This window comes from Arachis hypogaea, chromosome 18 (assembly GCF_003086295.3).
Source record: "Arachis hypogaea cultivar Tifrunner chromosome 18, arahy.Tifrunner.gnm2.J5K5, whole genome shotgun sequence".
Taxonomy (NCBI): domain Eukaryota; kingdom Viridiplantae; phylum Streptophyta; class Magnoliopsida; order Fabales; family Fabaceae; genus Arachis; species Arachis hypogaea.
Window position 1 is genome coordinate 121,678,197 of NC_092053.1, and position 144,179 is coordinate 121,822,375.

The window sequence follows — 144,179 nt, forward strand, 5'->3', positions numbered from 1 at the left end:
ATCATTCGAAATCCAACTAGCGCTCATTGTTCTCGATCCTTTCTTACGCATGCATCTTCTCGAGAAACTATCTCTGACTTATTCCAAATCGATTTGCTTTCATCGAATAATATTTTTTCCGATCAACAAATTGCCCCCTTGGATTAATGTGTTTGTCTTCGATAACATCATTCAGAAGATAAAACACTTAATCCAAAACTGAAAATGTCAGTTCTCAAATCAATAATAATTACCATTTAAGCTCCCCATTAATACTGACCCACTCAACACTTTTCCCGAAACTTACGCACTCTCTTTCTACCACTTCGTTTTCTTCACTAAGTTACCTCTATTCGTATCCCTTTCACAGTAACTGTTCACAGTAATATTTTAAATTCATCATCCCCACTTTTATACAAAATCTTTCGAAACTCATTATCCCTTGGATTTTTCTTACACCATAAAACTTCTTCACAAAAAATCCTTAAACTTATAACCCCCTTTTTCCTGTGTTCAACAATGGCTGGTTCCTCTTCGCATGCCACTACTCAAGATAAGGGTAAAGGTCATGCAATAGCACCGCCATTTCCGTCGACTCTTCGCATTCTTAATCAAATCAATGATGAAATCATTGACGATCCCCATTTACAGTTTAAGGACACCAGAATCTTAATCCCCTTCACAATCGGCACAGATACACACTGTTTCCTTGGACCAATTGAGACTCTTGACAGAGCAAACAAAAAACTCTCTTTCTTCCCCAATGCTAAAGAGGAAGATTTACTAATAAACCAAGCTTTCAACATCTCTCATTTCATCAACCAAAAACCCTTCCGAAACAATCCAAAAATCAATCCTCGAGGGTTCAATTTCACAACTTGGTACCAATGCCTCAAGCCCACAAAGAGTGCTATCTGGGGAGCTCTAGGAATACAAGAACTACTAAGACTTTCTCATTTCTCACTCACTACACACCATTGGATGATTGGGGCGGTGACTTGTTTCTGGAATAGAACAACCAACAACTTCCACCTTCCTTGCGAAATGATCGGAATGTCTCTCCTCGATGTAGCTGCCATTACAGGACTCCCAATAAATTCTCCAGATTATACCCCTGACATGCAATCTAAGCATCAATACAATGTTGTCTTCAACACTTCTTACAGTGAATTCATTGCTCACAACATGGGTGAAGATGGTACAGAGATCACGGACAGTGAACATGTAGCCTTCTTGTTTTACTGGTTAAATGTAACCTTGTTCTGTTCTCGAAGTGTACAAATATCAAAGCTTTTCCTTCCCCTGGCTACTCTCTTACATGAAGGCAAAGCTCTCAACTTGGCCAAGCTTCTTCTGGGGCACATTTTTGAAGAGCTTGGTCGATTTGTCTGTGACCTCCGAGACAATAAAATAATCAATACAGGAGGTCCACTCTGGCTCCTTCAATTATGGCTTAATACCATTTTTAAAAATTTTATGACAAAATCTGAAGGTGACAGTACTGACAAACAATACATTGAAGGTTTTTGTTTGTCTAATTACAAACCAAATTTTCCAATGACTCAATCAGATGAAGACAGATTCTGGGCTGTTTTCTCCCTCTTTCATTCCTGCAAAGATTTCGATAACGATCAACTCAATTTTACTCCTTTTTTGCGTCGCAATCGCGACCCTAATTGGCTTGATCGTTTACTCTTTCCAAATACTAATGAGGAAAATGAACTCGCAAATCGAACTTGGGCAAACCTGTTGGCTGTTCAGGTGATACCAATAGGGTTGCCACATTATAGAAAAGAAAAGTTCAAGATATCCCTGTACGCTCCTCACTTAATCGCTAGACAACTGGGATTTTCTCAAGCTATCCCAACACCACAGCCTCGACACAGTGAACCATTCTATCACATTACTCTGTTATCTCAAGAAGATTTCAACACTTGTCTCTTAAAAATAAAAAACGAAGAGACCGCTTCAACTTCTTGATCTATGAACGCAGTTCATTCATTACCAAGTCTTATTTCGAATGGTGGGCTGCTTATTATTCAAGGTACACTCGTACCTTAGAAGAAATTCAACAAATTGTTGTTCGAACGGCTATCACTAAGAGTTTTCCAAAAAGAACTCACAAAAGAAAAGCTGATGCTGCTCGACCACCACCATATAAGAGTAGAAGGACTCCTACCAGAACCTCTCGAAGAGTAACTCTTCTATTCATAACTCTTCCTTTGAACTCAAAATGTTATTCAACTTGTGTTTTCTTAACCATAATTGGTTTTGTACTTTTATCAGTTAGTACTGCCATCATCAAGCGAAAGTGCTGATGAAAGTGAACCAACTAACAAGGACACTCTTGCTGCCTCCTCCCAGTCGGAAGATGCAGCCGATTCTGACCCTGGCTCTCAACTAGTACGAAGATCCAGACTTCCTCAGGTAACACAATTATCTTTATACACATTTTACTGAATTTTAAAATAAATTGTAAACTTATAACTGTGTACCTTTTGTACTAGCCCATTAATCTTGCCCATTCGACTTCATCTACTAGGGCTCTTGATCAACCAATTCTGCAACAACAAAATGACCGAGAGCATTCCATATCACATAATTCGATTCAATTCACAGGGTCCCTTCAATTAATTCCAGCCATTTTCCACCTTCTTTCCATACAACACAGGTGATTGACCCAACAACAAATCCCTTGCAACATTTTCCAGAAGAAACCCATATACTTGAGTCAATTTCACCAAACAATCAAGCTGCATTCTCTGCAGAAAACCAAACAGTCCCAGACTCTGATTCTGCTTCTAAAGCTACTAACACCACTAATTCAGATTCCTCTCGATCCAAGGTTTTAGAAACTCCTCCAGAGTTGCAACCCAATCCTTCACTCCAGGCTGATCTTCAGACCCTCCAGGATCAAAACCCAGAACATCGAGTGCTCCTACCACTCCGACCAGTGCCACCTTAGACGACTTGATTTCTGTTTTGAATAAAGTTATCCAAGCAAATAAAATTCAAGTGCCTGTACCAACAATGTCAAGACCTGCTACATCGAGGCCTTCATTCGAATTAGATCCTGGCACTCGAGAACAGCTTCGATCCTTCATTAAGCTGCTGGATCATTCACCTACCACATGGGTTAACGATCCAATTCTTCACCAACTCCTGGCTGATCTTTTAAATTCTTCTTTTGAACTCCCAACTAACACACCAAATTCTGCCTCAATTCAAGAATTCAAACAACTTCTCAATGAGAGCGTTACATCTCAATTTCAGCTCCAAGAAACTGAGACGGAAGAAGCCAATATCAAGACTAATATTGAAGATTGTCTTGCAACCGCTCAACCAATCCAAGCTTCTCGTGAGAAATTCAATCTGAGGATTTCCCATGCTATTTCTGTTCAAGCTTTCCATGACCAAGAAGAAGCAAGACTCAAAGCAGAATTAGCTCAGATTAAAGAACAGCTTGCCACAATATGCCAAAGTCGAGCCACTATAGCCAAGCCTCTGGCAGCAGCCCAACAAGAACAACACCACCTTATTCAGGAACTTGTCTCAATTGACACCAAGCGGGGAGAATATGAAAAATAACTTGAGAAAATCCAAGCTAACAAGTTCAAACAAATTGAAGTGCTCTCAATTCTGAAAAACAAAAGGGCAAAGCTACGCTCCGATTTGGCAAAACTAGTGGCACCTTGAATTCCTTTTTCATTTCTAATTTTATTTTTTGTAATAACTTCCATATTTTCTAGACATATGCATGTTAAATTTCTACTTTTTCCAACAATAGTATTGCTTCAAGTATTTTTCATTAACCGAATTAACTATTCTTTCTAATTCAATATCTTTAATCTGGTAAGCATTTTCAGAATATGTTCTCATTACTTGGAATAAGCTTTCCCAAGTATGGGACCACTTACCAAGAAATCTCGATTTCTTTTCCATTGGCAAAATAACTTTCAAAACCAATTCACCTACATTAAAAAATTTTTCCTTGATTCGATGATTATAACTTCGAGCAATACTTTCTTTCTATCGAATCATATTATCAAGTGCCAAAATTCATTCTGAATCTAATTCATTCAGCTCATCGAACATTGCATTCCAATAATCATCAACTGGAAAATCATTCTATCTTGATATTCTTAAAGTATTCAAATTAATTTCTAATAGTAGTATTGCATCATGACCATACACCAACTTAAATGGCGAAGTACATGTCGAACCCCTTGGTGAATTCCGATCGGCCCATAACACTTGGCTTAAAGTTTCATGCCATGTTCGAGGCCTATTTTCGATATGCTTTTTAATCAAACTTATTAAAATTTTATTTGTTGCTTCTACTTGCCCATTAGCTTGTGCATAATAGGGAGTCGAAGTAACCATATTGATATTTATTGAAGCTGCAAAACTTTTAACCCGCTGACCAGTAAACATTGTTCCATGATCAATACTTAATATTTGAGGCATTCCAAACCGATGAATAATATGTTCCTCAATAAAATCTATTATCTCACATTGACTTACTTCGATCAAGGGAATCACCTCAACCCATTTTGTAAAATAATCAATTGCTACTAGGATAAACTTGTGTTGTTTGGATGAAGGATGATGAATTAATCCAATTAAATCTAAAGCCCAACCTCTAAATGGCCATGGCTTTATTATCGAATGTAATTCGGATGCAGGAATTTGTTGAATCGAGCCATATTTTTGACATTCCAGGCACGCTTTTGCATAATCAATACAATCTTTAATCATAGTTGGCCAATATACATGATTGCGATATAGCACCCATTTCATTTTCTTTCCAGCCTGGTGAGCACCGCATATTCCATTGTGAACTTCACCCAAAGCAATGTTTTGATCACTCTGACCTAAACATCTCGATAAACTCCTATCGATACCTTTCTTATATAGTTCATCAGCCATTAAAACAAAATTCATTGTCCGCAATTTTATCTTTCTATCAACTGGAATATTAGGCTCTTTCAAGTATTGAGCAATAGGCTTCCTCCAATCAGTATCCTCCCATTCATCAACACATAAAACTTCTCTTTCACTTGCAGGTACTAAAATCTGATGAATACCTATTAAAGACTCAAGAGTCCCTGATCCAATTTTATACTTTGAAGCAATTTGGGCTAATTCATTAGCGATTTCATTCTGAATCCTTGGAATATGAACCAAAGAGACTTTTCGAAAAGAAGTTAACAATTCTCAAGCGGTTGTCAAATACTTCTGTAACCTCTCATTGTTACATTTAAATTCTTTGGATAACTACTTCAAAACTAACTGAGAATCCCCTAATATCTGAACTTCCAAGACCCCTTTACTAATCAAAATTTCAAAGCCCAAAATTAACGCTTCATACTCTGCCTCATTATTCGAACAAGGATATTTTATTTAAAATAGAAATTTCGACAAGATTCCTTCTGGTGAAACAATTAAAATCCCAACTCTTGCACCATCTTTATGTTTTGACCCGTCAAAATATAATTTCCAATAATCGATTCTTACCTCGATTATATTTGCCCTTTGGTCATTCAGATATTTCGAATTATCTACAAGAAAATCTGCAATGACATGTCCTTTCACAGCCTTTGCTGGAACATATTGTAAATCAAATTTCGTCAATGCCAACATCCATTTCCCCAAACGTCCCCTTAACATAGGGAAACTTAACATATACTTAATTAAGCCAGTTTGTGCTATAACTTTCACCGACTTGGCTACCATATAACATTTTAATTTCATACAAGCATGGTATAAAGACAAACATAATTTTTCGATTGGGGAATACCTTGTTTCGATATCAGTTAATACTCGACTAAGGTAATAAACCGCTCGTTCTTTCCCATTTTCATCATCTTAGGCTAACATACACCCTATAGTATCTTTAGATGCTGCAATATATAATTTCAAAGGTTCAAATGGTCGAACATTTGCCATAATCGGGGCTTGAGACAAATAAGTTTTAATCGAATCGAACGCCGATTGATGCTCCGTTGTCCATTTGAAATGTGAATTATTTTTTAATTTCACTAAAGGTGCGAACACCCTAGTTCGATCTGAAAGATTCGAAATGAATCTTCGAAGATAATTCACTTTACCCAAAAATGACTGCATCTCTTTCTTCGATTTTGGTGCAGACAATGCCAATATCGCATCTGCTTTATTTTTATCAATGGCAATCCCTTTTTTATGAACAACAAAACCCAAAAAATTTATGGCTGACACACCAAAAGCACATTTTAAAGGATTCATTTTTAAACCTTTCTTTCTTATAGTAAGGAATGCTTTCCTTAGATGATCAATGTGCTGGTTTACTGAAATCGATTTAACCATAACATCATCGATATATACCTCCATAAATTTTCCAATAAACTCATGGAAAATAGCATTCATTTTCCGTTGATATGTTGTCCCAGCATTTTTCAAGCCAAAAGGCATAACTACCCATTCATACGTACCTAATGCCCCAGGACAACGAAAAACAGTTTTAGCCACAATATCTTCTGCAATAAAAATTTAGTTATATCCAGAATAACCGTCCATGAAACTAAGTATTTTATTTCCTGCTGCAGAATCGATTAACATATCTGCAATAGGCATAAAATATTCATCTTTCGGAGTAGCATTATTCAAATCTCGAAAATCGATGCATACTCTCAACTTCCCATTTTTCTTCATAACAGGGATAATATTCGACACCCATTCAACATGGCGTGCAGTTCGAATAAATTTTGCTTTCATCAAACGTTCGATTTCCTCTGTAATCTTTATATTAATTTCAGGAGTAAATCGTCTTGGAGTCTGTTTCACAGGTCGAGCATTAGGTTTCAATGCTAATCGATGTTCCACCAGTGAACAATCGAGACCAAGCATCTCATGATAATCCCAAGCGAAACAATATTTAAACTCATGTAAAAGATTAAAGAGTTCAGTTCAAAAATGATCAACAAGATCTTTACAAATATATGTAATTCGAACATCATCAGGAGACCCTAAATTAATTTTTTCTAAGGGATCTTGAGATTCAAACCCTTTATAATAATCATCATCATTTACTGAGTATTTTTCAAAACCCAATGGTTCGAGATCATAAATGCAATCAAAAGTGAAATCAATAGAATTATCAAAAACAGAAGAGACTTGATCATGGATAAAAACATCATTATTTTTACTTTCTGCATAATGAGCATCTGCTATTAAATCGGCAGTCCGGCTTGCATCACTACTTATATTACAAGAAATAGAGAAATCATAATTAAATTCCACTAAAGATGTCGAATCAGACACATCATAACTAGTAGTATTACTAACCCTATGTGATTCAACTTCATCAGTAGAACCAACTTTATTTTCTAATAACTGAGAATTATTTAAATAATTATGTAATGTTACCAGGTAGTCAGAAACTTCTTCACCCTGGTCCATAGAGCATTTTCTCCAAAGTCTTCAAGAAAGACAATCCCAACCAGTTGGCTCCAAACCCAATTCTGGATATCGTAACTTCACCGAGAGACCTTCCGAGGACAAGTAGCACCCTTCACAATTATAAGGACTCAGTGATTGATAAACCACTATTTTATGGTTTATATTGTGTTTAATTGTGTGGTTTTGTCATGATCCTTGCCCACTTATTCATCAATTTAGCATGCATTTAGATTTCCTTCCTAAATTCAGTACATGTTTAAAAATTGCTTCCTAGAGACTTTAATTATTTACATTTAATTCTCCTTTATTCCATTCGATGCCGTGATCTGTGTGTCAAGTGTTTCAGGCCTTATAATGCATGAATGAGATGGAGATTGGAGAGGAAGCTAGCAAAAATGGAAGGAACACAAGAATTTGAGGAGATAACCAGCGAGAAGTGACGCGGTCGCATGGCTCACGCGACCGCGCGAAGGAGCACAAATCGCAGTGACGCGGCCGCGTGGATTGGAAAGCGCAAGCGACGCGGTAGAGTGGACGACGTGAACGCGTGGAGAGGAAAAAGCGCAAGCGACGCGTCCGCATGGACGACGCAATCGCGTGACATGTGCGATCTGCATAATCTGCAGAATTCGATGGGGGCGATTTTGGACCTTATTTCGGCCCAGTTTTCGGCCGGAACAGCAGACTAGAGTCAGAGAATATGCAGAAACAACACAGACATTCATTCAGTAGTTTTTAGATCTAGTTTTTCACTCTCTTAGGTTTTTCTCTCTAGTTTTTAGGATTTTAATTTTCAATTGGTCTTAGCATTGGAACAGTGAGAAGAGTTATTTCCTCATCAAGACTTCATCATTCTAGTTTGTTCTCTTAACTTGGTTTTATTCTTCCATGTTCTTTGTTATGTTCAATTTTGTCATTCAGATACTTTTATGATTAATCAATGCAAGGATTATTTCTCTTTAATTCAATTTCAATTCCAATAATCATGTCTTCTTTTAATTCCCTTTTATGTGCCATGGATTCTTTATTTACAATGCGTGAGTAGTTTCATTACTTAATAGGGAGTTGATTAAAAGGAATTCTTGAGTTGGAAGGATTGAAGGAGATTTTTATAGTTGGGTTAAATGTTGGATTGCTATCTTGTCACCAACACCAATCCCTTTGAACTAAGTGGGTTGTAACTCGTGAATAGATCTGGCAGTCCAACTTATTTGACTTTCCCTTACCTAGTAAAGGATAACCAAACAGAGTAACCGTTAATTATAAATCAATCTTAAAAATCACTCCATCAATGATAGAGATTCTAACTAATCAATTCCCAGTCAAGGCTTTTATTTATATTATTTAAAATTCCTCAATTTAAATTCTAATTTACTTATTTCAACTTCTTGGAATATCTGATTAATAAAACAGCACACTTTTCTGCAACTCGTTGGGAGACGATCTGGGACTTAAAACTCCCAGTAATTTTAATTTAAACTCTCTGTGACATATTTCTAAATTGATAGGCAGATTTTCAGTGAGTTAAGAACTATACTTGCAACGTAGTCATTTTAATAAATTTTTAATTCACCAGCTTCTGCTTCCCATCAGTGATCGATCAACATTTAAGGGCTTTAACTTACGATTATAAATCCTGAAATTGACATGCATTTGTTCGACATATAAATTCGAATCTGCCTTGATGATTTCAGGTTTTCCCTCCTTAGTCCATAGGAGCACGCTCTGATACACAGTAGAAGGTATGGCCCCCACACCGTGGATCCAATCTCGCCCCAACAAAGCATTATAACTTGCTCTTAAGGGAACCACCACAAAGATAGTATTACGCTCAGACGAGCCGACCTTCACAGTCAAAGTAACCAATCCTCTGGCTGGGGTCAAAGTCCCACTGAAATCTATCACAGCAATGTTTGTAGGGACTAAATCATCAGGATGCTTTCCTACTTTGATTAACATTTTCTCTGGCAACAAACTAATTGCAGCACCACCATCAATCAGAACTTTATTTACCTTTATCCTACTCAAAGTAGTTGTTATATGAAGTGGGCGGAGATGAGACATTTGTTTTTCAGTAAGCCGCAAAAAGTAACCCGGCTCGTCCTCGATTCTGATAAAGGAAAAAGCTTCCTCATCCTCCGAACCGTAATATTCGTTGGGGTCACCTTCATACTCCCCAAATATTCGGTTGGAATGATCGAAATTGTCCCAACCATGTCATCATCACCCTCATCGAAATATTCCTCATCAATATCAACATCTTTGTTTTTATCAATTCCAGAAGATTGGGCTATTGCTTTGCCCTTTTCCATCTTCGCAGGTGATTGAATCTCTTTAGGATAAGTTTCTCCATCAGAAGGAAAAACAATTCTAGAATGCACAGAAGGCGTTGTCCCCTTGCTTATTTCCTTGCCTGACTCAATCGAAAGTTTCTTGTTCTGATTGAAACTTCTCCTTCCTCCTCTTCGTCGTGGATAACCTCTGGCACGACCTCGATAGTAGGAATACTGATTTCGAGAAGGTGCTCGATGCCCCCACTGTGGATTACGTCGATACAAATGATCGCGTCTCTAGAATTCTTGGCAATTCCTAATCCACCGAACACTTATGGCCTGAGAACGGCTTAAAGGTGTAGATACATTTTCTTGAGGGGTCTTTGAACTAGAACCCTCCAAACGCCTAATTGGCTGCCTCTGGCGCGCTTGCTCTTCTCTATGAGCCAATTCCTTCTTCATCCTTTCCTTTTCAAAAATTGCTGCCTTTTCAGCATCAAAAATAGCATTGCACCGCGGACACAAAGATACGTCCCGGTCTTTGATCTTTTGCTGAACCAAGAAATCCAGCAAACCATCCCCTGTTCTGGGGTATACTGATCTAACCTGTGACTCAAAATCATCAAGAGCCACATCAAAGTCATAGGACATGCCCACCATATTCACTCCAAAGCAAGGTTCGACATAACTGGCATCAACCTCGAAGGGATCTACATCAACCTTCATCTCTTTCTTACCATCATCGAATTTCAACCATCCCTCCATTATCGCTTCTTGAATTAAGTCCCTGAAACAGACACAACTGTTAGTCGAATGACTTGTTGCTTAATGAAATTTACAGTAAGGCTTTCCTTTTAAATCTTTCACAGAAAGCAAAGTTCTACCCTCAGGCAAAATTAATTGTTTATCTTTAAGCAACACATCGAAAATCTGATCAAATTTCGAAATATCAGAACTATATTTCTTTCCACTTTTCAGTTTTGAATCATTCGACTTTTCATTACTTGGCAATTTCTTCAACAAAGAACAAACATATGGAGGACCTTTCTTAAGTTCGGCCAAATCGACTTCCGTTTCGAAATCGACTTCCTCCTCTGAGGACTCCATGGTTACATAAGCAACCTTTTCTTTTTGAGTAAAAGGTTTACTCTTTGATCTTTGTTCATTTCTATACTTTTCTTTTTCTTTTTTCATGAGTTCGGTCTGTCGAAACTTCTCAGCCAAATGGGCTAAATCAGGAATATGCACATTGAGCAATTTTCTGCGCATATAAAATCCTAACCCCATAGTTGCTATTTTCACTACCTCACTTTCGGGTAATGACACATAGCATCTACTCCTAGCGTTTTTGAAACATATTAAATAATCATCAATAGTTTCACCATCTTCACGTTTCAAAGCCACTAGATCAGTAACTGCCACATTCATTTTCCCTCGATAAAATTGAGCGTGAAAAGTAGTTTCTAACTGATTCCATGTTGTAATCGAATTTGGTCTAAGATTAGAAAACTAATTGAATGCATTCTTCGTCAACGAAGAAGGAAAAAACTTCATTTTCAAATTTTCATCATTAGCTAAGTTTCCAATTTCAACCAAATAACAAGCAACATGCTCAGTAGTTGATTCTCCAACCTCACCAGCAAACTTTGTGACTATTTTTGGACTTTTTACCCCTCTTGGCACTTCAACCATCTGAACAACTTGGGAAAAAGCAGACACAAAATATGGTCGATTCATAAAACCAACATTAAGCCCAACTCGATTCAAAACTTTTTCCACAATTCTAGTGACTTGATAACGTTCACCACCATGATTAGCACATAACCTGGCTAAAACATCATCAGCATTTTGGCCTCGGGGAATTATATAAGGATTTTCTTGATTCAAAACATTGTTTTCATTTTGAAAAACATTTTCTACTCCTTCATTATTTTCCCTAGCATTATGCCTTTCACCATCATCATAATCAACAATTCGAGCAATCCTCTCGACTTGTCTAGCAAGATGTTCGAATTTTGATTCATGATCGGCCATCATAGGATTCAGAATTGTAGTCATCTGTTGGGTCAATAAATTGACTAAAATCATGGTGATTTTCCTCCACTTGTTGTCGATATACTGCCATTGAATTAGCATCATTCAAAGTAGAGCCCACATTATAATCACGAGAATACTCAGAATATTGATGTGGGTTTTGAATATTATTAACTCCATTTGTATTCCCAAAGCGGATAGGTGGGATAAAATCACCCACCGGTGGGGTATAACCAGGAGGAAGACCATAGGGAGGCCAACCAGTGGTTAATGGAGGCTGATACGGTGGCGTAGGGCCACGTGGACGAATATTACGTCCAACATTTCCAATCTGAATAGTTGTAACTACTATACTTTCAGTTCTAATTGCAGCCTCCGAACGTGAAGACACGTCGGCTTATTACACAGATACTGGTATGCTATCATTAGTGGATGAACCACCATTCACAATCGATATCTCATCAGCCATGTGAATGATTTTTCCACTCCGTAATCGCATACACTAAGTAATACTGGAAAAAAGGTTGTTTGACACACTTCAATTTAAAAACTGTCTCACCGGGCGTGCCAATTTGTTTTGTCGATTTTTAGTAAATCGATGGTGGTTCGATATCTAGTGGTCTGGGAGCGAAACCTACTCCTCTTTGCAGGTACCAGTTTTCTAAAAGTGCATCAAAGCGTCTTCGATTAGACCGGGATTGGGAATAAAAATAAATTAAAATTGATAAATCAAAGAAAAGAATAAAAGGAAGGTTTTTGAAAAGAAAACATATTGAAAACAGAAAAGGTTGTGTTGAAATTAAAAGAAAGCGATAAAATGCCTTTGACTGGATTAAAAGACTTTAAATTAAAAGTAAACAATGCAGAAATGTAAATTGGACAAAGATGAAGATAAAGAATACTTGGAAAATAAATTTTCTTAAAACATAAAGTTTACAGAAAGATAAACTGAAAGAATGAAAAGATGGAAGGAACCCTACAGAAAAGTTACTCGATTGCAGATTCAAGAATTCCCTAGAATGTAAGTGTGCTTGAGTGTTTTCTGAGTAAAAGTTCCAACCCTGATTTCCTAAGGCTTCCTAATATTTATAATCTGCCTTTAGTAACTAACAATTAATTATAATTAATTACAATTAATTACAAATTTGAACTTTTCAAATACTTTTTCCTTGGTAACTGCTCCCGCCATTTGATTGGAGACGTTTCCCATGATTTCCTCACGTGATAAAAGCTTTTAACTACTCTGCTACCGTGACTGTTCAATCTTCCACTCGAATGCTCAATTCGATTCCCCTTCTCAAGAAGGTTTCATCGAATAACAAATCATTCAAAATCCAACTAGCGCTCATTGTTCTCGATCCTTGCTTACGCATGCATCTTCTCGAGAAACTGTCTCTGACTTATTCCAAATCGATTTGCTTTCATTGAATAATATTTTTTCCGATCAACAGTTAGTAAAGATATGTATTTTAAATTATAATTTTAAATTTTTATCTATTTTAAATTTTTTTATCTATGTGAGACCAATTTTACTAATTTAACCAATAATTTATCAATTAAATCAATCAACTAATAAACTTAATCAGTTGAATTACCGAGTTGATTCTCACAACTATAACAATTTTAGTGTCCCAACCTTAGATTTGATTTGATGTAGGAAACCCTCACATTAAATCCTCAATTTCTACCAAAAGAAAAAATTCGCACGAATACACCATCGGTCTTCCATCCCTATTAGTATTACACTTATATTAACAAATGTAAAAGCTGTTTTTTTTTTTTAAATCGATGTGGGTAACAATGTAAGTCAAAGTAGATTGTCATATTTAATTTACAAAATTTGTGAAAAGTTAATATTATCTTATTTTGTCAAATAAAATAGTTATATGATAATAGTTTGAAAGATTTATCGGATACTTACAATATTATTTCACTTAGTCAAATAGGATAAGTTAGTTAATGGTAATCTTTAACGAGGTTAATCAAAGAATAATTCGTTAGTAAATCACATGTTATAAACAAGTAAAAAGATAAAGCCCCTAGTTTAGGGGCAGAACTAAATAAAATACGAGAAAAGGATAAATAGGTCTCTGATCTTTTGTCCTGCGGATATTTTCGTTTTTGATCATTGAAAAATATTTTTAAGTCCCTGACCTTCACAAAACTTAGACGGATCAGTCCTTCTGTCCAAATGCCTCCGTCAGGGACTGATCCGTCTAAGTTTTATGAAGGTCAGGGACTTAAAAGTATTTTTCAATGGTCAGGGACGAAAATGTCCGCGAAGCAAAAGGTTAGGGATCTATTTGTCCTTTTCTCATAAAATATTAGAGAGGACTAAAAATATTTATACAATAAAATAAAATTAAAATAAAATTTTAAAAAAGACTAAACTGAAATTTATATATAATTTATATATAAAAAATTAAAATTAGGGGGAGCTATTGTCCCCTTTCCTATCACCTGGCTCCGCCCCGGCCCTAGTTGACATTTATGAATTTATTATGCAATATGACAAGGTTGAATAAGATGATAAAATTCAAGTTAATAATATTCATCAATTTGTCATGTAACTTGATAAAGTTTGAATAACTTTGTTTTATTTATTTCTATTATCGTTACTCTTTGCAAACTATATATAGATGATTAAGGTATTTATTACTGTATGACAAATTTTGATATAAAAATTAATGGATAAAAATTAGAGAAAAAATTAAGAAGTCTTTTATATGTGTTGTGTCTTTTTTTTTTATGAGTGTAATTTTTATAATATAAAAACATATTATAGACTTATTTATATTTTAAAAAATTGTCACTTTTATCATTTAATCATATTATTTTTATTATTATCTAAATTATTTTGTTCAGTTTTATTCCTTTCTCATTTATAAATTTTAGTGGTGATTTTTCGCCCAATAAAATTGTAGGAGAATATATAGGAAAGTAATGATTAATGTTCTTGGAATTTATAAATAAAAAATGTTCTTGAAATTTTGTTGAACGTAAAACATTGGTGAATATAATGCTTTCTAATTTCATTTGTTTTTACAGTTATTAGTTGTTACAGCAGTTTTTCGATTCTAATGAGAAGAAAGGGAGTTTTAAACTTTTAATACGAATAACAAAAATAGAAATAATAACAACAAAACATACATGATATATATTTTTTGTTAGTTTTCTATTTGTACCTATTTTATTATATATATTAAAATATCAAACACTAATTACATAATAATTCTTTTAACATTGTCATCAAAATTATTGTGGATTATTAGAATTTTATTACTGTTCACCACATATTAAAATATCAAACACTAATTACATAATACAAAAAAAAATACTCTTATTCACTCCCAACACTTCTCGGGTCATTCTCTAATTTCTACCTTTGAATGAAAGTAAAATTTTTTGGATTAGCTTTTTCGCATAAATTTTTTAATTGATTTGTCCAAATCTACACCAAACTTCTTACTCTTGGACTGTTCTTTAGTTGCAACTCTTGAGGGCCCTGCTTGTCATGTATAACAACACCACATGTGCTTTATGTGGGCGTGCTATTCTAAGTCGCAGCAACAGAAATAGAACGCATGCTAACACGATAATCAGACAGCTTGGACTTTGCGTCCCAGAGCGCCGATCATAATATGGCTACTTCCTCATCACAATTAACGAACTTCTAAGCAACATTATAGAACACTGAATACAAACACCTGAATAGGTTGTGACTTTCATCGGACCGAGCCACATCATGGCTACTTCTAATATAAGTGTGCTTGCGCATGACGTTCTTACTCCATCAAGGAAGAACATAGCAGCTCGATAGATAGATAAAAAATGAAGAAAAATTAGATATTAAGTAGATGGATAATCAATGAACAAAAATAATGAAAAAATTGATAATCAAGGAGATTGATAAACGATTCTAATTGTAAGATTGAGTAATTGAAAAATAAAATGATAATAAATTATTCACCAATTTATAATCTTAATATTAAAAAAGATAAAATTAGAGTATCTAAATTAAAATAAAAACTTGAAAATTGAAGATAGAATTTTAAAAATAAGATAGATGTAACAAAATAATAATTTATAAACACGAGGAGGAAAATTTAGAATAGCGTAACATATATCATAGTGCACAATTCAATCGATTGGGTAACACAACCAATCGATTGAATTGTGAAAACCAATATTACTTTGAAGACTTCAATCGATTGGGAACACGAACAATCAATTAAATAAGAAAAAACTCACATTCTAAGCGTAGTTCAATCGATTGTATAATAATTCCAATTGATTAAATTTTGAGAACCCATATTGCCCTGCAAAATTCAATCGATTGTGTAACACTTCCAATCGATTGAATTCTGGAAAAACCCATACTATCGTCCAACATTTAATCAATTGAATTACCAAGAAACACGATTTCACTAGCATTTACGGATATAATGGATCAAGGATAAAAAACCAATTGATTTGGATTGCCAAAATATTTATGACGATTAATGGAAGATTGTTATTGTTTTTGTTTTTAATTGGTAATAAACATGATAGATGAATAATAAAATAATAATTTATAAAACAGAGAATAAATTTTATAATTAAATAATATATATATATATATATATATATATATATATATATAATGGATTAATTTATATATTATTTAATTTATATATTAATTTATAGTTAAAATTAAATAAAGACTATTTAGTAATTATTAAAAAAACTTAAAAAACATATTTTGTTCTGGGACATCATCAAGACAGCAACAAACTCAACGTCGATACAGTGACAAATTCATTCAGCAATGAACAAATTTAAGTTAAGTGATTATTTCAGCAAGAGAGTAACAAATTCAAGGTTCAGTGATAAGCATTAACAAATTTCAGCAACACATTTAACTTTCAACAACAAAATCAAAGTGCAGTGATGAATTATAGCAACAAAATTGAAATAGAAAGAAAGGAAAAATTTGTTGAAACTCACCAAATTGGATTGGCGTGAAAGAAGTTGACCGTGAGGGGGAAGCTGAAGCCGAGGCTCGAAGCAAGAAGACGAATGAAAACCAGACCACTGGGACCTGCGGCTAGTGACGACGAGCGCAGGGAAGGCGTGCGAGACGGTGACGAGACAGAAAGCGATGACAACTAGCCCGGGACCTGCTGCTTCTGTTGCGGCAACGACGATCGCGGGAAAGGCGCGATTGGGTGGGAGACGGTGATGGTGAAGAAAGCTGACCAACTGAACTGACAGCCAAAGCAAGAAGACGACAATGACCACTACCCAAGGGACTAGAGGCTGGTTCCGTCTGGTTCTGGTGCCGGCGAAGCAAACGTAAGAAGGCGGCGACCGAGCTTGAGATGGTGAAAACACAAAGCACGACGAGCTTGAGTCTGAAATGGTGAGTTCCAGACCAAGAGAGAAGTGAGACACTGAGGACAAGAGTGGCATGAGAGAGACGAGAGAGCTTGAGGTAGAGAGTGGCGAGAAAGAGACCCCAGAGAACAGAGATGTTGAGGCTTGAAGGCGGGTGGGTCGTGGCTCCTGGTTTGAAACCGTTATTATATTTTTAAAAAGTTAAGCATGACCCAGTCGAGTCATATAAACCGGCCAGGTCACTAATTTCACTGAAACTCGTCTGGATCAAACCGATTCTTATCGGATGCATGAACGGTCCAACAAGTAGTTCGGTCCGACCAAGTGACCGGATATCCGATCGAGTCGAATTTGATAACTATGCATTCAACAATTCAATTTGAGTAGCACTAACGGTAAAGGAATCCTAAATCAAAGAAAAAAGAACCAAAAACTAAAAATTCAGAAAAAAAAACAAAGAAATAAATCAAAGTAACACTAGCAGAATCCTAAATCTTCGTTCTGACTTTTGAGCAATCTAAATGCAGAAGCGCAACAGAGATGGAGGCTGGGCAACGACCACGACTCAAAGATGGTGGTAGATTGAAAGAAGCTGCGGCTTAGCAAACAAAGGGAAGATTCCAAGATGCTAAACTCAAGGAAGAAGCTGTGATTAGTGGGTTGGAAACTTCGAGCACCACGACCAAACGAAGACATAGGTTGAAATTTAATGCTTTTTAGTTTCATGTTAAAAGTGATATCTCTATTTTCTTGTTTAATTTTGTGATGCTTTCTTCAAATTTCTTGATGTTATTGTTACATAGGACTCTATCCATTATAGGTATTGAGCAAATTTGAATAAATTTGAGTTATACCTTAAACTTTAGGATAAAATTAAAATGTCATCCATCGTTCAAAATAGGATAAAATTACTGAAATGATTTTAATATTGTGGACTAAAATGGAACAATTAAAAAGCCAAAATAAAAACCTAACCCAAATATTTGGGACAAAATATACATTTTTTCTAGAATTTTTTTTGAAACAAAAAACTCAACACAACAAGGTGGAGCACTTAGAATGTTCAGAACTACAATACAAACACTAAAAAAATAAACTGTAGTTATCTCCGGTATTGCCATCAACAACTAGACAGAACAAAGTCAACTCACTCTTTGTAGCTCCTAATCGACTTGGTAATAACTTCCACAACGCCTGCTTCTTGATCCCTGAAAATTCTTGCATTCCTTTCCAGTCACATATTTCAAATGATAGCAAAAAAGCCAATTAGCCACCTGTTACGTTCGTCTTTTCTTATAGGAGCTCCTATCTAACTCTCAAAGTGTTGCTTAATTGTTCCTGGAATAGACCAAAGTTTATTATAGGCGTATAACTAAACACACCACACCTGCCACGTGAACTCGAAGCCAGTGAATAAGTGAAAATCATTCTCAATTTCTTTTTTACATAAAACACAAAACATATCTCTGTGATCAATAATGCCCAATCTAGTCAACCTTTCCTTAGTATTGACCCTACCAACTAACACAAATCAGGTGAATAGCTCAACTCTTGGTGGTACTAGTCCTCTCCATATAGATCTAGTGAAACTATAACTCGTAATGTTCTTTGGGAGAGTCTCAGCTTGCAAAATCTATACAAATGAGTTAGTAGAATAAACTCCTAATCTATCAAATTTTCATACTATTCTGTCTTCCCTCTCATTTGTTAACCTGACAAATTATAGAACCCCATGAAGTTGGTTAACTAATTCCAACACCCATTAGAATAGTAGCCTTCTCCAATAAAAATTTCATATCCACTCTAACTCATCCTAAAAGTTTAGAACCCATCATCTCCTATTACAGATTCGACTTGATTTAAAACCAAAAAAATCTTAAAAATACATTTTACAACACACCACATGATAGCTACGTAGGATTTTTCCCTCGAACTATTCATATTCCACTCTTATCGAATACCAAGTAATTCGATTCGAACATGGCTGGTTCATAACAGGGCTAAAAGGTTTCCCAATACTTCCATCGATCTAACTTAAATTCAATAGCTTAATTATTTGGGTAAACACGTATCATCTCACTTTAACCTAAAGTTAGGGAAAGCTACATAATAACTGTTATTAAAATGAAGAATTTAATTTTTATACATGGATAATATAAAGAATTTTACATAGATATTTAATTATCAATTATATTAAATATATATTAAAATTAGTCACTAAAAATAACTATTAATACAAAATATACTTTAAAATATAAAATATACATTGAAAATATATTAAAAAATAACATATATATATATATATATATATACAAAATACAAAGTGATTGATTTTAATAATTAATTTTAGTATATAAATAATATTTTATTTAATCATATATTATCATATCATCACAAATAATTCACTTTTAAAGTTATTACTATCTAAAAAAAATCTAAAATATGAATTTAATTGAATCACGTATTAACTCATCAAAATTAAACTCAAATAAAATTAAAAATAATAATGTTAGAGAGATAATTACTTAACATTACTTTATTTATTAACTTATATTATATCCAAAATTTTATATATTATTATATCATCAAAAGTAATTCATTTTTTAAATTACTACTTAAAAAATCATCTGAAAATATAAATTTAATTGGATCACCTATTATCTAATTAAAATTAAACTCTAAAATGAAAATGCCAATGCTAGATAGGGAGGTAATTAATAATCCAAAATTACTTTATTTAACTTAATATCCATAATTTTATATATTGGAATATCATCAAAAGTAATTCACTTTTAAAGTTATCATTTAAAAAATCATCAGATAATATGAATTTAATTGGATTACTTATTATTCATCAAAATTAAATTTTATACCAAAATTAAGAATGGTAATGCTACGGAGATAATTAATAACTTAAAATTGTTTTAGTTAACTTTATATCCATATTTAATATATTATCATATTATCAAAAGTAATTTTTTTTTAAATTTATGATTTAAAAAATCATTTTGAAAACATGAATTAATTAAATCATCTATTATATATCAAAATTGAATTCTATAACAAAATTAAAAATGATAATACTAAGGAGATAATAGAAAAAACTTAATTTACTTAACTTAATATCCATAATTTTATATATTGACATATCATCAAAAGTAATTTATTTTTTAAGTTACTATTTAAAAAATTATTTGAAAACATGAATTTAATTATATCACCTAGCATCTCATCAAAATTAAACTCTAAAATAAAAGTTAGACTAATAATGTTAGAAAGATAATAATAACTCAAAATTATTTTATTAACTTAATATCTATAATTTATATACTTAACATTTATAATTAATTAATTATACATTTATTACATTTAATATTACATAATTATTCTCATTAATTATTAATAAATATATTATTAATTAATAAATACAAACTAAGATAAACGATAATTAAATAATACAAAATAATTTAAATTTAGGATAATTTACATGAATAAAATGAATGAATGACACTCAAAATTACACAGTTATCCAAAACATAATTCGGTTACATATTTGTCTGATTTATATCTCTATATAAATTAAATCAACTTATTATTAGTACAATATATACATGTAAATTGAATCAATCTAATTTGATTTATTACTGTACAATATAGATATAGTATGTCAAATCAACTTAATTTGATTTACTACTCGTACAGATTATTGACTTTAAAACATAAATGTTAATAAGAAAATACCCTGAATTTTATATTAACTTAATTTTGCAAACGCTTTGATGATGTTATGCATTACTTCTGACTCTAACAAAAATTTTAAGTTGTAACTCCTATGTCACCTTAGAAGACTATACTTTATATTAACTTTTTAACATCAAAAGTGTCATTATGATTTTTTAGATGCTAATGAGTCAAAGGTGGAATTTTAATGAATTTTTAGAAATTGTTTATTGTTCCGTTTTAAATTCATAAGTTTGTAAAAAGTATAGATTTTTTAGAATTTGAACTAAAATACAAAATTAAAATTTCTATTTCTATTTGTTTTATTTTTTTGATATTTTATTTGAATTCAAATAGGAGTTATTTTTTTATTGACATTTATATTTTAAAGTTAATGAAAAATAAATAAATAATTAAATATCAATAATCTAGTAAAAAAAATATCAATAATATGTATAAGTAGTAAATCCAGATATATATTATATAGCACTATACCAATTAAATCAAATCAGATTTACATGTATTTAATGTAAATCGAGTTAAATTTATTCGATTTACATAAATATATAAATAATATATAAATCGGACAGACATATAATTAAATTGTATTTAAGACATCTTTATAATTTTAAATCTCATTATTTTATTCATGTAAATTATCCTTAAATTTATTTGGATTCTTTTTGAGACAAATTTTCTATGTCTCCGGTACATTTTTGAATTAGTAAAATTAAACAATTCCAACAAGTCTGGACACAAAACTTGCTACAAATTAATACATTAAAACTTTCGGATTTTCTATATTACACAAATGGCAAGTTATTTAAGAAACATCTATACATTTATAATAAAATTAAACCAGATTCAATTAACTGAAAAATATTCATTTAATTTTGATACATATCTTAAACAAAAGTTATCCTATATAAAGAGCACAATTGGGACAAAGAGAAAGCCATAACCAAATCATATTACCCAATCATATCACCATGGCTAGAAAGAAGTCAAAGCTTGAATACATAGCAAACAACTCCAAGAGAAGGGCAACGTTTAGGGCAAGGAAAACTAGTTTGATAAAAAAGATTGATGAGATTAGCACCCTCTGTGGGGTTCAATCTTGTGCTATAATCTACCCTCCAAATGAACCTCAGCCAGAGGTTTGGCCATCACCTCAGAAGGCCAAACAAGTGATCTCCAAGTTTAAGGAAATTCCCAAATTGGAACAAAACAAGAGAATGTTAACCCAAGAAAGTTTGTTAAGGAAAAGAATCCAAAAGGCCGAAGACCAGCTAAAGAAACAAAAGGATGAAAATAGGCAGAAAGAGATGAGCCATCTAATGTTTCAGTGTCTGAGCTCTGGTGAGGTCACTGGTAATGCTAGCTTGATTGATCTTTGTGATCTCTCACGTTTAATTGATCAAACTCTAAAGGAAATTGACCTGAAGATTGAAAGGATCCATGATCAAGAAAAGATGGCAAATCAAGTTGAAGCTACACAAACCCAACCTTGATTTGTTGAAAATATTAAAAACTCAAGTAGTTCTCAAGGGTGCATTTCGTTAGTCTCTCTCCTGTTGTCAATTCTCTAATGTGTTTCTAGTCTAGTAGTACTCTTCATGCATTTTGTTTTCCATATGCATGACATTGTCAGTCAATGATAACCATAATTAATGAAATAAAGAGAGATTGATTTCTGATTGAAATTTTTAGTTAGGATGTTCATGGTTGAGCTTTTTTTTCATAATTTGAACTCAAGCTGCACTAAACAATTTTAAATAATTTAAAAATTGCATTAAATTTAACTAAATTATATCGCAATGCTATCAGACTGCCTATGCTTTATGGTATAGAATATTAGGCCGCCAAAAGAGAGCACAAACATAAGTTAAGTGTGACAGAAATGAAAATGTTGAGATAAAGTTTAATGGCGTTGTTTGATCCATATAGTCCACCCCTTCTAATAAGATAAGACTTTGTTGATGTTGTTGTAAAAATTGCACCAAATTATTTTTCTACAAAGTAAATTAATTTTAAACTATTTTATGATACGGTGCATTAGATTAAATTAGTTTAAAAAAATTTAAAACCCGTTTTAATTTTTAAAACCAATTTAAATTGGTTTATATAAAAACATCAGTTTTTAATATATAAGAAATTGATTTTAACCATTTATATAAAAATGAGAAAGTATAAAAAAACAATGATAATTATGAACAATGTGAACAATGGATTACAAAAGAAAAGTAAAATTAAAATTAAAAATTAGATCATTAATTAATTATTTAATTTTAAATTTTAAAATTTAAAAAATTAGAATGTCGCGACCATGTTCTCCCGCTGCCGATGTTGTACACGACCACAATGCCACCGCCATTGTTGTTCATGAGCCCTGAACTACTGCCATTCACGATCCGTTAGGAGGAGTTGCTGCCAAAGGCTCGTGAATAGGAAATTGATTGAGCCAAGAAAATTGTTGGAAAGCCGATGTGGAATGTTTATATGGAAAAGGAGGATCTTTTGCACTATCTTCATGTGTCACTCATGATACATATGGTACGGACGTTAACATTGTTAATGTATGTGTTGAGTTCCGAAATTCAGGAACTCTACAACCGTGCCACTCTCCCCACCAGGGATTTCGATGAGTTTCGTTCCTTCGTTTGCCATTTTCCTGAGTTTAAGTTCTGGTATTCAATTATGGCTAGTTCAGGATTGTCATTTTAGTAGATATGCGGACATTTATTTTAATTCTTATGTGGATGGTTAATTGATTGGATTGAGTTTAATTATATACAATTAAAATATGTTAGATATTCAATTCATTAGTATGCGGATGATTATTTTTATCCTTAAGTGGATGGTTATTTTCACTAGGGGTGAGCGACGGCGAGGAGAAGCCCGGCAGCGCCGTTTGTTTCCGGTCTGGAGGAGAGCAACGCCGATAATGGTCTTTGTTGACGAACCAGCGGCAGTGAGGAGGATCCCGATTACGACGATGGGAGATGGTTGGAGACCAAGCGACAGTAGCGACGACAGAAAATTTGGGAAAAAGCTGGTGTATTAATAAATTAGGATATAATGAATGGTTAAAATTTTTGAATTATTGAATGAGATTTTTTGGTTGGGTAATTTGGGTAGAGTATATTTTTTTTTTACTTTATTGAGACAAATTTCCAACCAATTGTTCACGTGGTTCATATTCTTCGTTATCTACCTAGCAGAGCCGAATTAGTAACGATCTGTATCCATCACAAGTACTTTTTCGGTGTTTGCTCTCCTTTACGCAGTGTGTGGCTCAAACCAATTTATTACAAAGGAGCCAAGCTTACTAAATCATTTCAGCATAAAACGATTTGTCCACCTACAAGTACACTAAATCCTCGTCTCACGACCACTTATATAGACGTGTATGATTTACTAAATCGTTCTAAGCTCGAACGAATTATATAGGTCACTTCTCACATGCTATACCATTGAGACGACTTATGATTTTGCTTTTATGGTAAACCGTTCCTTTCCACAACGATTTACTAATATTCAGTAGTAAATCGTTCGTTAACGATTTCGGAAAAAGTAAAATATAGTACAATGGTGTAATTGCAAAATACAGTCATTCTTTTTTAAATATATTTTCAAGATAGCTTTTAATTGTATACATACAAATAACTAAAGCCAACATAGACTGACATCAACTATGCAAGTGAAGCAAATAATTGATTTTTCAACCCTACTTTAAGATACCGGCATAACATTTGATTTGAACTCATGTGAACTCCTGTTTCAAATAATCAGGCCCGGGCTTGAAGGGATCAGACTCGGCATATGCATCTGGTCGGGGAAACCCCATATCGTTCATTCTGTTGCTCAGAACATGAAGAATGGCCTTCTTCTCACCTCCATACTCATCTACATTGTTCTCAACATATTCATTTGCCTCAGCTGCTATCTCATTCACAAAATCAAACTGATTGTCCTCTGATAACAACAACTTGTATATATCCAATGTCAACAGTTTTCCCTGCTCCTTTATAATCCGAACTTGCTCCTCCAGGAAAGGTACCCGCTCCATCTTGAACGGCAAGTATTCATCCTTTTTAGTCTGCAGTAAAACATACAACTTTTTTTGGTTAAGCATTCAGCTGAATTGCGTATGACATTACAAGAATAAGTACCAAACTACCAATAGCATGTCGACTTGATCATGCGCACAATGGTTACATGCATCAAGATTCAGCAAAAAACGATTATCTATTTCAGGAGAGTGCAAGTGTGCAACCAAGATACAAAAGAAGCTATCATTTGCAAATCGTTATGTTCTTTGATAACAACAGACACCTTAATAAAATTCATAACATTTGCTTACAAGGCCGCGCAACGATCACATGCATGACTAAAATTTCATATTTTTAATTCCGTTTCACTTTTCAAGTACATCTTCAAATAGCACAATCTTTATAAATCCATCTATGATAGTGAGATATTTTAACCTCCATCCCCTTTCAAACGAATATAGTATAGAGTCCTTCAACCAAAACCCTTCCTTTCCTCATTTACAAGGTTACCTCTAAAGCAACACACCCCAGTTTAGGCTTATGCTCGAGATAACCAGCAACATACACCTATCCCAACCTGCAACCATAACCCTTGAAGCAAAAAGAAATTAAAACACTTCACAACAAAACCATTTTAGCTCAACAATATTCCCACAATGAGCATTTACATCTTTACCAAAACAATGCAATTTTACACCCTAAACATGACGTTATAATCCCAGCGAACTTTTTCCAAAGTGGAAAACAACAAGCAGAACAAAACAAACACTTTTGCTTCTGATGGTGTGTCATGTCATTTATGTTGTTCCACAAATACATAGAAAAGTGCCAAAACCATACTATTTTTCAGCTGTTTGGGAATTTTGACAAATAGTTAAGGTGAAAGCATAAAAAGAAAAGAATAAACAATTCCATAAGTGAGGATCGCAATGAAGAAAAGATACCAATCTCCTTCGCCGCCATATCCGTCGTCCCCGACTATCCTTTCGCATTTGGGACATCATCTTGCAAAGACACAAATAATTAAATAAATAAATAAGCTCAGTGTCAGTGACACTCCAGAAAATAACTCGAGATTATTTTCTATTTTTATTTCTTGTACCTGTGAGCTAACTGTCAGGCTAGGGCTCCATGAATTTGCGGCTCTTAGCTCTATCTTCTGCAAAATTGAATCTAGTGATGATTTGATTTTGAAGTAACAGCTTCATAAAAATAAAGAATTTAATGGAAAGAAAAGAAAGTGATTTTAGCTACTGAGTAATTGGATACAATTTCTTTTTTTTTTTGGGTTGGGGGGGGGGGGGGGGGGGGGGGGAGGAAGGAGGAAGAGAAACGAATATGGGTTTAGGAAAAGTTACCGGTATAGCTGAAGGTAGAGTGAGGGGATGGAAGCTTATTGCCATGGCTGGTAGTTGAGGTCACTGACACTCTGCTCAATGTTTTATATATTTTTCACGTTATCCCCTGTCTCAAAAAAACATAACATAAGCACTGCTATTATTATTATTAACAAAATCAGAATCAGTAAACCCAGCAACTCAGAATCAGTATTAAGGGGTGGGCATGGTTTGGATTTTTAAAAATCCAAACTGAATCCACTTCAGAACCAGTTTTGTGGTTCATGAAACCAAAGCAGAACTGGATTGAAGAGAGAAACCGGTTTGAAAAAACAAAAACCAGTTTTAAACCGGTTTTAGAATTTAAATCCGGTTTTATTTACAAACCGGTTTAAATCCGGTTTTTTAATATCCAAATCTAAAATCTGGCTTTTTTTTTGAAAATCCAGTTTTAAAACCATATTTTTTTAACCAAAAATCCAGTTTTTGAAAATCCAGTTTTAAAACCAATTTTTTCAACCAAAAATCCCGTTTTAAAACTAGATTTTAAAAATCCAATTTTCAAACCAGATTTTTTAACAAAAACTCCACTTTTAAAACCAGTTTTTAGAAATTCAATTTTCAAACCATAACTTTTTTAAAAGTAAAATTAATACTAAAGTCATTTTAAAGTGTATAGATTCATTACAACTAGAATTTGGTTCTTTATAAATCCAAAGAAACAGCAGCCAATGCTATTAAGTATTAGCAGCAGCCAAAGAAACATACTACAATCTTTACAATAGCATGTTGAGTACCCAGAAACTAAAATGGATTGAAACATGATAAAGGTTACACACAAGAAATTAGAAATTGAAACACCCCTTAATGCTTCCCATTCTTTTTATAAGGTATAAAAGATATAAAAAATGGTCTCACAGTCACACTAGAGGTAACTAGACAGTACAACCATATTTACACAATTCTCTTAGCCCTGAGACAGGTTCAGGTACAGAAAATGGGACAGAAAATATAAAACAAAAGGCAGGTAGGTTTAGAATTAGAAGGTTGAATCTTATTATCTGATTCTTTGGCTTTTAAAGCAATTATTATACTTCCTTACATTAGTTTCACTAGAAAAAATGATCAAAGAGCATCAGAATCTTGAAGCAAATTCAACCTTTCAAGCTAACATGACAGCACAACTGCGAATAAAAGGATTCAGATTTGTGCTGCCACATACAATTCTTGTCCACTCCAATTTCTCAATTGTTGGATCAGGGCAGCAAGTGTAAATACTATTGATCCCATTAATTAGAAATTGAAACAAAATCTGAGCACAAGAAGCTCTCTGAGGAATTACCAACGCATGATGTTAATTAGAACATAGGATGGGAAACATAAGATGAATGAATAGCAATAACAAAATCATATCTTGTTCCTAAATATAAAAACACAATCACAATCAACGCAGATTAAGTATGAAAATCATCAAAACAATGTTCAGACCATCTCAGCCGAGTTTCTCATCAAAACAGCAATTCCATCATAAACAGCAAACTAGCTCAGCAACAATCAAAACCTAACAATCTAAAGAAAATCATCCTAACGTAACCACCTATAATCAACTAACAGCAACTAATCTAACTAAGCTGATTAACCAAAATCAACTAATTAACCAAAATTAATCAAACTTAATAAAAATAAAAAGGAAAATGGACAAAAACCTGGAAGCAGAGAACTAGAACAGGACAAAAAGAAAGGGGACAGGGGTGTTGCAGTGGCGGATGGAGGACGCTGCTACAGGCGGCGCCGGCGTAATGGAACTGCGTTGGAACTCTCTGGAAAGAAGAGAAACAAGGGCTACTGCTTGTTCTGGTCCAGTGAAAAACAAAATCTGCAATACAATCAATTGCAAAATCAGACACGACAACCCGAAATTCCTCTAGAAGAAGCACGAGCAGAGGCAAATGGTACTAACCTTGTGACCCAGAGGCAAGAAGCACGAGCAGAGGCGAATGGAAAGCCCACACCTGTGACGGCAAGTCGGCGAGACGGAGACGATGAAACCAAAGGATGACGACGGCGAACGAGAAAGAAGAAGACCAAAGGCAGAAGAAGAAGACGACACGGTTTTAGGAGAAGACGACACGGTTGAAGGAGAGCTCGAAGAGGGACAATGAGCTCGGACAGAGAGAGATCGAAGAGGAGAGGAACCCTGAGAGGAGAAAAGGAGAAGACGAACCCTTTGCGACGGCGGCGCCACGAGCTCAACGCAAAGACGGCGAGGAGAAGATGAATGATGAGATTAGGGCCGAACAGACCTTCCACAGGCGACGACGACACTCACGTCCTGTCCCCACCGGCGGCGACAACTCCCTCTATCCGAGGAGAAGAGGTCGGCGAAGAGCTTGAAGGGGATGGTGGCTGTGTATTACTCTTGGGTAATGCAATGGAAAAAGATTTGCGATAGGGCTTTGAGCCAGAGAGAAAGGCTGGATTTCTGTTTTTTTTTTTTTTTTTTTTCTTGTTGAAAAAAGATAAATAGATCTTTAGCTTTTGGGCAGAATCAATGAAAAATCAAACACACGTTGTACTGATATGGTCGATATACGAATACACACGTGCGAGAATTTTTAAAATGGGACAAATTAGATGGATCGATATGTCAAGGTTTTGAGAAAGTCGGGCACTTAAATATATTTTCAAATCCTTTAAGGTAGCGTTTGGTAGAGAGACAGAAATAGAAAGACTAAAACTGGGAGACAGAGGCTAAGAGACAAAGATTGACATAAATTTTAGTATTCTGTTTGGTACAAAATAGGAGACAGAAATTGAAACAACAATGAAACTCTAATTTAATTTGCACAAAGGGTAAAATTAGAATTAATTAATTGAAATGAGGGTATTTTAGGTATAAAATGTTATTAAAGTTTTAGTATCCATCTCTAAAAATTTTAGTCCCCTGTGTCCTTAGAGATACTGAAATACTGAAATTTTGGAGACAGAGACAGAAATTTTAGTACCAGTCTCTAAACCAATAAACATGATATTGAGTTTCAGTATCTCAGTCTATGTCTCAGTACCTCAAAACAAACACTACCTAAGGATATTATTGTTTATATCCAATCACTTTTAACATCCCTTATCCAATGTTTTGTTATATTTATACCCTAAATTGAATTTTACAGTGGCAAAAAAATTTCACAATAAACTATAATTACCTTCCATTTGCAGTAATCTTTTTTTTTTATATAGTACGTCATGAGAGAGAAAGTTTCAAATCTTTTCCCAAACAAATTCCGGTCTACTAATGTTATTTGATGTTAATAGAACAATAAAAAGTCTCCTTAGAAAAGTTGCAGAGTGCCATGATCCTGCTTCAAAGGTTGCATCAATGAATTTTCTGTCATCCTGCAACAGTCCAAGTGCATAGCATGCATCTTTGGAGGAGTTATAAACCACACTATCAACTGTTCTTAGATCACTGAAACTCGTGCATCCCTTTTGAATGTTTAAAAGTGGCCTTAGATAGTAATCTTCTTTATTCATTAGTGGTATATGAAATATCCTTCCTATGGCATACCTTTGCTTTCTATGAGTCCACGTATGACACTCTCCATTCCAAACAAACGTTGTTGAAAACTCAGAATAAGTCATATTTCTTGCATCAATATGCTCTTCATTTGCTTTGAACCATCCAATCAACATAGATTTCTTGAAAAAGAAATTTCAACAACCGACTGAATTATATCAGTATCTTTGTAGACAATTGGCATATCATCAGGAAGATGGAATGACAATCTTATTACTGCTAGTTCCTTCATTTGAATAGGATAACCAAACAATCTCCATGTAGTTTCACATGCTGATATATATCTACAATCATAACAATTACGTATTTCATCTATTTGAGATCCATGGTTTTGATAAAATGTAGCTGTCACCCTGTCTTATCCTTTTGAATATATTTGAACAAATATTTAATTGATGAAGTTTGGCAAGTATATTCAACATTGATGTGGCATCCAAATTTTAGAAAAAGACCAGCATTGTATGAAAGAGTTGTCAACCTCAATAGATTTCTTTGATACAGTTCGCCCATTATCTCTTCTTTGATATCTTGGAAAGCCTGCTTCGTCAATAATTGTCCTATTTCTGAATGCTTCGGAAAAAAAACTTTCAGCATTTACCATTGATCATGCATTGGCTCTTACTATTTAAATGACCGCATGGACCATGAACCATATATTTCTCAACAGCAACATACAATTTTGGATTTTCCTTCTTATCTAGAATCTATGTCTTAATAACCTTGTCTATGTCATCAACAGTTCGTGGCTTTAATTCCGGATGCATGAATAAAAGAAGATGGGCGTGAGGTAAATCTCTTTTCTGAAACATAGACAATCTGCAAATTTAAAGATATGATATTACTAATAATTGGACAAAGTAAATAAAGATTTATGCAAAAATCTAAAGCATATAAAACTAAGTATACTGCTACTAAGTTAGATAGTGTGATTTAAAAAATAGTTGATTCTATAAAAAAAAATAATTGTTACGTGTACAATTAAACTATATAAAACTAAGCATGTAGTGAAATAAGCATGATAAAAGTAAATTAAAAAAAATATGCTAAAACAAAATCATATAAAACTATGTAAGTGTACTATACAATGAGTTTGAGGTAATACAAACTATATAAATGTACTGTAATATACTCAAGATAGTGTACTATTTAATGAGCATATTATATAAATGTTCTATACATAATCGTTTCTTAATACTGATAGTGTACAATACAATGAGTGTATTATAGATAATTTAGACAAAGTAAATAAAAACTCGTAAGAAGATTAGTTATACATACATCCAATAATCTTTCCAAAGAATGTTCCTTTCTTCAATGCCTTAATTAATTTATCAACATTCAACTTGAATATTCTACATAAGATGTCTGACTTATCTTCTGCATGGAGTCCTTAGGTGTTACCTCTCTTTTTATCTCATTCCATTTTGGATTACATGTCATAGTGATAAAGTAACTTGGATATCCAACATATTTACATATTGCAAAAGCATCTTTGCAATTATTGAACATGTACCTTGGACCACCAGTAAAGCTCTTTGGGAGAATAATTCTTTGACCAGTGTTAATGGCATTAGTTTTATCATGAACCATAAACCCATGCAATTGCTTGAACTTGTCTAGCCTCAACTTTGGTTGTTTCAATTGCAAGTATAAAAGTCATTCTAACTCAACCATAGTGTAGGCATCTACTATGAATTATTGCAGTAATCTTCTTAACTAAAAAAGGATTTGAGACTCCTTAGTCTGTTGTTAAAGTCTGTATGCAAAGAAGTCTCTCATGCTTATTGTTGGTTTTTTCTCAGTTTTCTGACATTTGGTTCAGAAGAAGTAGCTATATGTAATCTGTAACCATCCTCACCATATGGAAACAACAAAGGATATTGAAGAGCAAGGTACATTGAATATACTACTTCTATCCTCTGCAACATTCTTGACTTTGTCTCAATTATTATATCACCATTAACCCCACTTTTGTCAATATCTCCAATTATCAATACAGCAACCTTAGATGTTGTATAATTTTTTGACTAAAATTAAAATAAAAAAATAGTTTTGTGTAGGTTAATACAAATTAACAACGTACCAAATAAGCTAGAATATTCATTTGTTTGTCTCAATATATCAGCATGAACAAGAAAATTGAAAAGATTATCAGGAATTTTATGGTTATCGACCGTATTTACTATATGTGACTCCTTCTTAAAGTTATTCTACACACGTGTGCAGTCGAAAGATAAATTCCACTTGATTTCTCAATAAGAAAATTTGAGAAGACATAGACCTTTCCCTCGATCAGTTTATTCTCAAACATCTTTGCCAAATAATTCTTGATTGAACAATGAATTTTATTACACTATAAAATAAATTAAATATAAAAGTTATTAGCACTTATAAAACTATGAAATCACATTGTCTTTGATTCGTACAAGGGTTTACTTATCAAATAACCTTAAAATATGAACAAAAAATATTTATAAATTGGACCTAGCATCACTTAAAAGAATCATGAAAAATAATGAACTAACTTTATCATTCATGAAAACCTTTTTTATGTAAGTCATCTTGCTCTTGTCAAATTTATTGGATGAGACTTTCCATAACCTTATAATTCTTGCCTTTATTTTCCAAATTTTTTCATCACATAATCTACCATAGGTAATACTATTGATAGAATTGTAGCTAATAGCCATTAGGTATGAAAAATAAAAAAATAGAAGACGAACTATGTCTAAATTATGAATTATCTAAATAATAAATAATTGTAAAAATTTAGTGTTAGCCAATTTTTTAATGGAGATACTTGCTACAATGAGGTAAAAATTATGTCATCATATTTTATTAAACGTTAATGAAGATACTTGCTCAGTATATATGTTATCCAGATTATTATATGCCAATATTTTTAGGAAAGAGCTAAAAGAGGAGATATATAAATATATATAATATTATTGTTATATAGGAAGTAGAAATAAAAAGATATGTTATTGTAATAAAATATTAACCATTGCCCATTAATTGAAGAATCTTGACAATGTGTATAATGAACTGTTTATTTAGCCCAATAAGAATAAAAAATAAAAATCACCCCACAAATTACCCCTAATTTCAAAAACCCCTTCAGTTTTTTTACCAAACCAAACATCCAAACCCTAATTTCAAATTGTTTTTTACCCAAATCCTTCTCCTTCTCCAACAGGCATCCCTCCCCCCTTCCACAGCGAGCATCCCTCCCCCCTCCCACCGTTCTTCACTAACCCTCTTACCTCAGCAGCGCCGAAGACACACCTGACCACCCAACACCTTCGACCTCAGTTCACCCCCCACTGGCGCCCGTCCGTCCCCGTCGCCGGTAGCCAACAGTTCGGACGGCTCCTGCTTCTGGTCGCAGGTCTCCTGTGTGATCCGCTGGACGCCTTCTTCATCATCTTTGTCGCGAGTCGCAGATGCCTTTGTTCCCGCTCTCTCGAGTGCTGGCACCCATCCCGGGGTTCAGTTCCTGCGTCCGCCGTCCTAGTCTCCCAGCCCATCAATGCCGTGACCCCTGAATAGGTAGGAGTGCTTGCTGCAACGGCACCCACCACCAGTTGTACCTGCCACCAAAGGTTAGTTAATTAATATGGTTAGTTGATGATAATGATTTTGCCTGTAAATAGATGTTCATGCAATGAATCGTGCTAAGTCATTTGTTTGTTCATAACTGAGAACACCATGGTTGGAGTTTGAATGTACTGAAACATAGTGAATAAGTTGTTGGTGTTTGTGGTGGCATTGGATTTTAATTAAGAATATAATAATTGAATAAAAGTTATTGATTTGTTATATGTTTATTATCAACTAAAGCAGATATTCATTTTACTATGTATGCAGATGGTTTGTTTATTTGAAAAGTGGATGTTTATTTTACTTATAGTATTGATCTTTTGCTTGATTTGCTGAATTATGCATATACATGCTCCACTAGTTTCTTTTGTTAAGTGGTTTCGGAGTAATGGAGAAAAATTGGATTAGATTTAGAGCCCGTTTGGGAAGTGACAAAAGCAACTTTTTTTTACTTTTGAATTATGAAAAGTTACGATAAGCGTGTTTGGCACCATTTTAAAGAAGAGCTTTTAACTTCCCGAAAAGTTAATTTGTAGCTTTTGGAAGAGGTAAAAATAGATGACTTATCTCCTTTTTGATAAGTCATTTTATCACTTCCGTGAAAAAAAAAATTGATTTCAAAACAAAAAAATATATTTTCGTTCTTGATTCTGTGAAAAAATGTTTCCTGTTTCTGCTGGAAATACTGGTCCTCCACCACCATTTTTACACAAGGTTCCATCTTCTAGAAGCACTGACTTTCCACCATCATCTTCACGCAATGTTCCATCTACTGGAAGTGTTGGCCCTCCACCACCATTTCAGGTAATGATTCATCTGCTGGAAGTATTGACCCTTCACCACCATCTTCTGTTCCATCTGAACCAGCATATATTCCTTCCAGGTATTTTTTTTTTATCATTTTATCATTCTATTTTTATTATTAAATTTGTATTGAACATTGTGTATGCTATAAGATCTCATTTTTAATTTTATTTTTTTATATGTGATTTTAATTTTATTTTTTTTATATGTGATTTTATTTTTATACAACTTGCTATTATTTTTATAATTAGTTTTATAATTTTTTTTATGTTCTTCCCTAACAAATTCATGAAAGTGGCAAGTCCGGAAGAAAATTTAAAGCTGATTGGAATGAACGAAATACTGTTATATTCATGAAAATATGTAAAGAAGAGATGGTGGCTGGAAATAGACCTGGAACACATTTTAACAAAGTTGGTTGGGAAATTTAAAAACAAAATTCTTGAAAGAGACTGGTTTAAATTATGAGTCTAAACAATTTAAAAATAAGTGGGAGGCTATGAAAAGAGAATGGGGACTATGGGCTAAACTAAAAGGAAAAGAGACCGGTCTTGATTGGGATCCTATTAAGAAGACCATACAAGCAAGTGATGATTGGTGGAATGCTAAGATTCAGGTATGTTGCATTTTTTAAAACTATTTTAGAAATATCAATTTTATCGAGAGATTTTTAATTGTCATTTTATCGTCTCATAGGAAAATCCTGATGTGGCAAAATTTAGAGAGGAAGGTCCAAAACATCTTGATGAAATGGAGTTTCTTTTTGAAGATGTTGTAGCTACTGGTATAGGTGTATGGGCACCTTATGAAGATATAAATGATAGTTATAACGATAGATATAATGATGAAGATAATGGTAATGAGGAAGAAGGTTTAGAAGATGAGTTAAATGATGAATCAACGCCTCCTAGTGCAATGAGACAAAAGAGAAGAAAGGTTGGAAAAGGGTCTGGAGCCTCTCAACTTTCAACTCAACTAGAACGTATAATTAATGTGTTTGAAGAAGAAAAGGCCAACGAAATAGCTCATAGAAATAACGTACCAAGTATATCTACTTGTTTAGCTGTTCTCAAACAATTACCTGGGCTAGAAGTGGGGAGTGATATATTCTTTATAGCTACAAGACTAATGGCAAAAAGGTCGAATAGAGAGATTTTTATGGGGCTAGAAAATTCTACCTTACAACTTGGTTGGTTGAAGACTCATAGTTTAGCAGGTGTGTCTGGTTCTTAAAGTTTTTTTTGCTAGAATGTCTGTTTTTAATATATTTATGTGTTGTTCAAAAAATATTTTCTATGATTATATTTTTTATTATTTTCTATGGTTGTTTGCTATTTTATATTTAATATGTGAACTAGTGTTTATTTGATATTAGTTTAAAATATTTGTATAACAGGATATCTAACAGCTCAACTGAAAGTTTGTCAACTAAAAGTTTGATGTCAAATATAAATGTGTCAGACGAAGAATTTGAAAACAAACAAAAGGTCGCAACCAAACATAAGAAGAAGACAATGACTTTAATAACAATCGCAACTTGTGTTGATTATTTTCTAAAGTACGTTGTGAAAAATCCACGAAGAACTTCAAGATTGACAGGAAGTGGTTGGGTAAATGAACTTTTAAATGGGCATCCTATTCGTTGCTACCAGCAATTTAGGATGAAAAAGCTTGTGTTCTTTCATCTCTGTGATGTTTTACAAAGTACTTACAATCTAAAGACAACAAAAGGGATTGGAATTTATGAACAAGTAGGTATATTTTTATATATCATTGGACAACCAGGTTCAATACACAATGCAAAAGAGAGATTCCAACATTCAGGGAAAACTATTTCTAGACAATTTCATTGTGTATTGGATGTTGTTTGCAAGCTTGCTCAACATATTATTCAACCAACTTCCACAATTCACAGATACTCCAGTGGAAATTAAAAATGATGAAAGATATTATCCATATTTTAAAAATTGCATTGGTGCAATAGATGTAACTCATATACCTGTTGTTGTTCCTGCCAACAAGAAAATTCCATACATTGGTAGAAAGGAAATTACAACTACAAATGTGATGGCAATATGTGATTTTAACATGTGTTTCACATTTGTATGGGCAGGTTGGGAGGGATCTGCACACGATACTAAAATTTTCAATCAAGCTGTGCGTAGACAAAGTCTTCATTTCCCTCTTCCTCCTAAAGGTTAGCATATGAGACTGATATTATTTATATTAGATTAAACTCTTTATTTTTATTAACTGATTTTGTGGTGCACTAAATTTTTGCTAGATAAGTACTACTTAGTAGATTCTGGCTATCCGTGTTTTATGGGGTTCTTAGGTCCTTATAAAGGTCACAGATATCATCTTCCGCATTTTAGATTGGGTCCTAGAGCAAGAGGAAGAAATGAAGTATTCAACTATTATCATTCTAGCCTTAGATATACAATTGAATGCTCATTTGGATGTTGTAAAGCAAGATGGAAAATCTTAGGTGCCATGCCATCGTTTTTCTTAGACACACAAGTTAGCATTATTGGTGCTTGTAGGGCTTTACACAATTTTATTCGACAGAATGACATAAGCGATGAATAATTTGAAGAATTCTATGAAAATTTTGATCTTATGGGTGAAGGTGAAGGTGAAGTAGAAGTAGAAGAACCAGTTTCTAATGATATTACGTGGGAAGAACCGAATGCTGAAAGTGCTAGAAAATGGAACTAATTAGAGAACAAATAAAGAATCAATTGCCTGATCGATTGTAATCTTAGTGATTTGGTTATGTAAAATCAACCTTCAATAATGGAAAGTATTTGTTATCATCGTTATTTTAATATCCATTCTCTTATGTTAAAAAAATTGTATTTTTTGAGTTATTTATCCAAACGCTACAACTTTAAAATAAGTACTTCTATAGTTAAAAATTCAAACACAAAATAACTCATTTATAAGCTACTATTAATAAAAGCCCTTATACTTTAAGCTCTTTTTCCAAAAGAACTTATTTAAGTTATTTAGTCAAACTGGGCCTTAGTTTATGTTTTCTTGAATTGAAGTTGGATTTGAGTTAGGCTATTTAAACATGGTGCACGGATAAAAATTTGGTTAATTTGTTAGATGTTTATTATCAACTAAAGCGGATGTGTCATTTTACTATGTATGCAAATGTTCATTTTATTCTGTGTTGGAATTGAGTTTCACTCTATTTTATTGGTTATAGTGAAATCAATCATTTAGTTAATCATTTAGTTATGCTTTTTTGATGTTAAGATATTTTTTCATAGATTGTTGATTATCTTCTAAAGCTTGGGGTTAATGAGTTCTTGTTACACGCTAGTAATTGATATGCCTGAAAATTGAGATGTATTCCTGTTTTCTGGTGCACATCGGCTATTACACAAGTTACAAAATTGAATAGCAAGGAAGAGAAAGAAGGATCACAGGTACAAGCTCTAGCAATCAAAATATTGGAGAAAGATTATAAGTAGAGAGTTCCTGACAGACTTCCTTAACTTAGCCTTGAAGAACTTAATACTGTCATCATAGTGCAGCATTTCTTGAAGATTCTTCTTATTTTAACACACTTTTAAATATTGATAATTAACTGTTGGCTTTCTAGTATTTCTCTAAACTATAAATTATATATCTCGTGTAAATGTTATGTAATAAAAAAATTTCTCTTAATTTCAAATTAAGACTTTATTTGTTTTTCAAGTTAATATCAATGTTTAGAAGAATTGTATTTTAATATATAATTCCCAAACCATAAAACAAAAGAAACATGCGGAGCACGTAGGGATGGCAATACCACCTGAACCCGCGGGTACCCACACCGCCCCTACCCGCTCGGGGCGGGTTCTTAGGAGGGGCGGGGCGGGGTCGGGTTTAGGTAATATCCGCCCCGCTATATATATAATATATATAATTTTAATATATAATATGTATAATATATGTAAAATAATTAGTAAATGATTAATAATATTGTATCATATTTAAATTTTTACTTTAATTTATGTTATGTATGTGATGATAGTTATATAAATTTTGAAATTTAATTTTATTTATTGGATTTTAATAATTATAGGGGCGGGTAGGGGTGGGGCGAGAACCCGCAGGGGCGGGTTAGGGTTCAACATTTTACTACCCGCGGGTAGAAGCGGGGCGGGTTCTATACGGGTTGTTGTACGGCGGGGCGGGGTCGGGTAGAGCAAAAACCCGCCCCTACCCGCCCCGTTGCCACCCCTAGGAGCAAGCACGCGCATGCAAAAACCAAAAAATTAAGTAATGGACAAACGTTATACCCAAAATAAACATCCATTTTAGAAAGAAAGGAACAATTTGCATACACAGTAAAATGAACATCCACATTAGTTGATAAGGAAAACCTAAGCAATTGACCAAAAATACCACTTGTGCTTCATGTTTAAATGGCGTAATTAAAACCCAGCTTGAATTCAATCAAATTAAACTAAATCAAATTCAACCCACATAATAAAAAAAACTTGTGGGGCATGTGCAAACAAAATGCAGAAAATCAAATAAAAGACAAATAATATACCCAAAATAACCATCTACTTTAGAATGGAAAGAACCATCCTCAATTATAGTAAAATAAATATCTGACTTAGTTTAAATGGCTAAAGAAAATACAATTTAGTATTTGTTTTACAAATCTAAATGTCATATAACCCTATTATAACTTAATCACTTATATCTAATTGCAACAACTCCAAGCATACTTGAATTCAATGAATGGTACACTAAATCCAATTCAACAATATAACTATGTTCCGTCTCATCAGTTTCTAGCCCAGTCACGTTCGTCACTTCCAGGACCTGTAACACAAACAAACAAAACCAACCAAAGGAATTAAGTGATATATGGTACTATGACATAAGTATCAGCAATATAAACCACCAAGAAAATGACTAACTTAAACAAGATTAAGCGTGTTAGTTAAATTTCAGTTTATAATAGGCACCATGCTCACAATATTTTTTAACAAATTCTTCTAATCAGGCAAAATTATGTTAAATTCAATTCAAATCAAATAAACATCCAAATTAGAATGAAAATAACTATCAACCTACCTAGTAAAATCAACATCCAGCCTATTTTAGATTTTCTTTTTATTTTTTTGTTTGCATCAACACAGCAGGGTAATAAATTGTACTACAAATAATATACCCAAAAACCATCCACTTCAGAATGGAAAGAACCATCCGCACTTATAGTAAAACGAACATCCGATTTAGTTTAAATGGCGTAAAGGAAGATACAATATGGTATTTGTTTCACAAACCTAAATATCACATAACCTTGTTATTTATGCCATTGTCTCAACTGACATAAAAGGAAGAGATGTATCTTCGAGTAGATCATTGATCCTTTTAGAACGTGTAAAACTACTTTACACTGACAAGCATTAAATTAAATTCTAGAACATATATCTATGATTTTCTTCATGAGAAAGAACCATTGGAGCTCCAAGCCATAGAAATAAAAACAGAAAATGGATATATACAAAGCACTATTCTCTTTAGAATATACATTTTTTGCGGCCTATAACTTACATTTTCTGCATTTTATTTATGTCAATTTAATTAGACCAGAGTATAAGATCTTATCTATGAGTTAAGACTTATTTAGAGGCTATAACTTAAAGAAACCATCATAAAATAGATTTCTAAATAGAGGAAACTAGAAAAGAAGCATTTGTACTACCTTTTCAAGAGTGAAAGCAAGGGCTGCACCAGCAACACCAGCACCTACAATGATGATGTCATCACATCCTTTTGAGACTTCTAGTTGGGTCCATGTACCATTTTCTGATGTCTTGTACTTTGTGCATGTGTTGTTGCACTTGGAACAATGGATTTTCTCTTGTTTGATGTAGAACTGTACAGAATTTTAAAGATTTGATACAGGATATGCACTTAGTGGACTTGCCGCTTACTGATCGCAAGTTCACTTGGTTTCGAAGGCATTCTTGCAGTCGTATAGATAGAGTTTTGGTTAGCTTGGAGTGGATAGAAGAATTTTCTGAGTCTCGGTTACGAGGAGGACCGAGGAGTTTATCAGATCATTGTCCTATAATAGTGGAAGACAAAAAGTTGAGGGGAGGTCCAAGGCCATTTCGAAGTCTAGATTTCTGGTTTACACATGAGGCTTTCTCAGAATGGTTTAGGAGGAGTGGAGAGGATTGGGGGAGATACAGTTCACAGAAAAATTGAAGGCTCTGACGATTCCATTGGAGAGATGGCATAAAGCTAATTTTGGTGAGATGGATAAGAAGATTACGAGGTTTGAGGAAGAAATTAAGAGAATTGATGACATAGTTAGCAATGGGGTGTATGATGAAACAATGGAGGCTAGAAGAAAGGCGTTATTTACTTGTTGTGAGAGGTGGTATGTGAGAAAGGAGGTCCACTGGAAACAGATGTCTCGATCTAGGAAAGCAAAGGATATGGACAAACACACAAGATACTTTCACAATATAGCTTCAGCAAGAAGGCGGAATAATAGGATTGATACATTGGTCATTAACGGAAGACTGGTAAGGAATCAAGCAAGGATCAAGATTGCTATCAGAGATTTCTACAAGGAATTATATCACCAGGAACATTCTCCTAGGTTGGGTTTCAGGGACGGTCTGGTGGCTAGGATAAATCAGGAGGATTCTGTGAGTTTAGAGACGATGCCGTCAGTTGAGGAGATCAGAGAAGCTGTATGAGATTGTGAGTCCTCAAAGGCACCAGGTTGTGACGAATATAACATGAATTTTATTAAGAGGTGTTGGGGAGAGATAGGATCTGAATTCACGGTAACAGTGTTGAGGTTCTTTTAGACAGCCAGGCTATCGAAGGATACCAATATCACTTGGGTGGCATTGGCGCCGAAGTTCATTGGTGCGAAGGAGATTAAAGATCTGAGGCCTATTAGTATGGTTGGGTGTGTATACAAGGTTATATCGAAGGTGCTAGTTAGGAGGATGAGAACAGTTATGCTAGCATTAGTAGGGGAGACTCAGAGTGCATTTGTAAAGGAAAGGAAAATACATGATGGGGGCACTTATTGCGTGTGAAACAGTAAACTGGCTTAAATTGAGAAAAAATGAGGCAGCAATAATCAAGCTAGACTTTCAAAAATCATATGATAGAGTCAAGTGGAGCTTTGTGGACTTAGTGCTGGAAAAGATGGGGTTTGGACAGAGGTGGAGATCGTGGGTTATGGAGTGTGTGGCCACAGCTTCTATGTCGATTTTGATAAATGGCTTGCCGTCTAAGCCATTCAAGATGAAAAGAGGTTTGAGACAAAGTGACCCACTTTCTCCTTTCTTATTTGTTTTGGTTGTGGACGTGCTACATCGAATGATTGGAGAAGCAGTCAGGAATGGCCGTATATCTCCATTGTTGGTTGGCAGAGATAGTATAGAGCTGTCACATCTTCAATTTGCTGATGATATAATTCTGTTTTGTCCGCCAGATGAGGAGACTATCAAGAATTACAAGCGCCTTCTGAGATGCTTTGAGTAGATGTCAGGCCTTAGTATTAATTTTGACAAGTCGAGCTTGATGCCAATAAATTGTGACGAGGATTAGGTCCAGAGTATGTGCAGCTTATTGGGTTGTAAGGGCGATACACTTTCAGTTAAATACCTTGGAATATCCTTAGGAGAAAATCCAAGGTTGGTGAAGACTTGGAAGCCTATAATAGACAAGTAGAGGAGAAGCTCAGTCTGTGGAAAGCAAAAATACTAAACAAAATTGGGAAGTTGGTGCTGATCAAGTCCGTTTTGAATAATCTGCCAGTATATTATTTGAGCCTGTTTAAGATGTCGAAAGCGATTGCTGAAAAATTGATCTCACTACAGAGAAGGTTCCTGTGGAGTAAGGAGGATGATAGTAATGGGATGGCATTAGTAAGATGGGAAGTAGTGCAGGCGTCTAAAAAACTAGGTGGACTGGGGGTTGGAGATGCTATGGTTCGGAACATAGCACTACTGTTTAAGTGGTGGTGGCGGTTTGCAAAGGAAGAATGCCCGTTGTGGAAAAAGGTGGTATGTTCATGTCATAATCTGAATCCTAATGAGCTGCTGTCAACTCAAGTGCTACCTATTAGAGGAGGCCCACGGAAGGATATATGCCAGATACGAATAATGAATCAACATTTAAGGGATAAGATAGTTACAGGCTTGTCTATGGAGGTTGGAGATGGGCGACGTACTCGGTTCTGGGAGGATGTATGGTTACTTTCTGGATCTTTGAAGGATTGTTTCCCCAGGCTTTTCTCTGTTTCAAACCAATGTGGATCTGTTATAGGGGATTGTGGGTTTTGGGATGGGTTAGAGTGGATTTAGAACTTCCAATGGAGGCGAGAACTATTTCAATGGGAGTTGGAGCTTTTGAGACAATTACATGAGGAGTTGGGACCTGTGAATTTAGTAAATAACAAAGAGGATAGAATGGTGTAGAAATATGATAGACAAGGTGTTTTTTCAACTAACTCATTTGTGCAGGTTTTGCAGGAAGAATTACTCCCAGAGGAGGTTACCAGCTACAGCTTCACTAAAAAGGGAGATGAGTTGAGACTTGGGAGGAGTGGGGGGCTGGCGGGTATTCCATTAGGTTTAAGATTTTTTTTTAATAAAAATCAAAAGGGCGCCGTTTAAGGAAATTTTTCCAAACCAGACGAACTAAAATCAATGATAGAAATTAATTTTAAGATTTCATAAAATTAATAATATATCCTTATAAGTAATCTACGTAATTAGTAATCTCTATTACGTTATACCTATAAATAATTAATAATTATAAATTAATGATATTTATTATGCTATAAATAGTTATTACTATATTTATAATACCTATAAATATATGAAAATCATAAAATCTATAAATATAATAATTATATAATAATAAATTATAATAATTATTAATCAAATTATTATAATAATTGCTTATAATAGCTATAATTTATAATAGTTGTAAATATTTATAGGGATATTAATATCCTTATAAATATTTATAAATAATATCCTTATTAGTAAATATAATATTATAATAATCATAATTTATTTTATGAGAGTATTATTCGTCACAATTTTTCTTATGACAGTAAGCGAAGAAAACATAATTTTTATATTTTGCAAACCATTTTAAATTTCATATCAACTGTAATTCGCTAAACCTAAGTTGCTAGCTAAAATTATATCGTCATAGTTCTGATGGATGCATAATTTTACCAGTTTGTTTCTCATATTTCTTACGTCACTATTAATTAGTTCGATATATTTTGATACTATACTAGATATTGATAAAACCTGGATTTCAAAGTCGCGGAGTAGTGTGGAATATAGTCAAGGACTGAATACTTTTTTAGACTTTGCGTTTGCGAATGCATCCTCCGATAGCTTGATAAAGTGTCCATGTCCTAAATTCGGGTTTCAACTTATGCAAACAAGAGAGGATGTATACGACCATCTGTTGTTACGACCATTTCCCCCTGGATATACTATTTGGGTGCGTCATGGTGAGAAGCTGGTTGAAGAGAGGCCTGGATTGGGACGAGTAGATGAAAATCTGATATCCCAAGTGAATCAAATGCACCAAATGGTCAACGATGCATTCAATTTCATGATACAACATGGGAGTGAGGACATCACAACAATCGAACATGCAAAAGATGATGAAGACGTGTTACCAAGCTTGTATGAAGGTCCAAGTCACGCGGCGTGGGATTTTAATGATCTACTGTCAGATGGAGAGCAGGAGTTATATCCTGGATACTCAAAGTACTCCAAATTATCGTTTATAGTGAAGCTTTATCATATCAAGTGTATGTGCGGTGTGAATGACAAGGCAATGACAATGATTCTTAACTTACTGTGGGACGCATTCGAACAAGCAAAACTTCCAAAGACAGTGTATGAAGCCAGGAAGACAATAAGAAAGCTGGGTATTGAATATGCCAAGATAGATGCTTGTCCAAATGACTGTATGCTGTACCGATGTGATGATGAGAACCTGACTAGGTGCAAGAAATGTGGGTGTTCAAGATGGAAGCAAAAGACTAAAAAAGGCTCTATTATTAGGCTCAACGTACCAGTGAAGAGAAAAGGAAAACCTATAGCAGCCAAGACTCTTCGTTACTTTCCCCTCATACCACGACTGTAGTGGTTATTCATGTGCAGCAAGACATCGAGTGATATGTTATGGCATAAACAGGCATCTAATAACGATGGTTTCCTTAGGCATCCAAGGGACGCTAAAGCATGGAAAAAGTTTGATGCAAAGTATACTAATTTTTTGCGGATCCGCGCAATATTTGCCTAGCCTTGGCGAGCGATGGATTTAATCCCTTTGGGAATATGAGCACAAAGTACTCCATTTGGCTTGTGATTCTTATTCCGTATAATCTACCACCCTGACTTTGCATGAAGCAAACATCTTTGATTCTATCCACGTTTATTCCTGGGCCGAAAATGCCAGATAACGACATAGATGTTTATTTGCAGCCTTTGATAGATGAGTTGAAGCAATTATGGGATGGGGTTGAAACCTATGATGCCAAAGAGGGAAACACTTTCAAGATGTGTGCGGCACTGATGTGGACTATCAGCGACTTTCCAGGATTGGGGAACCTATCTGGCTGGAATACGCACAGTGGGTTAGCCTGTCTTACGTGTAACTTGGATGATAAGCCACATCGGCTGAAAGACAGTCAAAAATGGTGTTTCATGGGCCATCGACGCTTTTTAAATCAGGAATACAAATACAGACTAAACAGGAATAGATTTGACGGGCAGGTCGAAGGTAGAGATCCGCCAAAGAAGTTATCCGGAACAGATGTATTGAGGCAACAGTCTAACGTGCACGTTTCATTTAGAAAGAGTTCAACTGTGACATCCAAAAAAAGACGCAATGGTCAAGATGCGGATGAAGATGACTCGCATTGGATGAAGAAGAGTGTTTTCTTTGACCTCCCGTACTGGGAGGATCAGATGTTGCGTCATAACCTCGATGTAATGCATATAGAAAAAAACGTGTGTGACAATATGGCCTTTACTATCTTAAACAATAGTGGAAAATCAAAAGCTAATCTTAAAGCTCGCAGAGATTTACAATGCATGGGTATAAGGCCTGAATTATGGCCGGGGGAAGGTGGTAAATATCCTTCTGCAATATTTGCGATGTCGAATTCACAGAGGGATGTATTCCTGAAGACTTTGCAGAATGTGGTCTTTCCAGATGGTTACTCTAGCAATGTTGCTCGTTGTGTTGATTTGCGACAGCGCAAGTTATCTGGGTTGAAAAGTCATGACTGTCATATTCTGATGGAACAATTACCCCCAATTTTGGTGAAGAATACACTTCCGAGTCCGGTGTCCAATGTGATTGCAAATTTGTCATCATTTTTCCGAGAACTTTGTGGGAAAGCCATAAACCCTATGCAACTTGCTGAGCTTTAGAATCATGTTGTGCAAACCTTGTGTCAGATGGAAATGATTTTTTCTCCATCCTTCTTCACCGTCATGGTCCACCTCAACGTGCACCTCGTTGATGAGGTTACTCTTGGTGGACCAGTACATTATAGGTGGATGTATCCAATAGAAAGGTTAGCTTGCTGATAAACCCCTTTAGTACATTCAGTTCAATTAATTGTGTATATATTGAGCATTTTATTGTATTTATATAAAAGGTATTTAGGACGTTTGAAGCAATATGTTCGTAATAGGGCACAACCGGAAGGTTCAATTGTAGAAGGCTATTTATCTAAGGAAATCCTGACTTTCTGTTCTAAGTATTTGGATAATATTGAGACTAGAATCAACCGACCAGGACGAGTTGATGATGAGCTCGTTGACGTTCTTCATAATTCAGGGGAAAGTATGTTCCCAGCTATTGGAAAAGCATTAGGAGCTGTTTCGCATTTCGAACTCACTCTAATGGAAAAACATCAAGCTCATCGTCATGTGCTAGTCAACTGCGATGCCGTGGTTCCGTTCCTTGAGTAAGTATACGCATGTATTTCTAAAACACCAATATAACTCTTTTCTCCCAGTGACTAGTTGGACTAATTTTCTTCTCTCCAATAAAGTACATTTAGGAAAAAGACAAAGCGAAACTTGCGTCATCAGACAAGGTTGCAAGCTAAGATAGATAGCGTTGTCCATGCAGAATTTTCTCGGTGGTTCAAGCATGAGGTTGACAGAATGCTAACCTGACCAATGTTTTTTTAGCCTGGAATTAGTACTATATGAAAACCGATTTTAATATAAAGCATGAATGTTATGTGGTTCCAGGTTCTTATGGAAAGTACACTTCAATCGAAAGACCTGAAGTTGCTTGCGTGCGGTCCCATGATTCAGGCCAGACGTTTTGGGACGTACAATGTTAATGGGTACAAGTTTAGAACTATCACAAAGGAACATGGGATAAAAACATAAAATAGGGGAGTATATGTATCGTCGAATACAAGAAGTTATGCAAGCATGCGTGATAATAGAGTGGCTGTTGGTGGTGTTCCGTATTACGGAAAAATTGTAGACATAATTGAATTGAATTACAGCTGTTCCTTCACAGTGGTATTGTTTAGTGTTATGACATCAAACAAGACCATTTAGGGCTTACCAGCGTTAATTTCTCTCGTCCAATACACACTAGTAATCGTGAAGAAGATGAACCGTACATATTGGCATTAGAAGCTCAGCTTGTATACTATGTGGATGATGAAGTAGCTAAAGAATGGAGTGTTGTGGTTCATGTGAAACCAAGGGATTTGTATGACATGGGAGAAGAGAATGAAGAAGCTGAAGTTGATTTTTCTCCACAGCTAGGGTTGAACATATCAGCGGAAGGTGACATTGGAGATTTACTGTTGACAAGGGAGGAAGATATAGAAGACCTCATAGAAAATGCCTCAGAAAATTTCGATGATGTCGCGTAATGCATTGTATGAAGCATTTTAATGTAATTTAAATGTGATCTTTCTATCATAAACTAAGTTAAATAAACTCAGCCGTTGTACGTTATTTTCTTTGGTTACTTTATACTTATGTAGTTTTTTTTGCAGTTAAATATTTATGTTATTGTGAATTCTCATGAGTAAAAGCAGACTTTTTGGTTCTTTCAACGATTTTAATACAGAAAAGTTAGTCTACGTTAAATCTTTATTCCTTCTACAGTTGTTGTTTTTCTTAGGGTTGTATTTTTTATAATCTTGCTATGTATTACGCAATATAATTTCACTAGTGTTACATTTTGAAAACAATAGTGAAAATAACATGACGGTGGAACAGGATCGATGAAAAATGAGGACTTTTCGTCATCATTTGCAAGCACAACAATTGCTACAGAGCTTCTGTTTAAGAAAATTGCCCAAACTACTAACAAGGGTGATGGTAATTGTCGAAAATTTGTGTTTAGTTTTAAAATTGTCTTAGCATCTTGTAGATTGGTTTTTTTCTAAGTCAGTATTTAATGACTCCAGAGTTTTCAATTTCTTCTATGTATACTCATTCTGTAATGTGCATGTTGATATTTTCAGTCTTACCTGAATATTCCGGAGAAATAGTTCCTGATAGTCTAGATGGAGAAGAGTCTTATTCAGAAGACAATTTAGATGATGTATCCTCTGTCGCAATCGATAGATCCATGCAGTTTGATCTGAATAAGGTTCCGGATGAAGAGGATGAAACTTTAGAAGATCATAAAGATAAACAAGATGATATACATGTTAAGAAAATGTGCTTTGATATGAATAAAATGCCATGGTATGGAGATGAAATATTAGATCCTCTAAAACGTGAAGCTCATAGATTCATAACAGAGTGTTTTTTGCCAGGTCAATACGATATTGGAGAGAAATTTTGATCTTTTATTATAACAGTTATGCTGATTTCCTTAGTTTAATAATTTGGGTCGCAGTTGTACATGTTTAGTTACTTTTAGAGTTTCTTGATTTAGGTTTAGTATGTCATTAACTTCAAAGAGGAGTAACTACTTTGATTTATGCTCTGTAGAACTTTATTTTAACTTTATAAATTCAGAGTTTGATTATATTTTCTTCTTTTACATCCATGATTGAATGCAATTTTAAATGCCAATAACGTAATCAAGAAAATCTTATTGGTAAATTTGTTCACATAAGTTAACATATATAGCTTACAAGTAACTTGTGAATTTTTTTTTACGTAAAACGAATGTAGAAAAAGTGTTGAGTTTAAGTAACAATGATTTAAACATATGTAGCTTCAGATAGTAATCTTTACTCAACTAGATTATACCCAGATGGTTATTTCTAAAGAGAACAATGCAATATGTGGTAATACGCATTTTGCGGCGGTTAAACAAAACCGCCGCAAAATAACCGTCGCTATCTTAAGGAATTGTTGTAGTGAACAACAATAAATTAACCACATTAATATACACACTCACACTGTTATGATTTAGTCCATCAAAATCACAGCTATGAATAGCTACCGAAAATGTTATATATAATGCTGATTGTAAAGCACAACCAGCATCATAGTGTTTGAAAGGCAATATCATGAATTGCATTGTTATGAGAATACATTAAACAATACATCAAAAAAAAAAATTCTACCAATTGGAAATCCTACCTGAACAGTTGCCAAAAGGGATCCAGTTCACTTCACATATCTGTAATAACTTTTTGTAAAACAGCAACAACGCTTTGAATCAGGATAGACAACATCTAGGCTCTTTTAAGAAAATAATTCATTATTAGTTGCTAAGTGGTCTTTTCTTTTTGAAATCTGCTTAAAAAAATAGAGAATAAACATCTAACTTAGTGCTTCATAAAATTTTATAAAATTCTGAAAAAAAGGGAGAAATGACGACCTTTTGGAATGCGACAGTGATCAACAAAGATGCAATTGCGAGGGGAGGAGGGCTGCGGTAGTGATCTGCGAACTGCAAGGAGATGGGGCTGCGGCGGTGAACTGCGAATCGTGAGTGAAAGGGAGACGGAGTGGTGGCGGCTCCTCGAATCGCGACTAGGAGGGCGTGAGCATTCGTGAACGATAGTGGCTGCGGTTGATTCCGTCACGGAGGAAGGGCGAGTGGTCGCCGAACAATGGTGCGGCGGCGTGACGGCATGTTGCTGGCCTTCGTACGGGTTCATGCGTACGAAGTCTGGTCGGTGTCGCTGCGACATGGTGACGGTGCGAAGAAAAGGCACGTTGGGTTGTTAGGAGTAGAGTAAGGCGGCACGGCGTTAAAGGTTTGGAGAGGTGGGATTAGGATTTAAGGGAAAGGGATTGGATGCTAAACAGTGAGAACAAATTTCTTTTATTATAGGATTTTTTTTATTTTTTAAAAATCTAAATTTTAAAATTAATTAACTTAATTATTATTTGATATTAATTTCAAATTAACTCCTGTTGTACACATTGTATATCAAATGCATTGATTCCTCGTACTTTCTCATATAGCAACTATATAACACAAGCAAATAACATACAATAGCAACTATATAACATTATGAGTAAGAATGAAAAGTTGGGGACAATAAACCAATCATAATATTTTCACTGTACCTCGTGAATTTATAAAGTTTATTAAAGTTGAACCAGTTAAAAATAGGCATGTATGAGATCATTTTCGCATGTAATTTTAAAATTTTCTCATCTAATTTTGATTTATGTCATTGAATATATTAATATGATGATTATCGTGATTTCGTCACGACAGTATCTGATAAAAGCTACGATAATTCCATAACTAATATATGAGATGGACTAGATTGTTAAAGTACACAGAAAAATAGCATTTAGATGCACACATAAAATTTATAAAATGTGATTATCTCAAAAAAAATAAATGTATAATTCAAGTGGGAGATTATTAAAAAATTATTAATTTTTTAATTTATTTATAAGTAATATTATATATATATATATATATATATATATATATATATATATATATATATATCAATTATAAAAATAAATTATATTATTTCATATTAAATAATTATGATAATTTTATTTATTGTTATAAATATAAAATTGAATAAATTATAATTATTTTTTATTTTAAATTAAATAAAACAAATTTAAAAATATTATTTTATTTAAATTTTAGAGTTTAACGTGTGTTACACATTTTTATTATTTTTTTGTTAATAATGTGCCAATAGTACCGTGTCTTAGGAGATAAGATAGGAATATTAATGCACGTACACCACAACGGGATATAATTTCCGAATTCGAATCACACGTGTTATAAATTAATTAAATAGATACTTGAAAATAATCGCAAAAACTGCTATGTGTTAATTAGGATCAATAATAGAATTTTAACGTGATAATTTGATCCTTAATGCTTGAAGTAAGGCAACAAGGAAAACTGCCGTAATCTTCTAATTTTGCCACAATTTTGTAATCAACATGTTCAAACTTCATTATATTGAAATTAAGTTCATGGGAGATTTCAAAGCTTCATCTGTATACATTGCGCTTCATTTTAATTGGTATAATGAGCTTTGAAATGAGCTTCCTCTCCAGCGTGCAAGCATAATCTATTATATATAGCTTTTACTCTCTATATATGTACAGTTGAATGAGGCTAATTTTTTTTGTTATGAAAGTAGAAGTGGTGATATATTTTAATATTGTAATTTTTGGTGTTTTTAAAACTGTGGAAGTACACAAATCGGAGGGTTCGATTTCTGTACCTAAAATTTTTTTTTATCACAAATCGGACCGATTTGTGTACCTCCCACAAATTGGACGGTCCGATTTATACTTCTCTAATTAAATGATCCCACATTTGAGTATAACACTCCAACAATTCATATTTTAAAAAAATACCACTACCACTCCAATATTAAAAATAAAAAATTCGTTGAATGACTGAAATAATAGAAACGCGATTTTAAAATTTATGAGCACTACATCAATAAATTAAACATGTTATCTGTTACTCAATTCAGTATAAATGGATAAACATGCACATAAAAAATTTAAATGAATAAAATACATATCAAAATTTATAAATATTAAAATATATTTTAAAAATTACTTTTGATAATAAAAATATACAATAAATATTCGTAAAATACACAAGAATCTTTAATATATATTTTTGTCTATATTTTAAACTTTTTTATGTATATTTTTATCTATTTATACGTTAATATATCAATGCTGCTCCAAATTAAAGGAATCACAATATTTACATTTGTTGAAATTGTATGTATTTCAATTCATTAGGTAAGAAGAAATTGCATTTGGATCCTTCTCATATATTACTAAACAAAATCGATGACAAAAACAAACTTATCAATACAATATCATTCTTTATTTTAAAAAATATTGAAATTTTCATTAAACTTAACATAAACATATTTTTACAATGAAATTCAAAATAATTTAAAACTCATAGGTTTCATTTAAATTTAAATTTTTAATCTCAATACTGATTTTCACGAAGATAAACATAACAAAAACGAACTATATTTATTTTTTCAATCAAACCTCATCGACTATATTCGATTGAAAAAATCATCCAATTCGTTCTAGTTCAACGTATTCAAACTTGCATCATCCAATTCATTTTGGTTTAACACACTCAAACTTACATTATACATTGTTTATTCTTAATGTTTGATTTCGGAAACATAACGAAATAATGATAAAAAATCAAAACACAGAAAAGAAGAGCAAAAAATCCGAGAACGCAAAGAAAAAGAGCAAAAAATCCACAATAAAATCTTGAAAAAATATTAAAAATTGGTTCGTTAGGATTCTGATATGACGCATGGATAAAAAATAGATTAAAATAATTTGGTTGGATTTAATTACTTAAAATACTTAATTGTAAAACTTTTTTGTTTTTTATTGTGTCTACTGGACTTGTTTAATTGATTTTTTTTATAAAATTAAAATTAAAATATTATATCTTTTATTTTTTAGATACCAAAAATCTAAAATAATAATTTTTGTTTATCAATCTCAATCAGACTAATAACAAGATTAGATAAATAAAAATCAATTTAATATAAAAATAAAATAAAAGATATTCTTATGAAAAAAATTATAATTCTTTAATTATGATAAGTCAATTGATTCAACTAATTACCTAACAGTTGAACCAGTGATCTTTTAATTCAATATTTTAAATGGTTCGATTGTGAGTTTGATTCTGGTCATTACAAAAAAGAATGTGGGATAAATATAAAAAACAATAGTTGTTTTAATAGTAGCAAACGAATATGTCTTATTAAAAAATGTTAGTAACTTAAGTATATACTAATTTCATAATGCTAAAAAAATAATAATTTAAAATTATTTTATATTTTTAACATTTATAATTTTATATATTTAATATTTATAATTACGCATCTATTATATTTAATATTACTTAACTATCCTAACAGTAATTAAAGAATATATAGAATAAGATAAATAATAATTAAAAATATAAAATAAAATAACTTTATCCTAGACTATATTTTTATTATATTCTAAATATTTTTTTATAGTAGTTTATTAAAGAGAATAATAAAAGTGTAATTACACTGAACTTCAAGAACGTTCCATATATCCTTATTATTGGTATATTTTTTTTATTACTTTTATACAATTCTTATTTTATTAAAAATAATCGACTATATATAAATTTCACTAATTTTGTTTATCTGAGCTAAAACATTATTCATTTGTGAACAGTGAACATCAACAATATGCAAGGTTACATAAGAGCAGGATTAAATAATTAATTTCCCTTTTTGGGTAGGGAATTTCCTATCTTTCTTCCTCTTCGTTTTTCATTTAGATGTCCATTTGAGTCAAGTCACAAGTCAGCGTCATAAACTGATATTTGTCACCTTATATTATTGCGAAAACAATCATTTCCTTAGAAGCGCAGTTCCCATAAAAATTAAAATTATATTATATTATTTTATAGAAAAGTCTAGGAACCAGCAATTTTATTGAATTTTGTCCTGCATGTAATCAGCACAGAAAGGTGAGTTATTAGATAAAATCTCACACCAATCTCACACCATTAAATCATCATTGATAATTATTTGATGGCTACCAATCACAAAAATTGCTGGTCCCCTAACATTACTCATTTTATATTATTATTATATTATTTATTTATGTATTTATAGTTATATTAAATTTGAGTTGTGCAGCAAGAACGTGGCATAGAAGTAAGATTTTGATGATTATAATATCTTGTTTGGAAGGAACAGCAATAACTATCAGATCATATCTTCTAAAAATCAGTGGAGGCGGTGAGAACTCAATTAAAGGCCCACACGTTATGTTCTTCCATACTCTTCCCTTCACCATCAATAGCAACATAATAATATTTTATATTTAATTAATTATTATTATATATATCCCCCAAAATCCCGAACTCATTATTTTTATCATCATATTGCAGAAGCTTATTCTAAGAATAAAACATCTATAAGCTCCTCCGTGATTTCGTCCCCTCTCTAATTTGTCATTTTATTATCTATCTATCCATATGGCTGCTACTTCTGCTACAGAAAACAGAACACGTGAGGGTATATATATAGAAACTCAACTTTCTATTTCTTAGTTTTGGTCTCTTATTTATATATTTGGAGTTCTATGTCAAGAAATTTCATTGTAAATTAATGGGCAGGAGTTGGAGGTGGTGCCGAAGAGAAACCAATTCCACTTCATGAGAATGTTATGCAGAAGCACGCTGCATTCTTTGACATCAATCATGATGGTGTTGTTTATCCATGGGAAACTTATAAAGGTCTCTCTCTCTTAATTTTCATGACGGTGTTTAATTATTTTTATCTGTGTGACATTTCACCTTTTTATACAATAAAAACTGAATATTTTGTTTGGTTTGCAATAAAAATTAAAAAGTGAATATTGTTAACATGTACTCTGTTATAAGAATGAAAGTTAGCAAAAAAGTGAAGGCTAACATTCCTTTATATATACGGGGAGAAAAATATTTAAAAAAGACCACATATATATATATATATATATATATATATATATGAACAGAATCGTTGATGAAAAGTCACCATAAAAAGAATCGTTGATGAAAAAAATTTTCAAATGTTGTTGACTTATTGGTTCGATATTAACTATTAAGGGATAAATCCTATCTTTTTTTTTAATAAATATGACCTTCCGAAAGTTTTTTTTTCCCAGAATATCCAATGATTTTTTTTGTATTTTCATCATAGATAATTATGTCTATGTTCAACTTTTCATAAATATTTTATTTTGTCTCTGAAATATATTTTTTTTAAATTATATATATTTTTTTGTCATATAAATTACATTTGGTTATTCACTTCATTATCGATATGTGTTACTGCAGCCTTTTTTTTAGTATAAAAATAAAAGTAGTGATATATTTTTTTGTGTTTTTTAAAATTGTAGAAGGTACACAAATTAAAAGATTCGATTTCTGTACTTTAAATTTTTTAATTTTTTAATGCAAATCGAACGATCCCATTTCTGTATCTCTCACAAGTCAAACAATCCAATTTCTGTATCTCTAACAAATCAAATAATACAATTTCTATTTTTTTAGTTAAATAATTTCGTATTTAAACATCCCAACAATTCACATTTTAAAAGAACACCATTACTACTTTCATGTCGAAAACAAAAAATGTGGTGTTGCCTCCATGCGAATGTCAAATAAATAAATCAATAAATAAAAGAAGAAATTGCTGAGTCCATTATCATGTCGATTAATTAATGAAGTTAAATTATTTATAATTACAGGTTTGCGAGAAATTGGAGTTGGGATATTGCTGTCAATTGGCGGTTCTCTTTTCATCAATGTATCTCTCAGTCAGAGCACCCGCCCAGTACGGCTCTCTGCTCCTTAAATTTAAAAAATGTTAAATTGTATAAAAACATTAATCAACAATGTTAGTATGTTACTGCATATAAAAAGTACTTATTTAATATTTTATATAAATTTTTTATTATTACATTATTATATATAAATTTAATTATTCGTCTATTTATAATAAATTTGATTATTTTATAATGCTAAATTTAATTATTTTAATATAAAAATAAAAATTTAACTAATATATGTTCTTAGAATACATAATAAATTTATTATTAATAAAAAATTTTAAATATTTTTAATGAAATTTTTTTATTCTTTAATTTTAATATGTGCACTTAAGACACATAAGATAATAAAATATATAATAATAATAATAAAATAAGATAAATTAAGATAATAGATTAATTATTTTTTAACTAATAAAATTTTTATTTGAGTATTTGAAATAGTCAAACACATTTTTTATGAATTATATATGATGAATGATATCAATTCGCCAAATTCCTGATATCTATATTATATATTTTATAAATTATCTAATAATTATTCAATCATTTAACAAAAAAAGACCAAACTTAATAATAATAATAATAATAATAATAATAATAATAATAATAATAATAGACAACTAAATAGAAATATAAAATATTTCATTTTTTAAACTAATTTTTATAATTTTTGTTCAATTTATATTTAAAAATTGATTGTCAAAATGTATATATAGTTTTAAAGTTGAGTAAAAAAATAAAAAATATAAATTCTAACTAAATAAATCATTAATATACCTAAACATCACAATGCTCTATTTTTTATTAAGTTGATTTAAATTTAATATATAAGATCTTGTTAATATATGTTTTTTTTTTTTTTACCAAAGATAGGAAATTCGAACCCGCAACCTCTTAATTGAGTATGGGAAGACTATGCCATTTGAGCTATTACTCATTGGCTTGTTAATATATGTCTTAAAGATATATTTTAAAAATATTTTATTAAAAATAATTAAAAAATAAATTATTTATATTTTTAATAAATTGAATTCATTAAAAATTTTAAAAATTCTATTATTATATTCCTAAAATATATCTTTAAGGTATAAAATAACTAAATTTATTTAATAAAAATATTTTTTATATAAAATTTAATAAGAATTTTTATATAAAATAGCTCATCATCGTCTTCGTCGCCCGCACCGTTTTTCCCTTTTCTTTTTTTTTGTTCTTCTCCTTCTCTTACCACCTAGTGATGTTTTTTGGTAGTTGAGTGGAGAAGAGGAAGAGCAATAAGAGGAGGAGAATGGTTTTAATGAGAGAGTTTAGAGATTACCATGGAGTGGTGGCAAATTGGCAACTTCACACCATGGTATTCTGCTGCTTATTCAGCTCTTCCAGATCCTTGTATTATCTGAAGTGAATAATAATAATAATAATAATAATAATAAATGTAGATGGGAATTTCTTTGCTTGGGTGACTAAAGAGTAGGGGAAAAAAATGGAATAGGATGAGATGGTAGCTGGAGTGTTGATGATGATGTTGGAGGGAGAGAGGTGAATTGGGGGCGGTGTGATGATGAAGATGATATTATATTAAAGGGTGAACTATTATTTCGGAATTCGAAAGTTTCGGGTGATAAAAGTTTTTAAAAGATTTTTAACTGCTCCGGTTTAATTTTTGAACTTCTTAAGAATTAAAATTGATTAAAGCTGACAAAAATTAATAAAAAATCAATTCAACCGAATTAATTGAAAAAATATTTTAAAATTGACAAAGATGTAGTTTAAATTTAAATTTTTTTTTTGTGTTTGCATATTCTTTTTGTCACTAAATTATATTATTGCTTATTATTTTAAATATTAATTATTAATTATATAATAAAATATATAATAATTTTTTTAGATATTATTTTAATTTTATATTCATTTATATTTAAATTAATTATATTTTTATTAATTATAATATAATTATTTTTTTATAATTATATGATATTTATTAATATTATTTTTTAATAAATATATATAGTATATAACAATATAATAAATATAAAATAATTAGTTATTTATTAAAATAAAAAATATTTATTTTAATATAAAAATAAAATTAAAAAATTTTATTATGAAAAAATATTAAAATTTTATATACTTATTTAATAATAATCAGATTATAATTTGTTGATTATAATTTGTTAAAATTAGATTGTTTTTAAAATATTAGTGAAGATATATATATTTTTTAAATTTTGTTTTAGATTTTGGACTGTTTTATATTTTTTATTTATGTGGGATCGGTTTTACCGGTTCAACTAATAACTCATCAGTTGAACTAATAAACCAATAAATTAATAACCTGTTCGGTTCTGACTATGCTTTGAATGATTTGAAAATACGATAAAAAAAAATCAATAAACATATTTTTTTAAGTAACAAACAAACTTTCATATTTAGCAAACAATTTATCTATTAGATATAAGTTTTTGTGACAGCATTTAAATAAATATTTAGAAGGTGCACAAAAATTGGAACAAAATATGATCTCTAAATTTTTATTTTTATTTTTCAAAAAAATGTAGTCATTTACAATAAATTTTGAAAAAAAAAATTACTTGACAAAAGATTATTAATTTTTTATAATGATTGCAAAAATTTGTATCAAAATTTAATCTCTAAATAAAGTCATTTTTTAGAATATATTTAATATTTAATTCTTTTACAAATTTTTTAATACTATTTTGGTAATTTATTCTATAATAAATAAGAGTAAAATTGAAAAGATAATTCTGACTTAACAGTTGACTGTTATAACATTAACAGAAGGAATAAAACTGAAACTTATTAAAAATGTTAAAAGATAAAATTGAATCGAATTTATATATATATATAATTTTGAAAATGCTAGTAGAAGTACTTGCCCTGCAGAGATGTACATCCATTCGTCCCTAAATAATTATGATCCAAATCATGAGTATTGAGTGTTAGAGCCAATTATGTTTGTTAGATTGATTACTTTTTTTTTCTGAAATTTTTCGATGACATATAAATGATATTAAAAATGTTATTATATATTAAAGTAAGTCACTAAAATTAACCACTAATGTATTTGTGTATAAATATATATATATATAGTTTAATTTATTTTTAATGTATATTTATATTTCAATATGTATTTTATATTAATGGCTGATTTTGGTAGCTAATTTTAGTGTACAGATAACATAATATATATTGTTGCTGCGCGTGCTAAGGTATAAGAACCAATTAACTTTTTGGGAAGAATCACATGCTGAGGTGTATTTGCATTGAAAGTAGCCTTCTCATATCTTATATAGTCTTAATTTACAGTAAATGACTTGGAAAAAAAATTTATCGAGTACTTTAGAAATTGAAAAAATCATTAGATATGAAACAAATTTTTTAAATTATAGTTTTTTTTATTAATGATAAAAAATTCAGTTTGAGATATAAAATTAAGAGAGGTGGTGCTCTGGGCTGTGGTGATTAATAGGAAAGTATAACTGAAACAATGCTCAAATATTTTTCTGTTGATTTATTGTTTATGTTTACTCATTCACTACTCTTGTTCACAAATTTTCAATCATCCCTCTCATTTAAAAAATGGACGAGACACATTTTTTCCTCTACTTATTCTATTATGTTTTTTTTTCTTTCATTTCAATGTTGTTTGATTCAAGTGCGGGGATTTTTTAAATTTTACTATTTGGAGAAATTAAAACAATGTAATTGTCTGAGGGTTTTTTTAAAAACTATATTGCAAATTTGTAGTGTGTTTAAAATCCTACAATATGTTTAAAATGTAGTTGTAGTTTTGTTGAGATTTAAAATCCCTCACAAATACAACTACCCCTATTAGTAGAATAATATTGTGTGAATTGAGGATTAGCTAGCTAGGACAAAGATAATTGTTATCGAATAATTTGGAGAACTAATTTTTTTTTTGTGACTATTTGGAGAACTAATTTAATCTTATTTTTACATTTTCAAAGTTTAGAAAATACACACATTTTTTTTATACTGAAACCCAATTACACGCGCGCGTGTTTTTATTTGTCTTATATCTTATGTAGGGCTGGAAGTGAGCCGAGCTGAGCCGAGCTAGACCAAGCTCAAGCTCGGCTCACGAAAATTGAGCTTGGCTCACGGCTCGACTCATTAACAATCGAGCTTATTTTTTAAGCTCAAACTCGGCTCACCAAAAGCTCACGAGCTGGCTCAAGCTCACGAGCTGGCTCAAATAAGAGAAACATAGATACATAATCTATAATTTTATAACAATAAATTATAACTTATATATTTTTAAAAATATTTAAAAAGATCAATTTTATATATTGTTTATCTATCAATAAATTATAAATTTTTATTTATGTCCTATATTAAAATTATATATAAAAAATAAATATAAATATTAAATAATTAAGATTGTTATATATATATATAGAGAGAGAGAGAGAGAGAGAGAGAGCCAGCTCACGAGCTAATGAGCTGAGCTTATCTAAGCTCAAGCTTGGCTCATTTAATTTATGAACTCAATTTCAGGCTCAAACTTGGCTCACCAGCTCACGAGCTTAGCTTATCGAGCTGTTAACGAGTCGAACTCGAGCTGGCTCATGAGTTGGCTTGACTCACTTCCAGCCCTAATCCTATGCATTTGTGTTAGAAAACAGAAACTAAACACCACCTACAATAATAGAGAATTAGCCACTAAAATTTAATTAAAGGGCGAAAATCTTAATATAGTATTACAATTTACAAACCAACTTGGGTTGCTGACTGGTAAATCCACTTGTCTACTTAAGCAAGTGTTGGAAATCGAAGTGTATGCAGTAATTCTAATTCTTTAGCTAGCGACAGACCCTTAAATTAAGTTTAAATCTGCAACGGATTAGTCTTTAGTATATGAGGCTGAAAAATATTATAAATATATATATATTTGATTTTGAATGATATGATATCGATGTTATCATATTCATATAAATGGAATTTGAAATAAATTCCAAAGTGATTCGAATTCAGGTTATCTTCATCATAACGAAATTCATTGTATTGGGTATTGATCCATGTACCCACCAATTCAAATAAATATTTTATTGAATCGATGCAAAATAGATTCCAATTTTCCAGCTCTTGAACCGATTCTATATATATATATATATATATATCATCAACTACTTGTTGTGGTGATGTAGGGAAAATTTCCATCTCCACTTTTACCAATTGAAGTGAAGAACATACAATTCGGTAAACATGGAAGTGACACTGGTGTCTATGATACCGAAGGAAGGTAGTTTGCTTTATTTAATTTTATACATTCACTTTTCAGGATATGTCTCCTAATTATACTCTAACAATAATAATGTACTTGTTGACAAACGTTTTAGGTTTGTTCCTTCAAAATTTGAAGAAATTTTCATTAAGCATGCACATACATATCCAAATGCTTTGACATATGATGAGTTGAAGGAGATGATAAAGGCCAATAGACAGCCAAAAGATTTGAAAGGAAGGTAGGGCTGTTGTGGTACCCCATAATTGACAATATATCTTTGGTAATCCATTATTTCCCGTTTTTTCTTTTATCTTCGCTTATCCACTTAATTACCTCTGTTTAAAAAAGATTACTTGAATACCATATTTTGGAACAAACTAATAATAATGTGCCATTGATTTTCATATAACAAATAAAATATTGTATTTTGTCAAGGTTTCTTTATGGTATATGTTATTTGGAGGTTTTTTGGGTTATGAAAATCGAATCCGAACGAATAGTTAAATTGGTAAACTAATTAAAGTTTTGAAAATTCAGAAGTTCAATTGAGATTTGATTGGAATTAAATTGAATATAATAAAATAATATATTTATACATAAAATATATTTTTCTCAAAAAACTGTTTTTGTTTTAATTTTTTATTTTTGAACCGATTTTTGAATAAAAAAAGTATTGGCTCAATTAATTAATCGACTTTTATCAATTTTGACCGATCTACACGATAATCAATTTTGGTTAACTCCATTAAATCAACTAATTCAATCCAATTTTCAAAATACTTGGTTTTTTCAAATTCTGAAAAATTTTATACTCAATCAATAATAAATAGTTTGATGAGCTAATTTTTTCTACCCAAAAGCAATTTTGGGGTTCAAAATTCAGAAAATTTTAATTTTTATAAATAAAACATTTATTATCATGCAAAATAGTGACATATTATTGACTTGTTTCAAAAGTGACAATTGAGATTACAAATTTTTTATCTTTAGAATTTAATTTTAATGCACTGATCAATATAAAATAATTTTACACAGCATTTAATTATATATATATAACAATACATCAGGATAAATAATCATCTTTTACATTAGCTGCATAAAAAATTATTAAAAAAATAAATATAATTAAATAAATGTATATAATTTTTTAATTGTTAGTACGTCAAAAATAAATTTTTATCTTTATTTTATATTTTTAATCTTAAAAAGGGTTAGGAATTTCAACCAAGAGTCTAAGAATATTGGAAATTATGATGAATGCCAAATTGGATATCAAATTCAAATAGAGGGTACGAATAGTAATGCTTATTTAATTTTGCATTTCAAAACTTATGATAACCATTTGATGCACAGGATTGGGAGTTTTGTTGAATGGCACCTCTTGTACAAGATTGGTAAAGACAAGGATGGACTCCTACAGAAAGAAACTATCCGAGGCGTTTATGATGGTAGCGTCTTTGAAATACTGAAAAAGGAGCATTCGTTGGACAAAAAGAACTGATTAATCAAAATCCATTTGATATAATAATAATGATCATTTATGTCTTTGGATAAAAATGTAGATGTTGTATAAGGTACAAAGATTGATATTTTAAGAATTGATCCCTATAATGGAATAAAATGTTTAGTATTCCTTTATACATTATATGTTTTTATTTTCGGCGTTATTATATATTCTTGTGAAAGTTGGAGGTCGTATAGTTTGATGAGTACTTATAAAGTTTTTGTCGGGATGAATTATACATCGACAATGAGAGAATAAGAGAGTGAGTATTTGTATAAAAAAAAAAAATCCTCAAGTCAGTAAATTGGGTTGTAAGTAGGGGTGGCAAACAGGCCTAAATCTGTCGGGCTGGTCCGCGTAACCCGCCAAAAAGTGGGTTGGGCTGAAGAATTGGGACCACCAAATAGCAAAAGTCCGCCTAAGTCGCACCGCTTAAACCGCGGGATTTGGCGGGGCGGGGCGGGCTTCCCGCCGGATTTAGTATTTTTTTGGCAAGGGGTATTTTTATAATTTTTTTTTTTGCCAAAATTCAACTTCTCACAACCCAACTTACAAAAGAATGAAGATGAAAATTGAGTGTTTTGGATTATGTTTATTTTGTTTTAGAGACAATATTTATAATTATGTTTTGAATTATATTTATTTTGCTTTGGAACAATATTTATAATTATGTTTTGAATGAAAACTTGGTTTATAATTATGTTTATTAGATATTTATAATTACAAAGACTTTAATGTTTGTGAATATAAAAATTATAATAGTTAAAAGTAAAAAACAGAAGAAATTTTTTTATGCCTTTATATATATTATTTAATAGTTAAAAATAAAAAAAAAAGATATTTGGCGGGTCTATCCCGTCGGCCCGCCAGCCCGCTGTTAGACGGGGCGGGCTTCTGGCGGGGCAGGGCGGGCTTCCCCGCTTGCCTCTCCTAGTTGCAAGATATGCCCAAAATATCTCTATCTTTTTAAATTTTCTTTCGACTATATATCTTTAATATAAAAGGATTGGATTATAACTAATGTTTGATTTGTTAAAATCTTTTGGAAAGTGTTTGCATTTTTCAAAAGTATAAATATTTCGTTTTGTATTTCATAAATTAAAAAAAATTCATGTACTTATACTTACAATTTTTTAAAATTGAGTGCTTTTGAAAACACCTTAGAGAAAATTTTTTAAAATTAGTTTGTTTTTATTATCAAAATTACAAAATTTAATATAATTTCATATATTAATTAATATTTAAACTTAATTCTTATATTAATATTTATTATAATATTTTTAAATTTTAAAAATTATTTTACCAAATACATTTATTGTTATTTGTTCTTATTAAAAATTAATTTTAATTTAATTTGATTTATTTTTAGTATTTAAAAAGGTAATCTAATTACTTTAATTTTATCTATTGTTTTTTTTTTCTAAACTCAATGTTTGACACCTAATAATCAACTTGATAACTATATGTACAATCAAAATATGAATAATCTGTTGCGGCCTGACCCAAACATCATGCGGGCCGACCTGACCCGTAGACCACTCGACCCGAATGGTCGGGTGTGAAGTGCCCAACCACCGACCTGGACACGCGTCCTTGACAACTCTACTATAGCTGTATGGGGAAGCTTCGAGGAAGGTGGGTCTGCCCTTGTGGGACCCACTTCTGACACGGTATATATGGAGAGGGTCCTACCCCTCCCCCAAGGTAGACACACATCATCTTATCCCCTTTTCGCCTGCACACTTAACTGACTAAAACATTGGAGTGTCTTTGCAGGTGACACCCCCTCTCCATACGAAGAATTCGGGACGTCAGCTACTCCTCCTCCAACCCAGCAACCCTGAATCAGGCGACACCCCATCTCACCAACCGAAGCATCATCCCGACCCGTCCGGTACACGAGCTATCGAACATTGGCGCCGTCCGTGGGACACCTGAATGGACGTTGTATTGGGTCCTGGAGAACCAGGCCGTGGGGCCGAGCACAAAGGGGAGGCCTCTGTGGCCTCCTCCCGGGAGCGGACGAGGTCCCCTCCACGACGAACCGAGCCATCTTCATGATCTCAAGAAAGACGCCCCTTTGGGGGAACAGGCGGCAACAGCGCCAGAATAATGCAGGAACTGCGTCACAGGATGCAGAACCTGGAGCGCCAGCTAGTAGATCAGGAACATCGTCAACAAACTCCCGAATCAAGCTACTCCCGTTCTCCCCCGAAAAGTCACTCCCGACGAAAACTAGCCCACAATCTGAACCCGAGAGCGCCCAGGAGGAAGGACGCGCAAGAAGACACCGCGACCCCATCATATACACCCGGCAGGAAGGGAGACGCGCCACTAGGCGAGACCGGAAAGACGGTCGTTGAGAAGACGGCGAGGGAAGACCAAGGAGAACGCGGCGATCCGTGATAATGGGCGCAACCCCGTTTCATCGTTACATCCTCGAGGTCCGGCTACCAAAGCACTTTGATAAGCCGACGGACATGAGGTATGACAGAACCCAAGACCCGCAGGAGCACCTTACGGCCTTCGAGGCCAGGATGAACTTGGAGGGATTGGGAGACGAGGTAAGGTGCCACGCTTTCCCAGTCACTCTGGCGGGACCTGTAATACGGTGGTTTAACATCCTCCTGCGGGGCTCGGTGGCCAGGTTTTCGGACATTAGCCGCGCTTTCCTAGCCCAATTCACTACCAGAATTGCAAAGGAAAAGCACCCGATCAATTTGCTCGGGGTGACTCAGAGGTCCGGCGAGCCGACCAGAAAATATCTAGACCGGTTCAATGACGAGTGCTTGGAGATCGATAGGCTAACCGATTCGGTAGCTAGTCTGTGCCTGACGAATGGACTTCTGAACGAGGACTTCAGGAAGCATCTCACCACGAAGCCGGTGAGGACGATGCAGGAGATCCAGATCGTATTCAGGGAATGTATCAACGATGAAGAAGTCAGCCAGGACGTGGCTGCCAACAAGCGGCAGCCCTCCTACAATCAATCTAGGCAGTACGGTGGCGGAGAAAGACAAAAGGAGCACGCCAGAGACGGCGGTCCGGGCAAGACGTCCAGGTCGTTTTCCCGGGTCGGGAAGTTCACCAATTATACCCCTCTCTCCGCCTCCATCATAGAAGTTTATCAGCAGATAGCCGAGAAGGGAATTTTGTCGAAGCCCCGACCTCTGAAGGACCGAACCGGAGGGAACAAGAGCCTCTATTGTGATTATCATAAGGGCTATGGACATAAGACACAGGATTGTTTCGACCTCAAGGATGCGCTAGAACAAGCGATCCAGGACGGGAAACTGGCCGAATTCTCCCATCTCATCAGGGAGCCGAGAAGACGAGATCGCAATCGCGAGGGAGAGGACAAGACCCGCGCGGTGAAGCGACGTCACGAGACGGAGGACAATGAACATGGCCTTACCATAGTGAACATGGTAACAGCAAGAGACGCGGCCCCAAGGTCGAAGTCGGCACACAAGAAAGACGCCAAAGTCCTGGCAGTTTCCTCATCTTCCGCGCGAAGCTCCAAGAGGTTTCCACCCATCTCGTTCAGTCCAGAAGACCAGTGGTTCGATGAGGTCGCGGAAAGCCCTCCAATGGTCATCACGGCCAGAGTGGGAACCGGCCTCATCAAGCGGATCCTCATAGACAGCGGGGCTGACTCGAATATCATGTTCCGCAATGTGTTCGATGCCATGGGTCTACGGGATGCCGACTTAAAGACCCACCAGCACGGTGTTGTAGGCTTAGGCGACCACTTCATCAAACCAAACGGGATAATCTCCCTGCCGATATCTGCAGGACTTGGACAGGGGCGAAGATCGGTAATGGCTGAGTTCGTGGTTCTGCGAGACTCCACGGCCTACAACATCATCCTAGGGAGAAAGACCATCAACGATCTCAGGGCAGTGATCTCGGGGCTGATGATGGATCCGTGAGATCCATAAAAGGGGACTTGAAAATGGCAGTCTCTTGCGATAATGCCAGTCTCTCATTAAGGAAGAAGTTCAAGGAAGCATCAGGAGTATTCCTTGCCGACCTAGACGCTAGAGTTGAAGACAAACCCAGACCCGAGCCAGAAGGGAACTTAGAGAAATTCAAGGTCGGCGACACAGAGGAGAAGTTCACCTTCGTGAACAGAAACCTCCCACACGACCTGAAAGAACCCCTAATGGAAATGATCAGGGCTAATGGCGACTTGTTTGCTTGGACGCCAGCCGACATGCCGGGGATAGACCCCCAACTCATGTCACACCACTTGGCCGTCAAGGCGGAGGCCAAACCGGTGGCTCAGAGGAGAAGGAAGATGTCACAAGAAAGAGCAGAGGAGGTGGCCAGGCAGACGGCCAGCTTCCTTGAAGCGGGATTTATACGGGAGCTCGACTACTTGACCTGGCTGTCGAATGTAGTTCTAGTGAGAAAGCACAATGGAAAATGGAGGATGTGTGTGGATTACTCCGATCTCAACAAAGCATGCCCCAATGACTGTTACCCCCTACCCAACATTGATGCACTCGTCGATGCGGCGGCGGGATATCGGTATCTGAGCTTTATGGATGCTTATTCTGGCTACAATCAAATACCGATGCACCGGCCAGACGAGGAGAAGACATCGTTCATAACACCCGGGAGAACCTACTGCTACAGGGTAATGCCGTTCGGACTGAAGAATGCAGGGGCCACCTACCAACGGTTGATGAATAAGATATTCAGCGACCTCATAGGGGAAACGGTGGAAGTATACGTCAATGACATCTTAGTAAAAACCACCCGACCTAACGACCACATAGGAGACCTGGAAAACGTATTCGCCTCCCTCCGACAACACGGCATGAGGCTCAACCCACTTAAATGTGCCTTCGCCATGGAAGCAGGAAAGTTCTTGGGGTTCATGATAACCCAAAGAGGGGTAGAGACCAATCCAGAAAAATGTGAAGCGATACTCCAGATGAAGAGCCCGGGATGCATTAAAGACGTCTAAAGGCTGACAGGGAGGCTCATCGCGCTATCACGGTTCCTCGAGGCGTCGGCTGCTAGAGCGCTACCATTTTTCAACCTTATGAAAAGGGGATAGCATTTGAATGGACCCCGGCGTGTGAGGAAGCATTCAAGCATTTCAAAGAGATCCTCGCAACGCCACCCGTTCTCGGGAAGCCCAAGGTCGGAGAGCCGCTCTATCTGTATCTAGCCATAACGGATGAAGCGATGACAGCGGTTTTGGTACGGGAGGAAGGGAAGGCTCAGTAACCAATCTACTTCGTGAGTAAAGCACTGCAAGGAGTAGAGTTGAGATACAGCAAATTAGAGAAGTTGGAACTTGCACTCCTAACCTCTTCCCGTAGATTACGACAGTACTTCCAAGGTCATCAGGTAGTCGTGAGGATGGATAAGGGAATCCGCCAGATACTCCAGAAACCCGACCTGGCAGGAAGAATGATGACTTAGGCCATCGAGTTGTCCCAATACGACTTGCAATATGAGCCCAGGCATGCGATTAAGGCGTAGGCCATGGCCGATTTCTTGGTAGAAGTAACAGGGGACCCAGCCGAGGCAACAGGTATACGGTGGAGGCTCCACGTAGACGGGACCTCCAACTAGACGTTCGGAGGTGCCAGGATCATCCTGGAGAGTCCCGCTGGAGTCATATATGAACAGTCGATCAAGTTCGAGTTCCCGGTATCAAACAATCAAGCGGAGTATGAGGCCCTTATGGGCGGCTTAATCTTAGCACGGGAAGTCGGCGCCAGCAGGCTAGAGACTCCTTGTTACAGAAGTATCTAGAGAAGGTCAAAGAGTTGAGCAAACAATTCGAGGAGGTCACAATCCAACACGTTCTGAGAGAAAGGAACACACGGGCGGACCTCCTGTCCAAGCTAGCGAGCACAAAACCAGGGGCTGGCAATCGATCTCTAATTCAGGGTTTGGTAAAGGAACCAGCTGTCACCCTCCACTTGACAAAGATAAATCCCTCCTGGATGGACCCGATAACCGACTTTCTAGAAAGCGGCAAGCTCCCTGACGACGAGAAGGCGGCCAAAACATTGAGAAAGGAGGCGGCCAAATACGCAACCATACAGGGGTAGTTGTTTAGAAAGGGACTCAGCCAACCTTTGTTGAAGTGCCTACATCCTGACCAAACAGATTATGTGCTTAGAGAGGTCCATGAGGGGTGCTGCGGTCATCACATCGGGGGCAAAGCCCTAGCAAGAAAGCTCGTCAGAGCGGGTTATTATTGGCCATCAATGATGAGGGACTCCAAAGAATTCGTAAAGAAATGCGTCAAGTGCCAGGAGAACGCCAATTTCCATAAGGCGTCGGCTTCCGAGCTAAGCCTGTTGACGTCTTCCCGACCTTTCTCACAATGGGGAGTCGACCTCTTGGGACCCTTCCCGGTTGGTCCGGGGCAAGTCAAGTATCTCATAGTTGCTATCGACTACTACACCAAGTGGATAGAGGCTGAACCACTAGCCAGTATATCATCGTCCAATTGTCGAAAATTTATGTGGAGACAGGTGATAACTCGATTCGGCATCCCGGAAGTCGTTATCTCTGATAACGGGACGCACTTCACTGACAAGAAGTTCGTAGAGTTCCTCGCCAGCTTGGGCGTAAAGCAAAAGTTCTCATCTGTAGAGCATCCCCAGACAAACGGCCAAGTCGAGGCCACAAACAAGGTCATCTTGCTAGGTCTCAAGAAGCGGCTTGATAATAAAAAGGGAGCATGGGCTGACGAACTCGCCTCAGTTCTCTGGTCTTACCGAACGACCGAGCAATCGACCACAGGAGAAACCCCTTTCCGCCTGACGTATGGGGTGGATGCTATGATACCCGTGGAAGTCGGCGAGCCAAGCCCAAGATTACTCCTGAAGGGAGTGGAGAAAGCTGTAGAAAAGGACCTAGTAGATGAGGCTAGAGAGATGGCCCATTTGTCAGAAGTAGCACTAAAGCAAAGAGTGGCCCTGCGCTACAACACCAAAGTACTCGGGAGGGAATTTGAACAAAATGACCTGGTCCTACGTTGCAATGACATCGGCAAACTGGGAAGACCCCTACAGAGTCAAAGAAGTGATTGGCAAGGACGCCTACAAATTGGAGAGGCTCGATGGCAAGGAAGTCCCGAGAACCTGGAACGTAGGTAACTTAAGAAGATTTTACTCCTAGTTCAAACACGCCGAGTGGGCGACTTGACGAGCTCAAATAATTTACCATCAAATAATTTACTTTTGTTAAGAACTTATCATTGCAATAGACTTGTTCAACTGATGGTTAATGTTCACTTGTTAAGTTTACTTTTCCCCTCTTATGCGTCCCACGACAATGAAATTTTCGTGATGACCCGGTATTCCGGGACTGATCACCCCGGGAACCAACAAAACCAACACGATAACAAACGGCTATAGCAACAGTAAAGCCACAACTTGGCTTCGTCAAGTTACCAACGCAACGGTAAACAAACGCAAGCGACAAGCCAGTACCAACAAAACGGTAACAAAATAAAATGAGAACGGCTGCCGAGTAAGCGGGAAAAAGACAATAATTATAAGCCGACCAAGCGGCTATCAAAGTAGTTTACAAGTTCTATAAAGTTCATCAAACTACGCGACAAATTCTACAGCAATACTACAAGATCCATAAAGTTCATTTCTTCGGCATATCGACAATCTTGCCATCTTTGATCGTTTTGAAAACCCCGATTGCCGATGTGTCAAAGTCAGGAGCCACAATTTTCACTTGAGCCTTAAGGGCCTCTTCAGTCATCAGGATCGCACTCTTCCCCTGCTTCACGGTCTCTTTGTGCTTCCTCTTTAACTCTTCAGCTTCAGCTTGAGCGGTCTTAGCCGACGAGACGGCCACTTCACGTTCCTTCTCTAAAGCAACCACCCGACCCTGCGCAGCATTGAGCTGGCTCTCCAAAGTCATCTCCCGTTCGGTTAGCCGGGAGACGGTGTCGTCAGAGGTCTTCAACTTTTTCTCAGCAGATGTGGCCTTCTCCTCGGCAGCCTTAAGCTTCTCCTCCGCTTTGGACAGCTGCTCCCGAAGTGTTTCAACTTGAGTCTTGAATTCATTGTTGGCCTTAACAGCGGATTCGAGCTTCCTATGCATCGACTACATTCCCGATAGCTCAAACTCGGCCTTCCGAGCTATGGCGGCACCGCGGAGGAGGGTACGGTACATCCCCCTCGCCTGCCCCGCAAGGTCCGTACCATGGAAATGTTCCTCCGTGTCGGGAAGCAGCTGGGAGTCTATGAAGTTTCCGGCATCAAAGTTCCTCTCCATCACGGTGAGCGCTCCTTCAGGGCTGGAGGATGATCTCAGCCTCTTGGGGTTGTGGATAACCTTCAAGTCATCCTCCTCGACTTGTGGATTGGAGGTCAAATCTCCAGTACTGGCCACCTCCTCACGAATAGGAGAAACGCGCGCCCCTTCAGCATTGCGATCCGACATCTCGGCATCATGGGGCGGAGACACCGCTTGGTCCTTATTTTTAGGCGGGGCCTCCGGCTTCCCGTCGACCGTCTCTTCGTCGCTTTCGTCAGACAGGAAGTTGTTATACAAATTCTCAAGACCTGTCATCTCGGCAGATATTCCTACTGCAACAAAAAGTAAAACAGGTTATTCGTGAAACCGGCATAACAAACCGAAGCAACAATAACGCAAGAAATGCAAGTTAAAGCTACTCACAAATATAATTTCTGGTGACCTCCCGGTCACCCATGAGAAGGTGGGGGTTCACGTGGTTTCTCCCAAAGACGGCCAACAACACGTCGGCAATCTTTTTATCCACAGCGGACATTCCCTTATAGGTCACCTTAATAAAGGTGTTGGACCCCGCCCTGAAACTCCAATACGTTGGGATGAGGCGTTGCCCTTCTAACGACAACCAGAAGGGGTGGCGACCTTTAACCGGGCACACCTTGAAGTACTTGTCCTTGAACCCATGGTAAGAGTCCTCGAACAAGCCAAAAATCCTCCGACCTTGGGCAGATCGGAAGAACATGAATCCTTTCCTTGCTTTCCCCTCTTTGGAAGGATTCGTAAGGTTGAAGAGAAAAAGAAAAACGTCGACAGACACCGGCAGCTCTAAGTATTCACACACCATCTCGAAAAACAGCGGATGGAAGCCCAACTATTCAGATGCAACTGCGATGGCGCCATGGAGATCCGGTTAAGGAGCGCCATTTAAAAGGAAGAGAAAGGAATGCGAACTCCTAATTGGGTGAACATTGCCTTGTAGAACCAAATCCAGTCGGCAACTCGGGGGGAGTGGAGGTTGATTTCGTATAACCATTCGTTGGAGGCAGGAACGAAAATATCTTAATTGGCCTCCTCGTCAGTCCCGCCGCACAAGTACTCGGCTTGGCGGAACTCTGTAAGCTCCTCCTCACCCATCTGGTTCGGAGAGTCCTTCACGTCGGAGGTCACCCAAGCATACCGGTCGTAACCCACGCTTGAGGTGGAAGCTTGTGAGACAATACGAGGCATACCTACAGTGGGGGCACCACTCGGTTAGTTTACGAGGTCGGGAGCTCGAAAAAGGCCCAGAAACTACCTTTAGCCTATTCAACAACTGAAATCAAGCATGGCTGAGGCAAATCCTAAGTAAAAGCCTAAAACTAAAGCCTTGGAATGGTAACCCCCCTAATGCACCTATCTAACACTAATGTCACCTAACATACGGGTGAAATCAGAAATACATCATGCATATAGAATGCAGACAGTGAAGGTAAAACAAATATGGAACAAAAAGTGGAAGATGAGCGCTTACCAGGATAGTTGCAGAGATTCGGAAGGAAGCAAGGAGGGGTGAACGCACAAGGATGTAGGAATAGCAGTAGGAAATTCAGAGAGAAGAAGACGGAGATGGGAAGAACAAGGGAGTGAAATGGAAGCAAAATGGAAAACTGAGAGGGGGATTAAGAAACTAACTCAACAAGCGCGAAAGGCAAAGGGCAAAATAGTCTTTGCACGCAGGGTTTTGAAATAACCCATTATGAGCATTAAATGCCTGATGCGAAGAACGAGGCGACAAAAGGTTATCCCCAGCAATGAATGGACACGCGCACAAGAGGCACGTTCTCTCCACGAGCGGCCGACCTGGCGACAACACACGAAAGAAGACATAACGCACTACCAACGGCGCTCACGACCATTGTTGACGCGTTAGGGACACTGTTATGGCCTGGCCCAAACATCATGCGGGCCGACCCGACCCGCAGACCACCCGACCTGAACGGTCGGGTGCGAGGCGCCCAACCACCGACCCAGACACGCGTCCTTGACAGCTCTACTACAGCTGTATGGGGAAGCTTCGAGGAAGGTGGGTCTGCCCTTGTGGGACCCACTTTTGACACGGTATATATGGGGAGGGTCCTACCCCTCCCCCAAGGTACGACACACATAGGGATGACAACGGGTCCCCATGGGGGCGGTGACATGCCCCCCGCCCCCCGCCCCCAATATCTGTCCCCGTCCCCGCCCCATCCTCATGGCGGGTAACGGGGACTTCGTATCCGCCGGGGACCTGGGTCTCCGCGGATTTTAGTAAAAAATAATAAAAATTGAAAAAAATTGCTAAAATTTAAAATTGATACATGAAATTAACAATTGCTATACATGTAACTGAAGAGATGGATGAATATTCTTTAAGCATGCTTCAAAAGAAATCAACGAAATTAGAAAATCAATAAATATATATGTTATTATTAAGTAATAATCAGGGACCAATTTTGTGGCTCATTGAAAAATTGAAGCTGTCAGATAATGTACAATAAATTTTTGTTTTTATCTTAATAAAATCTTGCCTGTGATCGTTTCAATGGTAAACAACATTTTTGGAATTCATAAATTTTCCAAATATTTTGTAAACAGGGAATATTGCATGTCGATATCAAACCAGGATGAATGTTGCAAACTTCTTAGATTTAAGAATCACATTGATCCGGTAATGATCACCAGAAAATTATAAAAAAAATCAAAATACCAAAATAAAAATCAGAATTAGAAATTTACAACTTAGAACCTAATTACCAAAATTTAAAAATCCAGAATCAAATAACCCTAAATAGAAATCAAAATCAGAAAATTCAGAACTAATAATCTAATAATCCTAAATAAAAAATTCAGAATCAAATCAACCATAAATAAAAATCATAATAAAAAAATTCAGAACTCTAAACCTAATTACCCTAAATCAGAAATCCAGTAAGCGGAGAGGAAAGGAGAGGAGACGCGGCAGTCAGCGGTCGGTGGTCGGCGATGTTCGAGGAGAGGAGATGAGACAAGACTGATGGTTTCACCGTGAGGAGTGAAGAGGAGAAGCAGCAGTAAAGCATGTGTGAGCATTGTTCTATGCCTTACCCAGTTACCCGACGGCGAAGAGGTGACGACCGGCGAAGACGCAAAGACGGTGAAGATGACGGTGACGGTGACGAACTGAGGGGTGGGAGGTAGCGCCGTAGCGGTGAAGGATTGAGAGGGTGAGAGGTGGCAGTCGGTGGCGGTCGGTGGTGCTGATGGTGCGACCGTGCGTGGTTCAGAGAGGGCGAGAGGCTGAGGTTTGAGGGTGGTGAAGAGTTCAGAGAGAGACAGAGACTAGGTTGAAGATTGTGAATTGCAACTTTGCAAGTGTGACTGTTAGGGTTTTCACCTTCCTTCATATGACATATATATATATATATATATATATATATATATATATATATATATATATATATATATATATATATATCTTTTTACATAAACGGGGTTTAAACGGGTCTCCACGGGGTGGGGACCTCTATCCCCGCCCCCGTCCCGTTTAATATACGGAGCCCCGTCCCCCGTCCCCGTGGGTACAAAATCATCCCCATATCTACCCCGTGACGGGTAAATCCCCGTGGATATCTGCCCTGCTGGGGATTTTTGCCATCCCTAGACACACATCATCTTATCCCCTTTTCGCTTGCACACTTAACTGACTAGTGCGTCGGAGTGTCTTTGCAGGTGACACCCCCTTTTCCACACGAAAAACTCGGGACGTCGGCTACTCCTCCTCCAACCCAGCAACCCTGAATCAGGCGACACCCCATTTCACCAACCGAAGCATCATCCCGACCCGTCTGGTACACGAGCTACCGAACATAATCAAACTTAAATTGAATTTATGTTCTTTTTAATTTTTTGAGATTAGAAAGAATATGTTTATAAGTTGATTTTTTTTTGAAGTTAACTTTAATTTTGACAACTATAGTTAAAAGTATTCTTTGTTAAAAATATTATAATAAAGAGTTAATTTTGTAATTATATAAAAGATAATTTTTTTTAAATAATTATTTAGTAACATATTTAGAAAGAAAGGTTATGCTCTTTTAAAGAAAAGAAATTGGTAAAATGAAAAAATAAGGTTCTAATATAATTTAAATCAAAATAGCACACTCTCACGTTATGGAAATTATAAATTCAATAGTGATTGAGATTTTATTTTTTTTACTTTAAAAGATTATTTTCTTAAAATGAAAGTGCTTGATTAAATTGACAATAAATTATCCTATATTTTTTAAAATATAAAACAAAAAATAAATAAATTTTCAATAATTTTTTATTGTTTTATATTATTAAGTTCTTTTTAATAGATATATTAATCAAATAATTTAAAAATTCATTATATTTTATAATATTAATAGAAAAATTTTTTTATACTACATGTACAAAATTTTTTTTACTGTTAAAAATTTCTGGATTTATCATTATTGATGATTAATTACTGACTAAAAATAATAAATTTTAATGATCATCTAATATTATTTTAAATATTTTATTCAATAGATATATTTCATTAGTTAATATTTTAATTATATTACAAATATAAATAGACTGATTATTAATTTATTACAAGACAATTATTTTAATAAACTCAAAATATATTCATTAAAAAATCATTAATTATTATGTGATAAATCAGTTGTGAACATATGTTTTTTAATATATATCAGAATAAAAGTTATTGATTACAAACCTCAACTTAATATTGTTAGTTTTTTTTTTTTTTTTTACCAAAGATTGGAGACTCGAACCCGCAACCTCTTAATTGAGTATGGGGAGACTATGTCATTTGAGCTATAACTCATTGGTAACTTAATATTGTTAGTTAGGTGATGAACAATATTTTTACAATATTAAAATATATAAAATCGTGTATTCCTTATAAGACGACTTGGTTACAAGGCTCTAGTATCTCACATATGACTCCATCACAAATATTATTAGCCATTATTAGAACAAATTTTGCCAAATTTTATTAAGCTGCTCCCTACATAAGAAAAGAAGGATTATGTGTAAAATAACCATTCCACAAATGAGAATAATTTTGATCTCTCTATGGATAGCATCCGTATGACCGTATCTGTATGCTATAATCCACCATTGAGAAATAATGAATTTATTTTATGTATTTAAAAAATTGTGAATGTGGACCAAAATTACGGTGATGCCCTTTTCATTTTCCCGAAATGGACTACAAAATACAAGGGCAGCGTGTATTGCAAGTATCCTGAAGCAGCACTCACGCACTCAACATGCTCGTAAATGGAAACCGGAAAGTCACTCACTGAAATCAACAATTAATGAGTCTCTTCAGTCTTCATTTCTTGCCTCTTCTCCCTTCTTCTTCGTCTAATAAGATGAAATCATAGCTAAACCAAAACTCTGGTCTTCTAGGTTTCAAGTTTCTTCTGCTCTCAAGTAAGGTTTTTTTCCCAGTGCATTTTCTATTTGATTTCGTTTTAACGTCGTGCTTTTAGTTTGAAATAATCAATCGTTTAGAAGTTCAGTTGAATAATGAACAAAACTTGTGGTCGTTTTGAATATTAGCTACCTATTCGAATGTATATTTTACTCCTGGTTTTGCTTTTCGTTCTATTTGAGTGTGACGAAAATAAAAAATGCAAAGCAAGAAATGGAACTTAAAAGTTAAAAGTGAGAGAATTGAAAAAAATAAAGAGAATGGAACCGAAAATATCGCTTTCTCTTTTATTTCCGGATAGAAAAGCAAAAATAAAGTACAAAGCTAGATTTGAAGACGAGTGCTAGGAACAAGCATATTTTGTGATTTGTAGTTATTAATTAGCTATTATTAGTATTTTTAATAGTGTGATTATATTTAATGTGATTTGTAGTTATTAATTAGCTATTATTAATATTTTTAATAGTGTGATTATATTTAATGATGTAAAATTACTCATAAGTATTCGCCAGACTCAGATTTGAAACCTCTTAACTAACTATTTGACTGGTTAAAATAATCATATAATTAAACAATCTAATATATACATAAAATTTAGATAAAAATAAATTTAGAACACACTCTAAATATACTTTAGATAAGGCAAGTATTTATCAAGTTTTATAGTGACATATAAATGGAAATAATGTGATGAATTAATTATATAGAGTTTAATTTAAATACGACACTCTTTATTAAAATAAAATATATAGAAAGATTTGTTTTATGTTTTAATACGTATACAATTAAGGTTATTATGCGATAATATATAAAAAATGTTAATTTTTCCTTCTAATTTTCAAAGGTAGTGGAGTAATTGCCAATATATTGTTATTTGTTTTTTATTATAAAATAAGTTTAGTTTACTAACTTCAGATTCAAGAGTTTTGGTTCAATGTGGCGTGCAGTGGAGCGGGAGAGTTCATCCTCTCTTCACCAAACGAAGTGTCTTAATTGGCTTATGTCCCTGTATTTGACATAGATATTCTGGTCGTGGAAGAAAAATGTAGTATTTTAGCTCCTTAAAACAAAGATATTGTACATGAGGCTTTTCAATAAGAACATCTTTTTAGTACTATGAGTTCTTTATGGTGCTTTTTTTTTTAAAATATCGGGTTGAGGTGAGTGAGTTCATTGAAACCAAAAAAGAAGTTTAGATTTCCTGTTATAAGTATATAATACACGATAATCTTTTTTATTTTTTTATTATTTTTTAAATTCTTGCTACATACAATTAAGATAAAAGTTTTAAACGCTTCAATTTTTTCCCTCTCACTTTATGTTTTATATGAATCTTTTAAATAACATTTGGTTGGTTTGAATACCATATCAAGTAATCACATAGAAGTGCCAAAAGGTAGAATACTTAATATTCTGAAAACACTTTTGTAAATCTTCTTCATGTAGTTATTTGTTTAGTTAATATATGAATCTATGCTACAAGCAATGGGATACTATAACACTTAATTCTTTCCCTATAACACAGATTATTTGGACATCTAATGGCATCATCTGATGAAGAGGGTGAGATTATTCCAAGTGGTGTTAACGATTATTGGTTTGAAAATGAGAATGATGGATTTGCACCACTTTCTAGTTTGACATTGTTGTGGAGCACTAGTGATGAGATCAGTTGTAGTTCGGGAACAAAAATATATTTGCGCGGCACTGCTGATGACGGACTCCAGAAGGTTCATAAGCAGATTATAGGATGGAGGTTCGAACTTTCCAATGAGGAGCAGCCGGAGATTTCAGTGCGTTTGAAGGACAAAAACTGGATAACACTGCAAAGGCCAAGGAAGTGCTTTGAAAGTGCTTTTAGGACAGTCCTAGTCACAGTATCTTGGCTGCATGCTGTGAAATGGAATCCAGAGGAAACTGGAGTTTCTATTTGGAACAAAATAATGAAGGCCTTTAGGCATGAATTTTCATTTTGTCATTTGTGAATATTCGGTCTTTTGCATATTCCAATTCGTTAATTAATATATGTTCTGTTTCACAGCTCATTTGATGTAATGCCGTCCGAGAATGATCTTATAAATCATATGTCAATGATTAGAGAGGCCGCCAAAAGGGATGCTGATTTCGCAAAGTCGAAGGTCTGTACTACTGTGTTTTTTACTAAGAATACATTAAAGAGGGTTAATGATAACTTATGCAATTGATAGAAACAAGCCTGCATATATACCACTTATTTCTTGCTTTTGGGTTTGTTGTGCAATTAAAAGGGGTTTTATATATATTAGCATTCAAAAATTGAATTACTATGCTAATTGTTCTGGTGCCTGTTACACAATAAATGGCTTCCTATTTTTAAAATTTTAATTCTTAATAAAATATTTACAGATAATGGGGTAGCCATTGAACCTTTTTCTCAAATGATAACCAACTTATTTACATGACAGAATAATAGAGTTGTTTGATGTCTGCCATTGTTCCTTTGGCTTTATACAGTTGAGTTGCAAGGTTGACATTCTCAATTCTTATGGATGGATAATTGCTCGATTATTTATTTGATTTGTCTTTAATCACTTGTTGACCTTTGCTATTTTCTGAATATAATGTGGATTCACCATATGGCATCATTTTCATTTTTTGTTTACTTTTTCTTTAATAAAAAACTTGAATCTACAGTATCTGCTAAACTTCATTGGAGAGGGAGATTCAAATGAACTATCCCATGAGGTCAGTGAAATTGTTAGCTCTTTGTTTTTTCTTTGTTTTTCTATTTATGTAGATATTCTTTTATGTTCTTTCTTATTTCAGTTATTTGAGGTTATGTTGGTTAATGGCAGGATGTTCGATTCTCTAGGAAACCAAAATTTATAATTGACTCAGAAGAGGAGAGTGACAAGTCCGATGGTGAACTTGGCGTCAATGTTGGGCAAAGTGTTGGTTATGATACGACATTTTCAGCTGGAGCTGAGCGAGGATCGGATTCTGAGACTCGAAACAACTCGGCACTTGCATCGGTGAAATAACGTATAATAGATAGACCTGGAAATCGATGCTTTCTGGCCCCTCACTTCCGGCTTGATTAAGAGGTTGAGGGCGCCTCCCCTCTCTCTGGAGTTCGCCGCTTTCTTCCTGTGAGTGAATCCTATCTTTTGTGCAATTTGTGACAATGGTGGTGAAATACTTCCGTATGTCTTCTCAATACAAGTTCATGGTTATAAGGACTTGCATTATTTTGCTCTCCATCCTTTATGTATTGCTAAGAAATTAGGGCATTTTCACATTTGTTTACTGAACTAGTTACTTTTGTTACAATAATTCAGCTGTGAAGGAAGATGTTTAAGATCCTTCCATCCAACTATAGAAGATGGTAAAGATTCATTGTGTGATTCTCTTGGATTCACTAAAGCTCAAGTTACAGTAAGTAACTATCTCCCATCTTCAGCTGTTCTAAGAAAAAAGTAGAACAAATATAACTTGAGCCATGTTCGGATGTATTTTCTCATAAGGAGTGGAAAAAAGAGAGTAAATGGGAGCCAATTATCTCGGTTCTCTTCAGTTATACTCTATAATAAAGTATTCCAAATTGAATAAAAACTAAGATTTTTCATTAGCACTTTTGAAAGTAAGTGATGCTGAATACTCTACTTGAAACTTTCCATTATTTTGCTTCCCCTCCTGTTTCATTTTCATCTCAAAGTCTCAAATTCAGTGTTAACAATATATGTCTCTACTTCCAATTGTAGCTTTATAAGACCAAATCTAAACTTTGCAGGCCTTTCCAAACTTTTACTGTGAAAATTGTAAAAATAAGAAGCATCAATGCTTTGCTTGTGGCAACTTGGGTTCATCTGATGAATCATCAAATGCAGAGGTACATTTCAAATACTTATTATTTTTTAATATTTTTAGTGTAACTCATGTTTCTTAGTCTTACAGGAAACATCACAATAATAAATGCTATTTAGGCCCTAATCTCTAAAGCTGTATTTGGATATTGTCTAGATAGAAATACATAGACTAAGGACATAAAAACTTGATTAGTTGTGGACAAAGGATTAGAGACAATTTTTCAGGACAATGGATTTGCCTTCAACACATCTGGTTTCCCACTGTTCAAACTTCAAACACAACCAATTATTCATTCCCTAACTTAGAGCACTCAATCATCATTCTTACATTCATAAGTCAGACCACAATGAGCGTTTTGCAATGGGAAACAAAACCCGACCATTATGCTTTACTTTATTGGCAAAGCCAAGTTATTACTGAGGCTAACTCCAATTAATTTTTGGGTTATTACAAACATTACACCATAGTCTCATCAAGATATTGGACTCGTGTTAGTTGCATTGACCTCCTCCCCACTTCTTAGATTCCCACTTTAGGGCCCTAACAGATGTAAGCAAGAGTATGGACTTGATCATTAATGAGATCTTTACACTTGTCACTAAGATGATTCTGGTGCATACTATTCTTTCCATTGCGGAATGCCAAGATTCGCCATGACATCAAATGGATTTCAAGAATAGGTTTTTGCATGTTGACCTTAAGGAGGTTCCACACGTCAAACTGCCTACTGGAATGGCCACATTATCAGTTAATGTAGTTTGAAATTAGAACACTCTTTATATGGATTGAGACTAGCACCAATGGTATGGTTTGAAAAGTTTTGATTCACACTGCTCAGCTTTTCATTTACGGTCACCCCATTTTATACAAAGGTTTTCTAAAGAAATCACGATACTTATTCATGTGAATGGCATTGTTGTATTCATTCTGATAAAGAGGGTGTCTGGATAATTAAGCAATTGATGCATTCAACGTTCTACATGAAAGAACTTGGCCAGCTCACCTGTTGATTGGAGGTCTATCTTAGAGTATTATACCTTTATATGGGAAAACTTGGTCTTGTGGTGGTCTATCTTAGAGTATTATAACAAAATGTGGTGGCAAGAAGCAATGTTTAAGCTGCATTTGAGATATGGCTTATGGAACCTGTGAGTTATGACTGAAGCTTTTTGCTAAATGAATTAAATTAACATGAAAACTGTTCCACCTCTGATGGTTTTGTATGAAAACAATGCTGCCATTAATATATCTCGTGCACCGCTGTCCATTATGACGACACAGAACATGTGACAGTGGATAGAATGTCTTAGAATTATTAAAAATATATGTTGGGTTAATGAGTTCTATGCACAACGTGTTTGTAAGTCATCAAGTTGAAAATATTGTTACAAAGACTTCACCCCATATGTTTGCAAAACAAGTATTCTGGGACATTAGGATTTGTGGACCATTCTTATGAATCTTTTTTCCCTGAATATTAGGATTTGATTACGCTTACTGTGAAAAGAAGCATTGACAGACTCGTTGTCTTGTATCTCTTATTCTCTTTGAAATCGTGATATTCTGTGCTGGTCAAATATTAAGAAAGCTTTTCCTGAATTTCAGTTTTCAACTTTTGTCTTGTTATTTTTGTCATTTCGTATTGTTTTAAATGTTGAGCTTAATTTACTTGTTTTCCTTCTTTACGGTTAAATGGAAGCAATTTTGTGGTTTGGTTCTCTTAGGTGTTTCCTTGTATTACTGCAAACTGTGGTCAGCACTACCATCCTGCATGTGTTGCAAGGCTACTCTACCCCGGCATTGACGCGGAGCAACAGGAAAGGAGAAAGAGAGTTGTTATTGACAAGACATTTATCTGTCCTCTTCACATATGCACTTTATGCAGAAAAGGTGAAAATAGGAATGTTCATGATTTGCAGTTTGCAGTATGTCGACGCTGCCCTAAGGCTTACCACAGGAAATGCTTACCCAAGTTGGTTTTTCTTGTTCCTTTCCTTTTTTTTTTTTTATCAAATATCAAGTATTGTGTCATTGCTGAAATTCCTCTGCATATTTTTATTTATTTGCGTTGTCCTAAGTACCTCTGTCTCATGTTATTTTCTTAAGGGAGATTCCACTCACATTTGATTATGAAAAGGCATTGCACAAAGGGCCTGGGATAACCTACTTGATCGTCGTATTTTGATGTATGTATTAATTATTACTGTACTGTTCAATAATTTCATAATGCAAATTTGTCTTTTGATTGTTATTTTCCATATGCTATACCATTGCTATATTGTTTCTAATCCTTTGTTGTTCAGGGATCATGAGATAGTTCCAGAACTTGGCACTCCTGCTAGAAATCATCTAGTATTTCCATATAATAAAGTGAAGGAAAAGAAACAAGGCCACAAATTATTCAGCAAAGAGAAGGATGCTATACTATTGAGGAAAAGTTTCGAAGATCTTCCTCATAAGAAGTCATTGGCAACTAACCTGGTTACAAGGGAAAGCATGGCTATCCAAAATGATAGTTCTACCAAAGTTCGAGATAAAATATGTAACGAGAAAGGTCTATGTTTCTCACATGGATCACTCGAGTCTGTTGCTTCTAGCAAATATCTGAAAGATGAAAAGAAGTCTTTGTCCGGTAGATCCCTACCAAGCATTGGCAGTAAATTGATTTTGAGCAAAGATAACACACACACGAGTTCAAGAATACAACAGGCTGTATCTCTGCAACGAAAATTGGTTAGTCAAAGAACAGAAACACGTAGCTTGGACAAGCCTCTGGTGAAAAAAGTCAAAACATCGCCTGACTCTATTCAAGCTGATATGGAAAAAGAGTATGATTGTGAACTATATTGGATAAACTTTAGAGAAAGAGATTGATTTTGAAGTTTGTCTATTTACAATTTGAACATTACTGTTGTGCAGAATTTTATCTTTGGTGAAAGAATCAATGTCTACAGTCAATGAGGAAGAATTCAAGAAGAACAATCAATGCTTTGGTTCAAGTTCTTGTTTCACAGAAACAGGATTTGATAAGAGCCTTACTCTAGGGAAAGTAGAGGGCTCTGTTAAGGTTTATCTTGCTTTTTACTACTTGAATGCAGCTGTAAGCATTCGTAATCTAGAACGAGACATTTTGGGCTCTGTTATGGATTATTTTGGCTTTTCTTGTAGGCCATTCAAACAGCTTTACAGAAGTTAGAAGAAGGGTGTAGTATCGAGGATGCAAAAGCTATTTGTGAACCAGGGATCCTCCATCAGCTTTTTATTTGGCAGGTTGAAACAACTTACCTTGATTACATTTACCATAACTGTAATATAATTGTGTTACTATTCTTGACTACAGAATAAAACAGCACCTAGGATTTTCTTGGGCTGAGCCTGTGTCAGTTGTGAACTTGTAGTAAACAAGTGCCTTACCTAGATTATTAGTACAAATAGATGTTTGATACCCATTTCCAATTAACTTCTCAAATAGACAGATAACCCTTTAACAGTTCTTGACTAATGACTCATGCCACATGTAAGACGCTCTGTTACTGTCAGTTAAAATTTGATCATTTTTTGTCGAACGGATGTAATCTTTGTGTGTATTGGATTATTGACTTCTCCCTTCTTCATTGATATGCGGGATTAGTTTCTAGTTTTGTCAATGTTAAATATTTCGTGGTCAGTTTGGTTAGTTTAGTCCTCATTTAAGTAAAATTTCTTTGCTTTGATATTTAAAGAATTTGGTAGAAATGTATGATGTATCGTCTCACACATAAGGATATTTATACTATGAACAATGTTATATACATAACTTATCCACATAAGACTCTAAATAATGAGCTCTAGTAGATATATTGCTGCTACAACTTAAATATTAACTCTACACTTTATATGTCATGTGCATGCTGGTTACAAATAGATTCAATCAAAAGAGTTTCGTAGGACAAAGTCAATATATCAGCTAGCTGTTCATTGTCATATACAAACCACATGAGTGAATTTCTCTAAATCTTTAGTATTAGAATTATTTGAACTATCATCCATAATAAATCATTTTCATGCATACAAGAAAATGACATGGGAAGCGGATTAAGCTCATTATTTTACTGTTGTAACTAGGAATAGTAATTAAAAAGTGGTTTCTTAGATCTATATGCCTTTGTAAAGGAATTTCAAACCCAAGCTTTGTCCATATTTTCTTTTATGGTGGTACCTCCCCCCCTAAATCCCTATCGCAGGTAATTACCATAGATACCCATCTTGATGGATTTTCTAGTTACTACTAATTCCATGTGCATCATACACTCATACTTGAAAATGTTTGACGTGAGGGATGCCTGACACTCATAAACTCTATAGAGACTATATCCTTGAGAGATGTCGGATTTGTATACAGCTACTAGAGCCTTCATTTCACTTTGTATACATTTTATTTACACACGTAAAGCAACTCTACTCTGTTATTGCAATTTCAATAAGCCTTCTCTTTTCTGTTGATAGTTATCAGCACCTTGGAAAAAGTGTTATGCTTTGGCACTGCAAGCATTACTTTGGATATTCATACAAATATAACACATTTAAGTTTTTATTGGAAAGATAATCTTGATTGTCAATTTACTTACAGAAGCAACTAAAAGTCTATCTTGCTCCATTTCTTCATGGTATGCGATATACGTCCTTTGGTCGCCATTTCACTAAAATAGACAAGCTGAAAGAGGTAAATTTTGTTATTTTTATTTTTATGTTTTTTCTTTTTTAAATACTAATTGCCAAGAGGCTGACATATTTTACCTACCTTTTCTTATTCGGTTGCTCGAGCTATGTGTATGCATGTGTACATGTTTGGAGGGTTTCACCGTATGAGTAATTCATTGCCAATGCCTATATTTACTCCCTGCTTAGAAAAAGAAAAAGAAAAAGTAAAAAATATAAATATAAAATTACTTCCAGGGAATGACTAGCTGAAATGTGTAAAAATGCTTGGAATACGTCCGTTTTTTGCTTATTGGATCAAATATGTGAATTATTATATATTTTGAAGACTTCACATGTTTGATTTGTTTCATTAGTGGTCAAGTTTCTATTTTCTAATATGTTATTTGGGATAAATGTCGTTTGTAATAATATAGTATAGTATTTGACTCTTTCGAAGTTATAATGATTTTTATGTTCATTTCAAATTCTTTGTTGATATACTACTATTTTGAAAAACTATTCTTAGTTTTAAATTAGTTACTAGTTAGGAGTACTTAGGACAAAAGGCATTAGTTTTTTTTTTCAATATTGAACAACTTTATTAAGGAAATGAGTTAATTTAACTTAAGCCTTATCAACAATCTGAAAAAGTTATGATAGTATAGACCTAAGAAACTACATACACATAATTAATTAAGTAAAAATATTTAAAATAGAGAGAAGATTTAAAATAAAATTTAGTGTATGCAATTCTTTAGATAAGTATAATATTAAGAAATGAAATAAATTTAAATGAATATGAATTTTTGTAGTTCTTAATCTAATAAAATGTTACTTTTGTGTGAGTTAATTCTTTGTGAAATGTATGACAGATATTGTATGAAGTCGGTTAAGTAATATTCATGTTATAAACATTCTGTAATACACAATGTAATTAGCTGTTTAAACTTTTTATTTTTTACTAGTTTATAGTTTTATAATGTTAATAATTTTGTTACCACGTTTTATTTAAGTAATACACTTAAGCATACATCTTAGAAATAATTTTTTCATTGCTGAAATTGAAAAAAGTAAATGGGTAATTTTTATTATTAAAATTAGAGTAAACTACTAAAATGGTACCCAAAAGTTTGCATCGCTGACAAACCCCAAAGATACTAACGACAAATAAGCCCGGAAAGATTTAAAAACACGACAAAAGAATTAGATATTAAATATTAAATATACATTCTAAAAAATGGCTTTAGAGATAAAATTTTAATGCAAATTTTTTAAATCATTATTAAAAAAATAAGATTTTTATCTTTAAAATTTGATAATTTTTTATCAAGTGAATTTCTTTAAAAAATTTTTTATTGTGAATGACAACATCTTTTTGAAAAACAAAAAGAAAAATCTATAGATTAAATTTTGCTCCGAATTTTTTTGTGCACCTTCTAAATATTTATTCAAATGTTGCCACAAAAATTTAGATCTAATGGATAAGTCATTTGTTAAATATGAAAGTTTTTGTTACTTACAAAAAAATATAATATTTATTAGTTCTTTTTGTCGTATTTTTAAATCATTTGGGGCTGTTTTTGTCGATAACATCTTTCAGTGACCTTTCTGTCAGCAGCAGCTGAATCTTTTGGGTATGGAATTGGTAATTCACCCTTAAAATTATGATGAGCTCGTTTGTGTAACAGAATTTTAAAGTAACAAGGCAATGATGTAATGGTATGTTTGTGTTTCATGGGAGAAAAGTAGTACTATTAACAACAGAGAATAATATCTTAAAGAATGTGCTAGTAGGCAGTGTCATAGAATTACTGATTCTATAATATCTGTTATACTTAATTACTTATTCTAACACCGATTACTACTTCTAAGTAATGATCTTGTGAATTAATACGCTACAATTCATTATACTGGATAATCTTTTCAATGTTTTTCCTTTCTCAAGTTCTTATTTACTAATGTGACATCTTTTATTGCAGATTGTTGATAGGCTTCATTGGTATGTGCAAAATGGTGACATGGTATGTACTGTGTATTCCCCTTTTTTCGTCAATGAGTGATCGCTACAGAGAAGTTATCTTTCCATGCCATTTTTTTAGATTTAATTGTATTGTTTTATTGGAGTAAATGCAGTGATCTTGATAGTAGAATGGTGGTTGTACATCTTGTAGTACTATTTCCCACTCTAGTGAAAGAATATATATATTCGGTTCTGAATCATTCAAGTTTTCAGTGCTTCGAATGAAATCTTCAGTGTATAATTTAAGGTAGGATGTTAATAAAATAAAACAAAATTAAAGTAGGTTGATATATATCCTTCTTTCGGCTTCATTAAGAGCTGCTGTCTTATACCTATATGCAAAGTATTTGTTTTCTAAGGTCAGAAGATGGTGACTTATATGTTAATTCATACAAACATTAGGTTATAAATGATGTTTTCTGAAACATTAAAATTTTGTAGCATTCAATTGTTGTGGAACTTCTCAATCTGAAAAATAAATAAATAAATTGGGAGGTATATTAAGTTATTGCTTGGATTTTTTTATTGTTTTGACTAACTTGCGTTGTCCTACAATTACATGTTATTGTTTGTCAGGTTTTAGACTTTTGTTGTGGTTCCAATGACTTCAGTTGTTTGATGAAATCAAAGCTTGAACAGATGGGGAAGTCATGCTCATTTAAGAACTATGATTTAATCCAAGCCAAGGTATATCTTTTGATCTAGTTCTAACCTTTCACAGCTGGCTACTTTGGATTTTGGTAAATGCATGTTTTGTAATATGTTCTAGATATGTTGGTCGTTTAGGAAATGAGCACATTCTCAAGATCAAAATGCAACGAAAAATTCTGTGAAGTGGGGGCTGTTATATGCATGCTGTGACGATAATTTCTAATGGATTAATGCATCAGTATATTGGGTGTGCTGCAAAGGCTCCACCAATTTAGAATATGTCTGTGCCGTGTTAGGATCATTAATTGTGTTAAATAAATGAGTTTTATGAGTGCATTCCACTCTGTTTAATTTAGGGTTCCTGATACATAAAGAAGTTTGTTGAATTTTGTCATTTCTGAGATGGAACTTGCTCTTTAATTTACCAAGCACTTGTTGAAGGTTGGAAGACCACAAAGGCTATCTCTGCTGATGTGTGTATTATGTGTGGGGCAAAAACATAGTCTAATTCCCATCTATTTTTGCTCTGCTCAATGACTAGTTTCTTATGATATAATTTGTTTAGCATCTTTGATGAATGTTGGGTGTGCCCTGCAACTCTAGATATACTTCTATTGATTAGGTTTGTTGGGTTTGGTAGTAGAGAAGAGGCAAAAATTATGTGGAACAATGCAATTTTTGCCACTATTTGGACGATTTGGTTGGAGCATAACACTTTTAATGACCGATTCTCTTCTTATAAACATGTCTTATGGGATATGATTAGGCACTTAGCATAGCATTTTTTTGGTGTAAAGCTCTTGAACCTTTTAGAGGATTTTCCCTCTCATATATTGAGAGATTGGAGAGAGTTTTGCTGTTTTGATAGGTCTTTGTTCTGTTTTGCTGTTCTGTAGGGGAACACTATCCCCCCACCTTTTCTGCATTTCTTTTTTCTCATCTTAATGGAATTGTTACTTTATCAACAAAAACTTCTCCTTAACTTGTTAAAACATATGTGCGTTGTCTAAGCTAAGTTTAACAAATGCTTGTAAGTTTATACATTTGGTAGTGTTATCAAAGCCACTAACGTAATTGTCAAGTTACGCTTCTTGGGTGCGACCCTTTCCCGTTTCCTGTTTTAACATGGGATGCTTGTGCACTGGTTAGTTCTATTTGTGGCTGCTTCTGATAATCTTGTTTTTAAAGTAATTATGATCTTTCATTCTTTTATATTGTTTAATTTTCCGTTTCTTTTCTCTTCTCCCCTTCCTTCTACAATGAGGGCATGTATTTCTAAGGTCGTTTCTCCATGCAGAATGATTTCAGCTTTGAAAAGAGAGATTGGATGAGCGTAACTGCAGAAGAGTTACCAAACGGTTCTCAACTTGTAAGGCCCAGCAAAGCATTTGTTTCCTAGTTTAATTTGTTATTTTAGATACACGAATGTTGTTAACATGTAATGTCTTTGTTAATTTCTTTCATTCTCAATACTTGACTAGATCATAGGGTTGAATCCTCCTTTCGGAGTTAATGGTTATCTTGCTAACAAGTTTATTGACAAGGCACTGACATTTAAGCCAAAACTCCTTGTACTTATTGTGCCAAAAGTAACAAAACGGTTAGTATTGTACTATTGTTTCAACTTATTTCCCCCATTTCTTTTGATATGGGATTAAAAAAGTTCATCTACCTTATGCTTATTTCGATTTGCCAGACTTGACAGAAAGAAAGGTGGATATGATTTGATTTGGGAGGATGATGAGATGCTTTCAGGAAAGGTAAGTTGTAGCTATATGTCCATAACTTTTATCTTGATCTTGTGTGAAAAACTGAAAATGTTTGAAGTTGTCCCTCAAACACAAATGTTAAGGCAGGTATCGAGACATTGAATTTTTTTTTTTTTTTTTTTGGAGATAGAAAATTTTCTATTTTTTGTTCTCCCCAAAAGTGAGGACAATAGAGACAAGACAATGAAATAGAAATTTCTTATTTTGTTTCCATTTTTGTTTGTAAAACATTATTCATACACAAAACACTTTTGACACCCATTTTAATAAGGTTGTTACTAATTAATTGTGTATTTAATCTATTATAATATATAAAAGGAGAGTCCAAAGTTTTATTATGGTCAATGAATGACAAATTTTTACGTTTCATATAAAATTATCATGTCATCCATGCAATAATATAGAAGAAAACATCTATCTTAGAATACATTTATACTACTATAAAGAATAACATCTATATAAATAATCTAGCATTAATTTCATAATTTCACGCATTAAATTATCTACTTCTAAAAAAAATATAATATAAAAAAAATGTTAATTGATATCAATGATCTAAATTTTAATATTGCATATCCTAATTAGAGAGTAAATTTTACTTTACGAAAATTAATTTATTTATCTATCTATCTATCAATTTATTTATAATGTATGAAAAGAAAAATTAAATAATGACACAATGAATTCTTGACATATTAGATAACTTCTAATATTGCTCTATAAACATTTTAGTGAAATTGTCATTTTATAATTTTTCTATCATGATATCATCTTTTATTCTTATGTAATGTTTAGTTTTACTTTTTAATCCTTTTTAACTTTTTTTTGGTAACTTTTTAATTCTTTATTTCCATGTAGGTTACTCTAAGCCTTTTAATAGTAATGGTATTTCTCTTTAGTAGATATAAATTGGTTAATAAAACCTAATTCATTCTCTAGTTTTATTTTGCCTTCTATTCATATTTACTATATAAATTAACATTCACTTCATACATTTTTATCTCCTCTCACATAATCATATATCTCTCACTCTTTCTCCTCTATCTTTGCTAATGTTTTGCACAATTATTTAAAAAACTTGGTTAATGACCCCAGTTCTTTATTTTAGTTTGCTAAAGAATTTGCTCACTTTAATAGCAATGCTATTTCTCTTTAATATTAATTAATTATAATAATAATGTTAATAATACATGATGTCATGATTCATGAAAAAATAAATATTATTTTCAATTACTGAAATATTATATTCATATTTACATTACATCTAATAGCTTTATTCTTGCATTATAGTATTTAAGTTTGCTAAACATATGTATTAGGTGATGAACTCTTTCACATACTAGAATGTATAATGTCTTTACAATTTTATTTAGGTTTAATATTAATTTTTAAGATTTCTTTATTAAATACTTTCTTATATATAAAAATTAATTCATTTTAGCGCGCGGGTTTAAATCTAGTTATTTTTTAATTAACAAAACAAAGGGTGTAGACGCAGTGGAATGGTGTTTGTTTATGTCTCCATTTCTGTTGTCTCATTGTTTCTGTATTTGTGTCCGAAAGCCAATTTCCAAACATTAACAAAGGGACATGCATGTATATTAGCTCATGTTTTGCATTTTGTTTATCCCTCCAGGCATTTTATCTCCCGGGTTCAGTTGACGTGCGCGACAAGCAATTAGAAGACTGGAACAACAAAACACCTCCTCTTTACCTTTGGAGTCGGCCGGACTGGAGTGCTCGGCACAGGGCGATTGCTCTACAGCATTGCCACATAAAGGACAAGTATGATGATGCGCATGTGAAAGGAATAGAAGTGAAGAATTATCTTATGGAAGAGAATCATGACTGTTATCAGGATTACGCTGGATTGCATGAGCCTGGTGATTTCTTAAGCATATTTGATGGTGTCCCGGATGATAATGGCGGTGCTACTCCAGAGGAAGGTGGCAATTCTTTTGGCCATTTGAAGGAGATGACATTTCCTGCCTCTGTTGAAGCTGACAGTATGGCTATTGACATGGATTTATCTTCTCCCTAGAATGAGCATTTCTGAGTTGTGCTGAAATTGTTATTGGGTATTTGAGTGTCTCTAAGAAAAATGATTATATTGAAAAATTGGAGTTGAAGTTACTATTTTGGTGCTAGTATAACTCTTAGCATGACATTTGATAGTATATTATGTCTAGCATTTTATAATTTGCAGCTCTCTATTAGAAACTGACTCTCCACTTTATAATAGCTTGTCCCTGTCCTTGGAAGAGAGATTAACAAAATTAAAGTGGTAATTATTAGATGACGAAAGTGTTTTTATAATATTTTATTAAAAAGATGAGCTTTGGTTAAAAACTTAAAATAGCTCTTTTTGAGTAACATAGATCATGGACTAATAGTGGATTTTTTCTAGTTATATTTTTTTCTTATAATATTTTAATTGTTGATTTTGCATTTTGCATTTTATGAGATTATGATTTTGTCTATTATAATACTTATTTAAAAATTTAAGTAGTATATCAAAAGATAAGTATGATTTTTAATTAAATTTTTTTAAAAAAAGTCTTATAAAAAAGTTTGCTAAGAAAGAGAAAAACCAATGTTTTCACGCCTCCCTATTAAGAAGCGGGTCCTTAGTTACATTATTTCATGGCTACTTTTGGCTAGGTGATCCTTAGTTGCAAAACTCTATCTAATTCATGCAATTGTTTAGAAAGAGTATATAAAAATGTGATCCAATTCACATAGTTTATTTGATTTTTTTTTTTTACCAAAGATAGGAGACTCCAATCCGCAACCTCTTAATTGAATATGGGGAGACTATGCCAGTTGAGTTATAACTCATTGGCAAAAAATTCAATTCAATCTAATCTAAAATTTTGTCATTTTGATCAATATATTATTTAGTTTAAGTTTTACTGTTTGTGTTTTTGATCTTTATATTGAAGCCGGGCCAAAGGCCCATGAAGATGCTAACGATGATATTGAAGCATGAAAGATAATAAATAGATATATAGAAGAGTAGAATAGATGGTAGATCGACTTAGCGACGCAAAGTGAAACTGAAACGGCAGCAAGCTAGCGATGACGTTAAAAAGGCAGCTCGGTGGCTCGGTGCATTAATGCAGGTTGCGTCCAAAGGAATAATATATGCAGCCTCATTTGATAATTAACTCCCGAACTTGAGGATACACGGAAACACCTCAAGCTCAACGTAATTATGAATGATGCGGAGAGGGATGCCTCGACAGTGCTGCAACTGGTGGAAGCTTGCTTCCCTAAGGAGAGTGTGCAGTTCATGGAGAAACCTAATTTCCGCCGCCGACTTCTCCTGGAACCACTTTCGTCGTTCATGCTTACGAGATCCAAACTTATTGCAGTTTGGCCTCCAGAACTGGTGTCCGTACAGTCAATTATGTTGAACAATCCTACTGAACCTACTAACGTCGATTGCATCAGTAGACAACGCCACTACAAAATTGTTGGATTGTTATGCTTGCTCGATAATGATAACTACCAGAATATGCATGCCATCTCGTGGAACCCCTGTACGACGGGATTCACATTCGAATCACCACAAATCAGAGGCAGAGCCCATGTTGTCTGCCGTTCTAGCTTTGGTTACGATCATCTCAGCGACAGTTACAAGTCTTACGGAATTATACGGAAGGAAGGGCCATCTGGTTTTGAATATAGTTACAGAATTTATACATTTGGGAAAACTTCATCGTGGAGAAGAATTGAGGATGATTTTCCATTTGACCTACTTGACCATACTTACGGAGTATTTTTTGGTAGTAGTAGAGCAAGCACTATTAATTGGAGGGATAATGCTAAGGAGACAAAAAAAAAAAAAACACTCGAAACTTATTTTATTTAACGTTTATTAATTGTCGTAAAGAATGTTAAATAAGATAAGTTATTGTTGTTTTTGGGTAATTTTAGTCGGTTACTAAATATTTCCGTAATTGGAGTGCTGGTAGAGTGGTTCTTTATTTTGACTTGAGTAACGAGACTCATGGTCATTGTACCCTGCCTAACAGGGATCCAGGTGATTTTTCCTGTATAAGGAGCAAAAAGTTATGTGTCTTGAGAAACTGCCTTTCTGTTTGTTATGAGAATACGACAACAAAGCACTGGATTCTGTGCAGATTAAGGAATATGAAGATACCCAATCTTGGACTCAGTTGGCAATCATTCCCTTTTACTCGCATCTCTATTATACAAATGGAGGTTGTCCCTTACAACCTCTCTACCTCTCGGAAAGTGATGTGTTTTTGGAAGTTTCTCCATCTTTCGGAATAGTTTTGTACAACTTAAATGATTGCAGCAGCATAGATTTTCCTGTGATTGACAGCTCCAGTGATGGCACGGAGACAGGTCATAGTATGGCTTATATCTACCATGAAAGTTTAGTTTCACCAAATGGTCTTCGAAGCAACTCATCCAACATGCCACTGCACTTTATCAAACCCAAATGCAAGTCTATTGTGTCTTAAAGCCTGTGTGCACTTGTCTTGGTGAAGCCCTTCTAGTACATCCAACTTTGTTATTAATGTTATCAACTTTATTTATCCGATTATGTTTCAATTGGATTTATTTATGATAATCCATTTGATATTCTTTCTATTCTTGTCAAATATTTCTTTTAACACTGCACTGATGAGAAATTGTACTTGTTCTGATATCATGTTTTCATTAGGCAATTTTGCATTTAATAAAAAAGAAAGAAAAACCTAAAAGAGCAATTATGTTAGAAATGAGGGTTTGGTGTGTTGATGAACCTAAGTTTGATGGAAGCTTGAGGTAACGAATGAGTCACTGAGAGCATAGTTATATGGAACGCAATACGTTTCAGTATGAGAATACGCCATATGTAAAATATTTTATATGAAAAATATACATATGACGTTCCAGTATGTAAATGAATTGGTATACGGCACACGCGAATTGGTACGCAGTACGCTACCGAATTGGTGAATTCGAGTAACTATGAGCTGGAGCAGAAGGATGTAGCAATTCAACACATGGTTATAACCTACCTTTTTTGTGAGGTCTAATTGCTTTTTGAAGTTTAGTACATTTGAATATAATAGAAAGAGGTTTGTTTATGACACACATGAAAAAGTAAGTTCCTGCAGCTTATCATTCATCTTCTGCTTTCTTTTCGTCTCTGTTGTGACTATAATGGTTTAAATACAAAGCCTGAAGTTAAAGATTTAGTTCTAGGTATTTCACTTGAAAAAAATAATGTAACTGCCTCTGGTAGCTTATCTCCTAAGATGTCTGTGGAAGCCAATGAATTAGATGTCCAGTCAAATCACTTGGAGAAACCTTTAGAAGTGTATAGTGCTTCAATTCTGAAACGCAACCAATGTTAGATCCGGTTCAATTTTTTATTTTACTTACAATTGATTTAATTTTTTATTTTACTTTTTTTTTTAGTGCTTATTGGTTACAAAACTCTTAAATGTTTCCAGGTTTCAAATTTTATTTTACAATTTTTATTCTTACAGAGAATCGCCGGAGATCTTTTGTGATTCATAACTGAATGTGTTATCTGCTTTAGTTTCACAAACACAAAAATGAGAATATTTATTTATTACCATATATCTCCTGTTGCATATTAACTTGTCTGATTGAGCGAATGAACTTGCTTTTACTTGTCATTTGAAAAAGACGACCACATTCATTTTATTAGATGCTTGTTTTATTGTACATTTCTTAATTTTGTGGGTTATGGTCCCTTTGGACACCAGAATTGGAATCGTAGTGTGGAATTTAATCTCAATTCCAATTCCTTGCCTCTTGCTGAATGTGGAGGATAAAAGTCCTCGTCCATCTCTTATTATGGAAGTCTACACATTTCTCGACCAGTGTGTAAGTTTGTCAACGTGTTATGCAGCTATCAATTTTCATTTCCTTGGCTCCCCCCTTACCCTACGAATATTTGGATCCATATTTTGTATTTGATAATTTAATCATTTTCAGTGCAAGTTTCAATTATTTTTTCTTTTTGGTGGAGAAAACTCACTTTTTTTTTTAAAGGAAAAAATCTGCATAGTTTTGAATTCTGTATAAATAAAGTTCATCATATTTATGGGTTATACGGTGAAAGGAAAATTTTTCTACTAGCTGAAAGTAAGTGACATAGGAGAAAAAGAAACGCGTGTTTAGATTGTTATTAAAGTTCTCGACAATTCCTGCATGATAGCAGAGTGTGATGTATGAGGATTAAATACAATTAATCAGTTGACGAAGAGAAATGCGTTAATAATAGTGATTATGGTATTGGACTTTTTTTGAGGATTCAGAAAATATTTGGGCTCACACCAAGTTATTTTGGTGTGAGTCCAAATAACTTTTTGGATTATAAATAACTTTATCAATTAAAATTTAAAAAAATTGTCATAATTTAAATCAAATAACCAAAAATTTTAAATTTTGGGCCGGTTTTTCTAAAAATTACAATTAGGTATACAGATATTGATTATGAAAAACAAGAGTGATAACAATAAACAGAAATATAAATGGCAACAATTGAAGAAACAAGCAAAAAATTAAACTAAGGGCAATTGAGACAATTAACTAGTAAAAGAACGAAAATTCAAGTGCAAAATTATCTTAGCAATGGTAGAGAATTAAAGATCACTGTTCTTGTCATTAGCCACAATACAAATATAACAATTGTGAAGAATTAATCTTACTTTATTGACCTCTAAACATTTAGAAAAATCAAATAGGTATAATTGATTTTAATTCACAAATTCTAACTAACTCATTAATTAGACTTAGTGAAAGGATAATGTTAGTGAAAACTAAATCAACTAACAACTCTAAGTCACTAATCAATATTGGACATCAATGACTCAAGGTCACCTAAGTCCTCAATCCTAAGCGAATAATACAAAATTTTACTCTAAAACTAAAAAGAATTTAGATCCTCTAAATTTTAAATTTCACTTTAGAGAATAAAGTGTGATCTCTCACCATTTATTTCATAGGTGAGACCAAAAGTAAATATGAGAGAGAAACCATCCAAGGGTAGAAGATCACACTTTACCCTCTAAAGTAAAATTTCAAAATTTAGAGGATCCAAATTCAACTAAAAGAGGCATTTTATCAAACACTTAGAAGGCATAAAAGTAAAGCATCATAAATTGCAATAATAATAAAATCTATAACTACCAATCTCAAGAAAGCAATAACAACAATTCAAATAAACAACAATAAACCTGAAACATATCAATTGCTTTAAAAAAAATTAGAATTCAACAAGAGAGTTTATAAACTAAATTAACAAAAATTGAGAAGCTAACAAGTAAAACTATAAAAATTAAGACAATAGAATAAGAAAATATAAAAAAATTTAAACTAAAACAAGATTAAACCCTAAATCTAAAGAGAAATTAAACTAAGAAACTCTAAATTCTAGCGAGAAGTTAGAGTTTCTTTCTCTAGAATTCTACCTAAAACCATGCTAAAAACCTAAACTATCACTACTTCCTATATTACTTGGTTGATCCCTCTTGAGTCTTGCATCCATATGCTTTAGAAATGAGTTGAATTGGGTCAAAATTGGACCAGAAATCACGAATCACGTGCCATTTTAAGTGACTTATGTGCTGCAAGCCGTGCGTACGCACAAATTGAAGGAGATGCGTATGCACAGGCCATGCATACGCACAACCCAGAAAATGTCTAATTTCCATTTCTTCATGAATTCTCCACTTTTGCATGTTTTTTCTTCTTCCTTCCAAGCCACCATTGCCTTCTAACCTTTGAATCACTCAAACAAACATATCAAGGTATCGAATGAGATAAAAGTATTAAATTTGGCAATTTAAAGCATAAAAAGTATGTTTTAACAATTAAGTATAATTATGGAGAAATTTACAAAAGCATGCAATTTCAAAGAATAAATACAAGGTAAGTTGATAAAATTCACTCATTTAAAGCAAAAAATAATCATAAAATATGAATTTATCAATTTTCTGACATTTAAACAATAACATGTCCTCATACTAAGTATTAAAAAAGACAAAATCAAGGGATGACACACTTATTAAAAGTAAACTATCTATATCTATTGTATCTATTTCTATCTATCTATCTACTTGTATCTATTTGTATCTACTTGGTCAAAGTCAATCAATTTTCAAGAAAATATATATACATGAAGGGCTAAAACAATATAGCAATGAATGCAATTCCATGAATCAATTTGAGTTCTAAATAGAATATAACAACTTGCAAGATAAGATCAAGATAGGTAGAAACATAGAATCGAACAATCAGACCCCTCATCGGATGTGTATATTCTCTAATCGCTCAAGTTATAGGGTTAATTTATTCAATTTCCTTCTAATCTTGCTGTCTAAGATTTGTTTTTCTTCTAACAATCAACAAATATTCAATGCATGCATACAAGTATCATGAGAATTTTTCCAAGAGTTGTAATAGGGTTAGAGTAAAGGTAAGATTGTATTTGATCAAGTAGACTAAGAATTGAATTTTGATTAGCTTAAACTTCCACCTAATCTACAACAACGTATTCAATTCTAATGCAAAACCTAACTACCCATTATTCACTTTTCGCATACTCATGCTCTTTCTCAATTCACATCGCATATGCATTATTCTCAACTTTTCTTTGAGGTTACATTTGTCTTTTTTTTAGCTTTTTTTTATATATATAACATAATATATACACAAAAGATTAATGCACAAATATGTACCCAATTTTCAAAATTTCGAATGAAAATCCAAAATACATATTCTTTCTCTCTACCAATGTTCCCACAATCTCCTTCTCTCATACTTAGATGATGCACACTCATTTGCCTAAACTAATCAAAGATACAATTTAAGTACATTCATAATTTTCTGCTTAAGGTTGTGATGTGCTAAAGTTAAGAATAAGAGGGATTAATTAGGCTCAAAATTGGTTAACAAGGGTCGATAAAAAAGGGGAGGCTATATGAGTAAGTGAGCTTAAATGAAATAATGGCCTCAATCATATAAATATATTCATACACTAAATATTGGACATAAAGAATCAAATAAAACAAAGATTGCAATTAAAAAAAGAGAATAACACACATAAGAATAAAATAGTAGTTAAAATGATTCAACCACCCGTTAAAACTCAAATCTCACTTGATTGTGTGTTCTAGCTCTAATCTATGTTCCACAATTATTTTTTAAACAAGTTCAATAAAAAGTTCCAACTCAAATTAATGGGATGCTCTATATAAAAATTATTTTGAAAATTTTATTATTTTAACCAAGTTTATATATATAAATTATCTTGAAAATTTTATTATTTTAACCAAGCTTTTATATATATATATATATATATATATATATATATATATATATATTTCTCTATCATTCTAACTCATCATGTACATCTAGAAAAATGAATTAAGTCCTATTATCTACATTATTCAATCACAACTAAAAGCTAAAGATGAATATATACAAACCATATTAAAAAAAGAAAATATGCCAAACTAGAATAGATATCTGTATTATATACAAACCAAAATAAGAAAAGTGCAATGAACTAAAAGTAAAACTAGAAAGATAACTAGGTTATATACAAATTAGATTAAGAAGGTGTAATAAACTAAAAGGTGCTTAAGACAGCAAAACACTAGCAAATATTCAAAAAGCATAATAAAAATCAAAATGCAATATATAGAAAGATTCAACAAAGCGTGCTTGGATATTCAAAACCTATCTACCGAAGCAGACATTATGGGACTAGCCAATGACCTCAGAGAAGGCCTGTTCTCTTAATCCATGTCAAAGAGACAATCGATCTCTTTATATCAGGTGCAAGAGCGGACAGAAAAGTATATCAACAATTAGAAGACGACAAGGTTAAGGGAGCTGACTCTGGACATAGTAGTCAACATCAATCTCGGGGCAAAGAAAAAAGAAGAATACAGCTCGGATAAGCCTCGAACATACCACTTTTACACCCCACTACGAGTCTCTCTTGTCAATGTATACAGAAAAATCTACCACACTAAGAAGATATCGCCTCCTAGACACATTAAAAGCAAGAAAGCTGGAAATTGGTCATAATATTGTGAATACCATAAGATATATGACCATTTCACCAACGATTGCTATTATTTAAAAAATATCATTGAACAACTGGCCAAAAAAGGTCGGTTGGATAAATATCTAGCTGAGAGGTCAGACAATCATAGTAAAAGTAAGAGAGATGAAGACAGAGATAGTGAGACCGACCTCGACAAACTCCTGAAAGACATGTACACATGATTGTTGGAGGGTTTGCAGGAGGGGGGATTGGATAACCAAATCCTCCCACAAAAGGCACTTGAATGAGGTCTATTAGGTTGACGAGGCCGTTGAAACACCCAACCTACCTATAATCATCTTCACCAAAAAAGATGCACGAGAAGTGATGCTCGAACACGATGGCCCAGTAGTAATCAAAATGATCCTCACCAATACAAACCTTCATAGAACCTTGATAGACCAAGAGATTTCGGCTGACATTCTATTCAAACCAGCTTTAAACAAGTTGGGCCTAGAGGAAAATGATTTAAAAGCATACCCGGACAACCTCTTCGATCTGGGAGACACTCCTATCCAACCTCTAGTGTTCATCTCTCACTACATCACCTTTGGTAAGGGAACAAAGCAAAAACCCTAAGCATAGACTATATTGTGGTGGATGTGGTGTCTGCCTACAATGCCTTGATAGGTTGGACAATATTAAACTGACTTGCGGCAGTAGTCTCAACTCCCCATCTCTACATGAAGTTTTCTACTCTTGAGGGAATATCCACTGTGAGGGGAGAATAGAAACTGGCAAAAAGGTGTTATAACAAAAGTCTAAACCTACGAGGGTGTACGAAAGGGAAAGAAGTCAATATCATAGAGATCGGAGGTGTCTGAGTTCGAGAAGAATTGATACCCCAACATGAAGGAAAAATTGAGGAGGTCCAGATCGGGAATGAGGTTGGAAAGTCAACAAATGGGGGGCCAACCTAGAATTACAGCTGAAGCAGGAGCTCATTAACCTCCTATAGGAAAAATTCAAACCTCTTTGCTTGGAAAGCCTCTGACATGCCTGGAATCCATCCCGACCTCATGAGCCACAAGCTTGCTGTTTACCCGGACTCATGACCTAACAACAGAAACAACGAAAACTCAACCTCGAAAGAGCCAAAGTCATAGAAAAGCAAGTCCAGGCACTGTTAGAAGCCGAGTTCATAAGGGAAGTAAAATACCTACTATGGCTCGCTAATGTGGTACTCGTAAAGAAACTAAATGGAAAATGGAAGATGTACGTTGACTATACCGATTTTAACAAAGCCTGTCCCAAGGATCCTTACCCTCTACCCAGTATTGATGCTCTGTAAACTCATTCTCGGGCTACAAAAACCTGTCTTTTATGGATGTATACTCAGGATATAATCAAATCTCGATGTACAGGCCGAATTAGGAGAAAATATCTTTGAGCTAAAAGGTTTGGTAAGTTGAAAATGATAAAAGAAGACCTTGATAGAGGGAGAGATATCAAGTTCCTGATATATTATCTGGTAAACCTTCATAAACCCCCAAGTGTTCGGGTGAAGCTAGTAGGGAGCGACCTTCGAAACTTGAAGGACGTCCATTTCAAAGTCGGTAAAAGGAATAGAAATTCCTAGCCTAGTGAAAAAACACTCATACATAAATAAGAAGTGTTCTTCCGACTTATTATAGTGGGAATAGCAAATTCTTTCTTGGGGTCAAGGGCCTCTAAAGTATGCTTCTCTTCATCCTCCCAACTTCTACAAATCCTATATTAAAGTCAAAATTTTTCTATATATTCCCTATCAACTATGAAAATAGCTATTAAAACGGAACTATCAGCCCAGTCTAAATCGGCAAAAATGTTAGAAGGCATTATGTGAACTACTGAACGAGACATAAAGGGTTATATCTACAAAAATAACAAAATAAAGTTATGTCACTACAAAAGCTCATGAGCTGCAAGTCGGGTGCAATAACACAATCCTCAAAGAAACAACATTCAAATAAACAACTCAAAGAAGTCGAATCATTCTCATGGGATCGGGAACATTTGCAAATCTACCAGTCCCTATCACAACAAGGATCAAAATGTAACCTACTTTACAAGAATACGAAATGATGCCATTATTCAGGATTAAAATAGCACCATTTGAGAAAAAGTAAAATCCGGAATTCAAAACCAATAATGAACTCAGAATTTTGCTACAACAACAATGTCCACAACAGATGGGTGATCTCCAAAAATGACAAACAAGGAAAATTACTATTTCAGTACAACCACAATATCATTTACAATAATGACAGCAAGTGCATTTTCAAGAAATCTCTACAAATAGTGGCAAGAAGTCATATTTCCAAGAGATTACTTCCTAAAGACAATATTACCAGAAACATAAAAACATCACCCATCAAGAAGCATTATCCAGCCATGGCAGTAACAAGATTAAAAAGAAAGAAAAACTAACCTTGATGATGAACATAAGCCAAAGAGAACACACGCAACCGCAATGCAAACGGACGATCCAAAATGTCTCAAGAAAGACGAAGATTCAAAACAGAATCCCAAAATGAAAAAATCTTGAAAGCAAACTTGATCAATGAAATTGGAGTCACAGTGGAAAAAAAGGAAGTGTTTAAGAGAGATTGAGCAAATTCTTAAAAGTTGAAGAAGCGAAAAAGAAAAAGAGAAGAGGATTGTGTTTATATAGGTACTATAGACAAAATAGTAATTTTATCCCTTATTTAATAACATGCACTGTTATAAAAGAAACCGAAAGGATGCGCAAACGGTTACAAAAGACGTAACGTTCATATTTGAATCACCTTAAGTATCCAACTTGTTCCCCAAGGCAGATCGTAAAATCCGACTTGACTGGATGAAAGCTACAAGAGATAAAGACTGACTTAGAAATGCTTGAGCCCGACCTAAAGAAGCTCGGCCTCAAGTAGGGGCTCTATTCATACCTTTACCCACAACTTAACCAGGCCCAAAATGAATAAAGCCGAATCAGCACTCTACAAATATCAATGTTCGAATCTACATTACTACCTACTAGATCTCACAGAAGTCGGATACAGAGACATGGGCTTAGCCCTACTTATTTCAATAAGTGACTAACTCCTACAACATCTCCTATTGATCTAGAAGAGAGATTTTAATAACCTCCCTGATAAAAGGGAATAATTATCCACCATCAAAGGTGGAATCACTTTATAAAGTGTTTATTAGCTAACTACATACAACTATAAATACCTTGATACTTTCTAGTATTTTTTAAACTCTAATATACAAAAAAATTTGCCTAAAACTCTTACTAACTTAAGTATCGAAATTTCTTGCACGTACCTACATCAGATGGCAGCATTTATGCACCCGAAAACATCATACACAACTCCAAAAAGAGTTTAGATTTCATGTTCAAGCCCAAATCACAATTTCAAATAACCTTCGGAGCAGGCGTGAAAGCAAGTCCTATAATGGGATATGCTTTTGTTATCTTGGGTAATAGCATTAAAGTTGAAGATGACGATAAATCTTGGAGATGATTTTTTCGGTATCCACTTTAAAAAGTATGTATAGTTCTACGTGTTTTAAAAATTTTGATTTTTGAGAATTGATTTTTTATGCTCGTCTTCTGAATTAGGTGGAAGAAGATCGTTGAGTGCAATTACTTTTAATGTGTAGATGAAATTGATCAAAAACAAAAAAACACTAAATATGGAGAAACTTTTTACGAATAGCAAATCAATGGACATTGTGAATGAAAGTATTTGTGATTCAAATATTTTTGCAATGCTTCTTTGAATAATAATCACCGGACTTGTACTTTGATTGAGTTTTCTTTCTTTAGTTAAGTAGGACATAGGGCTGGCAGTAATGACTTGAGATGTTTATGTAGAAAAGGCATTTCATAATTGTAATGTAGTTTATTTTAAGATGAACTATGACATTGCAGTATCTATTTATCAGACAGTAAATAAAATATAATTGTGGGTTAATTTAAATTACAGCATTAACCAAAATCATAAAAAAAACCAAGTGTAACTAATTTGAAAATTAACATGGACAAAACCACAAAACTAACATGAAAGGAATTAACACCAAATTTACTGATGCCATAACATTAACACAAAAAGCATTCTTTTTGTCTATGTGCAATGATTACATAAATCACTAACCAAGCTCAAGTGCACCTTAATTAGCAACAAGCTCTTGTCTATTTGAAATGAGAATATCACTGTCACGTCAAACCAAAAAGCGGCCAAAACAACAGCCTAAATAAAAAATTTTAATACAAGTCCAATCAGATTTGTACAGAACTACAGATCCATAATAAATATTAATTATATCTTGGGGGACAATTTTAATAGTTTATTTTTTTTAAGAATCCCCATTTGGGAAAGTTAGATTCATAATAAATAATATTAATTATTATAATTAATTATAATTATACTTTCACCGCCGTGAGCTGTACTCGTCGGAGTGGAAATACTGCAAAGTACACCAGTCTCTCTCTCTCTCTCTCTTCTTGGATCCAAAAAAATCATTGTGGATTTCTCTCTCTGTCTCTTACTCAAAATACAAGCAAAGGTACTCTCTCTCTCTCTCTCTGAATGCATCATTTCAACTATTTCCTTTGACTTTGTAACCTTAATGCCATTCTGTTACATGTTAGTTTTTCAATTTCTCTGCAATCCAATTTGAGGTTTTTCGGGTATCACTTCACATTAGTGCCGCCAGTTCTAAAAATTTGGCGTTGACCCCATTTTCTATGTTCATCATGTTGCTTCCGATTTACTTTACTAGCTGCCACGGAGTGTTGATTTTGAGTGTAAGTTGATTCAATTCTCTGCAAATCGAGATTTGTAACCAAAAATCAAATCAATTCCCTTACGTTTTCTGTATAATGTTACTTGTTAACAATATATGTACATTGTTCTTTTCCATTTCCAGCATGTTTCTGAATATGAATTTTATATATATATATATATTAATCAAAGTGACATTTGCTTTGTTGATTCAATTTATAGATGTTCTTTTTAATTAATTAATATATATATATATTTTGAGGAAGTACAAGCACTGCTTTAATTCTCTAAATGTTGACTTGTAGAAATGTTCGTGGGATTTTCTCAAGTCACTGATTAGGAATTAGGATCATGGTGCAGAGTATTTTTCTTTTTCTAGGTTAAATGACCAATCAGGTAGTTGCTAGACCATTGCGGTGATTCTAGAAGAAGTTACCAATTAGGATCATCATGTGTTTCTGAAGTATTGGAAGACTTGAGAAGTGGAAGATTCAGATTGTGACTAAGAGCTATTTGTTTTCCAGGGTAGAGAATTTTGCTTTCTTGAAGACTGAGGAATCAGGCCCATGATATTCTGATATCTAACTGTATTAGGAAGATAATGGGACGAACTTCACCATTACTTATCATTTTTTTGGTTCTTGGTTCGTCCTTTGCCACGTATAATGTGGTAACGATGCTAATCCGCTATGGATCTTCAGAAGGTGTGGCCTTTAGTGATGGTTTGTTGTTGTTTGATCCCATCATTGAGATGCCTGCACATGCAAAGAATCGGAAGGTGTCTAAGGCACCTTTTCATGTCGCCCTAACGGCTACCGATGCTCCATACAACAAATGGCAATGCCGCATCATGTATTACTGGTATAAAAGGCAAAAGAACATGCCTGGGTCAGAGATGGGAGGATTCACTAGAATTCTACATTCTGGAAAGCCAGACAACTTGATGGATGAAATTCCCACTGTTGTGGTAGATCCTCTTCCAGCTGGTATGGACAGGGTGAGTTAATTTTTATATAATGATTTTTTCCTCATGATTATCAAAATCCATTGCTAGACATGCTTGTGTGTGTAAATATGTGTTTCTCTGCTTCTCCTTTTAATATTTTTATGCAAAATAATACTGATGGTGTTTTATAGTACTTTGGTGATATGAAATGAGGGAAATCCTAGAAAATTTGCAGCTTCAATATAATAATTCAAAGGATGATGTTAGGTGGAGGAAACCTTAAGGATCATTGAGAAAACTGTTATTGAATTTCAACATGGAACTGGCCAGCAAAGCTTAAATTTCTTTTAATATGCTAATGCCAAGGAAATGGAAATCTAAGGGCCTTTTCCTAAACCCCAAGCTGAATACATCTTCGATCTTCCCTTTATATTCTAGGCTGAATGTGTGAGACTATGGGCTTCAATTTTCTGTTTTCATATGTTATGGGGGCAAATGTGGTCCATAACTCGATATTGATTCCATTCATCTATAAATTGAGTTCGTTCAGGAGGTTAATACAAATAATTATTATTCTCAACTACTTGACTTCTATTTGAAGCTTATTTTGCTTGTTATCCAGATTTTGTATTCATCCCCATTATCATTTTTGTTATTGATATTTGACAAACAGTTAATAGTTGAATGTCTTCCTCTGCAGTTATATCCGATTCCAGCATACCTGATTGGATATTCATATTCTCAATTAGATGATTATCTTTTATTTATTGTTTTATTCTGCCCATAGTACACCAACTAAGCCTTGTCTCGCTAGGTGGAGTCAGCCATATGGATCAAACAATGTCATAGTATTAAGCATTCTACAGTAAATGTTATTCCCATCTAAACCATTAATATTTACTATTTTCAGCTATGGCTTTTCTAGGTCTTTCTTCATCTCTAGCTATAGGACTTTCCTGTCTTCTCTACTCTAGTTACAAGGACCTCTAAATTCCTCTCCAAAACTACCTATTGCAAGACTCTTCCATCTTCTCAACAATAGGCACTACCCCAATTCTCCCCAATGCATTCATTTCTAAATTCTAATCCTGTTTTGCCTAATTTGTTCACTCATCCTTTGCAGCTCCCTTGTCTCTACAATGTTTTTCTTGTTTTATTATTGACTATTTTGCACAAGATTTGGTCGCATACAAAATTGCCAGTATTATTATTCTTTATGCAGTAAAATATACTGTCCTTACAATTCAAATGATTTGACTTATTGGTTAATATCTTTTCAGGGATATATTGTTCTAAATAGACCATGGGCGTTTGTACAGTGGCTGGAAAAGGCAACTATTGAAGAAGAGTGAGATCTCTTGTACTAAGTGATTTCTCTTTTATTTTACACTAAAATATAAAAAGTTGATATAGTTGTCTTTTGATGCAGATATGTGTTAATGGCAGAGCCAGATCACATATTTGTACGTCCCTTACCCAATTTGGCATATGGAGGACATCCAGCTGCTTTCCCATTCTTTTACATCACGCCTGAGAAGAATGAAAAAATCATAAGGAAGTTTTTTCCTGAGGAGCATGGACCAGTTACAAATGTAGATCCAATTGGCAATTCTCCTGTAATTATCAGGAAGGTAAACGTTCTTCCCAAAACTTCCAATTAGCCGAAATGGATCCATTCACTGGTTCTTGTAACTGATGTTATCAGTTGATTGGACCCAGCATTTTTGTTCCATCATTCGTATTATGGAAAAATCTTAATACCAGTCAGTTATACATTTGACTTCTGTGCTGTTTTTTAGGATTTAATTGAAAAGATTGCCCCCACATGGATGAACGTGTCTTTGAAAATGAAAGAGGATCCAGAGACTGATAAAGCTTTTGGATGGGTGCTCGAAATGTATGTCTCATCAAATATTTGATCGTTGATGTAGCATTAATATGCAAAGGTAGTGACAATTTCATATTGATGTATGCTAATGGTTCTTGTTGGACGCAAGGTATGCTTATGCTGTAGCTTCTGCACTGCATGGAGTGCGCCATATTCTGCGTAAAGACTTCATGCTACAGGTTTGGGAAAACATCATGTAACACTTGATATTGTATTGGTTTATGCAGATATAGTCATCAATAGCAGCATATATTGATGGTTAGGATTGAGTTTGAGGTACAAAATAATCCAAACTGATAAAACTTAAAATGGTTGGTTTAATTTTGGTATTGGAAATCTTTTCTAGCCAACCAAATCCAAATTAATCTGCACTAAAATCAGGTTGGTGTTGTTTGGGTTATCAGTTAAGAGACAAGTTATCACCTTCCTATAAGTTTTTCTTTATGATGATAGTAGCAATGTTAGATTGGGTTTGGCTTTAAGTGATGCAATGCAATAATCTAAACACTTACATGCAAGTTATTTTTTAAGACACATTTGCATGCTAAAACCCAACAGTCATACAATCTTCTTAACATAAACCAGTGCAAACTGATTTAGTGATTTATTGTGCTAATTTGGGTTCATTAGGCCTATCTAATCCAGTGAATGCACCAATTATCAGCTCAAGTGGGTGTTAGATTGAATATGATATGCATATTTTGACTTCTGTGTATTTGATTTCTCAGCCCCCATGGGATCTCTCAACTGAGAACAAGTTCATAATTCACTATACTTACGGATGTGATTACAATATGAAGGTAAGTTTTTTTGTTTATCTCTCCCATTCCTCGAACTATGCATGGTTATGATTGTTGACTATTGCTTATAATTTCCATTCTAGATCGACCTGTGAAATCTGCTTAATTTTCTTATTATGCCATAGAAGTATACTTTAGATGGTTTAAACTTTTGCCAAATACACTACCTATTTGTCATATATTTCAATATAACAGTTTCTTGTTTTGGAATGCGCAGGGTGAGTTGACATATGGTAAAATTGGTGAGTGGAGATTTGACAAAAGGTCTCATCTACGAGGACCTCCACCGAGGAACTTGCCCTTACCTCCACCAGGGGTTCCTGAAAGTGTGGTATGTGAAGATTTTGCCAACTAATTCAAACAGCTTGTCTTCTTAAATAAATTATCTAGCAAGAAATGCATTCTCTGATACCTATGACTTGATTCAAAACTTAAAAGGGGATCTATGCAATTTCAAGCTTTTTCATATTCTTTCAAAATGTAAGATGAAATGAAGAAAAGCAGTTTTCCCTTAGGTTTGTGGACAACTATCTTTAATTATGAACGACACAAAATCACCATATTCCACAGGTTTAAAAACTGCTTTCTAATCGTTATACTTTATTTTTTGGCCAATTTTATGGGCTTTTCATTTGGTGCGTAACTTTGCCTAACTTACCTTTTATAGTAACTTTTAAATATTTTAAAATTTTACTTTTATATTTTTTATTTTTTTAGTAATTAGGCAATAATTTTTAGGCACCACAGCAAACACCTTATTTTTTTTTTAGGGGGACAACTTTTCTCGTCTAATTAGTAATTCCTTGATTTCATAGTTACATTTGAATTGTGAAACACCTGAGTTCTCTCTACACAGGTCCTTATGAATTGTGCAAGAAACAAAGTTTGGTAGTTGTAGTGGACAGTTTGACAAGTGATATAACTTTTAGCTGATAGGGGCCTCAATTGTGAGAAATTATCACAGTATATGCAAGGTTCAAATCTTGATCCACATCACCTATTCAGGCCAATGACACCTTGGTTGTGGTGGTTGTGGCTAGTGCAACCGCCCACAATATGTAAACTGCGATGAACACATTAACACTGGAATTGCAACTGTGATTAAAACTGGCAACAGCTTAAAATTTTGGTTGTAGGTCTCTAGCATTGAACTATGCCATCTTTCAACTTTCCACTACTGCAATTGAAGTTGATGTAAACCATCAAAAGGCATTTGTTTTGGAAGTATATGCCTGATGAATCCCATTGCACCATATCATCTTTTATGGCTAGAGTTTTTAAGGTGCCTGTATATTTACTTATTCCCCAGATACTGTTCTCTGAAACTTTCTTCTCATTTGTTCCCCTTTCACTCCCCCTCCTAGGATGCCAAAAACTGAAAAGAAAAAAAAAGGGGGTCTATCCTTGGTATATTACGCCTTTGGTTCATTGTTCAAAAATTTAGATCCATAGATTACATTGTCAAAATAGAGTAAAGATTTCAGAGAGGATTTGAAGGCTTGTGGAAAAAAAGAGAATATTAAGTGACCAGTATCTCTTGTGGGGAGTGAATCCCAGTCATTACACCTGTGCTATTCAGCATCATCTCCCTTCACCCTCCAAAGCTATTTTTAGTTCAGTTTCCTCCGGTGCAGCATTGCATTTCTGTGTCATCTAATAGCAAAGTTCGATCAAGGATTAGACTTTTCAAAATATGGTTGGTTCTGCTTAGCATATAGTTAGTTTAAAAGCAAATTGCTTGAACAATTTCTTTGAACTTGGTATTGTTAAACAGTAACACTGCTAATACTTTTGCCTATCCTCTGAGAAGCCTTCTCAGTTTTCTCCTCACTTTGAAACACCGTTTTCATCAACCAATTCAGTTGTCAAGTGTTCAAGGGTGTTTATGAGACTCCTTTCTTCTTTTAATGCTTGCATTGGGAGCGGACCTTCTCAATTTTTTTTTTCTCAATTGTTTGGTAAAGTGTGATCTTTTACCATTTAATATCTTATCTCACATGGTTTTTCTTGGTCCCATTTAAAGAATGTAAGCTGAGAGATCATACATTACCAAACAATTGAAGGAAAAAATTGAGAGGATCCATTCTTATCCTATCATTAGTATCACACTGCATCATCTTTTCTTATTTTTATCTTTTTTCTTTTTTAATTTTTTTTTATGTTGCTTAAACATGTCTTTGATCCCTATATAAATTTGGATCATTTTGTTTTATTCCCTCTAAAAATTGTGTGCTATTTTCGTAGCTCATTCTTCTCTCTTTCTGATTTTAGTGCCTTGTGCTCTAAACTTGCTTGCATTTTGTTGATATAAATGTAGAAAATTTTGTCTTACTATTGTAAAGTTTTTCTCAATCTTCTTTTGATATAGATATCACCACTTGACACCAAAATTTAAAGGATAACAACCAAAAACACCAAGCTGCTTTTTTATTTTAGGGAAAAAGGGCTAACATTATTGAAAACTATAAACATAGTTAAAGCTTCATGTGCATCTTTGTTCCTTCTTGTTTTCTCCCTTTCTTTCAAAGATAGCCTTTTTAAACCGCAGTATTATAGGTGGTGTTTTATTTAACATACATTCAGTATTTCAGTTTATATAGTATATCTAACTTGTCATTTAATATATATACAGCTCCTCAATCTTTACATAATTGGTTTATCTTTTTATTTTTTTCTTTTTATTTTACTTTCTCGGTGATGGGGTGTTGGGAGGGGAATTATTGGATTGAATCTTCTAAGTATTAAGATATGTTAAGTAATAACGTGACGGGACTTGTTAGATATGTGACCATTCATATTCAGTTATTTAACATTCTATCAATCTAAGGGTGATTACTCGTTAATTGTTACTTCACTTTGTCACTTTATACATCCCCTCATTGGACCCAAATTCGGAATTATCGGTATCTTTATAGAGTAAGGAAAGCATGATAAAAAGGCATCACTAACCAGTTGTTTACTTTTAATAACGTGTGCAGGTGACCCTAGTGAAGATGGTGAACGAGGCAAGTGCTAACATCCCCAATTGGGACACAACGTAAATATTTTTCCTTTTTTTTTTCTTTTTCATTTTTACCCTCTTTGTATTGAAGGTACATGTTTGGAAAAAGAAAATGCATAGCAGATATGTTAAGACTAATTTTTTATTTTTTTATTTTTCTTCTTTACCGAGTTTAGTCATAGAATCATAGATCAATGTACAATATACCCCTTTATACGACAAGTTAATTTCAGGGTAAGGTTTTTTTTTTTTTTTTTTTTGGATAATTTTTGGGCTAGTACCACAGTGCCAAATAATTTGTTCAGTAAAGTAGTACACTTTAACCGTGGTCAAATTGTTTATGTAATTGCATTCCCTCACCGACTATAATCGTTTCTGACGATTTTTACAGCTTATCTGCATTCCGGGGTTATTTCATTCTATTATATTAAACATTTTATTTTATTAAATAGAATATTAAAAACTTTTAAAAGATTTTAAAAGTTTATCAGCTCTTAAAAAGCCAGTATGGGAGAAAGGATGAACAAAAAAAAAAAAAAAAAAAAACAAGTCGAAACGAGTATTTGTGGAGATTATTCTTGATGGGGTGCTAAAATGAGATCTGTGAAACCTACAGAGATGGGGAATTTGTTCTGCAAATAAATGGGAACGGTGATAAAAATACAGATACATATTCTATAGAATCTGTGAAATTTCTGTGAAGTGTAAGATTTTTTAATAAATACTTTTAATTTTAAAAATATTATTTATATATTAAAATTAGCTATTAAAATTAATCTTCAAAATATATTTTATACTGATATTGACTTTAGTGTATATCTAGAATGATTGTTTTAATTTATATATGTATATAAATCTATTTGTTAAAATTTAGAAACCTTAATTTCTTATTTCTAATTTCTCTTTTAAATTTTTACATAGTGTTACAAATCTCACACTAAGCTTTTATTTTTATGTAAATTTCACATTTTCAACTTCTAATTAAATTATTTTTTATAAAATAAATATATTATGAATTTTTAATTTATAAGTTAAATTATATTAAATTATGAATTCAAATTAATTTATTTTATAATTTTTATATTTTATTATTTTTATTTTTAATTTTTAAAAAATAATATCTATAAATATTTGCAGATATCTATCCTCCCAAGCAAAGATAAATAAATAAAGATTCAACCCATGTTTAAAAAGGTAAAAACTGAAACTTTGACATCCAAATTGATTGATAAATAACACTAGAACAAAACAAACCCAATATATTTGTTCAATGAAGTGCAGTTGTTCATTCAATTGAACCGACACATGGACATTATTGATACACCCCCTAAAATCATGTGAAAATTCATAGAAGAAAATCTACAGTGGGTTAAGTGCGAGCTTTTTATCCTGTGACTGACTGTCGGCAAAAGCAAAAATGCAAAATTTGAGAGGTTCCGTGCAATGTACTCCCGTGACTTTACTAAAAAATCTTAATTATTTAATAGATTTTGCCACATATTTCACACTACAACAGAAAACATAACTTTTCAATGCAATACATCTACAATATATTAAGAGTGAAAAGAACAGAGCATAAGACAGTGCATTAAAAGGGGCTGAGTAATTGTGCAGAGGGCGCATCATTGAACAGAACAAAGTGATAGGTGTTGTCTTCTGTGGTTCTACCCTATGCATAATTCACGAGCACTCTCCTTTTTTGAGTTTCCTTCCACATGCTATTTATTTCAAGCTTGGTCAAGTAGCAAATTTCAGATTTGACATATTGTTTTGTCTTTGAGTAACTTTGTTTTGTATTTAGGGGTGGCAATGAGTAGGATAGGGTAGGGTTTGGAGTCAACCTTAGTCCTACTCGCGAGTTGAGATTTTTATATAAACTCAACCCTATCCTATCCGCGAGTTGAGAATATCTCAACCTTAACCCTATCCGCGGGTACCCGACCCTACCCGCCGATTACAAAAAAAATGCAACGTTATTATATAACTTGATGATAATTTAAAATAGAATTGATTTTTATGTAAAAAAAAAATTATTAAATTATTAATTAATGATTTTTTTAATGACTAAGGATCTTTTGTATTTAGTGAGAAGTCTTTAGTTCAACATCTACTTAAAATATATTTTTATATAAGTATATAACATATACATATATAGAGTGCGGGTTGGTCGGATAGGGTTGAGTCTCAACCCGCACCCTATCCGACCCGCACGAAAACCCTACTCGCACCCTACCCTACCCACTGCGGATCGAGTTGGCAATCCTACCTAACCGGATGGAATTAGGTTAGATACCCGCGGGTAGAATACATATTGCCACCCCTATTTGTATCGGATACATAATTTTTCCAATTATTTTCTTCTTGCAATTCTTGGGTAAATGATTTTTGTACAAGATACGAGTGTAGTTGGCACTTTTTATTTTTAATATGGAAGAAGGTGTGGAGTGATACAGCATTATGGAGAATAGGGGTGCTTTTCCTGCGTGTGGTGTCAGGGGCTGAAATCGGACCGAGCGATTTAGAGTAAGAAACTCGGACGGTCCGATTAGAGGGAATCTACAAAAAAAGATTTTTTTTACTGAAACTCGGAGGGTTCGTTTTGATTTAAAAAAAAAAAAAGAAAAATCCAAAAACGGAGGGTCCGTTTTCTTTTAAGGGAAACATTAAAAAAACAAAACTTGTAAAACGGAAGGTCCGTTTACAGTTTAAGAAAAAAAAAAAAGTAAAAACGGAGAGTCCGATTTTATTTTAAATAAAAACAAAAAAAAAACTAATTGAATGGTCCGATTTGTGGTGAACGAATTTTTAACAAAGAACTCAGACGGTCCGATTTTTCTCTATCCCACACCTGTACCTAACACCTGTATACACCATAACTAAACATAACTCACATACACCTCCAATATAAAAAAAAATTAGCCGTGTAGTTGAGTGGGAAGAGTTAAGAGTTTATGCTGGAGGTTTGACTATCATCTTAAATATAAATATAAAGAAATATTACATTGTTAGTATTTAGTTGTCATAGTTTACGATAGATTCTTCCATGATGAACGTAAAAGAAAAAATTACGAGGGAAATTAGGGGTGATATCAAACTTTATAACTAATATAATTAAACTAGATTTATATTTATAAATAAAATAAAAATATAATAGTGGCTAATTATTTTGTTAAAAAATTAGTTTAAATATTTTTATGGCTAATTATTTTATTAAAAATATATAAAACAACATATATAAATATATAATAATTAATTTGATAATTAATTTTTAATATTCATAAAATATTTTATAAAACAAATATAAAAAAATATTCACATCACAAAATTGAAGCGACTCCAAAAACGGGCTACTTTTTTTATAATGGATTGGAGGAGTGTGTTATGCATAATCATAAAAAATGGTTAGAAATTACAAATAAAAAACTCAATTTTGGGTAGAAGTAGAAGACTAAGGATCCTATTTTAGATAAAGATAAAAAATTGAGAGTGGATTTTAGATGGGATAGAAAACTGAGAGTCGATTTTTGGTAAGAAAACAAAAAAAAAAATCAAAAAATCCAAATCAGAGGTTCGATTTGCTTGTTAAAAAATTTTTAGTGTTGGAATTTAGAATACAAATCTAACCCTCAAATTTATAATTTTTTTATAAAAAAAATTAAAAATTTTAAATCTGACCCTCAAATTTGTAGTATCCATACAAAATAAAAATAAACTAAATTTTTATATAATTAAAAAATACTACTTGTACTACAATACAAAAAATAAAAACTCCAAAACATATCTCATATTTTATGAATTATATTTTTTTTACAGTATCTCCCATACTAAAAAAAATGTTGAAAATCGTCAGTAAAGATCTGACCATATAAACATTACTAGTAATTGTTTAGCCGAATTTTAGGAATTCGACAATAATTTCAATACAAATTGCTTCTAGAGTCGCTATTTTTATTGGCCAATTACCATATAAAAATTTCGACGATAATATATATCATGTAATAAAATATTCTTAAAAAATCCTATTGAATTATCTCATGCAAAATTTGACAATAATATTTTTTTTAATAAAAATAAAATTACGATGCTAATCATACTTCTTACTTAGGTCTAATTTTATTGTACTCTTATATCTTATTTTGTTGAAACAATACCAATTTGAAAAAAATATATAGTAAAATAGATGATATGAATGTAAAACACAATATATATAAAGTAGACCAACCAACATGTGTAAAATTTTATTTTTGATTTGGGAGTGGTTATTGGTTTAATGCCTGCATTATACACAATGGAAACAAAGATGATACCTGTTTACATCAAATACTCAAATTTATTTATCAATACATCATATTCGAAATTTTTTATTTAAATTATTTAAATATAATATTTACGGAAATAAGTAATATAAGATGTATTTACGTTTAGATAAACATCATATCTCGAGTACAATGTCTAAAATCATCTTAAATACACGTCTCGAATATATTATACTTTGGATATGAAATAATAAAACAATGCACAATTCAAATGCTACCGGCATACATTTAAAATGCAGAAATCGGATATTGTGTATCCGAGATACGTGCTTAGTAGAAAAGCGAGCACAGTACCAGAGATGCATTCGAATGCTATATAAGAAGTGTGTAGCCGAGATCTTTTACTTCATTCTACATTTTTTTGAAGTTTAGATAATTTTAAAAGCATACATGGCTAGACAAAAGGATTATGTCCGATCAAAAAATATTAACAAATTGAATGCAGCCTGACATGTGGTTGGAGCACTGAATTTTGAGGTCAGTTTATGTTTTTGTTACTTTTAATAGTTAATATGTTTTGATTTATTTAATTTAGTTAATTAGTTAATTATATGTTTAGTATTTATTTGGATGAGATTTAATTTATTGGAATAGTAGAATATTAGAATTTGATTAGGTATATATGAAATAATTTTTATTTATCGTGTTAGTTTATTATAAAATAATTACAATTTTATTTGTTATTCTTAATTAAATAATATATTCTCTTGTGTATTAAATTAATTAATGATATAAAATAATTTTTATTTGTCGTATTAGTTTATTACGAGATAATTATAATTTTTATTTGTTATTCTTAATTAAATAACGTGCATTAAATTAGTTGATGAGTCCTGCTTAAATTTAATTAAATTATATTCGTAATTATTTTATTATAAAGTAATATTAAACACAATAGGCAATAAGTTTTAGAAGACTAATGAATAATAGTTGTTCAGTCACCACGGTTGTTTTTGGCACGTCGTGTGACTTTGGGATTTCCGCCGCCTGAAGTGCTACCACCTTATACCAGGGAGGCTGAGTTCGGACACGCAGTAGATCAAGGGATTTCATCTTCACTAATATCTTACTCTCTACATTTGTGGAGCGATAAAGACCAGAGACCCATATTTTTCACATTTCGTGGGGCGAAATCACCATCACACTCCAGGATGTGGCATACCACCTTGGATTGCACACAGATGGTAATTCGATAAACGGTTGCACTAGAGATTTCCAGCAGTTTCATGGGCACCCCACATGGCAGTGAGTTGCAAATTCGCTCAGTGATAAGCCTCCACCACAGTCCGAGGATAGGAAGTAGAATTTCAGACTGAAGATGATTTGGCTCAGGAATAAGGTGGCCCACATTCCACCAAGGGCTGATGAGGCTACTTTCCGCTAGTATGCCATATGTTACTTACTTATGTTGATCGGGAGATACTTGTTTACAGACGATTCTGCCAAACTTGTCCCTCTGAGATGGCTGCCATTTCTGGAGGACTTTGATAGTTGCAGACAGTTGTTATAGAACTCTGCACTACTGTCGCACACCTATCATTCATTGTGCAGCGCTACCAGGCGTGATACGACATACATTGCCAGGTGCGTGCTGTTAGTTATATCGTGGATCTACCACAAGTTCTCGACTTTATGTCCTGCCGGATACGATATTCTCAGATTTCTTCTTACTTCGAGGTAATTATTTAATATTTTAGTTGTAATAATAAGAATGTGCAATATTAAAACCAACTGTAATTTTTTTTATTATTATTAGGTTGGCAGGACTTGGACAATAGACTCGGGACCACCATCATGACAGAGCCTTTAGATTGCGGTGCAAGATGGATGTGCTGAGGTTTAACAAAATACGACGTCTAGAATCTTCATATGTTATACAACAAATTACTTTTCTAGTAGCCTGATCGACACCGTGCTTGGTATGATATGTGGAAGGAGCATGGCCACCAGCATAGCATGGTCACCATTGAGGGTGACCCAGATCCGCTACCCATGCAAGACTACTTGTTGTAGTGGCAGGGAGCATGCATTGTTCGTTTTCTCTCTAGTGATGAGGTATTGGTTGATCCGAGGGTTACGGCCCCTCTGGCGGATATTCCCTCGGTGACCCCGAGACAGCGGAATGCGTTAGACCTTCCATTGGATGCTCCAGATCGCAGGCGACGGGCATGTGTTAGACCCTCCAGTTACTGCCCAGCAGGATGTCCTATCACCCACATTCTTTGATGGGCATGAGACAAATATTGCTAGGAACTTCATGCTAGGTCCATCCTCAGGAGTACAGCAGCATGATCCATCATTCATAGTAGGATAGTAGGATGACGGCCAATATATCATGTTTCAGATTGACTTCAATGAGTTGTATGACCTTATGTGTACGCTGACAGATATCATGGACAACTTCGCAGATAGATATCGTTGTAGAATAGATATGTTGGTCCATCAGGGAAGCGAGCCTTCCACATTTAGGGCACCCACATATTGACCTAGGCACATGGCGAGTCCTGTCAATCAGCAGTAAACTCCTGCACATTGAGGCTATACTCAGAGATTCCCGACGTATGAGGCTACACAGGCGGATCCAGTATATCCTCCTGTACCACCTACAAGAGCACTCCAGGCGATTGTGCTACCTCCTCCACCTCCAGGTTATCAGTCACTCCCACCATTAGGATATCAGTGATTCTCTCACCCTTCACAACACCAGCCTGTGATTTATCCTCGACCCATTCGACTTCAGCGACAGACACGTCCACTTGCATGTGGGATGGGCCACCAGCTTGATCACCATCCTGGACAGTCGTAGTGACTTCACTATAACTCTTTATAGTGCTTTATATCGTGTATTCATTTGCTATTTGTTTTTTGGTACTTATAGCCTTTAGACCTCTTGTTACTAGCTGAATTATGTAGTAGTTTTTATGTTTGCTATGTATTTATATTATTTATCAGAATGCTATATTTGAAAACATGAAAACTTAATAAGTAAATAGAAACAACACACTTTATTCAAATGAGTAAAGAATTAGACATAAATGTCAAAATTGCATAAACTTTTTTAATTTGACATGAAACAAGACTACTTTCCTATTAAAGTACTATATCACTGATACGATGTTGGAGCGCTAGGACATCCTTGCCTCGTATGACCTTCCTGACGACAAAGATTGCACTTTTTCTCAGATCTTTAAACAGTGTCCATCTCATTACGTAGTCGTGTCGATACCGATCGTCCTTTCTCTTTCCTGCACATAGATGGATTCGGCTTGAGCCTAGTACCATATCACGGGGCCCACATCTTCTCGTTCGATATAGGAGAAAACTCAATCTCACAAACTTTGAAAACTGAAGCCATACGGTACACTAGATCAATGAATGTGCCCCATTCAATGCTCGTTTCAAAACATGCAGCTAAAGCATGATCACAAGGATATTATAGGGCTTGAAAAACTCCATAGTCGCACAATTGCATGTTGAGCCTAACGCGATATGAAGTTTGACTCTAGAGACGGATCCAGAAATCTAAGAGTGGAGGGACCGAAAATTAAAATTTTGTATAATTAAATATAATATTATATATTTAATAATAGATATAATTTTAATTAATTTTTTAATTAAAAATTAATAAATACTTGTTAAATAAAAAAATTATCTGTCTTTATAATTTTTTCACAATTTTTTATGGTTTTATATCTAATAAGATATAAAATTGTTTATTTTTAAATTTTTTTAATTAATTTACTTTATTAAGTATTTATGTGACAGTATGTTATATTTTTATGTTTCATATCATTAAAAAATATGACATAAAATAATATAAATTAATTATACTAACAATTTTGTTATTTGAATCTAAAATATATTAAAGTATTTCTATATAATAATAGAGATAAATTTTAATAGAAAAATAATAAAAAAGAAACAACTAAATAAAATTAGAAAAAAAATTATTATAAATAATATTAAAGTATTTTTTATATGATTATAGATGTTAAAATTAATTTTAAAAAAAGAAATGTAAAAAAAACTCTAAATCAAATAAATAATATAAATAATATAAAGGTTCAATTATTTTGTCGATCCCTATAGTTTCACTGAATTTTCAATTAGGTCTCTATACTTTTTTTTCTTTTCGATTGAGTTCTTATACCATATCAGATTTTGTAATTAAGTCCCTATCGTAACAAAAACGATAGAATTAATAGAATATTCTGTTAAACAAACCGAATATGACTAACACTTTACCGAATATTCTGTATAGTTTAATAGAATATTCCGTTAATTTCAATGTTTTTGTCACGGTAGGGACTTACTTACAAAATCTGATGTAGTATAGGGACCTGGTGTGTGAAAATTAACTCGCACAACTTCACCAGCAAGTGCACCAGGTCGTCCAAGTAATACCTCAGGTGAGTGAGAATCGATCCCACAAGGATTGTTGGATTGAGCAAGCAATGGTTATCCTGTAGATCTTAGTCAGGCGAATAGAAAGATGATTATTGTTGTTGTAGGCGCATAAAACAAAACAATAAAGGAAGCAGTAAAGAACTGATATAGAAACAGTGATGAGAAATCAGTTAAGGTTTTGGAGATGCTTTATCTTTCCGGATTAATACTTCTTACCAACTATTTTAACAATGAATGGTTCATTCTATGGCAAAGTTGTAAATGATTAATGCCACAGATCGTGGTCAATTAATCTCCTCTAATTCATATCAAACGCCATGGGTCGTGATCATTCAATATGAACGAGGGTGAAGCTCACGTAATTCATTCTCACTTGATCCTACTCAAAATGCCAAAGACAAGGTCAGATCTTTCAGATCGTAGAATGAAACACAATGTTCTAGCCTTAGCGCCACAGAAACCTCATCACCCAGTACTAATGAGATTATATGTCACTTATCCCAATTAGCCCAGATGAATTATTGGTCTAGGTGATGCATTCTCAAGCTTTGGCTCAATACTATTCGAGTTAGGACTCGCAAGAGCTCATGTAGAATAAGGAGTCATACTCTCGTTCCACCCCAGATTCATTAGATGAAGAACGACAATACATCATAGAATAGAATCAAACATATATTAAAATAGAGAAGTAATCATATTAATCCGTAGGAATCAGCAGAGCTCCTAACCTTAACCTAGGAGGTTTAGTTGCTCATAATTTACAAAGAAAACTTAAATGTAAAGTATGATACAGTTTCGTCGATCCCCCTCTTAATCTAAGTGATCTCCTCTATATATAGAAGATGCTAACCCTAAAAGATGTTAATTTTAATTTAAAAAGTACAAAAATAAACTAAACTAAGCTAAGGAGTGCAAAAAATCCACTTCGAGCTTACTTTGGTCTTGTGCTCGTCCAGGCCTGGCGTCCAACTTGGAGAATGGGCATTGAACGCCAGTTAGAGGAGGTGAACTCGTGCTCCCTTGGTCTCTTGGTGGTGTTGAACGCCAGCTTTGGGCGTTCAACGCTGGGCTTTGGTCCTTCTTGGGCGTTGAACTTCAGAAGTGGGCGTTCAACGCCAATTAGGGACAGTGATCTGGAAGAAAAGTGTAGACTATTATATATTGTTGGAAAGCTCTAGAAGTTAGCTTTCGAACGCTATTGAGAATGCGTCAATTAGACTTCTGTAGTCCAAAAAATGCTTGTTGGAGTCCATAGAAGTCAGGACTTGACAGCATCTGCTATCCTTTCTTCAGTTCTGAGCAAGACTTTGCCAATCTTGCTATTTTTGCCCAAAAATCACCTAAAATCATAGAAAAAATACAAAAACTCAAAGTAGTATCCAAAAAGTAAATTTTGCATTAAAACTTACTAAAATTAATAAAATCTAACTAAAACAACATGAAAATATAATGAAAAAGCGTATAAGAAATCCACTTATCACAACATCAAACTTAAACTGTTGCTTGTCCTTAAGCAAACAAAAACAGGTTAGGACTAAAGAAGAGTAAAATACATAAGGTCTCAGAGTTGTCAGTGAAGCTTAGTTCCAATTACTAAATGGGGCTATTAACACTTTATTTCTGAATAATGGAATCACTAAAACACACATTAAACCATATTTAAACTTTTAACTCAATAAATATTTATCATCATAATTTATTTATCAAAATCAATCTTAACTTAATAAAGATCAACTGAAAAATATACATTTTAAAATAATAAGCAGAATTTTCTAATTTAGACAAACAAATCATTATTCTTCAATATTATTAGTTCATACAAATATAAGCACAAAGAAATGAAAATAAATATTATTTTAGTTCATAATGAATAACTAATTCTAAGAATACAATTGAGCCATTGACCAAATGCAAAAGGACAACCTACAATATGGATGATGATTACCAAAAAAAAAAAAAATCTAAAGGCTAAACATAAAAATAAGCCCTTTTTCAATTTATTAGTGCTTCAAAAGTGTTCAAATATATAAATATTAACATAACAAGTACTTGCAAGTCATCCAACTCGCCAAACGAAAATTTTGGAACCCCAATATGACCTCCAACCCAAGTTCTTCTCTCCTCTAAAATCCAACTCCCTTGTTTCAATACATATTCAAATTGACTTTAGGATAAACCAAGGTTCTAAAAATCGGTTCGGATCGACCGGTCAAATCAGTTAAACCGTGAACTGGACAGAAAAGTAATTCAGATAAATAGGAAAATCGTAAAATCTAAAAATCGGAATTGAACCGGTGAACCGGCCGGTAACCGGTCGGTCGAACCAAATCGTGACTCGGCCGATTTTTTGGCTGGGCAGCAAAACGTTGCCGTTTCAGCCTCTGGAACCCTAAATCAGTAACTAAATCCCTAATTGGATCTTGAATGAGTGAGTGAATCCCCCTCCTTCTCATCGAACTGAGAACACCTCTCTGACTTTCACACGGGTTCTCATCAAACTCGTCGTCCGGTCGCCCATCACCTCCGTCGAGCCACTGCCGTCGATCCTTCGAACAGCCACCTAATCGCGCAGTAGCCATCGTTCCTTCGACCAGTCACCTCCGTCGTGTAGCAGCCGTCGTTCGTTGGAACAGCCACCTCCATCGCGCAGCAGCTGTTGACCCTTCGAAGGTGCTCCACCACTGCTTGGTCACTAGGCGTCGTTGTCTCCCGCTCTCCCTATTGCATGTTCTGTTGAAGTTTGGAAGGTGCCTTCAAGCTTTTAGAGTTTCAAGTAATTTTTTTTTTAGTTATGATTGTTTGATTGAATAATTGTTGTGTCTCTGTCTCCCTTATGAGTTTAATTGAGTAATTCTTTGATATAAATGATATAAAGAATAAAATTTGAAAGAGCACCAAGAGAAATATTTTATAATTCTCATGAATTCTTATGATGATCATTGAGTTCAAAGTACCTAAGCAACTGGGATTTTATAAGTAAAAAAAAAAAAACAAGCATTAAATAAAGTGCATCACACCAGGAACAGAATTTAGTTCAAGCAATAGGGATTATGGCTCCCCTAAAATTTTTACAAAAAAAATTAGTAGTATTAATACAAGAAAATAAATATAACTCAATTGATTTAAATTTCACACTTTTATATTAAGTTTGTAGGATCAACACTTACTTTTTGTATTTATTCAACTATTTTTAATTTTAAACATTAATATTTTAGATTTGAACTTCAATAGACTTTCACCAATTAAAGACTTTATTGACTTATTCATATAAATTAAAATGATAAAATCTCATTCTCATTATCATTTATTATTCTCATTATCAACAAAATTTTACGATTTTAATATTAGAATTAATTGTAATAAAATTAATTTCTTTTATTTATATAATTATTTATTTTACAACAATAACATCTTAGACTTGGACTTGGACTTTAATGAATTTTACAAATTAAAAACTTTATTAACTTATTTATATAAATTAAAATCTTATTCTCATTATTATTTATTATTCTCATTGTCAACTAAGTTTTCCAATTTTAATGTTGAATTTAGTTGTAGTAAAATTAATTTTTTTATCTATATAGTTATTTTTTTACAATTTTAATTCTGAAATTTAAAATATTTTATAATATCTATTTATATAGTTATTTATTATTATATTAGTAATAAACTTTAAAATAATTATATTTATAAATTTTATTTTAATATAAATATTATTATATAATTTTTATGTTAAATTTTTTTTGTCCCTCAAAAAATTTCTTCAAGCTTCGCCTCTGCATCACACATTTGAACAGGAGCTTAATATATCAATGTTAAGGTACACTAGCCAAATTCTTAAACTAAATAATGATCGAGAACAATTACAAAAGTAAACTTCTATGTTATTAACATCTGAATCATGGCTTAACACTTGTACAATCGTACCTTTGTAGACTTCTATGATTTTTTACAGTTATTTAAAGACTACTTGATCTTACCTAAATTGAATAGCTTTTTGAAAAATATAATGCATCTAAAGAATAATCTATTATCAAGTATTTTATTGAGGAATAGTAGTTAGGGTGCTGGGTCTGGGTGTCTTCTTTGCAATTTAATTACAAAAAAGTTTCATAAATTTTTTTTATAATTACAAAAAAGTTAAAAATTAAACACCCACACATTTCATAAAAAAAATTAAATAAAGAAGTTAATAAAAGTTATAATAATACCTCAAATTAACAAAAAAAAATTATGTAAAAAAAAGGTTAAATAGAAATTTACCTTAAATTGTGGCGGTGCAGGAGTGGTGGCATGGCAGTGGCAGTGCGAGAAGTAGAATTTGGTTTAGTGAAATACGATTTAGGTTTTATTTTTTTTATTTTTTATTTTTTTGCAAACATAAATAAAATGGAGAAATTGGTTACCTCTAACGCGGTGGACCTCGGCAACAACAATGGTAGCGTAGTAGGGACTTCAACGGCAACGACACAGTGACGACGGTAGGTCGAGACATAGTAAAGTTGTTTTCCTATACTCCCACAATAGTGGTGGCCACCTTCTACAATGCGACTGCGACGAAGAAGAGGTTGTGGTGGCGACGGAGAAAGGTAGTAGCAGCCACCAATGGAGGAGGGAGGGAGAGAGAGAGAGAGCTCGCATTTCAAATTTACTTTCGGATTTATTGGTAGAAAAATTTGACGGTAAAGATATGACGGTTATCAAAATGACACATTTTACTTTTTGGCATTACCGTCGAATTTTTTTGCTGATAAATTCGACAGTGATGTTGGCGCCATTAAATTCTCCATTTGCGCAAAACTTATATCGAAATTCGGAACAGACGTTTAAATCCAACAGTAATAGTTTGGCTAGACAAAATATCATAGTAATCCCATGTAAATTTCGACGATAAATTCATTGAAAATGTCTCACGCAAAATCTGACGGTAATCAATAAAATTTTTTGTAGTGCCAAATTCAATAGATTAAGAATTAATTTGTCGCAAGTCTTAACTCCATTTAAAGATTTGTCTATTACTAATAAATTGTTACTTATACAAAATAAAATTCGAATTCCAACACTTGTATAGTTAAGATAGTAAATAATAACACCATTCTCGTAAAGATTGACACAAGTTTCCTAATTTCATATTACATGATTGGCATGTTATTTGAACTAAGACTTTGAATGAATAGAAAGAAGTAAATGGAGCGGATGCAAGTGAGAGGAAAAAGAGTGGAGTAGAAGTTGAATACTTGGTTTTTTTTTTAGTTGTTTAAATAAAAAATAAAAAAGTTAAACAATTTATTTTCTTTTTCCTTTTGATAAAAGAAAAGCTTTTATTTATAAAAAGTTAAATGGTACTAATAAATCACATAAAAATTTTTTAAATCTCCATCTAAATTAAAAAAATAAATATTCTATATGTTAAATTATAAACGGAGAAGAAGTACAATATTCGATCACAAAAAATTTTAATGAACAAAAATAAAGATAAAACTAAGTCTTGTCTATTTGTAAATTTATACAAATGTAATGCAATACAGTAAAATATATTTTTTTCTCTAAATAGATTTTATTACTTTTTAGATTTGTAAATATTTTTATGAAGATCAAATTTTTTTCAAAATGTCTTTCTTCATATTATAAATTTATAATCTTATTACAAAAACTAAAGCACCTATAAAAAAAATTATAACACCATAAAAGGAATTATTATACTAGAAAAGGGAAGAAAAATCCACCAAAAAATTATTATTGAGATCTAAACTTCGAAAAACAATCGAAAAAGATAGAAATAGAAAATAAAAAAATAAAAACAAAAAAGAAGAGAGAAAAAAACATGGAAAAAAAGAGAGAGGGAAGGAAAGAAAAAAGAAAGATAAAAGTAGTATTCCATATTTAAAACAAGATGGAAATAGAAGAAATTCGAAAAAAAAAGAAGAAAAGAGAGGAAAAAGAAAGTATGAAGGAAAAAAAAAAAAAAAGGAAAAAAACGAAAGAGCTTGAATGGAAAAGAGAAGTAGAGGGCAGCAACAACCATCAACACCAGCAAAGACGGTTAATTTTAATTACAACTTACTTTTTTTTATTTGTTTGTCTGGAATGAAATAGAAATGAAAAGGAGTATATATTAGTATTAAATGTGAATTTTATCTTTTATGTCTATCATGTTATTATTATATATTATTAAATAGTAATTTAATATTTTAATAATATAAATTAAGAATAATACTGATATAATAATATATTGAATATCATAAAAAATTTAATGTAAAAAAGAATGTTACATATATTTAAATGTAATAAATAAATATTAAATTCAAAAAATACAGATTATTATTATTATTATTATTATTATTATAGAAAATAAAGAAGCATAATTACAGATATCATAAAACAAACTAACAAAATTCGATGTTTTAAAATTTAAATCACAACAAATAAAAGAAAATAACCAAAAAAAAATAAAAATGGGATGGTGCGTACAATAAGGGTGATGGTGGGAATGGGCACTAAAAAAGGGTTGCTGTCTCCACTTGCGTCCCATTTATGTCCCAAGTTTGGGATGAAAATAAGATGGCGGGTCCATATTTTCTTTCACCCATAATTTTTTTTTTTTTTTCAAATAAACATGTAGTCCGGTCTGTAGTCATTTGCATGAAAGATAGCACGACCCTTAATTAAAAAAAAAAAAAAAAAAAAAAAAAAAAAAAAAGAGGAAACAATGTAATCCGTAACCTTACTATTTTGAAATAACATGATTCTGCTATTAAAAAATTTGTCAAATACTAATAAAATTAATTTAGTGACAGTTTGATTTATAATTTATAGGACACTTTAAACCCTCATAATTTTATAGATAGCAAACGACCAACTACCACTACCATTAATTAATATGCATTCTATATTTCTATATTCAATAGTAGTTTTTGTGAAAAAAAAATAAAAAAAAGTATTGGATGCATAAGTTATTTTGTAATTAAGTTAAATTAATTTTTTTTCTTCAACTGATTTTTATTGTATCAAAATATATATATATATATATATATATATATATATATATATATATATATTAAATAAATCAACTTGGTTACTAAAACAACTTAATCATATAACCTCACCGAAAATACTATATATAATAATTTTTATTTGGATTTAACTCTTTTATTCGCTCAACTACTCTAATGATCATTAAAAATAAATTTAATTAAATAATTATATAACATATTTTATACCAATAATATATAATACATCAAAATTAAACTCTTTATTTTACTAACCAGAACATTAAGAATAAATACCCATTCCGATCCATAATAATTTATTCGAAAGATTAGCTATGAGGCCCCAATAAAAAAAATACCCATTTCGCTTTTTGATATTTAATTTCGTAAAACTGATTAGTCCTCTATTAGTTATCTCTCTAAAACATATTATGTGACACATTAATCAATTATATATCTTTTATTTAATTTTTATAAATAAAAATAATTTAAAAATAACTAATATTTCTTAGTTTTACACAATAAATTTAGCCAATGTATTTGAAAAAAGTAACATAAAAAAAACTAAACTTCTCTGACAATTATCTCTAAAAGACAACAAGACTAAAAAAAAAAGAATTTATCAACCTTATTAGTTGGCTCTTAACGAATAAATCAATAGTTTAACTTGTTATATGTAGATTTATTCTGTTAATATAAAAAAAAATTATTGACATAAGAGTTAACTAAACTTATAAAAATAAAGATCAAAAGTTAAAAAATATTTTTTTTATTAAAGAATTCGTTATCTTTCGAAATAATTATCAGAAATGAGGTCGTCTAGGGTTTTTTCCTAACATTAATTAGGGGTGTTCGCGGTACGGTTTGGATTGGTTTTGAGTAAAAAACTCATCCAATCCGAACACTAATTTTACTTGCGATATGGTTTGAATTGGATAATTTTTTTTTTAAATCCAATCCGATCCGATCCAATTTCAAACGGTTTGGATTGGATTGGATTTGTGGTTTTATAAATTAAAAAAATAAAAAACATATAACAAGTCTCAACATCAAATTTTAAACAATCAACAATGACATAGTAAGTCTCAACAATATCTTAAAAAACCTATGATAACATAACAATAGAAATAAAAGTATAGGTTAGTTAAAATAAATAAATAAATAATATTTTGAACATAAAATATTTATTAAATAATAATAATACATAAATAATATAAAAATATATAACAAATTGAACATGTTATAACTATAATTATAAATATAATAATAAAATAAAAATATTATAACACATTATTTGGTTTAAATTAAATGGAATCGATTATAAAAAATAAATCCGTAATCCAATCTAATATCCAACTATTTGTAAAAAAATAGAATTCAATTAAATTTAAATTAATACGATTTTCAATTTTTAATTTAAATTAAATTAAATAAACGATTTAATTTAAATCGATTTGGATTTTAACACCCTAACATTAATAATATAGCCTGCGAATGATGATTAAGTAATTGAATTTGATCATCAAGTTTTGTGATGGTCTTATGTGAAATGGTTGGATTTCACTCTGAGGTGTCGTTACCACTGAACTGAGATTTTCCGAGTGCAATACATGATTGTGACACCTCAATGCTTCAATGACAGTTTAGAAATCACATCACATGCAATGTAGTAGCTCTCATCGTACCGAAAATGATGTCTCTATTAATAATTAATTGCAAAATTGTTTAGCAAAATATCTTTATTTAATAATTATTAATTTATGGCCATTATTTATTATAAAAAAAAAATGAAAGTACACTCTCTTTTTAGTAGTAGATGTTACATGCATTGAATATAAGAATGCATGAAAAATATTGTAATTATAGTAGACCAATATTATTCTACTCCAATTGGATTCTCTAAATTTTAAAGAGTAAAATATAATTTTTAGTATGAAAAAAAAATTATTCAATGATAAAAAATTATATTTTATTCTCTAAAATAAAAATTTAAAATTTAAATGATTCAAATTCTATTCCACTTGAGGACATAAAGAAGTTTTTTAATCGAGTTATGTTAAGTAACTAATAATTTTTTTGAACAACATGAACAACTATTAATTAAATCAAAATATATTACACCTCTAAATTACTTACCTAAATTTTAATATTAAAATAAACATTCGCACACCTAATAAAATGAACATCCGATATATTTATTATTCATATTATATAGTATTTTTATTGTCTACCTATACTTTTTCTTTTTAATATGTAACATTAAATTCTGAGAACTAATACATAATAGAATCCAGTCGTCACCTAATAATTAATCTTCATTTCCCTTTATGTTCAGAATTCAGATCAAGATCTCACTTCTAATATTAAAGTCACATTCCTTAATTATAACAAAACAAGCATTTCAGATAGAGGAACAAATCTTTCTATGGTTCAAGCTTGTCCACTAATGGGTGTCTCTATGCACATGTGGGCATTATTAGTGTATGCTTTTAGACTGGTGAATTAATTAGAGAGAATGATACTTCTCTCTTCTTATTTAAATGGCACTTTTTTTTTGTTAGTTATAAAATGTACACTTCTTTTCATACAAAATTAAAATAATATATACTTTAGTCTATTTTATCAGAATATCTATAAAAAATATTATAATTATATTAGTGATAATTATTTGATTGGTTCAAATAATAATAATAATATAAAATATAAAATATATTTATTATTATTGTAATAAATTTTATTTATTTTTAATATTTTATCACATAATATTTTAAAATATGTTAACTAGTTACGGAAATTTTGTATATATTTCATGATTAATAATACAAAATAAATAAAATTTATAATAATAATACATTTTATATTATTATTTTAATTAACCAAATAATTATCACTAGTATATAATGATTATTTATAAGTATTTTGGTCAAATAGATTAAAGTGTATGTTAAAAAAAGAAAAATGTAGAAGAAAAGAGAATATCATTTAGATATCTCATAAAGAAAAAGAAATTCTCTTAATTACATTTAAATAATTTTGTTTACAGGAACAAATTCAGATTTATAATAAGTCATCTTTTCGGTGGTCCTACATTTCCAATAATAGTGCACTTTTGAGTCATATTGCTATATATGTTTTAGAAAAATAAACTAGAGAACGTATCATAATACAGAATCTTGGACACAAATTTCTTGAACTAATCCAATTATATGGCCACTAGAACATGCAGTAGATTTTATACTACTTTACCAATGTGCATGACCCTAGGCATCACTTTAGGCACTTTTTTGTATATAATTTTAATTAATTAAATATATTAATTATTTGCAAAGGTTTATGGTCTCACTAATAGATTATATTCTCACACTGATGGTGGTCAATATAGATCTCAAACCATGTATGTATTGCTAGAATAGTCTATTATTCTTTAATTTTAGATGCACCAACCACGTTTCAAATCAATATACTTGCACTTTTGTATTAAGATTTGTTATAAACAGTACCAACAATCAAATAAAAGGCTTTCTTTTTTATAATAATTAAAAGTTTAAATAGATCCAATATCAGAGATTCTACCTTTAAACTTTTTGAAAAGTTACAAGTGTATTGAAGGAAAAAAAATATTTATAAACAACTATCGCCAACAACTATTCAAACAAGAACTATTTACACATCATGATAATGCTTGCTAACGTGGGGCCTCAAGAATATGGTTGAATAATCACATAACTAAGTATACAACAATTTACGGATTTTTTCTGGATTAAATTAAAAAAATTATTATTTCTCCAAAATATTAATTCCAACTTTAAATACGAGAATTTTTTTTTTTTTTGGATTCGCATCAGTTCGCCTAGTTACGCAGCAAACTATATTAACATTAGGCAATTTATCTAGTGATTCGGCGAATTGTTAAGAAATTCGCCCAATTATAAAAGCTCGCTCTCTCTTCTACATTTCACTTTTATCATTTTTATTCTCTCTCTAAATTCAGATTTTTCTCTCAGATCTTCTCTCTCTATCGACTCTCTCAATCTCTCAATCTCTCAATTCTTCCACTTTTTAAGTAAGTCTAATCTTTGTTTTTGCTTTTATTTAATATTTATTTATTTGTTTTTGTCATGTTTATTTATTTATTCAGTTTATATAATGTTATAATAATATTATTAATTGTTATAAAAATAAATATTAGGACTAATTAGATCAGTATCATATAAATAGTTAGATTGCTGCTATATAAAAATAATTATTAATTATTATAAAAATAAATATTTTAGAGTATTTTATAATCTTAGAGTTGGTAGTACTAGAGTAATTTTCAATTATTATAGTTTTAAATATTTTTTGAATAGACTACAATATATAAAAATAGAAATAGATATTTATAATAGAATTATTTATGATTTAATTTAAATTTAAAGTGTATTTAGAATAATATTTGTATATTATTAGCATTATTATTATGTGTTCTTTGATATTAGTGTAATATGATATTAGATTATAAATTAAGTATATTAATAATTATTAATTATGGCATATATATTAACATATGTATAAATAAATTATGTATTGATAAGATTATTTTTACATTCTGAAATTTTATATATATTATACGGATGGAGTAGAACTTGATGAGAGGTTATGAGCAGAATATGTATAGACTAGATGAGAATAATCATATTGTCGAGAGATTGTGATACATGGTATAAAAATTAAATTATATTTAATGTGAATCAAATTTAGAATTTTTTTAGTCAAAATTGAACATAATTTTGTTTGTTTTTTTAGGGTGGTAGAATCTTATGCACCAAAGGAAATGTACCAGAACACCTCGACAAGCTAACCAGGCCATTCCTCACACAAGCAGGCTTCAGTCATATAGCCTACATGCTTGAATGGGACCATGATTGAGCAATGGTGTTTGCTTTGATCGAAAGGTGGTGTCCGGAGTCACATCCTTTTTATTTTTTCTGTAGGGAGATGATGATTACCCTGCAGGATTTGGCTTATAAGTTAGGACTTCGAATGGAAAGAGATCTTGTTAGTGGCTACATGACATGATGGGAGATATTCTACGATAGACGTAGCATGGAGAATTTATGTATACAGTTGTTAGGAGCCGTACCGGAGCCTGCTAACATACAGGATCAGAGAAAGTGGATCGTCAATTTATCGTGGTTCCGGTCAAGAGTATGCCAAGGTTTGGATGAGAATTCCATGGAGGAGCGACGTATGCAGTACACCCGAAGATATATCATGCAGATCATATGAGGTATGTTGTTTCTAGATAAGTCAGACTCCGAGTCTATATGAACTAGCTCTCACTTTTAGAGAATCTTGATCAATGCCGCAGTGATTTGCTCTTTTCTTGAGCATATCATCACATCATTCCATGTCGACCCCAAGGATTTGACGAGCGGAGGTTTTCTTTGGCTCAAAGGTATTTAGTATTTTTTTTAGGTTTAATTACTCTGTTACTCCCTATAGTTTCGCGAAATTTTCAATTAGGTCCCTATACTTTTTTTCCTTTTAATTTGATCCCTGCACCAAATTTTTTTTTTTCAATTAGGTCCTTTTTCACAGTAATTGGTTTAATTGAATAGGGACCCAATTAAAAAAAATTGGTACAAGGACCCAAATAAAAGAAAAAAAAAATATAGGGACCTAATTAAAAAAATTTTGGTGCAAGGACTCAATTAAAAGAAAAAAAAGTATAGGAATCTAACTAAAAATTTTGTAAAACTATAGGGACCAACAGAGTAATTAAACATTTTTTTATTGTTTCATTGTTTTCAAATCTTCCGACTATGCATGTGTAATTTATGAGAACTAATGAGATTCGCTGGTTGAGGTACGAGCCAATTAGGGACCGTGAGGAGACTAGGCTTAGGACTTGGAGATAGGTTCTCAATAGTATTAGGATGACCGACGTAAGTAATCCATACAATTGTGTTTAATTATAAATTTGTTCGTAAGTAATTGCCTTGTTATGTATTTTGTAACGTGTGGATTACTTTCAAGATGATTAGAATATTGAATTCTTTATGATGACCCACGCATCGAGAACATCATTTCGGATAGCATACTACGGAACAAAGGTACATGAAATGTTGTGTACCCTCTACTATTCTTTTCGACTGTGGAGTGGCACCAGGTAGACCGTGTAGTTAGGCAGTTCGGTGCAGATCAGCATATCCCTACAACATTGCTCAACATCAATGTGATGCACGGTCATGATGGTCGTTGGAGAAGAGGGAAGTGGTACCTAGAGTTTTTGCAGGGCTGGTATCACATATGACATTCTCGAGGTGAACATCGATTGTATTTGCACCATAGCTTCGATTTGCGCCCAACCCAAAAGTATTTGCATTGATACAGTGGGCGCATTTAGCCCTCGTGGGCAAGGGTGACTCGCATGATCAGGTTTCTTCTGTGATACCACATGATTTACTGGTATATCATCTAGATCCCCTCAATTGCATCAGCCAAAGGATGGCCACCTACCACTAGTGCATCCTCGAGAAGAGAGATGGGAGTGGCACGTCCTAGGTGTGATGGCGGGGATCACTAGGCCAGAGGTCCGCAGCCTGTACAACTACCAGTATAGGAGCCGTTATAGGGTCCGGTTTAGGGGCCAGCCCAGGAGCCGGCACAAGGTCCGGTATAGGATGTAAGGGTTTTTCTTTTTCTCGGGCCACCACGACTGACATAGTCATCATATGCAGAACCCAGTTATCAGCATGATGTTGATCCTAGCTAGTGTTATCAGTTCCAACTCTAGACACAGGATTTGGAGACCCAGCATGTAGATTCGTCAGATTGGTTACAGTCCTTTTTATAGGATAGTCCTGCACATACTGCACGCACATTTGCATAGATGCATGCTAGTCCGCTACCATCATTCTATGCCCCGAGACATATTGATGAGGCTTCGTTGTCAAGATCTTCATGTCCTACTTATGGTGTCTTAGGGGAGACATCATGCCATATATATGATGCAAATTTTTCAAAACCACAAATGATAAGAAAGTGCACCGAGTCGTACCAAGTAATACCACAGGAGTGAGTTATCATCCCACGAGGATTAACGGATTAAAAAAGCAATAGTCACTTGATTATTCAAGTCGGACAAGCACAAACTTAGAGTTCAATAGCAAATAACATGAAAACAGAGAAGTAAATAAGACAAACAGTAAGTATTGAGAAAATAAGATAATTAAAAGAGTTAAGGTTTCAAAGATGTTGAGACTTCTGGACAAATGCTTTTAACTTTCCACCTTGATCATGCAAAGATACATTCATGGCAAATCATTAGTAATCAAACCACAATCCCTTGGTAATTCAATTTCTCTTTAACCTAATTAATCGCTAATTCCTTAATCAATTACTTAAGAAAAAAGTGGAGGTACGTTCACTGATTTATAAGCCACACAATTCATAAGAATCTTCCCTAGTTGATTCGATGTCACTTATCAAGTCTAGTTTAAAAACCTAAGAACTGTGAGAATAAGTTTTCGAGCTTAATTCAATTAATTAACTTTTTCAAGATATTAAAAGAATTCAAGTCAGAGAAAAATTGTTTTCCAACACATTCAAACCCTTTGGATGTAGAACGAAAACTTTTTCTTAACAAAATATCAGTGCATTAATCAAAAGTAGAAAAGCTAGAATATTAGTCCATAGGAATCAACAAAACTACTAACCTTAACGGAGGATATTAGTGGTTCATGCTTCCAGAGAGAACATAAAATTTTGTATTGTCAAAAGTGCCGAAAGATCCAAGAAACATGTGTGTTGTAACGACTCGATTTCCGGCAGGTCCGAATCACTACTAGTCGTCAGGTGTTACTTCCAAGTAGCCCTACAATAATCTAGACTCGGTATTATTTACTACATATGAGCCTTTCATACTAACGTAATCGCATATGTTAACTTATTTTTATCATATGTCTTTCTTAACAAACCTATTAGCAAAACAATAAACATCTTCAGAGATATACAATATAAAATAAATACCAAACTAATAGCAAAATTAAAATAGCAACAAGATTATAATAAACTTTCATACATATATACGTTTTAAGTTAATTCATACATATATATATATATATATATACAATTGATAACTTTTCAGAATACCTGGTTCATATAGAAAACCCCTAAGGTACCCGGACTAACAAAGAAAAAAAATATCAATTTCTACCCCTAAAAAAATACTAAAAAAAAGTGAAGAAAAGCAAAGTCTAAGGAATAAAGATCATCTATCCTACATTCTTCTCACCGTCGGGGCACAAGTCTGCAGGCATCATCTCAGGACTAGTCTCGAGCATCTCCTGTAGGGTCTGAAAGCACATGCTCCTCTGGTACCCTTCTAATATAACTCCAGTGGCGGCAGTCAAGTCAGAAACCTTCATCTGAGGGAAAAAGGAAAAAGGAGGGGTGAGAACCTATATGGTTCTCAGTAAGGTGACATCGTGAAAATGCATCTCTCTCTGAAATCTAGAGTTCTGGTTCTATCGTAATAACTCGCTTACTAAGTCTCTCGGCTACATCCATATCGCGGCTCTGACATAACTCTTTCTTGGCACCTTTCTTTGGGATCACTACTGTTTTCATGCTATTTTCTATGACTATTATTCCTGACTTTATTATCTTATTCTAAACTTTGGACAAAGTTAAATCACATAATTTTAAAAATACAAACAAGAAACAGAGAATAGAAACTTAACAAGAAGCAGATAGCACATAGCAGAAAGAATGAACAGTAAACAATCACAATCAAATGCACAAACAATTTATGATGCATGCCTATACCTAGTACCGGCCATGAGCTCATGCGTCGGTTGTCTACCCGCAACCTGACGTTACTTGGGACAAACTCCGAATATGGTTTCTTTACCGTGTCAGTCAGGCACAATTATCATCATGGGTATGTCAGTTAGGATACCTTGGCATCACGGTAGAAGCATGATACCAATTAGGCGAACATTCCAGCATTACCAATCTCAGGCTATCAGTTAGGCGGACACTTTCGCATTAGCAATTTGGCACAAGGCCCATTCAACATACAATATGCTATTAGTTAGGCAGATATTCCCGCATTAGGAATCTCAGACTATCAGTCAGGCGGACACTTCCACATTAGCATTTCGGCACAAAGGCCCATTCAAACAAATAGTTCTCATGATTCATTATTCATTCATGGTTTCTCATTTTCTTTCTTTTCATCATGCCTCCACATGACCTTATAAATACGCATACCTCCGCATCACCATATAACTAAGCATACCTCCGGATCACCATGTTACTAAACATACCTCGGCATCACCTTTTAACTTTAAACATTCATAGGGACAACTTATGTTCTTATTCATTTTCTTGACTTGTTTAGCCTAATGCCTCCTTGGCGACCAGTTTTCTATTTAATAATTAATATAGCAAACTGACTCCTATTTGTGCAAACTTTATGTCCATGCATTCGTATTGAACTCAAGTTTCATTTGGTTTAAGTTTCAGAGCATTCTAATTTCAAAAAAAAAAGTTATACCTATTCTGTTTTGAGAGATTTTTATTTGGTTAACCGGTGAACCAGTTAACTTCCAAAGTGCATAACTAATTTTCTAGAATAGCCATGGCTCTGGAATTTAAATTGAATGAGGTAGACACCATAAGGTTTCATTTGATTTTGTTTTCATCACAAAATCTTTTCTACATAAGGAGATATCCATCCAGGAAATCACTGTTCTAAGTTTGTAAATCCTATTTAGCCATTAGTGAGCAATAAAATGTTAAAGCCTATAACTTTTAATCCATGACTTCTAAAATCCTGAATTTTGAGGGACCGAAATATACATCATGAGGGTTCTATCAAAACTAGTTGCACTCAATTTAGAGTTTAAGATCAATACCAGTAACTCAAACAAGTCACTGGAATTACCAAACGAGTTTCAGAATTGCATGTCAATAAAATAGTGAACCTTCTATTTTGTAAATTATGTATTTAATTATATAAAAATGGGATTATCCCAAAATTTGGATACATTGCTCTTCACATACCAATCTTTCTACTCTCTTTGGTTTCAACTCAAAAACTCATCAGAATCAAAAGTTTTGTAGGTTGGAAGTTTCTACTGGATTAATTCAAAAAACAGATTTTTCAGCAGAAACCATTTACTTTCAAACATTTTTATCTTTCAACCAACTGATCAGAAAATTCTGAAATTTTTAACCTTATCAAGGATTACCAGAAAATTATTACACAATTTTTGAGTGGCTAGATTTTTCTCAGAAATCCGCGCAAGTCGCTGCCTAATTTCAGTGACCATATCGATAGAATTTGGCTTAGGTTCTAACTAACCATTTTAGTTTCCTAAGCTTCTCATCATCTTTCTTTATCAAACATAATCCAACATCATAGCTAGCAGCAACTACTCATTATATCATCAACAAACATCATTTACATAAACAAAAATATACAATTACACTAGCCTAACCCCTACCTCGATAGAGTTCACCCTTGCTCAAGAAATCGGTTCTAGCTTTCCCTTTATCTCTTCGGTCAAGGCTCCTCCTCGAGCTAGGATTTTGGGAAGCCTTAAAGGAGGATGACAAAGAAGATCATGCTCAAGAAACTCCTAGAATCATGATGGTGAGGTGAAGATCACATTCGTAGCTTGATGAAGGCTTAATGGAAGTTGGAAAGTTGGGCTCCAAGCTATCAATCTCCTCGGTTGTTCTCTCCTCAATCACTCTCCCTTTTTAAATTTTAGAGAAAAAGACAAATAGGTCCCTGACCTTTTACCCCGTGGACATTTTCGTTCCTGACCATTAGAAAATACTTTTAAGTCCCTAACGTCCTTCAAATTAGGACGGATCAGTCCCTCCGTAAAAAAGTCATCGTCAGACTCAACGGAAAAGTCTGACGTGGCTCCCCTGCTGCTTACCTGGCATGACGGCTGCCCACGTGGCACGTTAGGGAGATGGAGCATTTGGAAAGTGGACAAATAAGTCCCTGGCTTTGAAAACAACGTCGTTTAGATCACTGCCCTAATTCTAAAATTTGTTTGGGTTCTTTGTTTAGGCTGGTGGCTGGTGGTGAGGAGAAGAGGTCCACGTATATTAACAATGGCTACGAAGGGGGCATCATCAACCTCAAGAAGAAGCGTAAGTGGAGTTAGACAAGAAAAGTCTGCTTCAAGCTCAGTTCCATTTGCACTTCATGTTGGAGATGGAAATGATGTCGTCGCCCCGATGTGTTTCTGCGGAGTCTATGCAATAATGTTTTATGTCGAAGACCGTTAGAAACCCTAACAGAATCTTCTTGGGTTGTCCATTCTATAAGGTAAGTTAAAGAATTTTGGCTTTGGTTTGATGTGAGACGGTTGCAGATAGTATCTGATTTTGGGAATTTTGACAGGAAAAGGAAGGTCATTGCAAATTTTTTTAGTGGTTTAACTGGTAGCAATGCCATGAATGGGGATGTTTTAGACTTCGAAAGTGTGAAAGCAAGCGGTTCAAACGATATGGAATTCTTTAGGTTTGATGCACCTGAGAATGAAGACTTATTTGGGGACAGGCCTTTACCTGATTGGGTGGGATGGGGAGAACCTGCCTCAAGCACAAACCCCTTTGTGGATCATGACGAGTCAGATGGTTCTACTAAGCCTCAAGTAGGCAGCCCTAATGTAAGTTCTCCTACAAAAGGCGAATGAAGCCCATCAAATGGATCACCATCAAGTAGAGATTTTAGGGAGGGGGTAGTCCAAAATCAGTTGCGGTACCCTCTCTATTTGAAGAGGATGTTGAATTTGTAGGTGTAGAATTAGAAGGTACTGAAAAGGCAATGGAACAGGCTCTTAAAGAAGGGATAGTTGGGGAAGCAGGACCTTTGAAAAGGAACATAGTCCCAAAAGTGCCAGAGAAGGAAAATTCTGAAGAAGGCAATCCTGGTATGAAGGAATTCAGTGATGCAAATTACTGGAGGGTTGACCAAGAACTTGCTGTTCTGGAGTGATGCACATTGCACTTTGTATATCTTGCTTTCCATTGTTTGTATGAAAAGAATTGGACCAATAGAATCGGATGCAGCCCCATTCTCAGTTCTCAAAGGCCTAAGTCACAAATTGATGTACAGTATATTTTTATTTCACTTTTTGTCTATGTTTTTTTCTTATCGGATATTTTAAGCTTGTTTATTATTTACAGTTTTGCTTCTAAGGAAATTCGTGCATTAATTGAATCTTTATTCTTGGCATAAACTTTGCTTCTCTTCGAAGTTGAAGTTAATTTGCCTTAGTTACTTGTATTGCTGTAACAAAGCTTGATGGATAGGGTGCTTACTCCTAGACTCCTAGTTCCATAAGTATATATATATATATATTGCACTTTTTTTTTTAAAATGTTGTCTCATGTATTTGGTGATTTTGGTTTATTATTTATGCGAGTTGAACCAACTATTTTTTGTCAGTACTAATTGTCAACATACTATGATACTATTGGAGATTTTAATACCGTTAGAAAAATTTTCCTTGAAGTATTTATCAATTGTAATTTTTCAATTTTTCTGTCTTCTTTGCAGCTGGCTTCTTTCCAGATGGTTATTTTCCTGTCTTCTTGAGGTTGATGATGCCTCCTTCGTAGCCATTGTTAACATACATGGAACTCTTCTCCTCACCACCAGCCATCAGCCTAAACAAAGAACCCAAACGAATTTCAGGATTAGGGCAGCAATCTAAACGACGTCGTTCTCAGCGCCAGGGATTTATTTGTCCACTTTCCAAATGCTCCATCTCCCTAACGTGCCACGTGGGCAGCCGTCATGCCAGGTAAGCAGCAGGGGAGCTACATCAGACTTTTCTGTTGAGTCTGATGGTGGCTTTTTGATGGAGGGACTGATCCGTCCTAATTTTAAGGACGTCAGAGACTTAAAAGTACTTTCTAATGGTCAGGGACGAAAATGTCCACGGGATAAAAGGTCAGGGACATATTTGTCCTTTTCTCTAAATTTTAATATCTAAAATTATCCTCCCTCTCTTGTTCTCTTGTTAAAGCTTCAAAAATGAGGGTGAGAATGTCTATTTATAGTGTGGTGAATGGTGTGGTATGTTGCCACCAAATCAAGGAAGAATGACACTTGTTTAATGGCATGTGTTTCTTCATTAAATGCTTCCTAATGAGTCATCACTCTTGGCCAAGTTGTGACGGAGGTTTGGCCAGCAAAGAGAGAATAGAGGGAGTGGTTTAATTGTGTTTATGTGGCTAATCTTGAGAGAATAGTTTGGTTAAGGAAAAATCGGTTCGGTTTAAGTTCGGTTAGATTTTAATTAAGCTAGGTATTTCGATTCTTTATTTTTCTTCTAGATAATCCTTCTATTGGCTTCATAAATTTAGATTGAAGATTTTTTCTTTGAAGCTTTGGCCAAATTTTCAAAGAGAGAAAAGAAAACGGTTCAATAATTAAACCGTAAGATTGCCGTTTTCAAACTGTATCAGTTTAAACAACCGGCAACTGAGAAATCAGTAGCAGAGAGTATCTCGACTCTGAATTAAATTTAGAATATTCTACTAAGCTAATTCAGTCAAAAAAATCTAGTAGTGAAGATTCTATAGATGATTTTAACTCGACGGTCAAATTCATCATACTCGATGCGATTTTTGGCTTAGGACACGTTTTTATATCTCACGGTATATCTTTTCTTTCACTTATCAAGTCTAAATCCGCCTTATTTTTTAATGATGAGGTGATTCTTAGATATTTATCGAATTTTCTCATCACAAATTCTTTTGTGAATAACTCTATGGAGAATCGGGGTGTTATATGTGTCCTCTCCTTTATATACTAACCCTAAACCAAATTTTAAATTCAAATTCAAAACTTAAAATAGAATCAACTTAAAACAAAATCAAATCTAACTAATTAATATTTTTCTTCTCAAGTCAAGATTTAGATCTTTTTTGTTTCTCAAGTCAAGCTTTAGATCTTTCTCCTCATGATTCTCAATCAATGCTATAATTCATGGGCTTATGTTGAGCTTTGAGTAAATCACTCAAGTTATTTGAATTTTTTTGTTTTCTTCACGTTATACGTGAAGCTTAACATTGGTCCAATTTGCTCTCTGTCTTGCTCCAGCTATGCCATGCCTGGGTTCCCATACATGTCTCACGGCCAGGAATTTTGGCCTCAATTGCTCTCTGTTTGCTCTGCTTGCGTTGCACGACCTTTCTCTCATGTTGCATGGCTTTGTTGTCATACATACGCATACTAGATGCGTACACATGATGTCTCTTTTTGCACTGGTCGTGCATACACATGCTCAATTCGTACGCATGACCCTCTCTTTTCATAGCCCACGTTCGACGGTTGTGCCCCCCACGTCCCACCGCTGGTGTTATTGTGCGTTTGCATGCTAGATGCCTACGCATGAATTTCCTTATAATGCCGGTTGTGTGTACGCGCATGGCATGCGTACCCACGACACCCTCTTTGTCGTTGCACGGCTAGGCCTACACGTTCCACGGCTGAACTATAATTCAACCATTTGCTCTCTATTTCTCCTTAGCCGTGGCACACATTGTCTTTCACATCCCACAGCCATTATGTGTCCTCAATTGTTTGTCGATGGAGTTCTCTATTTGGTTCCTCTTTACGTGCTTCTTGTTCATGATGAATCCTAGCCTCTTTTTTCTTGGTCTTTGCCAATTATCTTCCAATTTCTCATGTACCAAATAAATTCAAATAACTCAAAGTAATGCTCATTATTGCTTATCTAACAAGAATTCTTAGCTTATTGAATGAAATTATAAAGAAAAAATACTAATGATGCAAATGTATCACAATACCAAACTTAATAATATGCTTGTCCTCAAGCAAAAGAAAAGAAAAGAAAATAATTATATTAGAGATGAAGGGGGATTGAATCATTCTTGAAGCTCATGTCCCTCCTAGGAGTGGGGTTTATCAAACCATGTGAATATCATTAATTTTCTTCCTTCTCAATGAATCTTGTATTCTTGGGAGTGAAGTATCACTGCGAGTTAAGGTTTGGATAATATTACAAGACTCTTCTTTCGAGCTTTGATTGATCCTTGAATCCTTTATTTATAACAGAGAGTTTTTTCGGTTGACAACTCTAAATGCTTCTTTTTTTAAGGCGATTCTTGATTGTGGGCTTCTGATCGATAATCCCAGGCTAGTTAGTCCAAGTTACCGGGTGATAAAGCATCCCTCATATTTAATTACCCAAGCCACTCCTTGATACGCTTGTACCATAAGCATATAGTTAAAGACTTTAAATTCCCAAACATCGATGTCTAGAGTCTCTTTGGACTTCTAAATGTGTTGTCTCAATGAAACTCTTTATTATGGATTTTCGATCGATAATTCTGGATTAGTTGGCCCAAATTATCGGGTGATGAGGCACTCTTTGGATCTAATCACCCGAGTCATATCCTTCGACAAACAACATCACAAACACATAACTAGGTTCTTTAACCATTGATGCTCAGAGCTTTGCAACCTTGATCTTTATCTTGATTTCTTTGATTTTTTTTCTCTATTCTTTTCTCTATTATTTCTTTTCTCTCTTTCTTTTTTTTTTCTTTTTCCATTCAAGGATATTTTTGTTTTTTGAGAGGTCTCATGATACTTCTCTAGGGCTCTTGCTCATAAAGGATCATTCTTCCATTTCATACAAGATCAGTAACCTTTTAGCTCAATCCATGATAATCACACGTAATGTACCACCACTTTTCATAAGAGGACTTTATTTATCAAATTCAACTCTCTTCCCTCTGAACAAATCTTTTTCATGTGATTAGAGTGCTTAGGAGGATGTTACAAGTAGTGAGTTCAGAGGACAAGATAGGAAACAAGAAAATATGAAAACAGAATAGAAAGAACAAAAAAAATGAAGGATGAAAAACTAAAAGAAATGACACTACCTTAATCATCATTGTTGCGTTCATCTTCTCTTAGGCTATGTAGAGCATAGCCTCCAACACCAAACTTAGAATGGTTGCTTGTTCTCAAGCAACAAAAATAAATAGTGCTGATAGAAATAGGAATAAACATGATTATCTAGTGAAAGCAATTAAGTGATGCAAAGGTTAATTTAAATAAAACAAACAAAATTAAAAACAAAATGAAAGTAAAGACAAAATAAAGAAAAATAAACATGTTGCTAATGTATTGACATGGGGGGTGGACCTTGCATGGGTGAAGTGTTGCAATACCAAACTTGATGTGAGAACACTAAACTTAGTGTGACACAATCAATGAGAGGCAGAGTCAAATACCCAGTAAAAAGCAAGCAGCATATTGGTGTAGCAACACCAAACTTAATCCATGAAACACATGCAACATGAAGCAAAAAAAAAGATTACCTAACGTTGGGTTACCTCCCAACAAGCGCTTCTTTAACGTCACTAGTTTGACAGTTGGTTCTTACTAAGGTGGAGGTGGATCATAGTGCTTCAACTTTTTCCCTCTCATTGTGAATTTTCTCCCATTGTCTTCTTTGATGATCTCAACATGCCTAAGAAAAAGAATCTTGTTTACTGTGTAATGGCCAGATCACTTTGAAGATGGCTCTAATGGGTGATAAGTTAGCATCACTCTATCCCCTGGTGAAAATTTGCTTGTAGAGATCTTCTTGTTTCTCCACTCCCTAGGCCTTTTCATAGTCTTCTCTTTCCCCTTAGATAGTAGTGCATACCCAACACTAAACTTAGACTTCATGTCAGGGGATGTCTCATTAATTGCCATAAAGGGTGACTTAAGTTGCAAAGTTTTGTAAACTCCTTTGGTGCCTTCAACTTACTGCACCACTTCTATTTCTTCTTTTCCTTTTAGACATGGAGGTGGAATTTTTTTAGGCGATTTATTAGGTGCTTCCTTCAAGTTTGGATCCCTGACTTCAACCTTCTTGCAATCCTCTTGATCACTTGAATGATGCATGGTCTTAAAAACATGAAAGACTAAGTGCTCATCATGCACCCTTAACATTAATTCACCATTTTTAACATCAATCAAGACTCTACCAGTAGCTAGAAAATGTCTCCCTAGAACGATGGAAGAAGTTTCATCCTCCTCCATGCAAGAGCTATGAAATTTCTAGGAGAAAAAACTTTTTCACCTTAACCAAAACATTCTCAACCACCCCATGTGGTTGCCTTATTGACTTGTCTGCCAATTAGAGAGCTATTCTTGTGAATTTCACCTCTTGGATTTGTAGATTCTTCATCATAGAAAGAGGCATCAAATTGATACTTGCCCCTAAATCACACAATGTTCTTTCAAAGGTAGTGTTTCCAATAGTGCAGGGGATTTAAAAACTTTTAGGATTTTTCTTTTTTCTTAAAAAATTTCTTTGATTAATTGCACTACACTCTCTAGTCATGACTACTGTTTGGCCTCCCTTTAAGAAATTTTTCTTGGACAATAATTCCTTCATAAATTTAACATACAGTGACATTTGTTCCAGTGCTTCTGTGAATGGAATATTAATGTGTAGTGTCTTGAATATCTCCAAAAATTTAGAGTATTGCTTTTTTTTGTTCTTTCCCTAGAGTCTTTAGGGTATTAGATTTTTTGCTTGTATTCTAGCATCTTAACCTTCTCAATTGGTGGCTCTTTTAAAGCTTAAAGTGAGGGTACAAGGGGACTAGTAGGTACATGTTCCCCTTGAGTCATGACATTCTCCATTGCTTCTTCCTCTTGCTTGTAAGTGCTTGTAGTTTCCTTGCCAACCACTTTGCCACTCCTCAAACTTATAACCTTGCATTCTTCTCTTGGGTTTGGAATTGTGTCACTGAAAAAAGCATTTGTGGGTTTGGCTATTTGTTGAGCAGTTTATCTCACTTGTATTTTCAAGTTTCTAATGGAGCTTTTAGTTTCCTGCATGAAATTTTGAGTGGTTTGCATAAAAATAGAAGTGTTCTGGGAGAGTTTTTCTAAGGAAATTTTCATATGGGAGAGATTTTGAGGAATTTAGGATTCTAGTGAGGGTTGTGGTGGTTGTGAGGATTAGTGGTTGTGATGAGGGTAGCTAGATTGATGTTGGGGGTTGAAGTTATTTTGGTGATGGTTATTGCTGAAATTGTGTTGGAGAAGGTTTTGGTGAGGGTTATTGTTGAAATTGTTTTGCCCTGTGACCTTGGTTTCTCCATCCAAAATTAGGGTGATTTCTCCATCCATGATTGTAAGTTTTAGAGAATGGGTCATTTTGAGGTGGCTTAGAAGAACTTTCCATATAACTTACTTGCTTTACAGAAGATTGGCCATAATCAAAACCTTTACCTTGAGAGATTCCTCAACTAAAATCATAGGAGCCATCATGTGCATTCACAGTTGACTTGCTTACTTCCTAATTGTTGAGTGATGGCATTTATTTGCTGAGACATTGTTTTGTTTTGAGCTAGCAGGGTGTTCAATGTATCTACTTCCATCACTCCCTTCCTCATTGTTCTCTCAAAGGAATATAAGTACTGATTGC

General features: G+C 33.5%; 8 protein-coding genes across 13 annotated transcripts; 7 read left to right on the top strand and 1 right to left on the bottom strand.

The window, feature by feature from the left end:
- Positions 1 to 21,808: 21,808 nt before the first annotated feature.
- LOC112771100 (agamous-like MADS-box protein AGL80) lies at positions 21,809 to 22,330 on the top strand. The gene has a single exon (XM_025815719.3). It carries the CDS (start codon positions 21,809 to 21,811, stop codon positions 22,328 to 22,330), a length of 522 nt encoding a protein of 173 aa, XP_025671504.1.
- Positions 22,331 to 24,416: 2,086 nt separating this feature from the next.
- On the bottom strand, positions 24,417 to 28,854 carry LOC112771101 (protein PLASTID TRANSCRIPTIONALLY ACTIVE 7). Its single transcript, XM_025815720.2, has 6 exons — positions 28,169 to 28,854; positions 27,915 to 28,084; positions 26,230 to 26,335; positions 25,974 to 26,030; positions 25,816 to 25,875; positions 24,417 to 24,918 (listed from the first exon to the last, which is right to left on the bottom strand). The coding sequence occupies exons 3-6, from the start codon at positions 26,272 to 26,274 to the stop codon at positions 24,583 to 24,585; spliced, it is 498 nt and encodes a 165-aa protein (XP_025671505.1). The 5' UTR covers positions 26,275 to 26,335; positions 27,915 to 28,084; positions 28,169 to 28,854; the 3' UTR covers positions 24,417 to 24,582.
- An 11,610-nt stretch (positions 28,855 to 40,464) lies between these two features.
- Positions 40,465 to 41,265, top strand: LOC112770395 (uncharacterized). Its single transcript, XM_025814756.1, has 2 exons — positions 40,465 to 40,908; positions 41,029 to 41,265. Exons 1-2 carry the CDS (start codon positions 40,465 to 40,467, stop codon positions 41,263 to 41,265), a joined length of 681 nt encoding a protein of 226 aa, XP_025670541.1.
- A 12,175-nt stretch (positions 41,266 to 53,440) lies between these two features.
- Positions 53,441 to 61,936, top strand: LOC112772961 (probable peroxygenase 5). 2 transcript variants are annotated; one of them, XM_025817986.2, is made up of 6 exons: positions 53,441 to 53,729; positions 53,831 to 53,950; positions 54,946 to 55,031; positions 60,219 to 60,313; positions 60,411 to 60,578; positions 61,652 to 61,936. In XM_025817986.2, exons 1-5 carry the CDS (start codon positions 53,690 to 53,692, stop codon positions 60,538 to 60,540), a joined length of 471 nt encoding a protein of 156 aa, XP_025673771.1. In that variant the 5' UTR covers positions 53,441 to 53,689; the 3' UTR covers positions 60,541 to 60,578; positions 61,652 to 61,936. The 2 variants fall into 2 exon arrangements, with proteins under 2 accessions (XP_025673771.1, XP_025673768.1); XM_025817983.2 differs by having other exon boundaries at positions 60,411 to 60,536.
- Positions 61,937 to 64,210: 2,274 nt separating this feature from the next.
- On the top strand, positions 64,211 to 65,734 carry LOC112770396 (uncharacterized). Its single transcript, XM_025814757.1, has one exon. The coding sequence runs from the start codon at positions 64,211 to 64,213 to the stop codon at positions 65,732 to 65,734; it is 1,524 nt and encodes a 507-aa protein (XP_025670542.1).
- Positions 65,735 to 65,757: 23 nt separating this feature from the next.
- On the top strand, positions 65,758 to 66,777 carry LOC112770397 (uncharacterized). The gene is made up of 2 exons (XM_025814758.1): positions 65,758 to 66,239; positions 66,444 to 66,777. The coding sequence occupies exons 1-2, from the start codon at positions 65,758 to 65,760 to the stop codon at positions 66,775 to 66,777; spliced, it is 816 nt and encodes a 271-aa protein (XP_025670543.1).
- Positions 66,778 to 75,311: 8,534 nt separating this feature from the next.
- On the top strand, positions 75,312 to 90,702 carry LOC112770398 (protein ENHANCED DOWNY MILDEW 2). The gene is made up of 19 exons (XM_072225030.1): positions 75,312 to 75,515; positions 77,042 to 77,473; positions 77,558 to 77,654; positions 78,190 to 78,240; positions 78,351 to 78,527; positions 78,658 to 78,698; positions 78,834 to 78,930; positions 79,286 to 79,384; positions 81,087 to 81,334; positions 81,666 to 82,190; positions 82,282 to 82,429; positions 82,531 to 82,632; positions 83,972 to 84,064; positions 86,022 to 86,063; positions 86,639 to 86,749; positions 88,011 to 88,082; positions 88,195 to 88,313; positions 88,410 to 88,473; positions 90,119 to 90,702. Exons 2-19 carry the CDS (start codon positions 77,058 to 77,060, stop codon positions 90,521 to 90,523), a joined length of 2,907 nt encoding a protein of 968 aa, XP_072081131.1. The 5' UTR covers positions 75,312 to 75,515; positions 77,042 to 77,057; the 3' UTR covers positions 90,524 to 90,702.
- Positions 90,703 to 102,763: 12,061 nt separating this feature from the next.
- LOC112771815 (hydroxyproline O-arabinosyltransferase RDN2) lies at positions 102,764 to 110,321 on the top strand. Of its 5 annotated transcripts, none has more exons than XM_025816630.3 (10): positions 102,979 to 103,126; positions 103,650 to 103,740; positions 103,869 to 104,341; positions 105,571 to 105,638; positions 105,720 to 105,921; positions 106,090 to 106,187; positions 106,288 to 106,357; positions 106,907 to 106,978; positions 107,196 to 107,309; positions 109,957 to 110,321. In XM_025816630.3, the coding sequence occupies exons 3-10, from the start codon at positions 103,946 to 103,948 to the stop codon at positions 110,017 to 110,019; spliced, it is 1,083 nt and encodes a 360-aa protein (XP_025672415.1). In that variant the 5' UTR covers positions 102,979 to 103,126; positions 103,650 to 103,740; positions 103,869 to 103,945; the 3' UTR covers positions 110,020 to 110,321. The 5 variants fall into 5 exon arrangements, with proteins under 5 accessions (XP_025672413.1, XP_025672415.1, XP_025672414.1 ...); XM_025816631.3 differs by lacking the exon at positions 102,979 to 103,126 and adding an exon at positions 103,237 to 103,367; XM_025816628.3 differs by lacking the exon at positions 103,650 to 103,740 and having other exon boundaries at positions 102,764 to 103,126.
- Positions 110,322 to 144,179: the final 33,858 nt, after the last annotated feature.

What these genes read in the sequence shown, in the direction of transcription:
- LOC112771101 (XM_025815720.2), bottom strand. Translation starts at nt 26,274, where the DNA reads ATGGCAATAAGCTTCCATCCCCTCACTCTACCTTCAGCTATACCG. An exon ending in CTCTACCTTCAGCTATACCG is followed by an intron (nt 26,031 to 26,229) that starts GTAACTTTTCCT and finishes TCAATTTTGCAG; the next exon opens with AAGATAGAGCTAAGAGCCGC. An exon ending in TATGGCGGCGAAGGAGATTG is followed by an intron (nt 24,919 to 25,815) that starts GTATCTTTTCTT and finishes GTTTTACTGCAG; the next exon opens with ACTAAAAAGGATGAATACTT.
- LOC112770398 (XM_072225030.1), top strand. Translation starts at nt 77,058, where the DNA reads ATGGCATCATCTGATGAAGAGGGTGAGATTATTCCAAGTGGTGTTAAC. An exon ending in ATGAATCATCAAATGCAGAG is followed by an intron (nt 79,385 to 81,086) that starts GTACATTTCAAA and finishes TGGTTCTCTTAG; the next exon opens with GTGTTTCCTTGTATTACTGC. An exon ending in ATCAGCTTTTTATTTGGCAG is followed by an intron (nt 82,633 to 83,971) that starts GTTGAAACAACT and finishes ATTTACTTACAG; the next exon opens with AAGCAACTAAAAGTCTATCT.
- LOC112772961 (XM_025817983.2), top strand. Translation starts at nt 53,690, where the DNA reads ATGGCTGCTACTTCTGCTACAGAAAACAGAACACGTGAGG. An exon ending in AGAAAACAGAACACGTGAGG is followed by an intron (nt 53,730 to 53,830) that starts GTATATATATAG and finishes ATTAATGGGCAG; the next exon opens with GAGTTGGAGGTGGTGCCGAA. An exon ending in TCCATGGGAAACTTATAAAG is followed by an intron (nt 53,951 to 54,945) that starts GTCTCTCTCTCT and finishes TTATAATTACAG; the next exon opens with GTTTGCGAGAAATTGGAGTT.
- LOC112770397 (XM_025814758.1), top strand. Translation starts at nt 65,758, where the DNA reads ATGGCAGTCTCTTGCGATAATGCCAGTCTCTCATTAAGGAAGAAGTTC. An exon ending in CACAATGGAAAATGGAGGAT is followed by an intron (nt 66,240 to 66,443) that starts GTGTGTGGATTA and finishes CTACTGCTACAG; the next exon opens with GGTAATGCCGTTCGGACTGA.
- LOC112770395 (XM_025814756.1), top strand. Translation starts at nt 40,465, where the DNA reads ATGGATAAGAAGATTACGAGGTTTGAGGAAGAAATTAAGAGAATTGAT. An exon ending in TTGAGGAGATCAGAGAAGCT is followed by an intron (nt 40,909 to 41,028) that starts GTATGAGATTGT and finishes AGGTTCTTTTAG; the next exon opens with ACAGCCAGGCTATCGAAGGA.
- LOC112771815 (XM_025816628.3), top strand. Translation starts at nt 103,946, where the DNA reads ATGGGACGAACTTCACCATTACTTATCATTTTTTTGGTTCTTGGTTCG. An exon ending in GATGTGATTACAATATGAAG is followed by an intron (nt 106,979 to 107,195) that starts GTAAGTTTTTTT and finishes TGGAATGCGCAG; the next exon opens with GGTGAGTTGACATATGGTAA. An exon ending in CAGGGGTTCCTGAAAGTGTG is followed by an intron (nt 107,310 to 109,956) that starts GTATGTGAAGAT and finishes TAACGTGTGCAG; the next exon opens with GTGACCCTAGTGAAGATGGT.
- LOC112771100 (XM_025815719.3), top strand. Translation starts at nt 21,809, where the DNA reads ATGGCTAGAAAGAAGTCAAAGCTTGAATACATAGCAAACAACTCCAAG.
- LOC112770396 (XM_025814757.1), top strand. Translation starts at nt 64,211, where the DNA reads ATGGGCGCAACCCCGTTTCATCGTTACATCCTCGAGGTCCGGCTACCA.